This window comes from Corvus hawaiiensis, chromosome 24 (assembly GCF_020740725.1).
Source record: "Corvus hawaiiensis isolate bCorHaw1 chromosome 24, bCorHaw1.pri.cur, whole genome shotgun sequence".
Classification (NCBI taxonomy): Eukaryota; Metazoa; Chordata; class Aves; order Passeriformes; family Corvidae; genus Corvus; species Corvus hawaiiensis.
In genome coordinates, this window is record NC_063236.1 from 5,093,049 (window position 1) to 5,233,207 (window position 140,159).

General features: G+C 52.2%; 2 protein-coding genes across 2 annotated transcripts; both read left to right on the top strand.

Annotated features, from left to right (window-relative positions):
• Positions 1-9,086: 9,086 nt before the first annotated feature.
• Positions 9,087-50,106, top strand: IGFN1 (immunoglobulin like and fibronectin type III domain containing 1). The gene is made up of 30 exons (XM_048328225.1): positions 9,087-9,218; positions 14,926-15,063; positions 19,759-19,827; positions 20,280-20,402; positions 22,611-22,750; positions 23,300-23,399; positions 24,198-24,245; positions 24,779-24,824; positions 25,522-25,696; positions 26,250-26,363; positions 27,556-27,727; positions 28,333-28,605; positions 30,325-31,563; positions 31,624-31,710; positions 31,771-32,940; positions 33,139-33,642; positions 33,703-34,281; positions 34,342-36,297; positions 37,533-37,657; positions 38,105-38,246; positions 38,698-38,994; positions 39,615-39,914; positions 40,790-40,963; positions 41,356-41,484; positions 42,264-42,566; positions 44,641-44,729; positions 45,801-45,996; positions 47,192-47,491; positions 47,950-48,276; positions 49,022-50,106. The coding sequence occupies exons 3-30, from the start codon at positions 19,809-19,811 to the stop codon at positions 49,033-49,035; spliced, it is 9,141 nt and encodes a 3,046-aa protein (XP_048184182.1). The 5' UTR covers positions 9,087-9,218; positions 14,926-15,063; positions 19,759-19,808; the 3' UTR covers positions 49,036-50,106.
• Positions 50,107-68,073: 17,967 nt separating this feature from the next.
• On the top strand, positions 68,074-116,927 carry PKP1 (plakophilin 1). Its single transcript, XM_048328170.1, has 14 exons — positions 68,074-68,453; positions 76,193-76,293; positions 87,130-87,551; positions 95,708-95,852; positions 97,807-98,014; positions 98,695-98,872; positions 100,907-101,021; positions 102,648-102,803; positions 102,907-103,083; positions 105,426-105,579; positions 106,026-106,212; positions 111,172-111,256; positions 112,533-112,632; positions 113,632-116,927. Exons 1-13 carry the CDS (start codon positions 68,252-68,254, stop codon positions 112,602-112,604), a joined length of 2,202 nt encoding a protein of 733 aa, XP_048184127.1. The 5' UTR covers positions 68,074-68,251; the 3' UTR covers positions 112,605-112,632; positions 113,632-116,927.
• The last annotated feature ends 23,232 nt before the right edge of the window (positions 116,928-140,159 follow it).

Consider the following 140,159-nt stretch of genomic DNA (forward strand, 5'->3'; position numbering starts at 1 on the left):
AAGGGAGTACCTTGGGGAATCAAGGTCATAGTAGGAAAAAAACCCCTATTTTTTTCCCATCTGTGTTTGGTGTGGAGGTCCCTACACTTGGGTCTCTCATTTGTGAGTGTCTCCACTTAAGTCAGTCTCAGACTGATGCCTCAGGAAGCTATGTAGCATAGAAATGAAGGAAATCAGCAGATTTCAAGGACCAGATAGATAAAAGTCTGCCCCAGTGCAGGGATCAAACAGCTGAACTGTGGTCTTAAAATTGACTCCGTACTGTGACAAAAACTTGAGGATCAGAGTCAGGCCCCTGAGTGTAGCAATAGATCCAATTCCCTGGCAGGAATGGCATCTTCATAGCACCTGTACAAGGTCAAAAGAACCTGATCACTCACGGTTTCCTCCTCACTGAAGGCAGATGACACAACGTGGATCTTCTCTGAGTACACCCAAATGTACTCCTTTCATAAGCCAGGATTCCTCAGTTATTAATAATAGATGATATCAGACTGCAGCATGGCAGCAATTCCTCACAGAGCTGCAATGACAGACTTTCTGGTAAGCAAAATCATTAGAAGAGAAATGTTGCCAGGAATCCTAAATCCCTGACTCTGGCATGCTGAGGTTTGGAAGCTTCCATCTCCAAACTGCCTTATGGGAGATGATTTGTCAGGATGGTTTTCAGCTCAGGAGTTCTCCTTTCTGCAGTGCTTGCTCTTCTTCATGTCATGCCTTTGCTGACAGGCACTGTCACTCCACCTTCACCTTGAGCTCTCTTGTATTAATTTTTGTTGCCTCCTTTTAACCCTTTATCCATTTCCACACATTTAACAAAGCAAGTTTCTGCAGTTCTGCCCTGGTACATGTACACAGAAACTTCACTATCATCTCACGTTCACTGCTCAAAGTTAGCACAACCATTCCACCTGGAAAGGAGATGTTCTTGGGTGGGTGCCAGCTTGAAGATGAACACATCTCTGCGTGCCCATCATAAAGCTCTGCACCCTGGGTTAAATCCAGAGACGTGGCCGGCAGAGCAAGGGTGGTCACAGAGGGGACAGAGGGACAAACTCTTCTTTGTGCTTCCAAATTATGACAGGCAATGGCCACAAGTTCCATCTCAGGAGGTTCAGGTTGGGCACTAGGAAAGAGCCTCTCCAGGAAGCTGGTGCAGGTCTGGGACAGGTCGTCAGCGTGGGGGAATCTCCATCCTTGTGAGAGTTCGGGGTGTTTGCTGGGACTCAGTAGAAAAGCCTTGGCTGCTCCAATCTGGTGTTTGTTCCAGACAGTCCTGCCCTGAGTGGGAGGCTGGATTGGGGACCTCCAGAGCCCCCCTTCACTGCCACCTCTGTGGTTCAGTGACTGTCGGTGACCCAGCTGCATCTCTCTGTCACTGGCCAGGCCAGGTGTCTTTCAGGTTCACCAGGCCTGAACAGGCTGCCCAGGGCAGTGGTGGAGTCACCATCCCTGGAAGTGTTTAAGAAACATGTGGGCACTTGGAGGCAGGGTCTAGTGGTGAACATGGCAGTGCTGGGGGAATGTTGGACTCAATGACCTTTGAGGGCTTTTCCAACCTCAATGACTCCATAATTCTGTGACTGTGTGACTTTGCTTGACCCTGAGCCTTGTAGGAGTGCTCTGCCCTTGCATTTCTGGAAACAATGCTTAGGGCAATGTAAAGTGACAAATAATAAACCCTTTTCAAGAATTACGGCAGATAAATAAATCCTATAGGCCTCAGCTGCTCTGTGAAGACTCCTGGCTTTCCTGCCACCTTCTGACCAGCTCTGGGACCTGTGGATGGTTTGCCTGCTACACCACAGAGCTGAGGGTTAAAGAATATTTCCTGGGTGAAATGTTTAAGGAATTGCTAAAACCACTTGTGTTGAAAGGGGCCCCAGTTCATTGAGACTTATAAAGTTAAACTGGGGCCAATCTTCTCCTTTCCACCTCTGGTTGAGCTCAGCAATCAGCTGACATAGTTAAGCTGACAGTCATTAGATTTATATGTCCTTTGCTTCTGGCATTCTGTCCTGTCTGCTGGGGCAGTTTGGGGCTGGTGACCTTTGTGGCATGTGGCAAGGCCAGTGAGTCTTGGCTTCTGCCGCAGACGGCTGTGGCTTGTTGTTTAAGGAAGTTTATTTCTCAAGGCTGTGGTCAGCAGTGAGCGATGCACTTGTGCTATTTTTGCAGGCATACCTAGAGAGTCAGGAAGGAGGCCAGAACCCTTCCAGAGAAGACAAACTGCAGATCTCAATGCCCTTATCAATGAGGTGTATGTTCATAAAGGTACAAATTGTCCAGCAGGATAAATAAAGAGGGAGAACAGGGGCAAGAAAGGCGCCTGGAGTATCAGACAGCCACTTAGAAGATGATGGATAGATGGGAAAATACTACACCAGGAAGAGAAAGCTGGATTTTTAGTGTAAATGTGTGGGACAGAGAACTAAAATTGTTTTTTGGAAGACATGCACAAAGCCCAGAAATTTTGTTTTCATATACTTGCAGAAGGTGAGCAGCAGCAGTTAATGGTTTATTGGATTGCTCCCTACTTTTTAGAGCTCTTTAGAGCTTTCCTCTGGATTGCTGAGAATCTTGTTCTCTGTGCTGGATTGACCCTCCTGCATCAGCAGCTCCCTCTCTGCTCTGCTGCCAGTTTGAAGTGGGATCCTAGTCCCTCAATACTGCCATGAAAAGGTGGGAAGGATGTCCAGGAGAGCATCTCACCAGTGCACTCCTGCTCCCAGCAAGGATTGGGAAACTGTCAGCATGACCCAGCTGGCCTGAGGAGCCAGAGGGAGTCCAGACTGGTCGTGGAACTGAGGAGTACAGGTCAGCTGGTTTGGGTGATAAACATGTGAAGCTTCTCCCCTTCTCCTCTCCACTGAGGGCTGCCCAGACAGCTCAGCCCCTCTGGGGTCACTGTGGGGAAAGAAATTTTGCTGTGGTTACCCCTTCAAACTGGAACTCACTGGGTGCAAAGAGAGGAGTGAGTGGTGAGTGTAAAATGAGAGATGCCTGAAAAATAAGCTGAATGAAGCTGAAGAGCACATGAATGAGAGCATGACCCATCCACTGTCATGGTCACATAGAGCTCTGAACCACCTGGGATGTTCAGTCTGTCAGTTTGAGAGACAAGAGATTGACAAGGACATGCTGGATTTGGAAATGCCCAAACTATGAGCAATTTGCTTGCCCTTCAGTTTGCCCCAGAGCAGCAGCCCAGGTCTGTCTCAATGCAGGGTTAATCAGAGCCTTTGCGTGGGTCTGGTTTCCTCCTGCTCAGCTCCTGGCACTGGCATTGTCTGCCCCAGCCACCCTTCCCAGAACATGGATCTCCCTCATCCATCACAGTTCTGACACAGGATCCCTCTCTGACACCCACCCCTCCTTTCCTCCCTTCTCCCAGTCTGACCAGGATGGATGAGCACCCCTGACATTATCCTGCTCCTTCCAGTGATCCATCCATCCACCCATCCATCCCCCATCCATCCATCTCCCTGAAAAGTGACCTGCTCACTGTGTCCCTCCCCAGCCCAGAGCCTGCCTGTCCGTCTGGCCAGGAACAGCAGGACGTGCCTGGAGGTGGAAAACACAGAGCGTGCTGTGGGTCACCAAAGCAATCCAGGAAAACCAACTCCTGGAAACTGCCAGAGACAGTTTGTGAACTGGGCTGCAGACATGGGATCATCAGCCTGTTCCTATTCAGAGGCTCTGCTTTTCCCAGGCAGTTGCAAACTCAGCTGTGTTGAAGGGAATTATGTTGCAACGAGGTGACAAAAGTCAGTGGGAGACGTTAAAGGAGGGGAAGGTGATTTATTTGAACACAGAATGTTTTCATTCATTCAGGATCAAATACAGGTACCCCTTAGCACCAAGATGTATCCCAGTGGTTTTCCCAGCATGCAGGCACCAAGAATTGTGCATCCAGGTGATCCCAGTAATGTCAGGAAAGGCTCCAGGTACTCGGTACATCTTAGGTCTGGATGCTTCAAACTGAGGTGACTTGAAAAATGAAGTTTTGCATCTTCAGGAGCCTTGAAGTGGCTTCATCTTCTCCCACTGCCTGGGCCAGGCCGCGTGGCCATCTGACCATGGTCTTCCTGGACATCTCCAGTTCTGGGCTTGGCTCATCCCTGGGGCAGAGAAATAACTGGCAAAAGGAGACTCCCATGGTTGGGTTCCCAGCTGGTTCACCTTCACAGCACAGCCCTAGCAAGGAACCACTTTGGCAGAGACTTCTGAGATCTTCCTTGCTGCAGCTTTGATCCTAAACAGAAGGATTGCTGCCTGTGCCACTTTATGAAGTCAGCATTAGTGTGAAAGCAGGGCAGTAGCTGCACCTGCAGGGATGAACCTGGATGAGTACTTTTGTGCTGGAGAGCATTGATCAATCCACTGCATGTGCACAGGAATCAAATTAAATTCCTTGGGAGAAGTCTTGCAATGGTTTTGAAAGTTAAGACAGTGGGATCTCATAGATTCTTTTTAGAGACTGAGAGAGCATGGAAGGGAGAAACATCTCGGTTTGGATATCTCAGAACAACAGAAACTCCCAACAAAAATGGACTTTCCTCTTCGGTTCCAAAGTAGGGAATGGCACATTCCTTAAATGGTACAACTTTTCCTGTCACATGCTGGGGAGTGAGAGAAGAGGGAGGTAAATCCCTCTTTGCTTGACTGTCCATTGCTGGGTGCCCTGCTTGCCTGCTCCCTGCCTCTTCCCAGGGCTCTGCTCCTGCCCTTCCCTCCAGCCAGGAACAGGAGGGGCACATGGGCACACAGGTGTTCCTGAGGGCACAGACTGGCGGAGGGGATAGAGGGACCATCCAGGTCTGGAAACCAGCAGGAGAGCAGAACCACCGCAGGGGCAGGAGGGTTTACGGAAGGCAGAGTGGGAAGGGAGGGAGCTGAGTTTGCAGTGTGGTGCTAAAAGCCCCAGTTGTGCAAGAACTTGGGTGAGCTGATGTGTCACAGAAATGTTCTCTTGGAATCCAAGGATAGGGCTGTGAGGGCACTAATTAGGGCCTAACTGCCCTGAGCAACCTCACTTGGGAATCCCTTCCTACACCTCTGCCCATGGCCAAGGGGCTCTACTTAAACTCAGGCCTGAGCCTTCACCCCCTTCCTGTGCTTTGCTGCAGTTGCATCAGTTTTCAGGTTTTCCTGAATTGTTTGGCCTTCCCAGATTGACTTGGACCTGACTTCTTCCCTGGCCTTTGACGATCACAGGACTGTTGATGGGGACACTTGAAGGAGCCTGTCACCATCCCCTCTCTGCTCACCCACTTCAGGTGCTGGGTTGAGCTTATCAGATCAGTAAGGTCCCTGTCCTGCCTCTGCTGGGGCTGCCCCTTCCACCAGGGAACGGCTCCCCAACACCCAGCTCTTACAGGGACGCTGAGGTTCCTGGCCTGGAGCGAGCAGTAACTGCTCACACTGGGTCCCTGTCACACGGCAGAACAGGTCACACCTGGCTGCCATGGGCTGTGTGGGGACAAAATGCTCAGCTGCCTTCATGACGTGGTCAAAGCCCTCACAAGACCATCAGGGACCCTGCAAGTGCCGGCCAAGCCAGAGTGACAGGGTGATGCCAGACCTGCCCTGGGCCAGGGCCCAAGGCAGCACTTGTAGGCTGGGCACTGCTGGGCGTTGTCTGGGCTGGTTCGTGCTGGGGTGGGAGGTCAGGTTGCCCCAAGAGCAGTCAGGGCTCACAAGGGCAGGCTCCTCTCTGGCTCTGGGACTGGCTCAGGTGTGCTTAGGACATCTCCTTTCCACCTGAAGGAGCCTGGAAGAGGGAAATCAGAAACCCAGTTTGGTTGTCCCAGTTTGGCTATCCCGATTTGGCTATTCCAGTTTGGCTATTCCAGTTTGGCTATCCCTGCTGCTTAAGTATTGGTTCATCTTTAAGTGACTGAATTTTTGGAGCATTCCCATGTGCCCCTGCTGCTATTCAGAAGGTGTGATTATTGATCTGCTGGGAGTGGATGGCTAAGGGTGGGGGAAAGGGACAACAGTTGATAAAGAAGCTCTGGTGACAATGACCCTGTTTGCAGCTGAACCCTGTGGAAGGCTCCCAGTGCTTTTGGATGCTGCAGTAACTTCTCTGCCCCTCAGGTGCTCCCAGCCCTTTGGTCCAAGGCTGTAGGACAGCTGGGAGGGGAGTTCAGCTTTCCTCCCTGGGAGTGGGTAATGAAGGAGATGGATCCCCTGCACTTTCCCTGGTAAAGTTTCTGTATTTCAGTGTCTTTCACTTCGTGTCCAGGTGTGTGCTGAGCTCCTGGCCATGGACAGGTCACTCAGCTGATGGGCTGGTTCTCCACAGGATCAGCCTCTCCACAGCCAAGACTTCCAGTACTCCCAGCAGGAGTGTGGCCTTTAAAGGAGACAGTGAATTGTACAGGCTCAGGTGTCCGAAGGGACTGTGATGTGTCACATTGGGTGGCTGCTTGAGAGGTGGCAAATGTCATCAAAAATAGATCTTTGTCACCTCAGAGAGGTGCTCTGCCACCAGCTGCATCCTGGGTTGGTGTGGAGCTTGTGCTTGGATCTCAAACAGTGCTGTGGTGTCTCAGTGTAGGACACTCCTGTCAACACAGTATGCTGGGGCTCAGAAGGCTGGCTGGGATGTGACAATTGTGACAATGTGTACAGCTGCCTCTGGTGTCCATGGCCACTTCTTTGGGACTCCACACTGAGCATGAAGCTTGAGAAGAGCACAGAGGGGATTTGTGGTCAGTCTGTCACAGCAAAGGCTCAGAGTTCTCAGACTTCACGCACAAACGGGTCATTTCTGTGTTTTGTCCTCATTTGTTGGAGAAGTGAGGGGGTTTTGTGCCCTCAGTACAACTTCTAGAAGACAATTTAATGGCTGTGTTCAGATATAAAAGGGGAGAGGGCCAGGGCTGGCTGAGTCAACAGTGTTTGAGGATAATACCCCATGGGAGAGTAACAGAATTTGTCTATGTCATAAATAACACTGAATGGCTTATTTTGGCAAAGAATTTTCATTCCTGACAAATGCCATTTTGAGACAACCAATAACCACCTGCTAATTTGAGATGAAATTAGAATTGGAATCTGATGTGCTCAGGTCAGCTTGGACGCAGTGTTTGGTGGGTTTCCAGTGGAGTCTCTCATATGTCTGATAGGAAATAATCTTTATGAGGCTGTCAGAGGCAAGGGAATACCCAGGCTTACAAGTCCTTGCACTGGTTTATTGGGAAGGCCCATGTCAGAGGATTGCTAAGTAAAGCACATTACATAAGGCTGCCCTTTGAGGTGCTGAGGTCTGGTAACTGGGACATAATTTTCAAGTCTATCAGAATGATTTCAGCATCTCCTGAGTTGTCAGTACTTCTTTGCTTTTTGAGGCAGAAGATGTTTTTTCTCTTCTACCACATTAAATGGGACCTTCTGAGTTTTGCTGCCTGTAAAGGTGCATAAAGGTGTGCAAATGTGGTGCTTTGGGATGTGTCACCTGCACTTTCTGGCTTAAATCTGTTACAGTGCAAGCTCAGCAACTTGTGCCCCAGCTCCCTCCTCCACAGGAAGGATGTTTAGCTATGGAGGGGCAAGGTAGGAAACCCTGAGCAGATTTCAGTTGGCTTATGCAGTATCAAGGGACTGAGAATCTGAACTCAAAAATCTGGTTAATCTAAAGTAAAAATTAGGGAATGATATTCCCATTTGGAAAGTACATTAAAGTACAGGCAAACCTGCTGTCCTCCTGCTGGTTCATCTTCCTGCCTTTGCTGTTCCTTTGTACAGTGAAAGCTTTTGAAGGCGGGGTGCACCTGAGGTACAGTTTTATTCAGGGCACAACAGGCCCATTGCCTGGTGGGGGGTATTTCTTTCACTGGATAGGAGCAAAACCTTTGGAAATTATGTTTGCTTTAGGTTCTTGCCTCTCGTGGGCTGAGGTTGGCGTGGTTCCAGGCAGGTCTCATCCCGGGGCATGGGGTTTGCCCACCTTCCAGGCTGGAAGAGCCCCAGGTACAGCCTCTCCCACTGGCACCCTGGCTTCCTTGAAGAGGGCAAGACAGAGAAAGCTGAACTTTATCCTAATCTGCTTTTTAGAAGCACTGATGTGCTCATGTCTACCTGGAAGTATTTGCCTCTGAAATGACTGAATGGCATTCCCCCAACATGTGACCGTCCCTGAGATGGGCAACATGGGCAAGGAAATGCCTGAAATGTCTGCAACCTGCAGCCCTTTGGGTGACCCATGGGTGCCCCATGGGTGCCCGCTGCCCTCTGCAAGCTGAGGAAACTGTCTGTAACCTCTTCATCCCCTGTCTTTTACTTTGAACCTCTGTCTTGTTTTTCTCAAGACTTATCTCCATCACTCCAGGTGACTCTGGATAAATTCTCACAGCAGAGGAAGCCCTTACTAATACAAGTCTGCTGAGGTGTCTGATTTCCACCCTGACCTTTTTGTTCCTAATTCCCTCTTAAAGCTGTTTTATTCCAAAGGTGTACAAAGGATTGTAGGTAACAGCAGCTGCTCTTAGCTGTGTAACAGGAGTGCAGGCTCAGACTGCTCAGTGTATGCTGCAAATTCACATTAACACTGTGAGATAAATTCACATTAACACTGTGAGCTGCTGCTGTGAAGGGCTCTGTCCATCCCTTACAAATTGACTTTTTAAGGAGTTATTTTTAAAAATGAGTGTATGTGAAGAAGCCTCATCTTTAACCATGCTTGGCCACTTACTTTTATCTGAAGTTCAATTCATCTGTTCTATTAGAGACCCTACTTATTCCTGGAATGGGTTTCAAACCAGCTGAACTCCAGTTTCCTTCAAAACATCGAGAGCCCTTCAGTTGTGTCAAAGTTTGTAACAAGTTGCTGTGAAGAGGAAACACAATCCACAGACAAAGCACCGTGCCACTGACTTGTGAAACACTGAAGAATTATGTTCATCTCAAATTTGCTCAGCACCGTTACTGGAACGGACTGAAATAATAACGAATAGGAGGCAGGTGCCCGGGTGCCCATAAAAATCCCAATCCTCTGGATGTCTCGCGGGCTAACAGCCCTGTGACAGGCGGCCCCGCCCGCGGGCGGCACCGCGCCGGGACAGCGGCGGGAGGGAGGCGGCACCGAGGGAGAGCCTGAGGAGGCTCCAGCCCGGCCCAGTGTGACCAGCACTGACCCCCGGCCCAGCCCTGGCTGCAGCTGCGGCTGCCACAGCACTCGGCCAGAGAGGACACCCAGGGTGACACCGCAGGTGAGTGCTGGGCCCCTGCTCCGGACCTGCGGCCGTAATTGCTGTGTTTGATCCGTGCGATCGCCTTCACAAGGCAGGAGAGGTGGGGGGACAGACCCCGCGGAGGGACAGACACAGTGGGGGGACAGACCCTGCGGAGGGACAGATCCCACTGAGGGACTGATCCCACTGAGGGACAGACCCTGCGGAGGGACAGATCCCACTGAGGGACTGATCCCACTGAGGGACTGATCCCACTGAGGGACAGACCCTGCGGAGGGACAGATCCCACTGAGGGACTGATCCCACTGAGAGACAGACCCTGCGGAGGGACAGACCCCGCATAGGGACAGATCCCACTGAGGGACAGATCCCACTGAGGGACAGACCCCGCACAGGGACAGATCCCACTGAGGGACAGATCCCACTGAGGGACTGATCCCACTGAGGGACAGACCCCGTGGGGGGACAGACCCCACTGAGGGACAGACCCTGCGGAGGTACAGACCCTGCGGAGGGACAGACCCTGCACAGGGACAGATCCCACTGAGGGACAGATCCCACTGAGGGACAGACCCCGCACAGGGACAGACCCCGCACAGGGACAGACCCCACTGAAGGACAGACCCCGTGTGGGGGACAGATCCCACTGAGGGACAGACCCCACTGAGGGACAGACCCTGGGAACTTCATTCCTGCAGAAAGGGGAGCTCAGTGACCCTTCTGTGAAATCACAGGATTCATGGAACAAGTGAGGGTGAAAGGAGAGAGATGCCCTCTCTTTCTCTATTTTTCTCTATTTCCATGTTTTTCTGTATTTCTGGAGTTTTTTTTCTATATTTCCATTTTTTTTCTTTATTTCCATTTTCTGGAGGGGGGTCTAAGCAATCTGATGTTCCCCCCCTTGTTGGGGGGGTGGAACGAGCTGAGCTTTAAGGTCCCTTCCAAGCCAAACCATTCTATGATTTTATAATTCTATGATTTAGATTATTTCTCCACTGGATGGTGGCATAATCTTCTGGCTCAATATGACACTTACTTTATTCTGGTATTTTAGTGCTGGATAAAGAGAGAGTGTGACAGTGAACAAATTTCAGGAGGAATGGGGCAGCATTCCCAGAAATGGGAGTCTCCTGGCACCTCTGTAGGTGCCAGCCATTCACTGGTGCTGGCACAGGTCAGGCACTACCAGGACAGTGTTGAGATTAATTCCAGTGTCCCACACAGACAATGGGAAGGTGGCACATGCTGTGGCCTCTTGGGATTCTAGAGACAATTTCTTACCATTTATTTCAGTGTCAAACTTCCCAGCACATCAGGGAATGAAACATTAAAACAGCTGCTCAGGCTGGAGCTTTTTTCATCTGCCACCACTGGCAGGTTACAATAAATCCTAGAACTACATCAAGAACTCAGAACTGGGCTGTGCCTCTGGTTTGAGGCAGAGAGGGGAACTGAGATAAATCCTTCAGTCTCTGATTGCATATTATTGTTTAATTTGCTGCATGCAGTGAGCTTTATTAACCCTCTGCATGCCTGAGGGGTGGTGTCTGTGAAGTGCTCCCAACACACCCAGTTAATTTTAGCTGGAGAGGGACATTTAGCAAAGCCCGATGGCCATGTAGGGCCAAACAGAAGTGGTGCAGGCACCCCTTGCTCCCTGCATTCATTAAAGCCCAGAGGGACTTCTCTTCAGCGTCTCAAGGCGGGTGGAAAGTCCTGGTGGAAGGATATGTCTGGTAATAGGCAGATGTTTAATCACATCTTTGGTGAGTCTTTATTAAACGTCTGTTGCCCAGTATTTTATTTTTGTGGATGGAAAATGGTAAGTAAATCCCAGCCCTGGGATTGGAACATGCAAGGAAGGTAGTCATGGGAGCAGCTATTACTGGGAAAAGTGGGCGTGTTGGGTTTATAGGCAGCCAGGCTGCAACAGAATCCTAGACTGTGCTAGCAAACCCCTCCAGTCAGTCATGGATGCAAACACTAAACCAGTCCTGAACAAGGGAACAGAAGGAATTCTCTGTACTGTGGGAATGAGGGAGCTGATTTGCACTGTGAAAGCAGAGCACTGGTGCCTCCTGCACTCACTCCCCTGGTTCTGATCTCCTTATATTGTGTGAAAGTCAAGTGAGCTGCACTGGGTCTGATCCTGGCTCTGTGTGCACAGTGACAGCAGCCCTCAGCTTGCAGGTGACAGAGGGACACACTGGCACCTCAGGTGGGGAGGGAAAATAACCACAGGTTCGAGTCTGAAACAAGTCCCTTCAATTTCTTCTGGACTCTACAACGTGGATGAACTGGTGTTAAGGGACTGGAATGGGAATGGGCATCTCCCACTGAAGGAAGCAGCAAGTACTCGGTACTTGGAACATCACATTTACATAAATTCAATTGTTGTGGGTAGGGATGGGGCACGAACATGGTGTGACTGTTCCTCCTCCAGGTGCAGGGCATTCTCCTGGGAAAACCGAAATGCTCTTCTGTCACCCAGCTGGCCCCTGGCCTGATGTGAACAGACACTGTCCCTGTACTCACACATGACCAGCATGACCAGCACTGCCAGGCTCACCTGATTTGGTGTAGTGTGTTGGGTGGTTGGAGGGCTGCAGGTACCTGTAGTCTTCATGAATTTGGGCCTTTATTCCATATTCCATACCCATTTTCTTGTATAGTGTTTATGGAATTCTCATTACTGTTATGTCAAGATGGACTTGGAACACGACCACTGAACTCTGCACATCTTCACCCATTTCATATATGAATATTTCTGCCCCAAAGAAGCCTCCCTGCCACTGCCTTCACCCTCAGCGCAGTCAGGACTGGCCACCAGGCTGCAGGGAAATGGGGTGTCTTGGCTTGGTTTTTGACCTTGGTCATTTATTTATGGACTGAAAACCCAGACAGGGTTTTGAACGTACCAGGTCTTGGTTTCTTGAGTTCTTGCCCTTTCTGAGCCATGTGGGTGCCAAAGTCTGTAGGAAGAGCTGTGCCAATTGTCACTGGTCAGGGCAGGAAGACTTCACATCAGTATTCCAAGAAGGGAATTACAGGGAAAACAGAACATTGGAAGAGTCTTGTTACCAGTTAAAACAGACTTTTAAATTCAATCTGAAATAACTGTCCTTCAGCTGTTGCCTCTTGACATTTCTTCACTGCCCTTCCTTAGGCAAATGGACTTTCTTTCAGGGAAAAACGTCCCCTCTGCAGGGAAAGCAGTGCCCACTGAACGTCCCGGCCTTGCTGTGACATTCTGCAGGCTCCCAGTGGCACGTGGCAGCTCAGCCCTGGCACACAGGGGTTAACAGAGCCTTGGGTGGGCGGGTGGAAAACAAGCTGTGAAATGGAAGAAGGTCAGGCTCTTGGAGGAGGTTGCTCTGTTGCAGACGATTTTAAATTATCAGTCCCTCTGGAGGAGAGGCCCCAAGAAAACTGTAAAACCAGGGCTGGAAATGAGGCAAAGCACGATCAGGTGTGTGGGGGCAGTGAAACAGGAGCAGTTGTGGCTCTCCTGGGACTTGCTAGACCCCACTGTCTGTCTAATTAGGAATCCCTCAGTTACTGAGACCCAACAGCTAAATGTGATTGGAGACTGAATATCACTGGTGCTTTTCTGTGGGGAGCAAATGCCTGGAAAGGGAGAGCACATGGGAAGAGGAACGGCAGAAATCGCTGTGGCTCTGGATAGCTCAGGCCCTCTGAGATAACTCTGCTCTTGCTGCAGCTGAGGAGAGCTGAATTCAGGTTTCAGTAGAGGCAGGTAAATGCTTCCTGTGGGAGCATTCCCAGGGCTTACCCAAAGTGTTACTGTCTTTAGAGACTTGTCTGGCAATGGGGTTTATTAAAGGTGCAGCATCCAGTCAGCAAAGTCACAAACTGCTGTCCTGGACCAGCAGGACTGATGTCTGATGTCTGAGGGAGCATCTTTGGGATGATCATTGTCCAAAGCAGGTGAAAATGCTGTGGGAGTCCCACACCGCTAGAAAACAGTGGCTGCTACTGAGAGGATTTCCCAGCAGCAGTCCAGATTTCCCAGATCCTTGTTGTCTTATTTTCTTGGCTTGTCAACTTTCAAATGGTTTATATTTGACTTTGTAATTGCTTCTACTTTTTACTTTTATATCACTGCAAAGGTAACAGGGGATGTAGAACTGAAGGATCTTAGCCCAGGCATCAGTTTTAGCAATTCCATTTTCTTCTGTTGACATGGTTTTCTCATGAACTGGGAAAGTTTAAACACTGTCACCGGCAACAATGGTCAAAAAGAAAGAAGGAATGAAGAAAATTACTCCAGAATTTAATTTTCATATTTATCTTTTTATTTGTTGGTTGAAATGGTGATTCCCAGCTCTGCAAGGGAGAAGTTTTTGATGCTGGGTGAGAATCTTCTTTCTCAGACTAGTGGAAATGGTGCTCTTTGTGGTTCTTCGGTCTTGATGCAATCTAACAGGAGTCTAAGCTATGACACCAAGAGTTTTGTGTGTGTTCCCATTAGCCTCAGATTTTAAAATTATCATCTTCTCATAGGAAACCAGAGGAAAGCCTTGTTCTGGTTCTGCCAGCCCAGACAGCCTGTGAACCATGGCCATCACAGTAAAAACACTTCTCTTGCCACCTTCTGGAGCCAGCCCTTCCTCTCCAATTGAACATGAGGTTTAGTATGAATTTATTCACCCAATGCAAAGGACAGCAATGACTGGGGGCTCTCAGGCCAAAGTGAGTGAAAGCAGCCTTCAGGCCAACCAGGTTTTGTTGCCTGAAGGTCGAACTGCTGGGAGAAGGGAACCTGCAGTCCCAGACTGGTCATCTCTGGGAACATCAGGAGCTAAGCAAAGGTCCCTCTGCTTCAGGGGAGCTTTCTGAGCAGAGGAAGGAAGGTTTACAAGTTGCGAGGGCAGACCGGAAGCAAAAGATTTGGAGTCACAATGCACTGCACTTGTACTTCTGGGGTAAAGCTGTTCATGGAAATCCCAGATCCCAGAGTGCTTTGGGTTGGAGGAGAACTTCAAGATCATCTAATTCCAGCTCCCTGCCTTGGGCAGGGAACCTTCCACTAGTGGAATAAGTGGCCTTGTTGCTGCTCATGGGAAAGGGATCAGCCCATGGCTGTGTTGGAAGGAAAGGAGCAAACTGAGGTGTGTCTCTTGGCTGTAGCAGTGAAGCTCTTATAGAGCAACTGGATTTCTTTCAGGCCTCTTGGAATAGCACAGACTGAGGGACTCTTCTGCTGAGGCCCAAGCCCAGGCATGGCTGACCCATGCACAGATGCAATAATTCACTGGTTTTACTTCTCTGCTAACGAACTGTGAAATCTCCTGAGGACTCGTGGCCTCTGAGAACCCACCTGCTGGTGTGTCCTACACAACCTGGTGTACACCCTGTCCTTTCCTTGGATCTGCACAAGTGTTTGTCCTTCTTTGAGGTACAAGGTCTTGCATTGGGGATGCAGCGTGGCCTTGACTGATGGTCGCATCTGGCCAGGCTGGCCCCAGCCGTGGCCAGCCTTGCCAAAGGCTCCAGGGCACCTCCCCTGGGCTGGGGGAGTGTGGGGCTATAATGAGCCCCCAGGGCTGCTCCAGCTCAGTGTGGAGACACCTGGCAGCTCCTGAGCACAGCCTCACCTTCTGTGAGAGTGGAGAGGTGTGAGGGGGACAACGGTTTGCTGTTGCTTTTGCCATTTAGTGACATTTATGCCAGACTGATAAGGGGCTTATCTTCCTTCTCACAGGTCATTGATATCTGGGACCAGGGGACCTGCTGGACGGCTATGAAGAGCTCTGTGCTCTGAGTGAACAAAGCCACCGTGGGCCCGGAGACGCAGAAGTGACTTCCAGAGGATCATCTCAGAAGCTCAGCCTGTAGGGTGGTGAGTTTGGCCACGCCACCACTGATTTGTGTGGGGGTGATGCAGTGCTGGGATGGGAAGTGACACCTTTGCTGTCACACTGAATGTGGCTTTGTGTTGCAGTAGGTCAGGAAGTGGTTGAACACATTCTGGGAGTGGTGAGCTCCTGTAGTGTTTGGCTCCTGTAGGGTACACTGATTCCCTGCGTTTCCCTGGGAAGATGCCAGGCTGTTGAAGATCTGCTGTCATTGTCCCTTGGACCTGGCAGGGGACTCGTGGCACACATACACTGGGGTTCCTAAGGGTTTTTATCCTGGACTCATCCTTTCTTGGAACAGTGAGTAGAGATACGTTATCTTTCCTTCCTGGCAGTGAGACTCTGTTGTGTTTGCTGTGATACTTGCTGTAAATCTATTGCCTGTATCAAAGTCAGTTTCTGTTATGAGAAATCTGTGGGAGCGTTGTGGCCATGGAAAGGCACAGACTGACCAGTTCCCTGCTTCTCCAAAGGGACATGGATTCACTGTCCTGCTCACTGGTGGGGCTTAATGGCTTTTGCTGTCTTAAAAAATAGGGGTGGTGTCTCCTCTTGGCCTTTGGTATCAGTGCCACTTTCATACATAAATGGGTACAGGGTATCTGGTTTGTGTGTCTGTGGATCCTGAGCAAGCACTTAGGTCGTGTTCATAATCCCTGGGGCAGAGGAGAAGATCAGGTCAGGTATAGATTTACCAAAGGGATAAGTCACACAAAATCTGATCCTTGGGCATTCCTCCCCACTCTGCACAAGACCTCCATTCATCACTGGAGAGCTTGTGACGTTCCCCCTCTGTGACCTGCTCAGAAGTTTTCATGAAATTTCCCTTCTGCAGTTCACTGGCCTTCAGTTCTGTGGTTCTAACCAAAGCATTTGAAATTTTCCTTTAAAATTCATCTGAAATGGGAAGACTCAAGCTCAAAAGATTACTTCAAATTAACAAAAAAACCACAGAAAGCCAACGCAAAGCTGAAAGAGGAATTTTAGGTGAAATATACTCACTGAGTATCTGGATCTCTGGGGTAAAGCACAGCTAGAATTTGACTGAGCACACAACAATTTGGTATCTTGTTTAGAACATTTTCTGTGTCAGGACTGCCCTGATTTTCATGATTTGCAAAGAGAAATTCAAAGAGAATTACAAAGAGAAAAGCTGCATTAGGGCAGGGTCAGGCTGGAGATCAGCGAAAGGTTCTTCCCCCTCTGGGGGATGCTGGGCACTGCCCAGGCTCCCCAGGGAATGAATGGGCACAGCCCCGAGGCTGCCAGAGCTCCAGGAGCGTTTGGCCAAGGCTCTCCAGGATGCCCAGGGTGGGATTGTTGGGGTGTCTGTGCAGGGCTGGGGGCTGGACTGAATGACCTTGTGGGTCCCTCCCAGCTCAGCATATTCCATGATTAGATGCTCCTATGAAACAGAATGCTGCCTCTGTTGCGGATTATTTTATTATTACTGGTTTAGGTCTGTGCTAATGGCTTTGTCCCCACTGTGTCTGTGCTTGTGCAATGCCCATGGCACATCCCGAGCCTCTGCACCCATCCCCTCCCCATGAGCCACTCGCTGCCTGTCACTTCCCTGAAGGTTTGGCTAATTTTGCTCACCAGTCTGCCAGCAATTATGTCACATCTTGTCTGTGTATTGCACTGTCTGAAGCCCATAAATAAGTCCTTGTGATACCCCCAATACGTACAGATCCTCTGACTCCCAAATGTTTTGCTTATTCACTCAGCTGATTTATGGCCCCAGCAATGGTGTCTAGCCATGCTCACAGGGAATGGGCTCTTGCTGTGTCTCATCCAGACAGATTGATGGACACACAGGATGAAGGGCACCCTCCCACCCTGTCAGGCTTGCTGCTTTATTTTGGGACATTAAAAATGTTGTCAGTAGCCAAGGGCTTGCTCCAGCTCTGCGCTCAAAGCCATGGAGGCTTTGCCTCTGTCCCCAGTGGGGATGTCCCTGCAGCTGCAAAGCAGACAGACTTCTGCCTGGAATGAGGAATGGCCAGCTGGATACCTGAACAAGGCTAATGCATGACAGGGATGTGTTTTGCAGGAAAGTGAGAGTGTTGAGCTGCTTCCAGTGTCACCCAGTTGTGCTGGGGCTGTTGGTCAGCAGCATTTACCTGGGGAGGGGTGACTCCCTCTTGGAAGCATTTATTCCATTGAATAAATCCTCCTCATGAGGACACCAATGTTTCAAGCACCTGTGAGTGAAGATATGAATTACACTAAGACAATTTTTGGAAGACTTTTGCTGTCTCATTTTAAAAATTCTGTGATTTCTTTTTCTAGATTGAACTGGAGTCAGAACAAAACCATGGTCATTCATGTAACAAGGGAGTAGAAATTTTAAAAGTAAGCAGTGGTAGGGTTTGATGACTGTGCCAACCAGGGTGTTATTTTCTGGTCCTTATTTAATACACAAGACACTGGAAAATGCAACATGACTGGATTCATTACACTGAAGGAATGTTCCCTTCATATCCAGCACTGTTATTTTAACCCTGCAATCAATGTGTGGCATTAACATGCTTCCTTCTCATTCTCCAGAAGTCAGGAATTCACAGGAGTTTAAGGACTCACAGGAGCTTATTTTTAATCCGAGTGAATTTCTGAAATCTTTAAGACTCTGTAAACTCAGCAGTTTATACCTAGTGAACAGAGTGCATGTTGTGCACTGAGAGATGGGGCCTGTTACTGCCTGTACAAATATTGTCACTATTTGGGGGTTTTACCAAACTAGATTTGAATTTAGCCCTCTCTCAGCACTTTCTAGTTATGGTAACACATGTCCACTGTCACACGAGGCTGAGAATGAACCATTCTGACATGAAACATTTGGAGATGTAAGGAAAGGCTTTGGAGCTGAATTTGGACCGCATTCCTGTTTCAGGGTAGCTGCTCCTCACCACTGCCCAGCGTGGAGGAAAGGAATCAGGAGTAGCAAAGAATAAATGCAAGTGTAACATAAACAGAGCTTAGGGGAAAGCTGCTGCAAGCTGGTGTCAGGTGATCCTGTTTGGTGAGTGTTGTAAGCACCAGGCATTCCAGCTCCAGGAGTGGTGACATGTTTAGGAAGAGACAAGAGGCAATAGGGGATTATGTTTGTTGTTAATACGGTTCAGTACTTTGGAGGACAAATTAAATCCATAAGAGGGTGATCAAGAGCCTCTCAAAATCTCAACCATTCACTGTGCAATGCCCTGCCCGGGGCAGGACAGGGTGCCCTCGAGTCAGCTTCTTTTCAGTTCAGTTTTGTGTTTTTTTCTTCCCACAAGCTCTTCATTCCCTTCATTCCCAAGTTTTAAGACATCTCCCAAGGGTTTACAGAAGTGACTGTGTGATGCGCCAGACTAGCAGCACCCAGATGAAATGCAAACCCCTTGTTGTGGTGGGAGCAGCAGAGGTCACCCAGATCAGGCCAGGAGGGGACAGGAGAGAGGGCTTGGCTGCTGCTCACACCGCCCTGTTCCATTTCCCAGTGCTGTTGTCCCAGTGTTTCCACTGAGGCCAGGGAGGCTCACAGAGATGTCAATTATTGCAGAGATTGGTAGAGTGTGCAGAGCCCTGAAACAGGGTTTGTGGTAAGGACAAAGTGGAGCCAGTGGTTTGTTGTAGAGAGGTGTCTGTGGCTCTTTGCAGCTGCTGAGTTATGGCAAAACACATTTTTGTTCAGAAGCTGACCCAGAGGTACTGTGAGTGACACTCTCTTTGGCCTGGCTGTGGGATATCCAGCACAAATTGGTTTTGTTCACTGAGTTATCTCTTACCTTTAGCTGAAACCAATTCTCACCCAGACAATGCGGCTTGGAGTTGAATGTGTGACAAGGAGGTGCTGGGGTCATCCCCCGTGTTTTCATCAGGTGCTCAGCTGGATGAATGCCTGGTGTAGGTGTGCTCCCAAAGTCCCTGTGCCTTTCAAAACTGAGGGAAGTTGCATGTTCCTGTGTCCCTCTGTTGACGGAAGGAGTGCAGAGGGTAAACAGAGACCCAGCACTAATGCCACAGGCAATCCAATCTAATTGCTCTTTCAGAGCTGCAGTAACTCTATAGTTCCTGAGCATCTCTCATATGACAGGGAATCTGCCTTCCCAGCTTTCTGCGAGGCAGGGATGTGTTACATTACACACTGTCCAATTTAAAATACAGGGAAAGAGACTCCTTTGGCAAAGGTCCCCTGAGTGATCCATAACAATAACTCCTTAATGCCAAGCTCACACTTCACCATTCCCTTCTAAAGGCTTCTTGTCTGCTCTCAGGTCTGTTGCTAATTTAACCAAGCCAACTGAGATCAGGATGTACCTCTGCTCCATGCCCCAGTTTAGACATCCATCTCTGTGGTTTTCTTCTCAGCAACTGCTCTTGCCATCCATCAGAACCCACCACGTGAGTGCCATGTGGTGAATGTTTGCTTGAAACACGAGAGGAGGTCTTTAGAGGAAAGCCAGGTGACACAGAGGGATGCTGCTGGATGTGTACATTTTCCATTCAGCCCTGCTAATCATCCTCATACCCAGGTTGTGTTGGGCATGACAGGCTGATTGGCAGGTCTGTCTCTACTTGGCTGCAAGGCTGTGGCAAGTGAGGAAGGGCAAACTGCGGCACTAAAGGGCGCAGTGGTAAGGTCTGTCCTTTCCCTTGTGAACTGTAAATAATGAAATTATTTGTCTTTTTCAAAGGAGAACTTGTAATCTGTTTGTGCTGACCCCAGAAAACTGAGCAAAGCATCATGAGCAGCCATCAGACAGGTGAGAGAACAGACACAGCTCTGGGGAGCCTGTGTGATAACCCCAACTTGCTTCTCTAGCTTGGGGATACCAGGGACTGACACACCAGGTCATGAATTGGCAGTGGGGCCTTTCTCATGGCAGATTTTGTATTTGAAACAAGAATTGATGCAAAGCTTTCCCTGTCCAAACCATCGCTGGAGCTGTGAGCCGAGGTGGTCCTGGATTAGGACTTCGGTTGCAGAATTTCCCACTTGGACACAACTTTGGCAAAGCCACCACAAAATCCCACACCTTAATGCCCAAGCCTTGGGACACATTTACAGCCTGTGGCACTGGAATGGGTGGGACCTTTGTGGTCAAAGAGGAGCTGAGCAAGAGCAGTTACTGCTCTGCAGGAGGCAATGCAAACTGAGAGATTCTTTCTGAAGGACAAACATGTTAATTGAATCCATTTTTTCTTGCCTTTCTAGTAAAAATCTTCAAGAAATCTTCTATCCCAGGAGTTGTTATCACCCAGTTTGTGAATGATGTTCCAGAAGGATGCAGTACACCTGATTTTGAGAAGAAACCACTCACTCTGACACTGCAGGAAGGTGAGACTCTTGACAAACAGGCAAAGCCACAGACGTGGAGGTTTGACTCCATGTCCCACCTACATGAAAAAATTATCATGATTAAATCAAGAGAGTTTCTAAAGTGATTTGACATGACCAGAAAAAAAGTGTTGTGTGGCCAGAGTCTTTGTTACACTGATGAAAATTCCATCAGTACTCACAAAGGTCTCCTGAGTTGTCACTATGCGTGTGCGAGACCAAAATCTGGTTCTTATGTGTACAGCAAATCCTGTGAATTCTACAGGAAACTCTCAGAGTAAGGATTTTGCAGCAAAAGATTGAGCACATTGAAAAAGTTGTTGGTTTTTTGTTTTCCTGTTGAAATAACTTGTGCTCGGCACGAAAATCAGCTGCTTTTTAAAGTAGGATACACTGACTGCAGGTGCTGTTTAGGCTATAGCAGCCTTCCAGTGCCTAAAGGGGCTCCAGGAGAGATGGACAAGGGCCTGAAGTGCCAGGACAAGGGGAATGGCTTCCCACTGCCAGAGGGCAGGGTTAGATGGGATACTGGGGAGAAATTCTTCCCTGTGAGGGTGGTGAGGCCCTGGCACAGGGTGCCCAGAGCAGCTGTGGCTGCCCCATCCCTGGGAGTGTCCAAGGCCAGGCTGGACAGGGCTTGGAGCAGCCTGGGATAGTGGAAGGTGTCCCTGCCCAGGGCAGGGGGTGGAAGGAGATGGACTTTGAGGTCCCTCCTACCCAGGACATTCCATGGTTCTGTGATGATTCTATAAGGAACAACATAAGGATCTTGCACAGAGCACAGAGCAGGCAGCTGATGAGCCAAGAACTGGAATCAGTGAAGAGCCTCCCAGGGGTCTCTCTGCACCTGCAAAGAGTCCTTTTGTTTCTTTTTTTTTTGTTGGTGTGGAGTAGCCTGAGAACATCGTGTAGCTCCTCTTCCCTGCCGGGACTGAACCAGCAGCCTGAATTTTGGTGTTCCACACTCACCTGTGGATTTCCAGGAGCCACTGAAGTTTTATGAAGGGGCACAGTGGCCTCTAGTGGAACCTGTCCCTCTTCCTACTCCTCCACCTGCACGTTTCAGGCACTAATCAAGGCCCCCGGCTAAGTTTTCACCTATCTAAATTTTCACCTGTGTATATTTTCCAAATTACTTCACTTCCAGCAGGTTCTTTGCAGTTTCCATACAAATTGTTTGTGCATTCAGGTTGGTCACTGTAATTCTGTGTCTGTGCAGAGGCGCTGTGAGGGCCTTTAGTTCTATCATCACCCCACTGTGTTCAGTGCATGGCTGAGCTGATTCTCCTGAGACAGATGGCAAGCGTGGGAAAGTGCAGCCAAAGTGGCTAAAATGTAACACAGGGATAATCAACTGGAATGAGACTTTTTAATAAGAGATGGTACTGCTGGAAGGCCTTTTGATAAGGATCTGTTGGCAGGAACTTGTTCCATCAAATAAGTTTGGTGGTGGTGACTGCAGAAATGTGTGGGAAATATTGCCAGACTTTCCAGGGAGAATCTTTAACAGCGTTGGTCACCTGCACACCAAGAGTATTAAAAAAAATAGAGAGGGATCATTTCCAGCCTGAGCTGTGTCCATGGATAACTCACCCACCCACACGAGTCACTTCTCTGACTTGTTTCCCAGTGTACCCTGGGGTTTGGAGCCTTTTGGAGAAGAGGTTTGTACTGGGCACTGGGAAAGCTGTTGGAGATTTCTGTGGTGGGCTGCAGGGGACTTAGATTCCTGGGGAGCAGGGATGAAGGAGATGAACCCCCTTCTCTTCTCCCTCCCTTGTCTCTTCAAACAGCAGAGCCTGGTGGGTTTAGAGTGCAAGGTGGTGCCAGTTAAAGACTGGAGGAGCAGTGGGATTTGATGGAGAGTATGTGTGATGAGGAGGGGTTTGGACATTTCATGGGTCAAAAGCAAGTCTGGGTTGAACTTGCTGTCGGGCTGCTGATTTCACTGATGGTCAGAGATGTCAGCAGCCATGTCTGGCAGGTCAACACAACGTTTTACAGGCCCTTTATGATTGAATACAGACAAAACCTGAATTATTGATGTGCAAAAGAAGAAGGTATCGTTATTTTTGAAGAATGTTTCTGCATAAAATAACGGAAATTACTCACTCTGGGGGATCACTCTTGATAAAATAAGGGGCCAGGCCTGAGAGTCCTCATATTCAAGCCTGTCTGAAATAACTAAATTCTTGCCTCTTTTCAAAGGTAAAAATGCCATTTTCAGAGCTGTGGTCAAAGGTGTCCCAGCCCCTGAGGTGAAATGGTCGCGTACACGGAAAGGAATGGATGATCCTGCCAAATATGAAATGTCCTTCAACAGTGCTACAAATGAATTCATTCTGCAGGTAAAGACCAAATATTTCAGAAAGGACTTGTGGAACTGAGAGAAATGGATAGGAAAAACCTGCAGTGGAATGGGGAGAAGCAGAGGGGCAGCTCTAACCTCTGCTCTCTGTGAGCAGGGACAGGAGCCAGGGAAGGGCTGGAGCTGTGTCAGGGCAGGGTCAGGCTGGAGATCAGGAAAAGGTTCTTCCCCCAGAGGCTGCTGGGCACTGCCCAGGCTCCCCAGGGAATGAATGGGCACAGCCCCGAGGCTGCCAGAGCTCCAGGAGCGTTTGGACAGCGCTGCCAGGGACAGACTGGGATTGCTGGGGTGTCCTATCCAGGAACTGGACTGGATGATCCTGTGGGAACCTTCAAACTCAGGGTATTCCATGATTCTACACATCCCCAGCTCTGAGATAACACAAAGATAAGCAAACAAAGCTTTTTAGGACCCTTCTGGGAGCAGAAGGCGGCTCTGAGGTGCCACTGAGTAGCTGCTTTATGAGAAGCTGAAGGTGAACTGAACCCCAGCCCTTTCTGTGAGCACTTTCTGTGCTTTCCATTTGAAGATCAAGAGCCTGGTTCTGGATGACAGTGATTTGTATCGCTGCTATGCTGTCAATGCCTACGGAGAGGCCTCGTGCTCTGCTGGCCTCAGGATCATCCAAGGTAGGCCTGGCAGCTCTGGGCTCCTGTGGCCCCAGGTAGTGGTTTTGCTGTTTCTGGGTTGGGTGTCCAGGACTTTGGGTGTTCTTGGTGTGAAGGTCTGGTATTCCCCTCGCTGAGGACTTTTGGTGGCTCCCTGGCACTGTGAGCTTTAAGGCAAGAGGGAAGAAAGTGGAATTGTGCTCACTGCACTGGTCCATAATCAGACAGCCTGGATTTAGCGCTGAACTGCCTCAAACCTTTATTTATGTTGTTGAACAAATCAGTCCTTTGGGAGGGATCCATCCCTCTGCACCTGTCTCTGGACCTCATTACTTCTTGCCTTTATAGTCAGTGCAGAGAAATGGGCACTTTGTGGGTCAGATATAACTGATATTCTTGGACTCCACTTGAGCAGAAGATGGATTATATTGGAAGTGTCCATGTCACCTCTGTGCCTTTCAAGTAAGTTTAGAAGGCACCTATCTGCAGTTGCCATTTCCACCTTGGCTCCCCATCTCTAAAACAAGATGTTGATATTTTCTCCCATTGTTTAGACCATAGAATTGGTAGGGCAAAAGTGCTCTCCTCCTCTGTGTGGAGTCTCCAGCAAGCACTGAGTCAATGGCAATAGAAATATCACCTTTATAGATGGAGGCTACTGGGAGCAAATGTCAGATTGACAAGGAAATCCAAACTGGGATTCCCTCTTGCACTGGTAACAGATACAGTGGTTTCATGACTCATTGGTTCACTGCTGTTAGTCTCATCTTGTTCATCCTATGGCTTGTTTTCCTTCTGTTTTCTCTTATAAATGATCAGTTGGCTTTAAGAGGAAGGCAAAATATGTTCCTGTTCATGCTGCTGATGGTAAGTTAAAGATCTATATGTGTATTATATTATTGGGGGGCAGAGTTAATAATACTCTGTCTGCCACAGTATTATTACCCCAAACTTGTAAAGACTGGAGTAAGAGAAGGATTAATGAGCCTCTAATGTTCTGTCATCTCTGCTTGCTCTTTACCTTTCGTTAAAGTGATGATTTTAGACACAGCTTTGAGCTGTTTTAATTAATGATTGTGGAATCATTAGAAAAGGAAAAAGGGATTTGGGGATGTCAAACACAGCTGGATCAAACACGTTAACATGGCTGAAAACAGTGGGTCTCTAGAGGGAAGCCCCTTAGGGAGAGAACTTCACTGGCACTCAAAGGATGAGCATGGCAGTGAGAACTGACTAAGTTTCATGACAGTTTTTTGGTAAAGTGTGAAAAAATCACCAGAGGAAAAGAGCTCAGCAGAATAACCTCTTGTCTGTGGCTATTTGCATTATCTTCTTTGGGGGGATGTATTTCACAGTGCTGGGTATGTGACTGTTTGTTGTTTTCCCCACTCTGGTAACAGAGCTCAGGAAGACACTCCTGGAGTCCAAGAAGCTGCTGAGGAAGAGGTAAGGCTCTGGAGTGAGGGCCATGCTCCCATTTCTGGGTGTTTCTTGGTGGCAGGGGACAGCTCCCGAGACCTTCAGGGCAACACTTGTTGTGTCCAAAGTTGTGGTGAGACTCCCTATGGAGAGACAGGCCAGAACAGCTTGGCACTGCCTGTGGGACTGAGATAAACACAAGGTTCCAGCCTCATTTTCAGGGTATTTCCTCTGCACCCTCAGGTTCCCACTGGGCAGCTGTGTTTCTCTGACTCCCTGTGTTTAGCTCACGAGTAGCTTCCTGTCTAAAGGACACCTCTCCATGCCCTGCTCTGCTGCCTGCCCCGGGGCTGAGCCCTGGCTCCCAGCCCAGCTGCACTGCCAGGTGCACAGGGCACAACCCTCCCCATCCCAGGTGGGAAACTCTAAGGATTGCCTGCTGAGAATGATCTCTCTGCAGAATCCTGACCTAGGATTACCTGGCCTGGACCAAACTGTGCCAGAGCCTCTTCAGCAGTGTGGAAGCTGTTCCCTGGCACCATTTAATTTGTAGTATAGATGCAGAAAACCTGCTCTGGAAGAGTCACAGTCTTTCCTGCCTGCACCTACGGGGCCAAGTGAACTACAGGAAGGAGGGAGAGAGATGGAAGAGAATTAAGGATAGAAAAGCAGGACATCTTGTTGTTTGTCAAAATGTCTGAATGTTTCCACCCCTGCTTCTCAGGGTCGTAGCACCAAAACCAAAGCCCCTGGACAAAGAAGCTGTGTGGCAGCTGTTGCTGCATGCAGATAAGAGAGATTATGAGAAAATCTGTATGAAATATGGAATTGTTGACTTCCGTGGGATGCTGAGGAAGCTGCAGGAGATAAGGAAGGACACAGAGACTGAACAAGACAAGGTAAAATAAACTGAAACCACTAATTTTTAACAAACTACAGCTTCTGAAAACAGGCTAAAGCTTCCTAAATTGCTTTGGAGATGAAAATTTTGTTGTATGACAATGATTTATGACATTATTTTAAAGAAGTTCCACTTCTTTACTCATGCAGGTGAAAATGCTGATGAATTTTTTGAAGCTCAGTTCACATATTTTAGGAGATACTGACCAAAGGGGTATTCAGTTGTCTCTGATAAGAATTTGGACCCCAAATTAAAAATTGTATGTCCAAGAGTAAAGATTAGCCTTCACATAGAGGGGCACGTAGAGACCTGGATGGGCAGTGTGGGAGTGACCAGGAGGTAACACATAAAAAGTAATTTATATACAGGAGGAAACCATGGCAACTTACAGATACTGCAGCTTACTGCACCAGAACTGTGACTTACAGATACTTCTCCTACATAACGTTAGAGGTAGCTCTTTAAAGTAGATTTCACATTAATTCAACAGCTTAAGAACTTCTGTCATGGCAGCTTTATCATTTACTAGGTTCTTCAATATTTCTTTGCAGTTCATTCACAGTCTCAGAAACTTTGAACACATCAAAGTCAACAAGGAGGGAAATGCTACGTTCAGCCTGGAGATGGAGCTGAAAAGCAGAAACAGCAAGGTTTACCTGCTCAAGGTGAGAGGGATGTGTTGGGCAGCAGCAGCTCAGAGCACCCCTCAAGTGTTCTACAGAAAAGGCTTCATCTGCTAGGCAGTGGCTGAGAGCAAATAAATGCCTTAAAGTTGTCTGTCCTTTGCAGATCCCTGCTTGGTTAGGGAGCAGTGTGGGGTGATCCTTGGTGGTGAATATCCCTGGGGATTTATAGATCCAAGTACAGGGGATGCAGTCAGTTACTGATATCCTTGTGACTTCAGGAAATTCATAGAACAGTTTGAGTTGGAAGGGACCTTTTAAAGGTCAAGGGACCTTAAAACTCATCCTGTTCCACCCCCTGCCATGGGCAAGGACACCTTCCACTATTCCAGGCTGTTCCAAGCCCCATCCAGCCTGACCTTGGACACTTCCAGGGATCCAGGGGCAGCCACAGCTTCTCTGGGCACCTTGTGCCAGGGCCTCCCCACCCTCATGGGAAAAAGCTACTTTCTTATATCTAACCTGACCCTTCTTCAGTTTAAGACCATCATCCCAACAGTGTCTTTCAGGCTGCAGAAATCCTGCAGTTTCATAGAAATTTTATTCACTTTCTCAAGTGTGTTATTGGCCTATAACTCCCTCTATGAAAGAAGATCTCAGAGATGTAAAACATCCCCTCTAGATGGGATCTGCAAGTGCTCAGCGCTGAGCATGTTTTTCTGAAAGACACTTTTTAGTCAAATTGTGGTTAGAGGCTTCAACGCAGGGGAAATCAGAATTCCTTGAAGGGAAGGACAGACTAACTATGAATCTTCTGGATCAAATGTAGGACATGAATTCTATGAACCACAATTTGGAGAACGTAACCCAAGTGTGCTACAGAAAGTGGTGAAGTCTCCTGCTCATCCAGCTAGGAGGATGCTGAACTCTAAGCCAAGAAAGCTCTTTGTCTTTGTAGCTGCAATAACTGTGTATTAGCTAAGATTCAGACCCTTATGTGGGTAGCCAAGGGCTGCTGTTTTGCTGAGTTTCAGAGCCTGGTACCCTGCTCTGTGCAGGATTCACTGCCCAGACAGTGCCTGTGTGCTGCAAAGAGCCCTGGGCACTGTGAGGTTACTCATTTATATCAACAAGGGGATTGTAGCACCAACCTGTCCTGATTTGTTCAAAATGCCTGGCACTGGCTGAGCCTTTGTGAGGACACTGCTCCCCTCCCCTCCCCTCCCCTCCCCAGGACGGCGAGCGGCTCCGGTACGGGACAGGGGACGAGTACAGGAAGCACTGCCTGAGGAGAGTTGGGAGAAGGTACCGCTTCACTATCAATGATGTGCAGCCAGAGGATGCAGGGGTGTACCAGGTCAGGGTGGAGGACATCCCCATCTTCTCAACTGAACTGGATGCTCAAGGTAAGGAGTTCAGTTTGAGGGATGTGATGTGCAACTGTGACAAAATTTTGTCTAGGAAAATTGTGTCTAGGAGCAAGTGTGAAGCTCAGTTACTCCTGACCACCACAGAGGACTGGTTTTGTGTTGCCCAGTAAGGGTTCCTTGTCTGGCACAGGTGAAAAGGAGCAGGAGGGTGATTTTGTGCTTTAGGTGCTGCATTTGCAGTCCAGGGGAACAGGCCTGGGCTTGAGAACGGGTCTGGCTGTGGGTGACAGTGAGCACACTCCTTAACCTACCCCATATTACAGTTTGCTTCTGTAAGCTCAGAATAATAACAACAAACTCAATCTAAGTATCGTGCTGCAGGAACACATCAATGACTAAAAACTGCCAGCACATCAGTGCTATGGGGTACAATGTCTCAGAAGATAATACAGACAAAAATCTACTTTTCTGCTTTTCTGCAGAATTTGGCACAGAACCACATCTCAGTTTTTCCTTTTTCTCATTAACCCAATGCTCAGAGGCACCACAACTTCCTGTTCTTTCCTCCCTCAGCTGTAACAGTTTTACTTGGAGCCCAGAACCAGCCGTTTCCTTCCCACAGCTCTTGGTTTCCCCTGCAGCCATCCCGGTGCGGTTCCGGCAGCCGCTCTCCGACGTGCGCTGTGCCGAGGCTGGGGACGCTGAGTTCCAGTGTGTGCTGTGCACGCCCTGCCACGAGCCCCTGTGGCTGCACAAAAGCCACCTCCTCCAGGCCAGTGACAAGCACCAGATCTCTGTGACACCTGATGGCCTGACCCACAAGCTGATTGTCAGGAATGCGGTGCCCTCGGACAGTGGCCTGTACACACTCGACGCGGGACAGGGCTCCTCCAGTGCCTGGCTCCTCGTGGAGTGTGAGTGGTTGGCAGCGGGTTGTTCCCATGGTGTGTTGGCACAAAACATTCCTCTCACTGCCTGATGGTTCAGGGAGATGTTGCTCTGCTGGGAAATGAATTGCTGAGCCTCTAATTCCTAAATTATGGCTGAGAGAACTGGGGTGTTTAGCGTGGATAAGATGAGACTACAGGGAGACCTTGGAGACCTTTTCAGTGCCTAAAGGGGCTCCAGGAGAGCTGGAGAGGGACTTTGGACAAGGGCCTGGAGGGACAGGACCACTCCCAAGGGGTAATGGCTTTCCACTGCCAGAGGGGCAGGGTTAGATGGGATTTTGGGAAGAAATTCTTCCCTGAGAGGGTGGGCAGGCCCTGGCACAGGTTGCCCAGAGAAGCTGTGGCTGCCCCTGGATCCCTGGCAGTGTCCAAGGCCAGGCTGGACGGAGCTTGGAGCACCCTGAGATAGTGGAAGGCGTCCCTGCCCATGGCAGGGGGTGGAACTGGATGAGCTTTGAGGTCCCTTCCAATCCAAACCATTTTGTGATTCCATGATTCTAAATTCTCTTTGGGAAAATGAATGTCTGGTTAGACCCTCTTTCCTCTTCAAATGAGACCAACTTTACCCCTTTTAATTAGTCCTGACAAATCCTATTGGCTTGATTGCTCTACAGCTATAATGAAGTAGCACATTCTCCACCAGTTATCAAAAAACTCTCCTTATCTCCCCACATGTTTTTGAGGAAGCTGTCCCAGTGATCACAGTGCAGCAGGAAGGGGCTCAGGGAGCTTTTGATACTCTCAGTTTTACACTATCAATGCCATTCTTCTTGCTAGATAATATTTTTCATTCCCAATTAGAGGTTAAACATGCTGGAAGGAGCTCAGAGGAAGCTGGGAAGGTGGGAACACCCAGTGCAGGCACATTGACAGTCACCTGGCTCATATTTGTTTGCTTCTGAGAGGTGGTTCCTTTGGTTCCCATTGCCTTTGGTTTCTTTTGGGATCCTCACACAGCAGCAGGATGAGTGTCTCACAAAGGCTTCTCCAAACCAATGTAGGTTTCTGAAAAAAGAAACTGCCCGTGGATTTCAGTGAGCTGTGAGCTCTGATAAATTATATCCAACCTGGAAACCAAAGCAGTGAGTGACCTGCTCTCAGAACAGCCTGAATTGTGGATTAATCCAAAGCTATTCACAGATCTGGAAGCTTTAGTCCTCAGGTTGGCCATCCCTAAACCAGCCATTATCCAGATGTGCAAGCTGCCTCCAGAGCAGCAAAATCCCAGTTCCAGGGTGGGAACTGATGGCTCCTCTGGGCATGGAATATTCTGCTCCTTCTCCATAGCTGGAGGGAGTAGGCAGATGGAATTAATGAATCCCAGATACAATCTAAGCCCCTCTAAATCAGACCTATCATGCTGGAAGTGTCTTTTTCTGTTATTTTTGGTTGGTTTGTTTGTTATAATGAGCATGTTTCCACTAAAAACCAATGCATTTTAACTAAAAATAATTGTCTTTAGTTAATTTTGTTGTCTGAATGTGGCATTGAAAAATTCAGGATTTGAAATTATTTTAAATTTATTTAAATATATTGTGTGTGTCCTAAAATGAAATTCAAAAAGTGCTAACACATTTTCTTTGGTTGTTGATGCAGTGCAGTGACCTACTGATTTTCTGTTATTTTGTTCCCCTCTTTTTCTGTAAATTGTACATCTGCTCCCATCAAACAACGCAACTTCAGATGCCAAAGGAAAGAGGAGACAGGATGAAGGAGAAAAGATTGAAAGGGAGACATCTGAGTGGCTGAAAGAAACAATGGCAGACAATGAAAGGGCAAGGAAGCTTCGGCGCCAAGAACAAGCTGGTGATGAAGATCATCCTTCCTTTTCTACATCCCCTCGTGTGGAGAAAACTGGCTGGTACAGAACTGGCCAAGGCAGCAGCCAAGGCAGGGGCCAAGGACACTCCATTGATCCTGATGATGGAAGCCAAAGATTTTTGGGAAAAGAGGGGCTACGCAAAACCCACATAAATGGAGAGATGGGATCTGGGCAGTTTTCTGGAGCAGGTCTAGATGGAGACTCAGGGGCCAATGATGGCAGCACCTTTGGACTAAAAGGCTTAGGAGGCAGAAGTGGGTTAAGGGCTGTCCATGGTATGGACGCTGTCTCAGGCAGAGCAGGTCCTGGTGGTGCAGTAGGAGGGGCAGGCGAATGGAATTCTGTGGATGGCAGAGGTGAGGGTGTGCTGGGTGCTGTTAACATTGACATGGATGATGGAGAAGGTTTGGGCTCTCAGCATGACAAGGATGGGAATTTAGGTGATGCCAGTTACAGAGCTGGTTTTGGGGGTGCTGGGAGGTTGGGTGGTGGAAGTTCTGTGCCAGATGGGCTTGATCCTGATTCAACTGGAGTGGGAGCCAGTGTGGGTGATCTGTTCAGCAGGACTCATCCAGGAACTGGAGCTGGGGGAGATGCTGCAGGTGCTGGAATGGCAGGAAGAATGAGGTCCCACCATGGCAAGGATGGGCATCCCACTGTGGGTGATAAGAACGGAGCAGGTATAAACAGAGAGGGACAAACAGGGACTCCCTATGGCCTGACACCTCATGCCAGTGGTCAGTTAGGGCAGGCAGAAAGGTCTGGCTCTCTGTATGTGCCAGGAGGCCTTCCAGGTGGAGATAGGGCTATTGCTGGTGCAGGTGGAAATTTCACAGGAGAAATGGAGGCTTTATATGGTCCAGATGGTCAGGCACTGGGAGCAGGTGCTGGTGGTGCTGGTGGGGCTGGTGTAGGGGGATTTGGAGCTCCCTATGGGAAGGATGGTCTCCCAGCTGGGGCTGGTGGTACTGGAGCACGGGGACTTGGATCTCCATATGGAAAGGATGGTCTCCCAGTTGGAGCAGGCATTGGTGGGGCTGGTACAGGCGGATTTGGAGCTCCCTATGGAAAGGATGGTCTCCCAGTTGGAGCAGGTGCTGGTGGTGCAGGGGGATTTGGGGAGGCTTTGTATGGTCCAGATGGTCGGCCACTTGGAGCAGGTGTTGGTGGTACTGCTGGTGCAGGGGTATTTGGATCTCCCTATGGAAAGGATGGTCTCCCAGTTGGAGCAGGCATTGGTGGGGCTGGTGGTGCAGGGGGATTTGGGGAGGCTTTGTATGATCCAGATGGTCGGCCACTTGGAGCAGGTGTTGGTGGTACTGCTGGTGCTGGTGCAGGGGTATTTGGATCTCCCTATGGAAAGGATGGCCTCCCAGTTGGAGGAGGTGCTGGTGGGGCTGGTGGTGCAGGCGGACTTGGAGCTCCCTATGGAAAGGATGGTCTCCCAGTTGGAGTAGGCACTGGTGCAGCTGGTGGTGCAGGCGGACTTGGAGCTCCCTATGGAAAGGATGGTCTCCCAGTTGGAGTAGGCACTGGTGCAGCTGGTGGTGCAGGAGGACTTGGATCTCCCTATGGAAAGGATGGTCTCCCAGTTGGAGTAGGCACTGGTGGGGCTGGTGGTGCAGGAGGACTTGGAGCTCCCTATGGAAAGGATGGTGTCCCAGTTGGAGTAGGCACTGGTGGGGCTGGTGGTGCAGGAGGACTTGGAGCTCCCTATGGAAAGGATGGTCTCCCAGCTGGAGCAGGTGCTGGTGGGGCTGGTACAGGCGGATTTGGAGCTCCCTATGGAAAGGATGGTCTCCCAGCTGGAGCAGGTGCTGGTGGTGCAGGGGGATTTGGGGAGGCTTTGTATGGTCCAGATGGTCGGCCACTTGGAGCAGGTGTTGGTGGTACTGCTGGTGCTGGTGCAGGGGTATTTGGATCTCCCTATGGAAAGGATGGCCTCCCAGTTGGAGCAGGCATTGGTGGGGCTGGTGGTGCAGGAGGACTTGGAGCTCCCTATGGAAAGGATGGTCTCCCAGTTGGAGTAGGCACTGGTGCAGCTGGTGTAGGGGGACTTGGAGCTCCCTATGGAAAGGATGGTGTCCCAGTTGGAGCAGGCACTGGTGGGGCTGGTGGTGCAGGAGGACTTGGAGCTCCCTATGGAAAGGATGATGTCCCAGTTGGAGCAGGCATTGGTGGGGCTGGTGGTGCAGGGGGACTTGGAGCTCCCTATGGAAAGGATGGTGTCCCAGTTGGAGCAGGCACTGGTGGGGCTGGTGGTGCAGGGGCACTTGGAGCTCCCTATGGAAAGGATGGTCTCCAGTTTGGGGCTGGTGGGGCTGGTGAAGGGGGATTTGGAGAGCCTTTGTATGGTCCAGATGGTAAGCAGCTTGGAGCAGGTGTTGGTGCAGCTGGTGCTGCAAGTGCAAGGGGACTTGGAGCTCCCTATGGAAAGGATGGTCTCCCAGTTGGAGGAGGTGCTGGTGGGGCTGGTGGTGCAGGAGGACTTGGAGCTCCGTATGGAAAGGATGGCCTCCCCACTGGGCCTGTTGTTGGTGGGGCTACTACAGGAGCACTTGGGTATCCACGTGGAAAAGATGGTCTCGCTGCTGGATTAGGAGTTGGCGGAGCTGCAGGTGGTGGTTTTGGAGGGGCTGCATCTCCTTATGGAATGGATGGTTTCCCAGCTGGAGGGGCGGATGCAGGGGGACTTGGAGGTCCCTATGGAAAGGATGGCCTCCCAGTTGCAGCAGGTGCTGGTGGGGCTGGTGGTGCAGGGGGACCTGGAGCTCCATATGGAAAGGATGGTCTCCCAGCTGGAGCAGGTGCTGGTGGGGCTGGTACAGGCGGATTTGGAGCTCCCTATGGAAAGGATGGTCTCCCAGTTGGAGCAGGCATTGGTGGTGCAGGGGGATTTGGGGAGGCTTTGTATGGTCCAGATGGTCGGCCACTTGGAGCAGGTGTTGGTGGTACTGCTGGTGCTGGTGCAGGGGGACTTGGATCTCCCTATGGAAAGGATGGCCTCCCAGTTGGAGCAGGGGCTGGTGGGGCTGGTGGTGCAGGAGGACTTGGAGCTCCATATGGAAAGGATGGTCTCCCAGTTGGAGCAGGCATTGGTGGGGCTGGTGGTGCAGGAGGACTTGGATCTCCCTATGGAAAGGATGGTGTCCCAGTTGGAGCAGGCATTGGTGGGGCTGGTGGTGCAGGGGGATTTGGGGAGGCTTTGTATGATCCAGATGGTCGGCCACTTGGAGCAGGTGTTGGTGGTACTGCTGGTGCTGGTGCAGGGGGACTTGGATCTCCCTATGGAAAGGATGGCCTCCCAGTTGGAGCAGGGGCTGGTGGGGCTGGTGGTGCAGGAGGACTTGGAGCTCCATATGGAAAGGATGGTCTCCCAGTTGGAGCAGGCATTGGTGGGGCTGGTGGTGCAGGAGGACTTGGATCTCCCTATGGAAAGGATGGTCTCCCAGTTGGAACAGGTGCTGGTGGGGCTGGTACAGGCGGATTTGGAGCTCCCTATGGAAAGGATGGTCTCCCAGTTGGAGCAGGTGCTGGTGGTGCTGGTGGTGCAGGGGGACTTGGAGCTCCCTATGGAAAGGATGGCCTCCCAGTTGGAGCAGGTGCTGGTGGGGCTGGTGGTGCAGGCAGACTTGGAGCTCCCTATGGAAAGGATGGCCTCCCAGTTGGAGCAGGGGCTGGTGGTGCTGGTGGTGCAGGGGGACTTGGAGCTCCCTATGGAAAGGATGGCCTCCCAGTTGGAGCAGGCACTGGTGGGGCTGGTGGTGCAGGGGGACTTGGATCTCCCTATGGAAAGGATGGTCTCCCAGTTGGGGCTGGTGGTGCAGGAGGATTTGGAGAGCCTTTGTATGGTCCAGATGGTCGGCCATCTGGAGCAGGTGTTGGTGGTGCTGGTGCAGCTGGTGTAGGGGGACTTGGATCTCCCTATGGAAAGGATGGTCTCCCAGTTGGAGCAGGTGCTGGTGGTGCAGGGGGATTTGGGGAGGCTTTGTATGGTCCAGATGGTCGGCCACTTGGAGCAGGTGTTGGTGGTACTGCTGGTGCTGGTGCAGGGGTATTTGGATCTCCCTATGGAAAGGATGGCCTCCCAGTTGGAGCAGGGGCTGGTGGGGCTGGTGGTGTAGGGGGACTTGGAGCTCCCTATGGAAAGGATGGCCTCCCAGTTGGAGCAGGGGCTGGTGGGGCTGGTGGTGCAGGCGGACTTGGAGCTCCCTATGGAAAGGATGGCCTCCCAGTTGGAGCAGGGGCTGGTGGGGCTGGTGGTGTAGGGGGACTTGGATCTCCCTATGGAAAGGATGGTCTCCCAGTTGGAGCAGGCATTGGTGGGGCTGGTGCTGGTGCAGGAGGACTTGGAGCTCCCTATGGAAAGGATGGTCTCCCAGTTGGAGCAGGTTCTGGTGGGGCTGGTGGTGCGGGAGGACTTGGAGCTCCATATGGAAAGGATGGTCTCCCAGCTGGAGCAGGGGCTGGTGGGGCTGGTACAGGCGGATTTGGAGCTCCCTATGGAAAGGATGGTCTCCCAGTTGGAACAGGCACTGGTGGGGCTGGTGGTGCAGGGGGACTTGGAGCTCCCTATGGAAAGGATGGTCTCCCAGTTGGGGCTGGTGGTGCTGGTGGTGCAGGAGGATTTGGAGAGCCTTTGTATGGTCCAGATGGTCGGCCATCTGGAGCAGGTGTTGGTGGTGCTGGTGCAGCTGGTGTAGGGGGACTTGGATCTCCCTATGGAAAGGATGGTCTCCCAGCTGGGGCTGGTGGTGGTGGTGCAGGGGCAGTCAGGGGTCCCTATGGAAAGGATGGTCTCCCAGCTGGGGCTGGTGGTGGTGGTGCAGGGGCAGTCAGGGGTCCCTATGGAAAGGATGGTCTCCCAGCTGGGGCTGCTGGTGGTGGTGCAGGGGCAGTCAGGGGTCCCTATGGAAAGGATGGTCTCCCAGCTGGGGCTGCTGGTGGTGGTGCAGGGGCAGTCAGGGGTCCCTATGGAAAGGATGGTCTCCCAGCTGGGGCTGCTGGTGGTGGTGCAGGGGCAGTCAGGGGTCCCTATGGAAAGGATGGTCTCCCAGCTGGGGCTGCTGGTGGTGGTGCGGGGGGAGCTGGAGTTCTCTATGGAAAAGATGGTTTCCCAGCTGGGGCTGTGGCAGGAGCTGCTCATTTTCCTCCTGGAGGTGAGGAAGCGATGGGATCTGGCCGTGGCAGGGATGCCACGCTGAGCAGAGCTCTGGGATATGCAGGTGGAGGAGGAGGAGAGGGCTTTTCTGGGGAAGGCTCAGCACTGTGGGGTGCAGGGTCTCTCTATGGCAAGGACAGAGGGTCAGCTGTAGCCAGGGCCGGTGCAAGTGGCATTGGGAGGTTGGGAGGGGATGAACAGGATTCAGTCCGTGGTAAAGGAGGTGTGGGAGGTGCTGGTGGACCAGATGGTGGGTATGGGCTGGATGCACGTCTTGGCAGATCTTTGGGAGGTGAAACTGGAAAGGGCACTGCCAGTGATGTCAGAGGGCCAGGGAACAAAGGTTCAGCTGATGACAGAGGGTCCCTGTCAGGTCCAGAAGGAGCCAGGGGAGAGGGCAGAGATTTTGGACAGTTGGGCTCCCTTGATGGCACAAATTCTGCCTTTGGAGGGGCAGGGAGTAAATCCCATGACAGATCTGTTGACGGGAGTAGTTCAGGTGGGTTTGGTCAAGGTCCACTGAGTTATGGCCAGATGGCAGGTCCTTTTGGTGGACCTCCTTCAGCAAACCAGAGAAAGCAGGAACCTGACCTGGATCTTAAAGCAAATGATTCCCTGAACAGCACAGAAAGCACAGGCCAAAGGAAACGGAGTGCCCTGGATGATCTCAAAGGTACGTGGTTAACTGGTGACTCCTGGTATTTACATTTTGATACTCACATTCCTAATCCTGCAAAGAAATGGGATGTTATGGTTTAGATAAACACAGCTCTACGTAGAAACTTGGTTGTCCCATGATCTGTTCCTAATTCTCCCACTGATTGGCTGTTCAATCTTACACAATTTGCTCTGATCAAACTGCCTTAAAGGTCTAAATTATTTTCTTTGTCTAAATGATCTAAACCAGGTCTCATCTGTTCATTTGTGTTTCACATCTCGTGGAATAGACCAGTTCACAAATGTAGTTTCAAGGAATAACATGTTTCTTTGATATTGTTCCAATTCAAAACTGAAGTTTCACTTTATTTTTCAAACACCTACTGCAAATAACTGTCCAAGTTCTGGAACAATTCTGTGCCTGCTTATATGGGCTTATATAATGTAAAGAGCTCTTTTCTCTTGTAACATCAGGAATAATAAGGTGTTGCATAGAGTAAGAGGGGAGTAATGTGTTTGCAGCCATTTGAGTAAGACCTGTGGCTCCACCAGCAAGATGATGATGATGATGATGGTGATGATGTGTAAATTGTAGGAATGAGAAATTTCAGGTGTATAATCAGAGAGGAATATTCACTTAATGGGATTGCTCACAAGTTAGGAGTTATAATTTCTAACCCATAAATACAAATAAGGAAGTAAACCCATCGAAATTGGGGCTCGAGGGGAAGGAGTGGGGTATTTATTAGAGAGGAGATGAGGATGTTAATGGAGAAGAACTGGGGAAGGGAAAGAGGAATACAGGGGTGGAGAACAGTGTGCCTGGGGCTGTTTAGGGGGATGTGTTGGGCAGCCCCGTGTGTGGTCAGTGCACAGGAAGAGGAGGATGAAGCAGTGGATCCACACCCTGGAGCAACCTGGTTTTTCCCACTGGCTGTAGAGGGAGCCAAGACAATTAGCATAGACATAAAGCAGCAAATCTGCAGCTGGATAATGTGCTTTGTGATGAATCCACTGCCCATGAAGTGGATGTTGGGATGTAATTGATAGTGGGATGGCTGCACGTCCCTCACGGGTACCCTGTGGGCACTGAGTGTACCCAGCTGGCCCACAGTGAGGTGGCACAAAAGCCTCTCCTGGCCACAGGATGTGTTTTTTTAAAAGCTCTTTTCCCCACATGTGCATTTTCAGCTCTGGATGTCTCTCTGTAACACAGACTTAGCTTCTTTCCCTTCCTTTGTGCCTGTTCAGTGCCACGCTGTTACCTCAACAAGCAGCTGGCAACCATGCGAGTGCTGAAGGGGGACCCAGCTGAGCTGTCCTGCACTGTCAGCAGGGACAATGTGACAGGAACCTGGTTTAAGGATGGCCTAAAGGTGGGTTCCTTGAGCTTGCTGTTGGCTTTGAGTAGCAATGCTCTGCTCTCTGGCTCTACTTCCTAAGGGTGGGGTCAAGGTGTCCTTCCCCTGACAGTCACCTGCAGCCGAGTGGGGCCCGGGAAGGGTTCAGAGAATCCCAGAATTCCAGAGTGGTTTGGGTTGGAAGGGACCTTAAAGACCATCCAGTCCCACCCCCTGCCCTGGGACAACTTCCACTGGACCCAAGCCCCATCCAACCTGACCCCATCCAACCCGGCCTTGGACACTTCCAGGGATGGGGCAGCCACAGCTTCTCTGGGCAACAGAATACCAGAATATTGTCATTAAACGTGCAGATGTTCATAAGTATTTTCAACTGCATTTCAAATTGTAGTCTGTCCAGTTTCAGTTTAGATTGCATTTTATCCCTTTTGAAAGGATGTGTCTCTGTCCTTTACTTTGTAGTTAACAAGCATGGATGGAGTCATCTTTGAAAAGAAAGGTCTTGTCCACAAACTAATCATTAACAAAGCTGAAGATATTCATGCTGGGAAATACAGGTTTGAAGGTGGAGATGTAAAAACTGAAGCTTCAATTTTTGTTGAAGGTGAGTCTACTCAAACCACCAACGCTACATGAGATGGGCTTTAAAAGCAATATATTTACTCAGAGACGTGTCATTGGCTATTGAGATAACTTTATTATAAAGAATTACAAGATAAATGGGAAATGTTTTTTGTACAGGTTGGTTCATTTTGCATTTGCAAGTTTAACTAGAGAGCCTTCTGTTAGCAACTCAAAGATTTCTGGGTGCACAAAACACTTTATCAGAGCAGATTCTTCATTCTTGTGTTTAGTGTGTTGCCTAGGAGAAATTTTCTCTAGTGAAAGGACAGTGTGATACTACAAAACCTTGTGAGAATTATCCTGTAGCAAAGTACAACTAAAGGTGAAGGTCCGAGTGTTGTGAGTTCTGAGCATTGCTGGCAGTATCCCTCCAGGATGAGCCTTATCCTCCTTGAATTGTGGTTTTTAATGACCTTGTATCACCTGCTTAGATCCTCCCCAGGTGGACAAAGTCCTCCTCAAGAACTTGACCAGTGTCCCCATGGTGGCCAAGGCCGGGGAGGGGCTGAAGCTGCGGATCCCATTTGAGGGCCGGGGGCCCATCAGGGCCACATGGCTGAAGGACAGGATGGAGCTGGGGGATGACACCAGGATCCGTGTGGACAAGACAGACACCTGCACCACACTGTCCATCTCCAGCTGTGACAGGAGGGACTGTGGAGATTACAAAGTCAGGCTCAAGAACGACAGTGGCATCCTGGAGATCAACCTAGAGCTCGTGGTGATAGGTAAGATCCTGTAACATCCACTGTGGCTTTCACTGTAAAGCTTAGGCAGGGAATCCATTGACATTAGTGAGAACCTTATTTGGAGTGACTGGATATTCCGAGAGGAACAAGACTCTGTATATTGCCCCAAAATCAGGGAACAAGGGAAGATTGCTGAACATGCTTCTTGCCCTTTAGTACAAGGGAACACAAACCTAATTTGGTTTTTCATGGCCTCAGCAGCTGAGTTTTGAATCAGACACTGTAGGAGATGTGACTGTACACAACATGCAAATCTGAAATAGGATATCAAGGTCCAATTCAGCCATCCCATAAATGCCTGGGCTCCTTTGAGAGACCAGAAATGATGTTCTGCCTGTATTAGTAAGCTGAACTGGTGCAGTGTTTATGAGAACAGTTGACCCAGGGAGAGCAAGGGCCTGGCTTTCCATCTTCCCCATCAAAAGTTAGAAGAGTGCAAGTTTGGAAGAGGCAATTCATGTGCCCAGCCCTCATCCTACAACTGTCCCTGCATTTCATCAGGAACAGTCTCCCAGTTGGTGAGCAAGGGACAGTGTCTGCTCCAAACCCAGGAGCAGGTCTGGGTCTGGAGCCAGCTGTGTCTCTGTTCATCTTCTCAGACAAGCCACAGCCCCCAGCAGGACCCATCAAAATTGTAGAAAGCTCCGCCAGCAACATCACAATCCAGTGGAAGCCCCCAAAGGACGATGGGGGCAAACCAGTGCAAAGGTACCTCGTGGAGAGGCAGCAGATGGGCAGGAACAACTGGGAGACTTTGGGAGAAACCCCCAGGAGCTGCACCAGCTTCACCACAAGCAAAGTGGAGGAAGAGATGAGCTACTACTTCAGGGTGAGGGCCATGAATGCCGAGGGAGTGAGCGACGCGCTGGAGTCGGGGGAAGTGAAGGCTGCTGGTAAAGGTGAGGAGAACTTCTCATAATTCATAATTCAAATTGGGAAATTCATTATCAAAGCTGACAGCAAAGGAAACTCACTGCATTGTGGATGTTGCTACAGATCTCAACTTCAGTCTTCACACAAAGCTGTGGAGGTTGCCCAGCAAGAGCAGCAGTTTGCTGTAGGCTCTGGCTACTGAGTGAGATTTAATTATTCCTTCCTTCATTCTGAATTGGAAAGGAAGTTTCATGGGGGAAATGCAAAATGCATCAAGATCAAAGGAAATTTTTCCCACTGTGGCTGCAAAGGGAACATGTGAGGCCTTTTCTTAACTCCACAGGCAAAGGAGTGTCTCTGTATGTGCAGCAGTTCTCAGCATGACCACTCCATTCCCCTGATCTCCAGACAACTGAATATTGTCTTTGTCCTTCAAGGAGTTTAAATACTCTATCAGGTTTGCCATGAGCACAAATGCAGTACTAAAGAGACCAATGTTCAGTTCTAATTCTCTTCTTTCTCCATTTTCATTCCCATGATTCTGTATCTTGAACACTTTAGCAGAGGGCAAAGAAAATCCCTTTTGTTACCAGTTCCTGTTGCTGAAAGCAAGAATGATGCTGACTGTTCATATCATGTAGGAATGACACACCCCACTGACAGAGGAATTGTCAGTCCTGATGACAGCAGGTCTTTTGTGAAATCCAGACTCAGGAACAGAGTCCATGCTGGATCCAGTTCTTGTGGAGAACAGGATCCACAGCTTCAAGTCTCAGCCAGGTTTTCAAAGCACATCCATAGGAATACCTTGGGGAATCTGGAAGATGAAATTACACACACCACCATTTTATCTTGCAATAAAAACATACCTGCTAATAATGAAGACCTCATCTCTTTGTAGCTTCTCCTGGTGCCCCAGATCCCCCCAAGATCATCAGTGCCAGCAGAGACACCATCACCATATCCTGGAAAGCTCCTTGCAAAACTGGCACTTCCCAAATTATGGGATACATTGTTCAGAAACGCAAGAAGGGCACTGTGACCTGGCTGCCAGTTACCAGCATGCCTGTCAAAGGTGGGTATTCTGTCTCCTGGCACAGCCTGGTGGATTTGAAAAGGCAAAAACCTCAGCTGGGTTTAGGAGCTGCTTGGGATCTTACACCTTTCACATCAAGGTGGTGATGGGTCACAGGTTGGACTGGACGACCTTGGAGGTCTTTTCCAACTAAATGATTCTGGGATTCTGTGATTCAAGGGCTGTTTGATTTTGAAAGGAATACAATGAACACATCCCAGAAGTTTACATGGACTTATCTAGGGAATGGCAGGGGAATCAGTGACAGATTTATGGCTTCTGAGAATTTTTCAGTCCATAATTCTGCCTGGAGTAAGGCACAGCATTGTTGTGTCACCTTTCCTGATGGGGAACAGCTCCCCTGAGCCAATGCACTCCTCTCCTCTCTGCAGACAAGAAGCTGAAGGTGACCGGCCTCAAGGAGGGTGTGCAGTACGAGTTCCGGGTGGCAGCTGTCAATGCTGCTGGCACGGGACAGCCCAGTGACCCCTCCGAGCCCTCCTTTGCCCAGGACCCCACCAGTAAGTGCCCTGCCCTGTGCTCTGCTTCGGGGGTGTTCGTGGGGAGGAGATGTTCTTAAATCCTCTGTAAAAGAGTGCGGAGACAAGGATCAGTAACTGGGGAATGTTTCATGGCTGAGAATCAGCTGGAGGAAGAAATGCAAGGATTTCCTGTAGGGTGTCCTGTAGATGCTAAAAGAGCTGGCAGAGAGATTTTCCTATTTTTTACAGCTGCTTGTGAAAGTCTCCTTTCTCAGGCAAACTAGCTGGGAAGGTTTGTAAACTATCTCACAGGTGCACAAGGTGTTTGTGTTTTGTTTTCCACACTGGGAAAAATATTTTGGAAATGGGTGTTATGCCGTTCAGCCAATCGCTCTGGGAGGCAGATGGTCAAGCCCCCAATGGTGTTATGCCACTCTTGTGAACAAAGCTTTATAAGCTGATTTATATCATTAAATATAGCCACTTCTGGCCTTTGAACCCGATCCTGGACTGCGTTGTTCTTGGTACAACAGCGACAACGTCCAAGGCGAGATCTGGCAGACCCTGGTGTGGGGGAATGCACAGTGTGGAGAAACACTCGGGATGGGCTGCAGAGTGTTTTGGAGTGTTGTGGATTTACTGCAGGGCTGGTAGGAGCAAGGACCCGGATCCAGCTCTGAAGAACTGGGACAAGGTGGGGCAAGAGAGCAGGGTGGAAATCCAGTGCACTGCAAGAACATTGGGAAACCTCAGGCGGTGACTGAATAGAGGGAAGAGAAATCCTAGAAAAATAGTTTAAATAAAATTTCTCCCTCCAGAATCTCCAGGCCAAGTGCAGGACCTTAAAGTGAGCAGCAGTGACAGCACCAGTGTCACCTTGACATGGAACAAACCTGAAGTACAAGATGGGAATGATGTGAAAGGCTACGAGGTGGAGAAGAGGCCCTGTAACAGCCTCAGCTGGACCAAATGCTTCACCCTCCCTGCAGAGAGCACCTCGTGCAGGGTTCAGGGGCTGCGGGCCGGGGAGAAGCTGTTCCTGCGCGTGAGGGCCCTCAGCGACAGCGGCCCCGGAGAGGCCTCCGAGCTCGAGGCTTGTGCTGGAGCTGCTGCTCCTGTGGGTGAGTCGGGGGCTCTGGGGCTGTGTCCTGGGGAATGGGGCAGAGGGTGAGTCGGGGGCTGTGTCCCGGGGGATGGGGCACCTCAGGGGGCAGAGGGTGAGCCGGGGGCTCTGGGGCTGTGTCCCGGGGAATGGGGCACCTCAGGGGGCAGAGGGTGAGCCGGGGGCTGTGTCCCAGGGAATAGGGCACCTCAGGGGGCAGAGGGTGAGCCGGGGGCTCTGGGGCTGTGTCCTGGGGAATGGGGCAGAGGGTGAGTCGGGGGCTGTGTCCTGGGGGATGGGGCACCTCAGGGGGCAGAGGGTGAGCCGGGGGCTCTGGGGCTGTGTCCCAGGGAATGGGGCACCTCAGGGGGCAGAGGGTGAGCCGGGGGCTGTGTCCCAGGGAATAGGGCACCTCAGGGGGCAGAGGGTGAGCCGGGGGCTCTGGGGCTGTGTCCCAGGGAATGGGGCACCTCAGGGCGCAGAGGGTGAGCCGGGGGCTCTGGGACTGTGTCCCAGGGAATGGGGCACCTCAGGGCGCAGAGGGTGAGCCGGGGGCTCTGGGGCTGTGTCCCAGGGAATGGGGCACCTCAGGGGGCAGAGGGTGAGCCGGGGGCTGTGTCCCGGGGAATGGGGCACCTCAGGGGGCAGAGGGTGAGCCGGGGGCTGTGTCCCGGGGAATGGGGCACCTCAGGGGGCAGAGGGTGAGCCGGGGGGCTGTGTCCCGGGGAATGGGGCACCTCAGGGGGCAGAGGGTGAGCCGGGGGCTGTGTCCCGGGGAATGGGGCACCTCAGGGGGCAGAGGGTGAGCCGGGGGCTGTGTCCCGGGGAATGGGGCACCTCAGGGGGCAGAGGGTGAGCCGGGGGCTGTGTCCCGGGGAATGGGGCACCTCAGGGGGCAGGAGCAGCCAGGGCTGTAGGATACTGGGATGAGCTGCTCCCAGGCCCAGACTAACTCAGGGACAGCACTGCTCCTCCTCACCCCGGGGTTATCTGCTCACTTCAGCAGGACAGGCTCAGTATTAACTGATATTAGATATGCAATGCACAGTGCTCAGCTCATTTAGAGACTCATTTTGATAAAACAACCCTCAGAACTCCATTTTCTCCTCAGACTTACATTTTGCCCTCTGTGCAGAGCCATACCACAGTCACCAGACAGAACCTGCATGTACCTTACCCCTGCCTGTGCTCTTCCACAGGAAATACAGAGTTTTCAGTCAATTTCTAGACAATCTTCTGGAACAAAACATTTTACTTCATTCTCTTAAATCACAAATCTTTATGCTGTTTTTGATACTTTATTTTACTTTTTAATTGTTTAGTTTGAAAGTTTTCACCATTTTCACTTTTCCATCTTTATTTACAATCTGCAGCTCTGGTTTTTTCCTGCTCTTTAGGAACATTGCAGAATTACATAATAATTCTGTGAGGGGTTCATCTTCCTTAACTGGGGTCCTAAGTGAAAATGTGTGCTTTGGCCTATGCCTGGAGACCCCGTTTATCAATAGATAGATAAAATAAATCCATCTGGAAAGTGGGTTTTAAGTTCTATACTGGCAACACTAATACAATTTAGCACTACTGTATTCGGTATTCTTAGAGAAATACTAAATGCTATAGTATACTGATGAAAAGAGAAAAGAAAATATTTTAAATACTAAAAAATACTATTTTAGATAAACTCTGGCAGCTTTCCTGTGGATGTTCTGTGCTCTGTACTGCATGTATATTTTATAAGTGTCCATTGGAATTTCCTTTTTCCAGACACCATTTAAACACAAAAGATGATCCCTGTGATGGGATAAAGTGTGGCAAAGAGCCAATTTCTCTGTGACTGAGACATCACATGAATACAGAGATTGTTGTGAATGTATTTTTACATCATTTTCCCTTGTTCAGTCATAGTGATAAATAAATAGTAATGAAATTTGAAAGGTGTAAAGTCTGGGACTGAATCAGGGAGATTTTTCCCACAGTGAATTCCTCACCAGCCTCACCCAGCTGGGAGAGGCACCAGGGGGTGGAACACATGTGATTGTTATCAGTGACTGCACTAACATCCACCTTTTGGGAGTAATCCTTGTCTTTTCCAGTCTCTCCCAGATTACTGATAGATGACACAGTGAAAAGGTTCCTGGTTATAAAAGCAGGGAATCCCATCCGGGTGAAGATTCCCTTTGAGGTGGGTGTTCAAGGCTTTGGAGGAATTCCCTGCCTAGTTTTGTGATGCTCTCAATAGCAGACAGAAAAACCAAGCTACTATTTTTATGTCATGGAGTTTTGTCTACAAGTCACTGGGCATATAATTTGGCCTGCTTGTGCTGTGTAGACTTTGAGAGTGAGGAAAACACAAGCCAGAACTGAGCTGTCAGTTTTGGCATTGGTGTTTTATGACATGGTGGTCATTCGTTAACTTCTACAAACAAGGCTCAGTGCTGTCCACCTAGCCTTATCAATTATCATCATCCTGATAACATTGCTCTGTCAGACTTTCCAAATCAGTGATTTCCTGTGACTCTCAGAAGGCCTTGGGGCACCATTTCCAGCACACCTTCACTGTGCTTGTCTCACCAAGCAGCAGCACTTGAGCTCTGTGAGTTGAGAACTTGACAGGCATTGACAGAAATCGCAGTGCTTTGGTGTAAGCTTGGAACAACACAGGCTTTTCCCCATGGAAAGGGTGGTCAGGCTTTGGAAGGGGCTGCCCAGGGAGGTTTGGAGTCCCCATCCTTGGAGGTGTCCAAGGAAAGCCTGTACGTGGCACTCAGTGCTTTTAAAGTGGGGATTGGGCACAGGTTGGACTCAATGGCCTTGGAGGTCTTTTCCAGCCTTCATGATTCCATGATCCTGTGAAGTCTGGGATACCAGAGGAGGGTGATGAAGTGTGTTTATTTGCTGGCCTTTCTTCTAATCTCTGGGAGAAGACACCAAAGATGGCACAATGGAAATAAAGACTTAGAGGACGTTTTTTTAAAAGCAGAAAATATTAACTCCTGAAGTTATCTGTCCTTGATCTGGCATAGCTTGGTTGACACAGTTCTGAACACTTTACTGCAATAACATCCTTAATGGACAAAAAGGAAAAAGTTGTAAAGAAACTGTAGAGCAGATCAGGGCTCTCTGATCCATCATGGATCCATATTTCTAAACATTACCATGTCATGGAGGTGCATATTTGGGGTAAGATAATGAAACTAAAGATATAAGACACAGTCTGGAGATGAAACAAGTGGCTGTGACTTGTTGTTTCCAGGGGTCTCCAGAGCCAGTGGTGACCTGGTTAAAGGATGGACTCCCCCTTCCCAGCCGGGCTGCTGTGAACACCGAGGATGGAAGCACCCAGCTGCTGCTCAGGGCAGCTGAGCTCAGTGATAGTGGCACCTACACTGTGGAGCTTGGGAATGGGCTGGGGAAAAGGGAAACCTTCAGCTTCCAGGTTCAAATTACAGGTAACTCACTGCCATCCATACAAATGTATCAGCAACTCCCACTCAGTCCAGGCTGGGGCATGAACGGACTGAGAGCAGCCCTGGGAGAAGGACCTGGGGGTGCTGGTGGGTGAGCGCTGGACATGCCCTGGGCTGAGCCCCCAGCGTGGGCAGCAGGGCACGGGGGGATTCTGTCCCTCTGCCCCCTCAGCTGAGCCCCCACCTGCAGAGCTGCCTCCAGCCCTGGGTTCCAGCACGGGAAGGACCTGGAGCTGCTGCAGCGAGTCCAGGGGAGGCCACAGAGCTGCTCTGAGGGCGGGAGCCCCTCTGCTCTGGAGCCAGGCTGGGAGAGCTGGGGGTGTTCACCTGGAGAAGAGGAGGCTCCAGGGAGAACCTTAGAGCCCCTTCCAGGGCCTAAAGGGGCTCCAGAAGAGCTGGAGAGGGACTGGGGACAAGGGCTGGAGGGACAGGACCATTCCCGAGGGGGAATGGCTTCCCACTGCCAGAAGGGCAGGGTTAGATGGGATATTGGGAAGGAATTCCTTCCTCTGAGGGTGGGGAGGCCCTGGCACAGGTTGCCCAGGGAAGCTGTGGCTGCCCCTGGATCCCTGGAAGTGTCCAAGGCCAGGTTGGACGGGGCTTGGAGCACCCCGGGATAGTAGAAGGTGTCCCTGCCATGGCAGGAGGTGGGACTGGATGGGTTTTAACATCCCTTCCCACCTAAACCAGTCTGGGATTCCATTATTTACTGTGAAAAGGCAGAAGGCCACAAACCGAGTTTGGCAGGGTGAGCTCTGATGCAGTTTGGCCGTGCAGGCACAGGGAGAACCAGAGTACAATTTTCTATGTCTGGGCATGTTGTGATCTCACTTGTCTGCAGGACAGAGCAATTCTCTGACTAAAACTGTCCTTCAGAGTGACTGGGGGAGGTCAGCACAGGCTGTGGGACATGGAGCACAGCTGTCCCAGCTGTGACCCCAGGAGGGGAAGCAGCTCAGCTGTAGCACCCTGCTCTCCCCGCTCAGCAGTGCAGATGTTGTGCAGCAGCAGCTCAGTTCATAGCAAACACATCTGTGTGCCTGGAGAAGGAATGGAATTGTGTCCCTTGCAATGACCAGGATGGTCACTGAGCCCCAGACATGCAACAAACTCCAGGTTTTTAGGGTTCTGTGCCACTCTCCCTACAGCTGTGACATTGTGTGCCCTCCCCTGGCAGACATCCCTCAGCCCCCTGGAGCCATCCGGCTGGAGGAGAATGTGCCCAATACAGTGACAGTGACCTGGGACCCCTCAGCATCTGAGAAGTGGGAGAAGAACCTGTATTACACTGTCCTGAAACGGGAATCCCAGAAGGGTCTGTGGCATGTGCTGGGGGACCTGATCTACAACAACAAGTTCACCTTCACCACGGTGGTCCCAGGCAGGGATTATTACTTCAGGGTCGTGGCAAAAAACGACCTGGGAGCCAGTGATCCCTCAGAGACTGTGAAGCCCTGGAGGATCTGGAAAACAAAGGGTAAAACATTTTCAAATATTTCTGTGTTGTGTTTTGTTTCTTTCATTGCTTCTAACACGCCATCCCCAAATGGGTCTCTCCTCCTGGGAACATTCAGTTGCCCAGAACAGGAATGCACAGAGATGCCCTGAGGAATTCCAGCTGGGCAGGGAAGGTTTGTCCTTTCTGCAGGGACGTTGTGCAGACAGACCCTTCATTCCCAGCCATTAGGACATGCTATTTGCCCCAAAATGAATTCCCAGCAAAATCTAAAGCTTAAGTAATGTAGAAACCAAAGTTTCTGATGTCAAAGTTAAATGCTGGGTAATTCTGCAGAGCAGCAGAGGTTACAATCTGTAGGTGCATGGGATCTTGGGCAATTTGCAGAGTTCCAGACACTGCACAAGCAAACCCCTGCAAACCCTGCAGTGCTGGGAGCAGCATCCGAGTGTGTGCTTGGTGCTGTTTATTTTTCACAGCTGAATTTCGAGTGAAAGCACCGAAATACAGGGGAGTTAACCAGAACCAGCCCCCGAGGTTCCTGGTGCCGCTGAAGCCGCACGTGGTGGTGACGGGCAGCGAATGCCACATGAGCTGCGCCGTTGGAGGCCACCCCCCGCCCAAAATCACATGGTACAAGGACAGCAGAGACCTCTCCGGAGATCCCAACTACTTCTGCACGAACGACTTCGGAGTGTGCTCCCTGGTGGTGCTGGGGGTCACCAAGCAGGATGAGGGCGAGTATATGGTGGAAGCCAGCAATGAAGCGGGCCGTGCCTTCAGCAAAGCCTTCCTCGCCATCAAAGGTACCTCTGCAGTGCTGCTTCCCTGGCGGACCCCGGGGTGTCACTGCTGCCCAGTGCCTCAGAAATGCCTCAGCCAGTTCTACCTGCTGGCAAAGCAATGGCACGGCTCGGCTGCTTTACCAAATTCCTAATTATGGTACTCATGATCAAGTACCAAACAGAACCAGAAATAAAAAGGCAGATGGGAAAAAACCACTTGATTTCTACACGAGCCAAAGGTTTTGGCTGACCTTGAGCAAATTTTTTAGAAAGAACAATCCCATCTTCATTAGGTAGGATAATACCAAGCTTAGATTTCTCTCCAGTGCAGGAGGTGCAGAATAAAGACCCTAGCAAGTGTGCCAGGTGAGGGGAGCAGTGAGAGAACAGCTGGTGTTTGGTGGCCAAAGCCAACACAAAGGGAGGAAAGAGAGGGACGTGGTCAGAGGCATTGGGGTCCTGATGTGGATGGAAGGGCAGTGGGATTGGCTGGGGATAGACTCATGGGTATACTTACGGATAAATATTGCTGGTGACTGTACCCAGTGAAATATCCTTTACCTGGAGTCAAATATTTTTGTTTAAATGCAAAATACCTCGCTGGGATTACAGGAGTGGCAAAATGGGTCAGTTAAACCCCTGTAATCCTCTTGCAGACTTTTAGGCCCTGTAACATTTCAGCTTCCCTGCCCAGGGAGCCTTTCAGACTATTTCTCATCTCCCTCACTACAACCCTGAGCTGCTTCTCTCTTGCTCTCACTTTCAGACTCCTCCCTGTAGCGTGGCCCTGCTGAGAGCATCCCTGCACAGCTCCGAGGATGAGAAGGTTGTGGTGAGGACTGGTCCAAATGAGGGCTGTGCGTTCATTGTCACGTGTTCATTACAGTCAGAGGGGGTTATTTTTCAGATTCAGTAATTGCACTTTGAACATGATGCTGCGTTGTCATCAAAACTGGGGGAAAAAAGCTTTAAGAGCATTGTATTTTTTTTTTTAATGATCAGGCTTCCCATGAGACCTTTAAAACACAGCTTAGAAACTTCAGGAACGCAGAAGATGAGAGGAAAAATAATTGGCCAAAATGAAACTTTCCGTGGAGAACACAGGTGGGAGAGACCCTCCTGCCACACCACTCACCTGCAACAAGGACATTTCTGGACACCAGGGACCTCTGGTCCTTTCACACATGCTTTTTTAAGCCAAAACAATCACTTTGGATTCCATGTGATTCTCAGCAGGTTTCCCAAATCTGGCAGAAGCAGTTCTGGATCTGTTCTACTACCAGTAGCAGCTAAGTAGATTATCTTCCCTAATCTCTAAGTTAAAAAGAGCATCTGCTTGCTCATTTTATCTGGGCAGGAGATGAAATCTCAGACCAGCCTGGCATGGAGTAGGTGAAACTCCCAGTGCAAATGCACTGGTGGGAAGGACTGGAAGTCTACAACCAGTGTGTGAGCAGAGCAACTCCCAAAACCCTCAGCACAAAGGCTGTGCCAGTCCTGAACCACCCCCAGCATCACCTGCGCATCCCAACTGCCCGTGGTCATGGCACTGCTGGGAGGCTTTTGCCTCCTGCAGAAAGAGGTGAAAAATCCTTCCTGTCTGACCAGAAATGCGAGGTACCCTGAGGGACCTCCTGCCGTGGCCAGGGGTTCCCCTCACTGCACCTGGACAGCAAAATGTTCTGGTGGCTGTAGGAAGGTGTCACAGCCAAGGTACTTTGTGACAGGAGAGAGCAGAGCCAAACTCAGCTGTGGGGCTGGAATGTTCCTCTGATTACATTTTGTACAATGTTGTACGGATGTAGCAGCAGTAGTAGATTATGAAATTAAATCACAATTCAGTAAAATCTATCCCGAGTCCATGTTTATTCTGGAGAAGGAATCCCAGTCAGTTCCTGGGAGCCCTGTCTGCTGCAGTTTCACTTCTGATTGCTGCACGTGGTCATCCCTCATGCAATTGCTCCAGCAGCTCCTCCTCCTCCTGCTGGGCCGGAGGCAGGGGCATCTCCCCTGCAGACCAGATTCGCTTCTTGGCTGATAAACACAAGAGCCAAGATTGATGGAAATTGCAGTTGGAGCTGAGGGACCTCGGGAAGGCCCGGCACAGCAGGAGCAGGAGACTCCTGCAGGTCCTGCTGAGATGTCAGCACCAATTCCAGCAAGTCCTCTGCTGCTGCTTTACCCTGTGAGCTTCGATCGCAGCCAAGGGCGGATCCCCTCCCGGGAAGGGAAGGGCAATGCTGTGACTCCCCATTGCTGGGAGTGTCCCAGGCCGGGCTGGGCCGGGCTGGGAGCACCCTGGTGTATGGGCGGTGTCTCTGCCCATGGCAGGGGGTGCACCGAGATGGGATTTTGGGTCCTTCCCCCCCAGTGCGGGCCGTGCTGCGAGGGAGGCCCAAGCCTCCGCTCGGGACCGGGACCGGGACCGGGACCGGCCCCGCGCCCCCCGCGCGCAGCGCAATGGTCTCTCCCGGGCCCGGGGCGGGCTTTCCCCCCCAGCGCCCCCGGCACCGCCCGCAGATGGTTTCTCCCGCCCCCGAGCGCAGCAGGTCCCGCCCCCGGACGTCCATCACGCCAGTGCCGTCGGTGATTGGTCGATCTGCAGCGCCCTCCCCGAGCCAGCCAATGGCGGCGCCTCCCCGGCCGCAGCCAAGATGGCGGCGCCCGGGGCCGGGTGTGGGGGGTTCGTGGGCTCCTCTCCCGCGGAGCCGGGGAGCGGCGGGCCCCGAGCGCCGCGTTTGTGCCTCCGGATCGCCCCCGGCTCTGCCCGAGGCTGCTCACACCGGCCGGTCTCTGAGGGAGCGGCGGCACCGCCGGACGAGACGGCTCGGGGGAGCCCGAGCGCCGCGGGGGCGGGGTGAGAGGGCGGGAAAGTAACAGCAAAGAGACGGAGAAACGGACAGAGGTGGCGGTCCGGGCGTGGGGCGGCAGCGAGAGGAGCTCCGTGACCGCGGGGGGAGCGGCCCGGGAGTGCCCGAGCACGGCTAGGCCCGGCACGGGGCACCGGGGATCCCCGGGCGGGGGTACCGCCCTCGCCATTCCCCCGCCGCCCCCAGTGCCTCGGGGCTGGGGCCGCTCCTCGGGGCGCTCTCCTGGGGCTGACGCGGCCTCTCCCAGCTCCGGCAGCGGTCCGAGCTGCCCCAGAGCTCCGCTGCCTCGGGATCTCCTGGATTCCTGCCGGGGGAGAGCAGCGGGGGCCGTTCCGCGGGTGCTACACTGGGACAGGGCGGGCGACAGCATCCCCCGGGCCGGGGCAGCGGCGCAGCTCCTTGGCTTCGGTTCCAGCACCATGGTCCAGGACCCCGTTTGTGGATAAATCTTGGGGATGCTCCCGGTCCCAGGCATTGGGCCCAGCCTGGGGGACAGCGGAAATTCCCCCTTTGCTGGGGGAAAGGGATGAAGTTTTTGGCCGGTGCAGAGGGGAACAGAGGCAGGATTTTCCCCACCCGCGGGTGGGTTCATTCCTCACTCAGAGAGGTCACACGCCTTTCCCAGGGTTCCACTGTCCTCCAACACCCGCAGCATCATTTTCCAGCCTGGAGTTTGTAAACCAGAGTCAGGTGTGAGGAGAAGGCAGCGGGGTCACAGCAGGGCAGTTCACACATCCCAGGGTGATGGGGTGAGGGCCTGGGAGCATCCACGTGCATCCCAGTGGAACAGGGCTGTGCGTCCCGTGAGACAGGATCCGCTTGCAGCGCTGCCATGGCCGGGCAGGAACAGTCTGTGTGTCCCCTGCTTTGAGCAGAGCTGGGGCACGGCTGGGACCAGCTCCTCTTCCAGCAGCACATCCCGAGCAGTGGTGCCCGGCTTCATGGCAGGAGTGGGATGATGGGTTTGGGCTGAGCACAGGAACATCCTGCCCTGGCAGCTGCTGAGGGCCTTCATCTTGGCTGCAGAAGGTGGCACCTGTCCTGCCATCCTGCTTTCCCAGAGAAGGGATTGGGAGGCGTGGGCACAGCTCGGAGCCCATCCAGCATGGCCTGGGCACTGCTGAGGGTGGGACAGGGTGGACAGGACCCTTCTCCCACTGCCTGCTAGGTTCTGGTTTCTCTTCCTGAGTGCCAGCATCTCCTCAGCTGTTCTTTCTCCACCTGTTTTATTTGCTGTCAAAACAACCGAAAAACCTTCCCAGTGTTGGGTCCAATTCAGCAACTCTTAGTTCAGTTTAGCGTTTATTTTAATAATAACACATAAAATAAATAAAAATTCATTTCATTTGTAATTGGAATGTTTCTTTCATCCTTTCCCACCTGGTCTAGTGGAAGTTATCTCTTCATGGCAGGGGGGTGGAAGTGATTGGTCTTTAAGATCATTTCCAGTCCAAATCTTTTTAAGATTCAGTGACTGGGGCACTGCTCCTCCGTCCAGGAGCTATTTGTAATGGCCAGAGGATGTCCCAGAGGGACCCTGACGTGTGGCTCCCTGCCACCAAGGTCCCAGTGGTGCTGCTGGGGTGCGGCATTGCTGCAGCCTCTGCTGGCACTCGGGAGTCCCTCAGAGCCACTCCCCAAAATTCCCATCCCGTGAGAGCAGCAGTGCCCCATTAGTGGAGTTTGTGAACACCGAGGAGAGAAATGCTCCCGAGCTGGGAGGGGAGGATGAGCTGTGCTGGGAACTCCCACCCAGCACAGGGTGTGCTGTGATGTGCTGAGCTGTGCCTCTGCCGCCGCTGGGATATTTCCCCGTGTTCCTGGGCTGAGTTTGGTGTCACTGCTGAGGTCCGTGGCTGTGGCAGCCTGGGATGAACAAGGTGGGGAACAGGTTCCAGCAGCGTTACAGCAAAATCCCCCTCAGCCCCTGAGTAGTGAGGGTGGATCCTGCTGGGGCAGGAAGCAGCTCCTCACACAGGAGGCTGCTGGGGGTATTTGGCTGATTTGCACCAACCCTCCTCCCCCACCCTGTCCTCCTCCCTCCACCCCCCGAATTCTTTTGTTTGGACTCCATCTGATCTTTGGTGACTTGGAGAGCAAGGTCGTCTGCCCATGAATCAGCAGGGTTTCCAGGCTGGTATCTCACTCAGGAACTCACTGGACCTTCTTTCCTTGTCAATTTTCCCTTCTTAGGCCCTGCTTAGGAAAGGCTTTTCTCCACCCAGCACAGTGACCAAGGCTCTAAGAAGCAGAAGGCTCCTGCCTCCTCTTCCTCTGCAGGTTCCTGGTCCCTGAGTGCTGGCAATGTTCGTGTCCATGTGTTTGCTCTGCTCAGTTGTGTGTCCCAGTCCCTTCCCTCCAGGACAGAGCTGCTCAGGGCCGTGGGGCTCAGCTCCTGGTGGAGCCCCTCTGGAAGGAGCTGCTGCTGCATCCAGGAGGGGTTCGGATGGTCTGGTTCTGCCGGCAGCAGGAGTGGGGATGGGAGCTGTGCTCGACTCCTCGGGGAGCCTTTTGTCCCGGAGAGCTTTGGTGCATTCAGCAGTGTGGAGTCCTTCCCTGGCAGGGCCTGGCTGTGTTGGTGTCAGCCCCCGAGCAGCCCCTAAGGGTGAATTTGGGTCCCTTTCCCTTTGGGAAGGGTAACTCCTCTGCGGCTGCAGGAGTCCACAGCCCAAGCTCCTTGCAGGGCGAGATGGGTCTGGATTGAGCCTGGGCAGCGTTTGGAGCAGTGGCAGCCGAGTTTTGTGCCCATCTCCTGGATCAGGGGCTGCAGGAGGGGACCGGGGACCTCTGGCGCTCGCGGAGCTCGGCAGGGAGCTCAGCCTTTGGAGCAGCTCCTCCCTGGCTGCACAGCCCGTCCCATCCCTTCCTCTCCAGGGAGTGGTGCTGGAGGACCGCGGAGCTCCCTGGCTCTCCCTGAGAGGGATTTTCGTGCGGGAGGCTCCTCAATTCCAGCTCCTTCAGAGCCTGGAGACACTCGAGCCCCGTGAGCCTCGTTTAAGAGCTGCCATTGGCATCGCTCACCTGGAGCTCTTCTTTCCTGGCTGAGGAGATTCGGGCAGGAGCAGCTGCAAACTTGAGGGTGCCCTGGCAGCTGCAAACGTGCTGAGGGATCCCTTCCTGTGGCATTGGTGAAGACATTAAATACCCCTGGTGCCAGCAGGGACCCTGAGCAGCCCGGGGGCCGCTGCTCAGGCCGCACGAGAGGGACTAATCTGGCACTGGTTGTACAGCACGGTCTGTTCCTGAGGGAGGCGAGCCCAGCCCCCGTGTCCTGCAACACCCACGCTGGGAATGTCCAGCCAGAGAGGGACACTTTGTGCTGCACGAGGCTGCTTTGGGATGTGGCCCTCCTGGGGAGGAAGAATGGGAGCCCAGTGGGGCCCTGGGTTGCTGCATGGATTGCTGGGGGCAGGGTTTGGAGCACCCCCTCCGCAGGGTCAGCTCTGCTTGGTTTGTTCGTGGGAAGTGACAGGAACTGGGTCTCCTTCTCCAGCACACCTGGACAGGATGGGCAGGGGACAAGATGGGGACACGATGGAGCCTGTTTCTGCCCCTTGGCCCTGTCTGCACTGGCTGCCAGTCCCTCCTTGGAGCCCTCCATGTGCAGGGATGATGCTCCCAAGGGGAGAAGCTCTACTGTTACCAGATTCCAAGTCCTTGTCCTCTGTTCCCGTGGGTTTGGATGCCATGGGGGTGTTCCCTGTGCCCCCTGGCTGGGGGTCCTGGTGTGAACCCTCAGAGCTGGGATCTCTTTCCTGTACAGGACAGGGGTTCTGTGGAGGCTGGAGGGGGACACTGACAGCTCACATACCCTGGCTGAGTCACCCCAAAGGCCCCAGCTGGAAGTGCTGCCATTGGCACTGCAGGGAAGGAGACCTGGACAAGTGTGGGGTGTTCCCAAACCCTCTGCAGTGTCCCAGCAGTGGCTCAGCTGTGATGGGAGCCCAGCAGGGCCCAGCTCAGCTGAACCTCTCAAGATCTGGGCAGTGGGTACAGAGCTGCAGCTCCCAGGGCACTTCCCACCCAAGGCACTTTTCCTGCAAGGGAGCGTGTCCGGATGCAGGAGCTTCTCCAGCCCTGGATGTGTCAGCCACGAGCAGAGCTGGATGGAGGTGTCCACCAGATCACCATTTCCTGCCTATTCCTGATTCTGGGGCTGGTGATGTGCAAGGTAAACCAATGCCATGCAGCAGGATGGTGTCAGCCCAGCCCAGCCCTGCCCTGCCCTGCCCTGCTGAGGGCACATCTGGGGAATGCAGAGGGGGCTGGATCCCCATGCGTGGATCCTCACGGGACACGGCCTGGGGGCCACAGTGTGGGATTAAACCAAACCCTGCTGTGCCTGATGGAGCTCCCTGGTGTCCAGAGAGTTCTCTTTGAAGCCAGGATGCAGCAGGGCAGCACAAGTTCAGTGAAAGGTGATGCTGTGTGTGCTGCTCTGACAGCAGCCTTGGGATCCATGGAAAAGGTCCTGTGACACCACAAGGAGCTGTTTGATAAGGAAACCATCTCCACATCTGGGCAGCTCAGCTGCCATTTTTGCTGTATAAATGGACTTCTGAGGTTTCTCCTTGGTCTGTGCCCAACCCTGGCACTGGTGGAGGACTGGGGGTCTGCCCAGAGGGGGCAGAGGTATCCAAAAACTCAGAGAAAGGAACATGCTGAAATTGGAGCTGTCCAGCCTGGAGAAGGGAAGGCTCCAGGGAGAACCTCAGAGCCTCTTCCAGTGCCTAAAGGGGCTCCAGGAGATCTGGAGAGGGCCTTGGAACAAGGGATGGAGGGACAGGACACAGGGAATGGGTTCCCACTGCCAGAGGGCAGGGTTAGATGGGATTTTGGGCAGGAATTGTTCCCTGTGAGGGTGGGGAGGCCCTGGCACAGGGTGCCCAGAGAAGCTGGGGCTGCCCCATCCCTGGAAATGTCCAAGGCCAGGTTGGATGGGGCCTGGAGCACCCTGGGCTAATGAAAGATGCCAGAGGGTAGAATGGGATGAGCTTTGAGGTCCCTTCCCACCCAAACCAGTCTGGGGTTCTATGAAATGAAACCTGAACAAAACCACTGTGAGCAGCAAAGTGCCATTGCTTGCAGTGGCTCATGCTGGTTTCCCTCAGCCTTCCAGTGACTCGGGCTCCTCCTCGCCCTGGGCAGGCTCAGCCTCTGCAGCAGATGCAGATTTGCATCACAGACCCAGAGGCTCTGACCTGGGAATTCTGTTACCCTGCACATGACATTTCCTCTCATTTCCTCACCCCTGTGCAGGGAAGCCTCACTCTGACCTGGCCCAAAGCTCCAGTCTGGGCAATTCCATTCCCTCCAGGAAGGCCTTGGAGTAGCTGGAGGTTCCAGATGTGGTGGCTTGTGCAGCTTTTTGTTTTCTGTGCCCACAGCTCTGCCTTTCTCCCCTCTTTGTCTGCCACCTGCCCTCTGTGTGGTCCTTGTGATGGGATGGTGCCTCAGAGAATCTTGGAATCTCCTGACCTGGAAGGGACCCACAAGGATCATCCAGTCCAGCCCCTGGCCCTGCACAGACACCCCAACAATCCCACCCTGGGCATCCCTGGGAGCCTTGGCCAAATGCTCCTGGAGCTCTGCAGCCTCGGGGCTGTGCCCATTCATTCTCTGGGGAGCCTGGGCAGTGCCCAGCAGCCTCTGGGGGAAGAACCTTTCCCTGATCTCCAGCCTGACCCTCCCCTGGCACAGCTCCAGCCCTTCCCTGGCTCCTGTCCCTGCTCACAGAGACCAGAGATCGGAGCTGCAGCCCCTGCTGAGGTTTGACCACAGCTCTTTTTCTCCAGCTGAACAAACCAAGTGCCCTCAGTCACTCCTCACATGATTTCCCCTCCAGACCCTTCCCCATCTTCTCCTCCCCCTTTGCCTGGTGCTGCCCCTGCTGCTGTCACTGCTCAGGGAACCCCAGATTTCTCTGCTGTCGTTGTCCCCCAGAGCTCAGCCCCTTCGCTGGCTGCAGCAGCCACTTCCCCCCATCTGCTGCAGGGGCTGAGGGGGTTCTGCTCCCCCAGGCTGGTCCTGCCTCTCCCCTGCCCACGCCCTGCTCCTCTGCCCTGGCGTGGCCTCTGCCCCCGCCCGCTGCTCGGGGAGCAGATGAAAGCCGAGCGTGGTGCCTAATTTATAACCAGCTTGGAACTCAGCTTTGGCAGGGCAGAGCACGCCAGGAGATGTGGCAATGCCCAGGGATTGCCACTGCTTATCAAAGGATGCTTGAAAGGCTCAGCAATGCAAGGGGAGGGCTGAGTTGCTTCATTCCAGCAGAGGATAAACTCCTCTATTACAGGGACACGTGTTTGGGAGAAGGAGCTGAGAGCTGGATTTTAGAACTTGTCCAGCCAGGAACTCTGGAGTCCAGCTGCTGGAGCCTTGTCCAGAGGGAGCCAGGCTGAGGAGAGGGCACCTGGCTCAGCAGGGCTGCACCACCTCCCTGTGCCACCTTCTGGAAAAGTGCCCAGAGAGCAGCTCATTGCCTTTAGCACAATCCCAAATGAGAGTCAGTCCCACGCCGATGGCCCTGGGACCTGTGGGCAGCAGGAATTGTGGCCAGCACTGACCTGCTGCTGCCTGGGCAGTGCCTGGCAGTGCCTGACCTGACTGTTCCTCCCTGCCCTGAGAGCTGAGCCCAGAGCCCTGGACACGTGTGAGGAGCCAGCAGGGACCACAGACCACAGGGCACAGCTGGCCACATCCAAACTGGTCACAGGGCAGCGTCCAGAGCTTCCCTGTCACCCCCTGTCTCTGCTGTGAGGTGCCGCTCTCCTGGCTGCAGGCCCTCTGTGCTGCAGGGAATCTCTTGGTGCTTGAGGAAGTGCAGGATTTGAATGGTCCAGGGTGGGAGGGAAGCACAAAAGGTCTCTGGGTCCTTCCCCTGCCCCAGTGCAGGATACTGTGACCCCTCAAAAGGGGGGGGGGGGGGGGTCTGTCTTCTCCTTGAAGGCTCCAGTGCAGCAGTTCCATGGGGCACTTGCCTCAAATCATCAATGGCTCCTTTTTTCTCCTTCAGACCCCCTTTTTCAGGGATAGGAAGAGTCCAGGAATTGTCCTCCCCAGGAACCACCCCCAGCAGCCAGGACAGGTGGGAGTTCAGGTGCAGCCTCCTGCCCACAGGGCAACACGGGCTGTGAAACCCCGGGAGCCTGTGGGACACCGCTGTTCCCTGTGGGAATGGCCAGGCACTGAGGGAAGGCGCTGTGGGGTCAGGCACTGAGGGAAGGCGCTGTGGTGCCAGGCACTGAGGGAAGGCGCTGTGAGGTCAGGCACTGAGGGACGGTGCTGTGGGGCCAGGCACTGAGGGAAGGCGCTGTGGGGCCAGGCACTGAGGGACGGTGCTGTGGGGTCAGGCACTGAGGGAAGGCGCTGTGGGGTCAGGCACTGAGGGAAGGCGCTGTGGGGCCAGGCACTGAGGGAAGGCGCTGTGGGGTCAGGCACTGAGGGAAGGCGCTGTGGGGCCAGGCACTGAGGGACGGTGCTGTGGGGCCAGGCACTGAGGGACGGTGCTGTGGGGTCAGGCACTGAGGGAAGGCGCTGTGGGGTCAGGCACTGAGGGAAGGCGCTGTGGGGCCAGGCACTGAGGGAAGGCGCTGTGGGGTCAGGCACTGAGGGAAGGCGCTGTGGGGCCAGGCACTGAGGGAAGGCGCTGTGGGGCCAGGCACTGAGGGACGGTGCTGTGGGGTCAGGCACTGAGGGACGGTGCTGTGGGGCCAGGCACTGAGGGAAGGTGCTGTGGTGCTGCCCAGGCCGTTCCAGCAGCTGCCTTGGGCTTTTGGGCTTTCTGGGGGCCTTGGAGAAAACTGCCCCACGCTCGATCCTCTGCGGGTGCCTCGAGCGTGTGACGTCCCTGTCCTGGTGTCCCTGTGCTGCAGGGAGGGTTCAGGGAGCAGCTCCGGCCCAGCCCAGGCTCCTCCACCATCAGCTCCCTCTGCAGCTTTTTCTGAGCTGTTCCACCCAGCTCTCTCCAGGACAAAGCCTGGGGTTTGTGCTGTGAAAACCCACCTCACCTTCCCTCCAGTTATTTCTGACACAGGAAAAACCCCTCTGAGAACAATAATCATGTCACAGGCCACCAGGAGGGTCTGAGAGCAGGATGCACGGACACAACCTGCTCTGAGGAGGGATGTCCCAAAGCAGGGGGGCTGGGAGCCCATCCATGGATGGATGGTGGATGTCCCAAGGACCCCAGAGCAGTCTCTGTGCCTCTTGATGAGATGGCTCTTCCAATGTTGCTGAGCAGGGCAGACCCTCAGCACACCCATGGGTGGGTGGAGGTCCCTTTGGTCAGCGTTTCCTTGTCCCAGCCACTGGGACAGGACTTCTCATCCTGGCCAATGTTGAAAAAGTGTCCCAGTTGAAAATTTGTCCTCTTTGCCTTCCCACAGCTGGGGCAAATGCTTTGGATGCCGTGTGCTGTGCCAAGAACAAGAAGTTTCTCTTCCCCAGGAGGTTCCCTCCTCCCAAAGCTGCTGCTTTCCTCTCCTGTTCAGTTCCCCACAAGGGCAGGAAATTCCCAGGACATGAGGCCTCAAGTGGAATATGGAGTAGAAGTGTCTGGAAAACTTGTGTTAAACCCCTTTTCTGCCCAGAAGACTCTAAATTTTATTGTATTTTGTCGAATCAACTTAAATCATTCAGAATAGCTGCTACTCAGTCACTCCTGAAACCTCCCTGGTTCTCCAGAGCAAACATTGGACAAATGTCAGCCTGGTGTGGTTACAGGAGGAGCATGAGGCACTTTGATCTACAGAAGCAATGCAAGATTTCCTTTTCAGCCATCCCTAAGCAGCAGAGCAGTCCCTAAGGAGGTGATTTCAATGGAATTACCTGTGTATTCCACCCTCAGCAGCTGCAGTGTCTGTAAAGTACAGAGAAATTGCTCCTCAGTGCCACAGAGGGGGTGAAGCTCCTCTGCAGCCTTGGCAGCTTCCACTGCCCAGCAGGAGCCTCAAGTTTTCAGAAATGGCAAAAAAACCACAATAAGCCCCGAACCAGCTGTGTTTTGCTGTCAGATCCCTCAATGCCCCCCTCTCACAGGGAGGTTTGCAGTCCTCTGGATGTTGTGAGTTTGGAGTTTAAAATGGATCTACTTGGCCAATTTTGGTTGTACGATGTTCACTCCTGGTCTGTGCACAGAAACTCTCTCTAAGTGCATGGAGTTGTTGGTTAATTTGCTTAAACCTCCATTTTTCCCTTCTCAGGAGAGACCTTTGGTGCCAGGGGAAACCAAACCCAGGGCTGAGGGAGGAGGTGATGCCAGCCTGGAGATGCAGAGGTTCCCCAAAAGTTCCCCAGAGACTCCCCAGAGGTTTCCTTGTCCCTCTGGGGAAGGCCCAGAGCCTTTCAGGGTGCTCTGGAAAAGGACAAGTGACTCTGCAAGAGGGACAATTCCATCTGTCCATAAGGAAAAAGCCTTTCCCATGGGAGCTGTGCAGCCTTAGGATGGGATCTTCTCAGAACTCACCAGGGCAAGGACTGGAGTCACTTGAGCTGGCCTTGCACTGAGCCCTGCTTTGAACACAACCTGGGGCTCAGGACCTCCTGGAGCCCTTCCGACCAGGACCTTTCCTGATTTCCCTGACCTGAAGGGCACTGGCAGTTCCCACGTGTGGAGCTCCTTGCATCCTGCAGGAGACACAAGAGAGGGAGATGTCCCCTGGCAGTGACAATTCTTCCTTGGCTTTGGCTGCCTGGAAGCTGCTTTCCCTGCCCCAGGACAAGGCTGGGTGGGACATTCCTGCACAGATGACTTGGAACGGCTTCTCCATTCCAAGAGATGTGTGGCAGGAGGGCAGGGATGTGCTCCTGGAGCGTGAGCCTCCTCTTGTTCTCCTTGGCTTTGTGCCATGGTCAAACATCAGACCCTGCCTGAGGAGCAAATGCCTTTTCTGCTTCTGACTCCACTTTGGATTTGCCAGCGAGTGCCACCAGCTCCCTTTGCAGTGCTTGGGGCTGCTGGGATGTGGAGCAGGAGCTCAGCCAAGCACCTGGGAGGTGGAATCGATCCCTAAAGCGAGGCCAAGGGGAGGTCACACCTGCCCTGCCCCGAGCCCCTCCGGCCGCGGGTCGGAGCCCGGTCAGGCTGTCCCAGCCTGGGGTGTCCGTGCTCAGTCCCTGGGATGTGCAGCCACAGGGAGAGGGGCTGCCCTGGCAATGCTCAGCTTCCCACAGCACCCCCACCTCCCCTCACACCCAGAGACAGGACTGCAGGAGCTCAGCCTGGTGCTTCAGCACATTTCCAGTCCAGAGGGGATTTTGCAAGGACAGACCTGGCAAAAGGGACTTGGACAATCAGCACCAACTGTGCAGGAATGACGTGGATGCTTGAAGATCCCCTTGGATGTCAGGCAAGCTCCTTGCTCATCTCTAGCACTGTTCCCTGATGATGGTTCAGGTGCCAGGTCATAAATTCTCTTGGAAAATCTGTGTTTCCCTGTTCAGTCTGAAGGTGAACATGTGGATACTTGTCCACCTTGCAAAGCCAATCCAGGATGGACTGTTCCTGGAAAGCAGGAAGGAAACAGAGAACCTCTGCAGGCCATGCTGATTGGCCTCAAATGTGATCTCTAATCCCTGGTGTTGGGTTTCAGTGTTAAAATAAAAGATACCCTTCAGAAATCGTGTCAGGAACCACTATGGAGTGGTTCAGAGTAGTTTTTATTTAACAGGGTTTCAATGGTTATTTAGAAAACAGAATGAGCTTCCAGGTTTTCCTGTTCATCCTTTCCTGCTGGGATTGTTATCACCAAAGTCCTTCCCTGCAGCCCTCAGTGGGTGCCAAGGGAGTAAATACAACCAGGGAGAAGCAGCTCTGTCCCACACTTGGCATCCAGTGCTGTCTTCATCCCCCCCTCCTTGGGTTTGCTCCTGGCACCACAGGAGCCCTGGGCCTCTGGAGTGGAGTGGGGTGGAGAATGAGCCCCATGGGTCAGCCCTGCTCTGTGTGTCCCACCCACTGAGTGTCCCCAGAGTGGTGCTGCCACAGCCCTTGGCATCCAGAGCCTTCCCTGGTGGAAGTCTGGTGCTGCTCAGTTGGTCCTGGGAGTACCTTGGGAATCTATCTGTGCTCTCTTCTCAACCATCTTCTCTCCTGCTCCTTTTCCCAGGGCTCCTCATGGCAGCAGAGGCTCTCAGGGATTGCAGTGGGATGCCACAGGATGCACGCAGGGGGAGGAAGGTCCCCATCAGTGTAGCCTGGTGTATCCCACCCCAGGGAGGGACAGGTGCTGTGCAGGAATCGGAGCATTCCCAGGGCAGACAGCAAGGAGGATGGAGAGGCAAAATCCTGGAGCAGCTGCTTTTCCAGAGGAGGGGATGACCATGGATTCAGTGTGACTCGTCTCCCATGGCACGACCCGGTGGGCAGCAGTGCCGGGCAGTGCTGATGCCAGGACACGGTGGGCATGGGGTCAGCCCGACATTTTCATCTGGAAAGGACTCACCTGTGTCAGCAGTGGCAGAAAAATCCTCCTGGATTCAGGAGGGCAGGAGACCAGGCCTGGAGATGGCATCGCTGCAAAGCTGTGATCCCAATGCTCTGCTCCTCCCCGTGACAGGACAAACATGGCAGTGTCACTTGGCAGCCTGTTGTGGGGACACAACCCTGCTGAGGGGCTGGCACGTCCCCACGGGCAGCCACGAGACCCCAGCCCTGAGGGGGGCCAGCACAGGGCATGTGTCTGAGCCAGGTGCTCAGAGCAGCCTCCCAGCAGGGCCCACTGTCAAGGGAAGGCTCTTGCAGCAATCCCGGCCCCAAGCACAGGCTGCACCCCCGGCTGTGCCACGAGCACACCGAGTTCCTCCTTGCACCCATGCCCTCCCACATGTCCTCTCTGAGGATGTCACACCCTGCCACGGAGGTGTCACTGGCACCAAGGAAGTCCCTGGGACAGGCCAGCTCCAGGGATCCTGGGCTGGGCTCTCTGTGCAGTGTCCTGGGGCTCAATCTGGGTCTTTGTTCCCAGACTCAAATTCCACCTCAGGCTTTGCCCTTGGGCTGCTGGGCCAGGTCTGTAGCAAGGAGGGGCTTTGCCAGCAGGGTCCCCAGGCCAGTCTGGGTGTGCAGCATCTCCTCCCGGGGCAGCTCCTTCCCAGAGCTGGGACAGGAGACAGAGCAGGGGCAGCTGCCCCTGACCTGTGCACAGCCCAGGCAGAGAGGACTGGGAAGAGATGGGAGAGAGCAGCAGCTCCTTGGCCTGTTCTGGAGAGGCTCCTCAAGTGAGATGGGGACACAAGGAGATGAAAACTGGGTGGGTTGGCCTTGTCCTGGAGGGGAAGCAGAGATCCTTCCTGCTCCATCACCATCCCCACCTCCCAGGGCACCTCCCTGGGGCCTGCCCTTCCCTGGCAGCTGCATGGCCACTCCTGGTGCCTGTTTCCAGAGTGACCTGCTGACCATGTTCCTTTTTCCCTGCTGACCACATCCTTTTTTATTGCCTGCTGACCACATCTTTTTTTATTCCCTGCTGACCACATCCCTTTTTCCCTGCTGTCAGGCCTGCACAGCCCTTGGCACTTTCAGCAGTTCAGAGTTGTGATGTTGTTGCTCATCAGAGGTGGGACCTGTTTGTCAGGGGATGTCCAAGCATAGGGAGGGGCAGAGGGGACAATCTGTGTCCTCAGCTGTGACAGTGCTGAGTCTGGAGCTGCTGTCAGGCCCTTTCACCACTGAGCTCTAAGGATGCTCTCCAACCCAGAGCCACCCTGTCCTGCCTGGTGTCCCCCTGTCCCCTACACTTGCCACCAAAAGGGGCAGCAAAGGCAGGGAACCAGGAATGTGAGCCCATGGAGGTCCAGCTGACAAGGGCAAGGGCTTGGCCTGCCCTTCAGCCCCAAGGTGGTCAGGACTGGAAAACAGGAAACAAAGGAAAGGCTAGGAGAGCTGGGTTTGCTCAAATTGGAGAAGGGAAAGTTTGGAGAGATCTTACAGCTCTCTGCAGCCAAGTAACAGAGTTGACAGAGAAGATGGAGCAAGAGGCCATGGAGATACCCCAAGGGCTGAAGCCCCTCTGGTCTGGAGCCAGGCTGGGAGAGATGGGGATGTAGACCTGAAGAAGAGGAGGCTCCACCTCAGAGCTCCTTCCAGTGCCTAAAGGGGCCCCAAGAGAGCTGGAGAGGGACAGGGGACAAGGGCCTGGAGGGACAGGACCATTCCCAAGGGGGAATGGCTTCCCACTGCCAGAGGGCAGGGTTAGATGGGATTTTGGGAAGGAATTGTTCCTGGGCACAGGGTGCCCAGAGCAGCTGTGGCTGCCCCATCCCTGGGAGTGTCCAAGGCCAGGCTGGACTGGGCTTGGAGCAGCCTGGGATAGTGGAAGGGGGTGGAACAGGATGAGCTTTGAGGTCCCTTCCAAGACAATCAATCCATTCTGGGATTCTCTGATGATGGAGTCACACCTTCCAAGGTGCATGGGGAGAGGAGAGACAACTGGAACAAGCTGGGACATGGGAAATTCCTTTTCGATACCTGAAAAGCAATTCACCATGAGGACAGTCAAATACTGGGAGAGAGGCCTGAGAGGCTGTGGAATGTCCATCAAACCTCCCCAGGACAAGGTCTGGAGCAACTGGGCCCTAACTTGGTTCAGCCCTGTGCTGGGCAGAGGGGCAGCCCCTTCCTAACTCACTCATTCCATGTTTCTGTCAGGGAACACCCCAGTGATGTTCCTGGGTCTTTTATCTCCCCTGCACAGCCCAGGCTTTCAGCTGGCCAGATGTAGCTGCTCTGCCTGAGGCATCCTTCTGTTTTGGGAAGAAATCAAGGATTTCCTTACTTTCCAAGCTCCCATGCACACTGGGAGATCTCTGGGGCTGGAGAAGTGTCCCTGCTTTGCCAGGGGCCAGCCCATGACCTGCCTGGCACTGTTGCCTTCTTGTCCTCCCACAGCACCACCCCAAAAACCTCTCAGTGCCACATGTGTGCAAGGAGTGGAGGGGAGGTTTTGCTCAAGAACAACCTGGCCACAAGTCTCAGCAGGCTTCTGCCTGGCTTTCCTCACCATGGCAGCTCTCTGTTCCCTTCCAGCTGGATCCTGTTACTCTGTTGGATCTGAGCTCTCCATCTGCCCCCTTCCTGTGGTGCTTTCTGGTCCCAAAAAAGAGACACTTTCAAGGCAGGCAGAGTGAAACCAAGGTGTGCAAATCTGAAGGGCAGGTTTCCTCCTGGAGAAACCTTGCCAGGCTCTGTTAAGTCTCAGCTGTGCTGGGGCGAGGATGAATCACTGCTCAGAAAATGGCATTATCCTGGGAAATACAAGAAATTCCCAGCATCCGCACCTCTGCCCCTCCTGGCGACCACCTGCCCGGAGGAAGGATCAACCCTCAGTGCTGAAATAGGCCCCAAGAGCTGGACTTCCTGACAGCAGGGCTGGGGGCAGTCATTCCCCCCAGCAGAATTCGAGCGCTCCGCAGACACTTCAGCTCAGGAGCGCCCGACAAGTTTGAACAGGGAACCTGCGCCTCTCTGGGAGCAGCATTGGGCCAGCGAGCGCTTTGATTGCGATCAGGCAGCTGGCAGGAATCCCAGGAACTCGCACAAAAATGCTTTGAAGAGCCCAGATGCACAGGGCGTGTCCCGGAGTGGGTGCGGAGCGTGAGTCACAGCCTCGCCAGCGCTGCTGGCCGCGCTCGGGCAGCGCCGCGACCCCCGAGCCCCCAGAGCACCGCCCGCGTCCCGATGGCAGCGCTTCCATCGAGCCTCCCATCTCTGCCCATCGCACCCCGAGTGCGGCACGGGGGGTGCGTCCCTGTCAGCCTTGCCCGCTCTGCCCGTGAGCTCCAGACACAAAGGCAGACAGGGAATTCGCTCGGGGCGCTGCTGGATGAAAGCTCTGCTGCTGCTGCTGCTGCTGCGCCGGGGCTGCGCTGGGCTGGCTGGGCTGATGTTCCCCGTGCCCCGCTCAGAGACACCCCCAGCCCGACACCAGAACCGCAGTTTGCACAGGACTGCAATAAAAGCCTTTGTTTGGGCACCTTTTGCTCTTCCAGCTGCGGGTTTGGAATCTGTTGAAGAATCCTGGGAGATTCCCTCCCTTGGGCTAAACCGTGCGAACTCGCCCCAAGAAACCATTGTTTCCTGAAAGCCTCCCTAAGCTCCCTGTCCGCAGCTCCGCAGCCCAGCTCAGCATTTTGGGCGAGTTATGAAACAGGGAGATGCCAGAGCGCAGTGACGGGATGCGATAAACACGCGGCTCTCCCTCGCGGGGACAGGGACAGGGCTGTTCCTCGCCCCGGGCCAAGTGACATTACAGGTTTGTGAGAGCTGGCACTTTGTTGTGCAGGAGCCACCTGACGCTGACAGCCTGTCATTGATTTGCGAAAACACCGCTTGGCATCGATATCAAGCTTTCAGGAGAAACAAGTGGGGCAGAGGAAAACAACAGCTGGGCTTGGCTGCGCTGCTCCTGCCCGCACCGGGAGAGCACGGCCTGATCCCCACCTCGTGAAACGCTCAGGAGCAGCGGGAAAGGAGGGCACCCACTCGCTCCATCCACTCCATCCCACTGGGCAGCACCCACCCGGCCCTGGGCAGCACCCACCCTCCTCCAGGCTGGCCTTGCCTGGACATGGTCTAAAAGTCCTGCCTGGTTGGGTGATGGAGCAGAGTAAAGCCTCACCTTGGTGAGGTGTCAAGGTGGGGAGAGGGGACCAAAGGCAAATAAATACCCTCCAGTTGCTCTACTGTGTCTTACTGACAAAACCTGGCTTTCTACTCCTGGGTTTCATGGGAGGAGCATCCTGGAGCATGGAAAAGGACAGTGCCAAAGCTTATCTTTCCCAGGACCCTGCTCTGTGCTTTCTGATGCTGCTCTTGTTCCTATAAAACATGAAATGGGGACACAAATCACCAGGGAAACACAAAACCTGATGGACGGGAGTGAAATAAAGCACCAGGCCTGAAGGCAGCCAGACCCTGGACACTGCTGATGCCCACTGGAGAGAAACTCCACACGTCCTTTCTTCCACAGCTGATCCATCTGGCAGCACGAAGGGCTCTGCTCCTCTGGCTGAGTGTTGGCACAAACACCCAGCTCCTGGTCCTGGGACACTCAGGAAGCCTCTGCCCTGGGCATCTTCCCCTCGGCCACCCTCCTGATGGGGACTGTTCCTCTTCTCCTGTATCAGCCTCTTGTGGCTTGGCAGGAGCTTTGTCAGCACTTGCTGTGACCTGAAACTGGTCACACCAGCAGCGAGGTGCTCAGTTCTCTGCAGACGAGTTGCTGCAGTGTGGCTTGGCAGAGGGAGAGCTCTCTGCTCGCAGTCATAGCCTGGCGTGTCATTTCTTGCACAGCCATTTTATCTCCTACTCTTGCTAAATGTCCTCTTTTCCTCCCTGCTACCCTAAGCTGCATGCAAAGATTGCCCCGATTGTGCCCCAATTTCTTCATAGGCCCGTCCCTCAGACGAGTGGGACACCCTTTAGGGAAAGGTCCTTGACTCTCCAGGGCACTTCATCAGGATCCTCCCTGACCCCTAGAGCCGGTGTTCTGCAGGAATCCTGCATTCCTGGGCTCAGAGGGGTGGATTTGCAACCTGTGCAGGTAGAGCTGGGATCTGGAATGGGTGCTGTGGGCAGTGTTGCTCCTACAGGCAGGGCCACCTCTTGCCACTGTGACACGGGGTTGGTGCAGTTTGGACTGAGGGAAAGACTGGAACCCAAGAGGAGCCGTGTGGGAGATGCCCCAGCCCCCCGGCAGCCGGGGAGCATCGTTTCCTACCCAGACCCACTGAGCCTCACCCCGGACCCTGCGCAGGGACCACGTCCGTGCCCAGCCCTCGAGCCTCCACCTCGCCCACTCCCCACTGGCCCCTCCACGTGCCGCGGGCCCCGCGGGGCTGGGCAGGGGCTGGGGGAGGTCCGGGAGCTGCCCCGCAGCGGCGCGGGGGTGCCGGGGCTGGCGGGGAGCGCGTGGGTGTGTGCGGGCAGGGCTGTATATCCAGTCTGGCAGAGGGTGTGACTGCTCACACGCCGGGGAGCCGAGCTGCGAGCAGCAGCCCTGAGACACCCTGGGCCAGGGGACGTATGGCAAGGAGGGGTTTGGGGGACTAAGCCCAGCACAGACGGTGTTTGGCGGCCTCGTGTTGTCCGTGTGAGTGACGTGCAGCCCCTGTGCCCGCGCTCTCCAGCCATGCTCCACTCCCCGCTGAAAACCGCGCTGGCCTACGAGTGCTTCCAGGACCAGGCCAGCTCCACGCTGGCCCTGCCCTCGGACCACAAGCTGAAAACCAAGGGCACGGGGAAGCAGCGGGTCCAGGAGCAGGTGATGATGACGGTCAAGAGGCAGAAGCAAAAGTCGTCAGTGTCATCAAGCGTGGGCCACTCCAACCGAGGTAAAGTCCCACGGCGAGAGGGGCCCTCTGGGACAGGGTTGGTGCTCTGGGGTGCTGTGGTGGGGTTTGTGGGGAAGGGACAGACCGCTTTGCTTCTCTTCTGGGTCACCTCAGGCAGTGCCAAAATCTCCAGTGCCAAAATCTCTTGCACTGGATGGAAGGGTTTAGGACAGGACACAGAGCTGGATGCATCAACTCCTTCCTGGCTGGAGCTGATCGCTGGGAGTGCTGCTCTGCTCCACATCCCTGAGGCACTTGGACATTTCAGTGTGGTGCGATAACCAATTTTTCCCTGGCTCTAAAGCTGGAGTAGCTGTCTGGTTTTGCAGATCCTTCCTCTGCAAGTGCCCCCATGGCTGGAATTCCCCAGCACCCCCTCCTGTGCATGGGCAAAGCTGGCAGTGCTCCTCCTCCACCCTGCCATGGGCTGGAGCTGGGGCTTTGCTGCCTCCTGAGCGGTGGGCAGCTGCAGAGGAGGAGGCTGTGCCCGCACACAGGACACAGACCTCGGCTCGGGACTTGCCTCTGGAATCCCAGCGCATCTCCCATTTGCAGGCTGAGAAGTGTGGAGTCTCTGGGAGCCTGGTGGGAGTGGTAGGAAGGAGATGAGTTGGGAGAAGTGTCCCTGGTGTTGGTTGGTGGGGGTGTCTCACAGCCCCCTCCACTTTGCCACTGTTGGGGTGCAGGCGGCCGTTCCACCTCTGTGCACTGAGTCTGTGCCACGGAAAGGAGCAATCAGCTGAGCCCTGCAGCCTGGTGTCCCGCTGGAACCCCTTCCTCTTTGGATCAAGGCTTGGCAAATGGTTGTCTCTGCCATCCTTGTGTCTGGAGAAATCTGGGCTGGAGGTAAAGCCCAACTTTCCCCAGCTGGAATCTGCAAACCCGGAGGGTTGTGACAACCTCTGCGCAAAACCTCCTGGCTCTTGGAGGTTTCTCCAGCAGCCACAGACCTCTGGCCTGGCTGAGTCCGCCAGGGAGAGGAAATCCCGAGGCTGTGGGGGTCATGGGGGTGCTGGATCTGGGACTGAGCATTCAGAAGAGTCTGGAGTGAGCAGCGTGGAGAGGGGTGCTGGGTGAGCTGGGCCAGGCTCTGATACCTCCTCCAGGAGCTGTGCCTTGTCCAGCAGCTCTTCAAGCTGGATTGTGAAGCTGAATCCTGTGCTGGTGAGGTGCCATGGTCCAGGGACGTGTTTGGGGCTGGATTACCAAGAGGAGCTGGGTGGCTGTAGGCTGCTGGGGGAAGTGTGGAGGTGGTGCCTCCACGGGAGCCATCCCTGCTCTGGGAATTGCAGTTGCTGGAACAGAGAGAGTGGAGCAGCTCCACAGCAAGGGCAGGGGGGCTCTGCCAGGAACAAATCCCTGCTTCCTCTGGTTTTGTGGACACAGACTCCAACGGGTGAGGGGGGACTGGGGCAAGGAGAGCTTTCCTCTGCCACCAAAGTGGAAGATGGGGATCTCCTCCCACCTCTGGAGGGTTTGTTGCTTAAGGTGTCACAGTACCAGACCTGACAAAATAAAATACACAGCAGGATGAGCTGAGGGGCTCTGGACGGAGAGGGAAGCGGGCAGAGGGATCCATACGCAGGAAGGAAGGGAGGCAGAGGGGGATTATCCTGCTTGGAGAGGAGCCCAGGCGAAACCTGGGGAAAGGGAAAAGGGAAAAAAAAAAGGCACATTCCCAAACTGCCTGTTTCTGCTCAGCAAGCTAAACCCCTCCTCCAGACACTTTGGGGAATGTCTGGGAATGGGAATTGCGTGGAGATGTGCAGCTCTGGTTTCTGTGTCCCAGGGAAGCTGAGTCACATCCCACTCCCAGGAGTTGCCTCCAAGCACAGGGCCCAGGGCCCCCCTCCCCCAGTTCCCACTGGGGGGTGATTGGCCTGGGCTGATTCATCCCAGTGCATTCCTGGATGGAATCCCAGGAGGGTGAGAAGTTGCTGTTTGTTCCCAGGGTTGTCTCCTGCTTGGTGTTGGAGAGAGTCAGGCTCAGCTTTCAGGTGTTGGGTTTTACTGCTCTTGCCCAAAGATCAGCTGGGCAGCCCCGATGAGAAAAATTAGTTCTTCCTACAGAGAGGCTGTGTGGATTCTGCTTGTCCAAACCCTCCTCCAGCTTGAGCTCCCTGCATTCCCTGGGATTTCTCAGGATGCTCCTCAGAGGCAGCACAAGCTGGGGAATTCCCAAAGCCCCCTGACAAGTGCCTGAGTGCTTCGTTCCCTCTGCTCCCAGACAGTCCCACAGTGGGGCTGGGCAGGGGTTGGGCCGTGTCCAGGTTTATTGCTGTGTTTGGAGCTGTGGTTTGAGCTGGAGCTGGAGCAGGGCCCAGAGCTTCCCCCAGCTGCAGAAACCATGTCCTGGTGTGTGTAGGATGGGGAACATGGACACGGAGCCCTCATGCACACAGCAGGGTGGGGGTGTTGTATCCCATCACTGGAGTTCCTTTAGGGGCTTGGCACACACTCCCTCAGTGTCCCAGGGATTGATAGAGCCATAAATGACTGGTGATTTGGAGTCCAGCAGGTCAAGGTGTTGTGGCCACTTGGGAGATCTGGTGTCCCCCAGGGCAAGGTGGCCAATCTGGGCCCAAACTGGTGTGCACTGGGCTGGGACAGTGAGCAGAAACCTGCTACCAGCACAATACTCCTGCACCCAGTGCAGCCTTGGCTCAGCACAGCAGCTTCAGCTGCTGCCAAGGGTGACTGGAGTCTGGCATCTGTGGGGTCTGTGGGGTCTGTGGGGTCTGTCCTCCTTGGGGGTTGGGTCTGTGGGCTCTGCTGCTGGGCTTATCTGTCCTTCTCCCCACGGCAATACCAAACTAGATGCCTCCCCCTGAATTTGTGAGTAATGCAAATTTCCAGGGAAAATTAATTTCAGTGGCATGGCAGAGGAAAAGGCCAGGCCAGGCTGAACCAGCTCCTCATAGCCAACAGCTCTGCTCTGCAAAGTCCTCTGGCTAAAGGAAAGTTCTGCCAGTGATTTGTCACTGAGGAGACACATCCAAGGAGTGTCAGATCCGACTGTCGTATGGCTGAGCTGGGATTGAGAAGCTTCTGTGCTGGCTGTGGCTAAGAGGAGAGAAATTGCACCAAGCTCTGGTGGGATCCCACCTGGCTTTGGTGGGGATCAGGACTCTGATGTGAAAGGAAGAGGAGATTTGGGGGATGAAAAATCTTTTGAAGACTTCTGTAACTTCCCCCAGCATGAGATGATTCAGTGAAAGGTTCCACTCTTCCACAAACCTCAGATTATTGGGATACAAAAAAATCCCCAAGCCCATTAGCTCATAGGCTGGAAGGCAGAACTGGAGTTTTGTCATTCCTGCAGGAATCTCAGTGTCTGGGATTTCACTGATACTTCTCTCCTAGAAGGCACCCAGGCTTTGCTTTGCGCCTCCCACAGGCCTCTGCTCTCCCTGTGTTTTTCCTATGTTTAATCATCCTTATTGTTTAAAGCCGTGCATAGTTTATGATTTAACTTGCCAAGCCTGCACTGCAGGTGCCTGGTTCTTGTCTTGCCTTTCCCTGCCACAGATTAATATTTATTAACAGGCATCCTTTTCCACAATCTCCACGTTGGCTCTGTGTGTCTGGCTGGCTTTGGGAAAATGGCGCTTTGAAGCCAGCTCTCCTCCTGCCATCAGTGCCAGCTCCAAGAGAGGAGAGTTGCCTTTGAGGAAAGGAAATAACTCATCAAGAACAGCTACACTGGGTTCGGTGGCAGCCTCAGTTTGCTCTGCAATGATGGATAACAGGGATGGAGAAGGGGATGAGGGCAGTGGGAGCAGCGTAGGGGGCTCACAGAGATGCACTGCAAGGTCTGGCACGTCTTATCTGCTGTAATTGGATTTTACCCTCATGATTTGTCCCACTGAAGAGAAAAGAGATTTTAAAGTGTCTAAGTTTTAAAGGAGATGCCATGGGGGAATGATAATTTGGGGAGGGGGGAATCTGAGCAGCCTTCAGGGGTGTTCTCTGCCCACAGGGTCGCTGAGAGGCTGCACCTCCTCTGTGGGGTTCTACCACATTTTTCTGGCTCTTTCCCAGCTGTTGAAGGTCCTCTGTCATGAGAAAAAGCTGAGGGAGCTGGGGAGGCTCAGCCTGGAGCAAAGGAGGCTCAGGGGGGACCTTGTGGCTCTGCACAAGTCCCTGACAGGAGGGGGCAGCCGGGGGGGGTCGGGCTCTGCTGGCAGGGAACAGGGACAGGATGAGAGGGAACGGCCTCAGGCTGGGCCAGGGGAGGGGCAGGTTGGATATTGGGGAAAATTCCTTCATGGAAAGGGTGGTCAGGCCCTGGCACAGCCACCCAGGGCAGTGGTGGAGTCACCATCCCTGGGAGTGTTCAAAAGATGTGTGGATGTGGCACCTCGGGCATGGGTTAGTGGTGAACATGGCAGTGGTGGGGGAATGGTTGGACTCTTTGATCTCAGAGGGCTTTTCCAACCTCAGTGACTCTGTGATTCCATGGTTCTGTGTTATCTGCTCTGAGTGCAGTGGTTTGAATTGGCTCTGTGCTTGCCCAAGTGCACGTGGGCCCTTCGGGGACCTAAACAGCTGCTTGGGTGACAGCAACTGGGACATAGCCATGGGGACATAGCCAGAAAAAAGCACGAGGGCGGCGTCTCCCACTAAGAGCATTTCCACCCTGGCCCAAATGGTTTTTTGAGATTTTCTGGGTTTATCCCGAATTCCAAGGACCTGTGACCAGGTTGCGTGGTCTTTACTCTTGAGGTGTTTGAAAAGAAGGATCTCCTTTCTGTCCCTGAGGGCTGGGGTTACAGCTCCCAGCTGGCTGTCAAGATGAACCAGGCAGAGAAGTGTCCAAACCTGTACAAATAAAGATCAGGTTTTCTTCAGCCACCTCCACCAGAAAGTCCCCAGGTTCTTCCTGGCCTCAAGACTGAGCTCTCCAAGCAATAAATCCCAGTCGTGTGGTGGCAGGAGAAGCATCTTCTCCAACCAGCAGGGCGACTTCAAAATGCCTTGAACATTTGAGGTTCTGTGTAATTATGTGTTTATAAGCTCTTGTGTACAAGTTCTGGGAGGTGAAGGCAACCCTTCCACAGCTGGAGAACATAAACTTGAACCAACTGCCTAATCCCCTGAATTTGGCCACTTAGCGGTGAATTTATCGAAGAAAATTACAGATGTGCCTAAACTGGCGTATTTTGGGTGTCTCTTTGCTCTAAACCCAAAGTGTGGAGTGCATGGCAGGAACAGATCCTGAAAGGAAGAGTGTGGTCCCCGGGCAGGACTGGTGAGAGGGACCTGTGAGTCAGCCACAGAACCCCTTTTTACAGCTGCTCACCCAGGAAAATGCTCCAGGTGCTCCCACCTGCAGTTACAGGATGTTTACAGAGAACAAGAGGCTGATTCGAAGAAGGAATTCCCAGGAAATTACCATGGAATGGCTTTACCTTCGTGCTCAGATATATGGTTATCAGATAACTCTGTGTCCTGGGGAATCACCTGGCCCAAACTCGCCACTTCCAGCACTGCCTTGCTGCTGCTGAGGCCCAGCACTGATGTGGAGCTGAAGGGAGGCACCAGGGTGGAGAGGGAGCACAGGGTGAAGGACATGGCTGAATCTCCTGTTGCATTTCCATGGCCACTTCCTTGCCTTATCAGCAAGTTCTGTGCAACTTTACGTGCATGAGGCACTCGGGGCTGGGGAGATCAGGATGAGGAGCAGTGCCCCCCGAGTCTCCAGACTACGGAGAAGGAGCTCCTGTGGTTTCCTGCACAGGTGCAGGGCTGGGAGCTGGCCTGGCTGTTGCCTGTTCTCCATCCAGAGATGATCTCCAGGTGCAGTCCCACTCCTCTCCCGCTGACAATAGAAAGCAAATCTCATTATTTACACCACATCCACGGGAATCATCTTCCTGAGAAAATGCAAGAATTTTTAGCCACAAACCAAATCACCATAACAGGTTCTGGGTGCCTCAGGCAGGGCAATAAATTAGGTTTATTCCAAGGATCAGTGGCTGGAGGAGACCTGAGTGGCTCCGGGGCCTTTGTGGTCGAGCTTATCCAGTTTATCTCAGAGATGAGTCTTATCAAACAATCACAGAGATTAGGATATTTCTGACATTACCCACCAGTTTAGGTGCATAAGTTAGGACAGGTAAGTCCTGATTTTGTACTTTGTTAGACATTCAGAGCATCCCCTGCAAGTTAATTGGGGTGTAGGGTTTGCACTTCCTCATAACGGGACCTGGGATGCCACAATTATTGAGCACTTCTGAAAATGAAACTGGCATCACCCTCAACTCCTTTGGACCATCCAAAGGGGGTTAAGGGAATTCCACTGTGGAAAGAGAATGATTCACTCCATTTGTCTTGTAGTGATGAACGTGGCATTGAGTAAAGTACTTTTAGGAGGGATCCAAATGTTGCAGTGCCAGAGACTGCGGGGAGAGCTCTTGGAAGGGCTGGGATAGGTAAATCCAAACTGTGGTTAAAGCACTGAGAAATAGGAAAAATGGCTGATGGGTTCCTCCTGATCCAAGATACTTGCATCTTTAAAAAACATACCTGAGAGCCAGTCTCACTTATTCCTCCAGCATCCCCAAAATAATGATGGAGATCAATACATTTTCAGGAAAAGAAAGTATAGACACACGAAGTGATCTTTTAGAGACAAGATCGGAATTCAAAGAGTGCGATGAGGTTTTGTGGAGTTTGACTGGTTTAGATCCCCAGGTGTTAAATAGACTGGATTGTCCTTTGTCCGTGGTGGTTGTCAGTGACTGTTGATTGAGTTTAGCAAGCCTTGCTCAGGCTGCTCGTGCTGATGTGATTGGTGGGATTCAGTCATGGAGTGGACTGGTGAAAGGGCTGGGGTGGGTTCTGCCTTCAGAGAGGGAAATTCTATTTACTGCAAGTCTTCCATGGCCAGACATTCTGGGACATGCAGCACAAAATACCCTCAGGTTCTTTGGTACAACAGTGAGGAGGCCACCAAGTTAATCAGAGGAAAGGAACCCCTCACCTGTGAGGAAAGGCTGAGAGAACTGGGATTGCTCAGACTGGAGAAGAGAAGCTCAGGGTGACCTAATTGTGGCCTTCCAGTACCTGAAGGAACTGACAGGAAACATGGGGAGAGATTATTTACAAGGGCCTGGAGGGACAGGACACAGGGAATGGCTTCCCACTGCCAGAGAGCAGGGGTAAATGGGATATTGGGAAGGAATTCTTCCCTGTGAGGGTGGGGAGGCCCTGGCACAGGGTGCCCAGAGAAGCTGTGGCTGCCCCTGGATCCCTGGAAGTGTCCAAGGCCAGGTTGGACAGGGCTTGGAGCAACCTGGGCTAGTGGAAGGTGTGAACAGGATGAGCTTTAAGGTCCATTCCAACCCAAACCATTCTGGGCTTCTGTGATTCCATGACCTCAGACACTGGCCCCATCTCTGGCCCTTTCTGCTCCTCTGCTTTGGGTTTTATGGCACTTGGTCTTTTGTGCTGCAAACCTTTGGGTGGTTTGGGGGCTCTGTGGTCTGAGGGCTGGAGTTCCCAGCAGTGACAAGGGCTCCCTTGTGTTCCCTGTGTTCCCTGTGTTCCTGTTGAGATTTAGAACTCTGACACTTTTCCATAACTAAACTTACTGTTAAAAAAGAGCTCTGTGCTCTGAAAGGGGCCTGCTGAGAATGCTTTCTCCTGGGAATGCTTTCTTCTGCAAATGCTTTCTCCTGCAAATGCTTTCTCCTGGGAATGCTTTCTCATGCTGACCATGCCTTTTCCATTTGCAGGTTCCATGTATGATGGTTTAGCCGATGGTTACGGCTACGGGACATCCCGGGGCAGCTACTACACCAAAACCCAGACAGGGAACAGCAACTGGGGATACCCGGTAAGACACTCCTTTATCTGGGAATTGTGCATGGTCTGAGGTGACCTGGACAGGAAGAACCTCTCACAGTCACACAGGGAGGTCACAGTACTTCAGAAACTCGCCCAAGAGAGATCTTGGCTTTCTTAGCAAGGGATTCAGTGCAGTGGAGGAGGAGGATCGAGGGCCCCACAGCTGTTTCATGTGGGGATTTTAGAGTGGACAAGATTTAGTTTGGATTTGTGGGTTGATATCCAATGGCACAAGAGTTTGGAAGCTGCCCGAAGGATCAGGGTTGGGTTCAGACTATCAGAGCTCAGTTCAAGCCTGGAGCACATCAGTGCTCACCTGGAGGAGTTCCCATCTTTGTTCCTGTGCACCAAAACATGGCTGTGAGTGACACAAATGTGGCTGGGGAATGTGAATCAGGGGATTTGCATCAGAACTGTGCTGCTGTTCCCAATCTCAATGCTACTGCAGACCCTTCCCAGATATAATCCATGCTCACAAAAAAGAGGGTCCAGTTCTTCCACAGTGATTTCCAGAGAAATTATTGCACATTTCCAGAAAAAGCACAGGTGAGATGGTACTTGTCTTTGTGCAGTGTGAGTCTGGACATCCCACAGAGCTCCTGGTCCTTGGTGACAGACCCCTGGGACACAGGGAATCGCTCCAAACCACTCCACAGTCCACTGGGACAACTTGTGCTCATGTTGCCCCTCCACTTCAGACCTGTGTTCTGCTCTTCCCTGCTTTTCATCAGCTCTAAAGTAGAAAGGAGCAATTCACAGATCTGGGATTTGAATATGAGAAAAGCAAAGGGCTCCTTTCAACAACTCTGGGACTGCAAAGCAGCTCCGTGTCAGCCATCAAAGGCTTGAACCAGGAAAGGTTTTGGTGGCTCCAAGCACACAGACAGGGCTGCAGCTTTTCCTGATGGTGGCCAGATCCTCTGCCTGTTCAGAGCACCAGCATTCCTCAGCTTCAGAAGGATTTATCTGGGTCTTTCCTAATGGCTTTGTTGTAGCATGATGGCTTCAAGGCAGTGGTGTCACTTGCTGGGTTTGCATCACTGGGTGTTCAGTAGGAAAACTGGGAGCACTGGAGTGTCTTTGAGATGTTTATTTCCAGCCTGTCTGTTGGCCCATTTCAGTGTCCTTTGCTGTGCTGGTTAAACCCCAGCCAAGGGGGCTTCTGTCACCAGAAGGGAAAAGCGAGTCCAGAGGAGGCACCAAGTTGATCAGGGGGATGGAGAGTTCTGCTGTGAGGAAAGACTGGGAGAGTTGGGACTGTTCAGCCTGGAGAAGAGAAGCTTTGGGGTGACTGTACTGTGGCCTTGCAGTACCTGAAGGAGGTACAGGAAAGATGAAGAGAGATTATTTTCAAGGGGTGGAGTGACAGGAGAAGGGGGAATGGCTTCCCACTGCCAGAGGGCAGGGATAGATGGGATATTCTTCCCTGTGAGAGATGGAAGAAATTCTTCCATGTGAGGGTGGGGAGGCCCTGGCACAGGGTGCCCAGAGCAGCTGTGGCTGCCCCATCCCTGGCAGTGTCCAAGGCCAGGTTGGACGGGGCTTGGAGCAGTCTGGGACAGTGGAAGGTGTCCCTGCCCATGGCAGGGGTGGGACTGGATGGGCTTTGAGGTCCCTCCCAACCCAGACCATTCTGGGATTCTGTGATGGGTCAGAGCACAGCTCCATCCATCCAGGTGTCCTGTCTCCGTCCCTAAGACAGTGGTGGAGCCCTGCAGAGCGTCCAGCCACGGTAACAAGGCAGGGTTTTCGTGGCCACCAGAAAAGTACAACTGAGGCAGCTCCTGAAGCAGAGGCAGAGCATCTGAGCTTCACAAGTCAAACAATTGGGATGTTTTGTTTTGATGATATATTGCTGTTTGCCTACTGTGATTCCTGAATGGAGTTTGTTGTGCTTTGTCCAAGCAAAATTGCTCTGTTTCAGCCATTCCAAGGGTTTGTAGATGGGTTTTTTTGTTAAAGAGGGAGGAAGCCAAGGCCCAGCTCTGCTCATGCTGGCAAGGTGCTACTGCAGCTCCTGTTGCTGGTGTGAGAGTTATTGCTTCCTCTTGTTAATTCCTGATCTTGTTCCAAACCATTGTGGCAGCTGGACAAATGCTGGCTAGGTGGGAATGCCACTGGCTGCTGGGGGTTCCAGTCAGCAGCGTCGGTGTTCTGGGGAACAGCTGGAAGGTGGTGATGAAGGTGATGAAGGTCAAGACCTCCATTAGACACCAGAGTCCTGTGGACACAACAGTTCAGACCCTTCTGGCTCAGCGGGGATTTAGGCAGCTCTGTCTGTTCTCTGAGAGACTCCTCTGCACTTACTGAGAAGGGAAGGTCTTCCTCCAAATTTAAGTGTCATGCAAGCCTTTAATTCTAAATATTTTTTGTAAAGGTCTTCAGGATCATGGGTTACTTTAGCAAAAACGACTGGGACATGTGAAGGATTCACAGTAAAATTTGTCTTACCTAACTGAGTCTATCTGAGAATCAGCCATTTAGTCCTGACAAGTTGTTGACTCCTCCCCTGGCCAGCAAAGACAGAGGTAGGGGAGGTGATTCATCTCCTCTATCTGGGACATCTGTCAGGTCAGGATGAATCAGCCCCCCTGGATCCCTATCTCCTGCCACTGGAGCTGGATGGAGCAGGGAGATGAGTGCACAGGGAGATGACTGCACTCAGGGGCGAGCAGGCCCAGGTGCCACTGGCACTTCAGAACACATAACCTCAAGCCTAAATGTGCTTAACAAGCTCAACAGACAGTAGACACCCCAACCACACTGAGCAGCCTCCTCCGTTCTGCCTCTTCCAGACAGTGTTAAAGGTTCCACACATCCACCACCAGCCTCCAGCTTGGGATAACTTCAGCTTTTGTCTACAGACCTGTTTGAAGTCTGTGCAGATTCCAGGCTTCCTAAAAAATGTTTCCTGTTTGTAATTCCTGGGTTGTAAGACAAGAAACCAAAGATAAAGCAAATCTGCTTTTGAAGGCAAAGTTGCTGAACTTATTTCCAGCTGGAGCTTGTGCTGTGAATGTGTCTGGAAAGTGGCAAAGTCCTTTGAGGTGCACAGGCAAACTCAGATACTTCAGGGAAGTGACCCAGTGTAATATTGAGGGGCATGGCTGACTCCCAGTCCCCCTGGAGTTAAAAAGGTGCAGCAGGGAATCCATGTCCAGGGTGTTGCTCCACAGCACCTGCACCTGAGACACTGCTCTTGAAGCACCTTAATCTAAGGCACTGCCTCAGATGGTGACCCTAAAGGTGTCCTGTTCCACCCACAGCTCCTAAAAGCTGCTGTCCCTGACTTCCTCCTTTTGTCCTGTTCTGTGTCTTCCTGGAAATTTCAAACTTCTCATTTCTGTGTTTTCTTTCCAACTTTGTGAGACTAATGTTCAAATATTAGAGCAAGAGAAATGATAGATCTGAAGGAAGAGCTCTTTCTGGATCAGTCAGTTTGGAACAGGCTGCCTGCCCAGGGCAGTGGTGGAGTCCCCATCCCTGGAAGTGTTCAAAAACTTGTGGATGTGGCTCTTGAGGATATGGTTTTGGGTGAACGTGGCAGTGTTGGGTTAATGGTTGGACTCTTTGATCTTAGAGGGCTTTTCTAATTTAATGATTCCACGATTCTTTGTTTCTAACACTTTGGATTAAACCCTTTGATTCACCCATTACTACAGATTATTTTCTATGAATTCCCCTTGTGGGGTGCCTCGTTTGCACCCTCGCTGTCCCCAGTGAGCACCTTCTCACTGCCAGTGCAAGGAACACTGAGCCAGCGGGGCCACCCCAGAAACTTGGAGTCACTTGGAGGGCAGTGGGTTTGCTCTTGGCTGCAGCATTTCCTTGGCTCGTGTGTCACGGGCTGGCTCAGCCCTCCAGGATGTTCAGCCTTCGGGAATTCCTTTGCTCAGATACCACACTGGGATGCAGTAACAGGAGGATCTGTGACTGCAAAGCCCTCTGTGTTAGGGTGATACCTCAGCCCAGGTGCTGTGGAGCCTTAGAGACACTTGTCACCCTACTGCCACTGTGAGCTATGAGTGGCCAGCAGTTCCCAAAGCCCTCCAGCCTCAGGAACTGTGTCCTGGTATGAGCAACAGCTCAGGTCCCACAGGAGGGTCCGTGGTGACCACGATTTACACAGACAAACCTGAGGAAGGGTTAAGGAAGCTGGACTGGGCACCTAGAGCAGTGCGGTCATGGCAGAAGCCTCAGCATGAGCTGCACCCTTGTCTCTGACAGCTCAGTTCCATCCCCAAAATGGGGTCTCTCCAGCAGCGTCGCAAAGCCACAGCCACAGTCAGGTGGTCCATGGGCTGCAGGGACTGTGGTGCTCACCCCAACTGCGGGCACAGCTTTGGAGAGGCACAACCAAATCCCACACACAGAGGGCAGCACGTGGGGTGCCACCAGCAAAGACCTCCGAGGTTCAATTCCCACCCTGCTCTTGCCTGGGTCATGGGTTGGCAGGTCCAGCGCTGCCTGGGGGTTGGGGCATTCCCAGGTCCCACAGCATGACCAAGATGAGGCAGGACCAGGACAAGGTGCAGAACCCACCTGGCTCTCCGTGCTGCTGCTTCCACAAGAAGGAAATCCCCCACATGACATGGGTCTGTCCACAGCGTGTCCCCCCAGCACTGCCCCCAGCGAGAGCAAACAAACCCTGGATGTGCTGGGGAGGGAATCTCAGATGTGTCCTGTCTCCAGCAGATCCTCATCCCCACAGAGCTGAGCTGGGGCTTCCACAGAATCATGGGATCATTGAGGTTGGAAAAGGCCTCTGAGATCATCGAGTCCAGCCTTTGACTCATCACCACGGAGTGCCAGGTCCAGTCATTTCTTGCACACGTCCAGGGACAGTGACTCCACCACTGCCCTGGGCAGACCATTCCAATGTTTAACAACCTTTTGCGTGAAGAAATTCCTCCTGATGTCCAACCTGACCCTCCCCTGGCACAGCTTGAAGCCACTTCCTCTTGTCCTGTCCCTGTTCCTGGGAGCAGAGCCCGACCCCCACCTAGCCCCATCCTCCTGTCAGGGACTTGTGCAGAGCCACAAGGTCCCCCCTGAGCCTCCTTTTGTCCAGGCTGAGCTCCCCCAGCTCCCTCAGCTGCTCCTGCTGCTCCAGCCCCTTCCCCAGCTCCATTCCCTTCCCTGGACATGCTCCAGCCTCTCAATGTCTCTCTTCTGGAGAGGCCCAGGTATTACTTTAACAATGCCCCTGGGAGCAGCTGTGCTCCCAGACCAAGGAATATTTGGCTGGGCTGGTGGTGCTGGATTGAAGCAGTTACCTGCAGTAATTACATCCGTTATGGCACTAATGAGAAACACACACCAGTGATCCCTCTGCACCAGAGACTGTAGGAAAATTTTTAACCAAAAGTCCTCTGTGGGAGGCGGCGTCAGAGCTTTCTCTCCCAAGAGCGTTACCTGAACAAGAGGTGATCGCTGCTGTCCCTGCCTGTCTTTGCCTCTTTGGACAAAACCTCTCGTTGTCAATGGGAGCTTTGTTCATAAGGATTTCAGGTCAAAATTTGTCATTTGTTGTGACGACCTATCCAAGCTTAAAAGAACCCCAAAAGAGAGTGGTTTGGATAATCGTGCCAAAGAAAACAAAGGTTTATTAGAGTCACTGCACATCATTGCTTGGTCAGAGCCTGGTGTCCCTGGGAGGTTTGCACGAGGCTTTAGGCTTTGGAACAGCAAGTTGGACATTGCCTTCCTTGGCCAGAACAAACTGAACCAGCAAGACCTAAATCTCAGCAGAATGAAAAAAAACAGATGAAAAATCATAGGGAAAGGCAGCTCCTGGGAGAGGTGGGAAGGAGCATTTCAGAAATAGATAAACAACGTATTTGCTGGTTTTGCAATTTTTCTCTCTGCCATGGAGGGAGCAGCAGTTGGAGGGTTTCGCAAGGAGCTTGAGGTGTTCTCCCCACCCAGCACTCAGGGTGGGACCTGCTCAGGTTGCATCTCCTGTGCTTTGCCCTCCAGCCTGGGAGAAACCTGCTCCTGACGTGTTTATACGGAGCCCTCACTTCTCTGTCTGCTGCTCTAGAAACAAACAAATTGCAAGGGAAAAAAATCCAGCAGGTAATGAACTGATGGCGTCCTCAGATGCAGAATCAGAACCACCCAGTTCTCTGGGAGGGCTCTGACGTGGGAAGGCAGAGCTGGATCCAGGCACCATTCCCGGGCTGGTGCACCTTGCTCCGTGCTTCTGCTTCTCTGGAAAGCAGGGGCAGGACAGAGACTTTTCCTGCCAAGCAAAAGGGTTTATGGAAGAAAAAACCAGAAAAGGACTCATGGCTGATGGCTGGGAAAATGCCATTTTGACTTTCTCTCTAGAACCAGTTTTATTGCAGCTGAAATAAGAGGTTAAAGGTGTGTGTTTACCTGTCTTGTGTGTTGGATATTCCTCTTGTTGTTCCTAGAACATATTGCAGGCTGAGAACTGGAGATCCACAAATGCTCATTAATTTAAAGGGAGGTCTGTACTGCCAGGGAGGGAAACACTTCCTCCCTGGGCCTGACAGCAGCACCAGTGCCACCAGTGCTTATCTCTGACAGGAGCACCAGTGCCACCAGTGCCCATCTCCAGTGCCTTTCCTCCCTCCCTGCCTTCCCTGTCTGAGTATGAATGAACAGCTCCCGGAGCCTGGCCTCACACAGACTCATTGCACAGTGGGGAGGAGAAGTTCAGGCTAAAATCAGTATGTGAGGTGGCCTGGCTGCACCTGAGCATCTTCCTGCATCCTAAAGCCACAGGGGACTGCCAGGGCCTGATGGGATGGCTGGAATCAGAATCATAGGATTGCAGAAGGGTTTGGGTTGGAAGGGACCCTACAGATCTCATTCCACCCCCTGCCATGGGCAGGGACATCTTCCATTAGCCAAGGGTGTTCCTGACTGTGGACACTTCCAGGGATGGGGCAGCCACAGCTTCTCTGGGCACCCTGAGCCAGGGCCTCCCCCCCCTCCCAGGAAGGAACTTCTCCCCAATATCCCATCTATCCCTGCCCTCTGGCAGTGGGAAGCCAGTCCCCTTGTCCTGGCACTCTAGTTCCTGATGAAGGGTCCCTCTCTATCTTCTCTGTAGCCCCTTAAGGTCCTGGAAGGGGCTCTGAGGTCTCCACACAATCTTCTCCAGGATGAACATTCCCAGCTCTCCCAGCCTGCCTCCACTGGGGAGGTGCTCCAGCCCCCTTATCAGCTTGGTGGCTTCCTCTGGATTTGCTCCAACAGTTCCATGTCCTCCTTATGTTTGGAGCACCAGAACTGTGCAGAGTATTCCAGGTGGGGTGTCACAAGAGCAGAGGAGATGGGAGAATCCCCTCCCTCCCTGCAGCCCACGCTGGGGGATGAGCCCAGGACACGGATGGGTTTCTGGGCTGCCAGTGCACATTGCCAAGGAGCTGTGTGCTGGAAAGAAACACCTTCCAAGCTGCCCTGGCTTCTCAGCTCTTGTGGGGAGAAGCCTCAGTGACAGTCTGAGCCCTTCAAAATGCTTCCCAGATCCTGCAGTGCAGAGAGAATCACTGCCTTCTGTCTGCACCGCACTTTGAGGCACTTCCTGGTCTTTCCCAGCATTTGCCCACACTCCTAAAGGGCAGAGGTGTGGATGGCACACCATGCACACACCCACGGGCAGTGGGCAGAGGCAATTTGGGGCATTCAGAAATCTGGGCACTGATGAGGTCTGAAGGCCAGAGATTGATTCTTTCCTTTCACTGCTGCTCTTCTGCACAGGGAGAACTCCCTGCACATGGAGTGGCATCAGCAGAAGTTGGGAGATGTTGTCAGGTGGCACTTTAAACCATAGACTGTGTGACAGCATCACCTTCACCCTCAGAGATGGCATCTCTCCAGACAGAGGGTGCTTCCCTTCTTCCTTGCTGGGCATGCTATCTCATTGATGGCTGCAGGGAGTCCCATTCTCTTGGCCACATTTGCTCCAGTGCTAGAAGTGACGGTCCCTGACTTAGCTGGGTCAGCATCCAACACAGGGATTTAGGTTTTAGTGTGGGGAAGCTGCTCTGTGGCACAGACAGGGCGCTTTGCCAGGAACAGGAAGGGATCAGGTCAGCCCTGGCCATGCAGGGATTCATAGAGTCTTTGGCAAGGTCTGAGATCTGCCGGAGCTGGCAGGAGGATCCTCATCGATCTGGAGCCTTTGGATCAGGCTCCTGCTGCAAAAAGGAATTCTGAGATACCAATTAGGTCCGTGCCACTTGAAAGAGATTAAAATGGGCTCAGCCAAGCATCTGGTAGAATCAGCAATAAAAGTCGTGGACTGCCTTTGGTAATGAGCTTCACATCACACGGGAACGATTTTCCCATGAGTTTGCAAAAGGCTCCCCCGCCCTGCCGGGACCTGCTCAGACTTGCAGCCCAGGGCTCCTGTGTTGCAGAAGGGTGTCTTTGCAAACAGCTTCACCCATCTTGGGGCTGCCAAGGAGGAGGACAGTGCTACAGCCACTCTAAAACCCAGCAGGAAATCTAGAACCAATGATTCTGTTTCAGTAAACAGAGACACTCTCCCCCTCCCCTCGGTGAGAGCACTGCAGAGCAAACCCCAGCTTTAGATAAACAAGTTCCTCTTCCAGGCTTCCCTGAGTCAGTTTCAGCAGATGCCCAGGGGCTCCACAGCTCTGCCAAGCTTCTGACAGCCCTACAGAATAATCCCAGCTTAAACTGACTCATAAAGAAAACCAGCAGGGCTCACATCTAACAAGCTGCTTTCTGTCCTGCAGCCTCTGCCAGCAGCTCCACTGAGCACAAAGTCCACCCTGCACCTTCCCACTGCAGCCCTGTCCGTCCCTCACTGTCCCCAGGGTTTCTGATCCCAGGAAAATGAATTGAAGTGAGGATGATATCACCTCAGAAGGACATATACGGTAGATCATGACTTCATGGAAGGTCACTTTGCTGCTGCTGAGTGTGCACTGCATCCCAAGCAAACCTGGGATGGAGAGAGCCTGTGTATGTGGCCATCCTGGATTTTATCCTGGGCAGCACAAGGCTTGTCCCACTGCCAGAGAGCCCCTGAGACTCATCACATTCCACTCTGATGTGCCTCACCCTGGCTCTTCTTTTCACCTGCAACCTGTCCTTCCAAACCCCAGGAGCTCTGCAGGAGACTCCAAACCTGCCCCTGCCCCACTCAGGTTTGTTCTGTGTCCTCTGGAGAAGACACAGAGAGAATTTGCTCCCCTTTTGTCCCCTTGCAGCCATTCACCTGTCTAGGTGCACACCTGAAGGTCTGGAAACTACTCAAATAACAGTGATCTGGGCATCAGCAGAGCTGGGTTTAGTCCCACCCAGGTGCTGCCAGGCAGCCCCTTGGGAAGGGGTTCAGCTGTTACCTCTGCAGCTCTCCGGGACACAGCTGAGAGGATTCCCTGCATTCCTGAAGATCAGTTTGTTAATGGAAATATTTGGCTTAATTAATTAACATAATGACAATTCTGCAGAGTGTTGGAGGCAGGAATGATGCTGAGTGTGTTGGGGCTGGGATGGAGTTAGGGCAGAGCCGAGGGACTCGGGGTGAGCTGGCAGAGGATTCCCATTTCTCTGTCATGGAGTGTTTCTAGGTTAGGAAATACGGATTTTTTTTAGTGACATGAACTATTACACCAGGCACAGGCTTTTCACACTTCCAAGGAAATGATTAGGAGCCAGTGTTGACTTTTGTCTCCCAGCCAAAGGGACCCTTGGGTGGCCTTTGCAGAAAGCAGCACCCAAAGTGCCAGTGCTTAGAGTTAGATGAGAAAAACCCACTTTGATCCAACAGGAGACCATGGATGAGCTTTCTCAGGACAACCAAAGGGGGATGGGGCAAGCAGTTTTATTCCTTAGTTCTTTTTATCCCTGTTTGCTGTATGTCTTGGAGCTCTCTTTGCCAGACTGCTGAGGGGATGCAGAGCACAAACTCAGCACCATGGGCCAAACAGCACTAGAACAGTGTAATTTATTTTCCTTTCTGGAGTACACACCTGAGTGAGTTGTCTCTCATTTGGACATAACCCTGCAGGCCAGCACTGACATCCCAAAGGTTTAACATTGCAGAAGAAGATTGAATTCAATTCTGGCGTGGCAAACTTGATGCAAATCTGGAGGACTTTGGTAGAGTGGTTAAGGCATTTTGAACTGACAGCAGGGCAGCTAAAGCCATCTTTTTGTTTTGCTAATTGTAGATGGTTTATTTTACCATCTTTTATCTTTTCTTTTTTACTTCCTGTCTTAATCATCTCAGTTTTTACTGCACGTTCCCCATTGTTCCCAGAGCATCCCATTATCTGAGCAGATACTACACACCTTGTAACTCATAAGCAGATATTCATTGTCTCCACTTGTTTCTTGGCACAGTTTGATTCCAGAATCCCTTCTTACTCATTTTTCACTCCCTTTCTAAGAAACTAATAGATGGGAGGGGAAGAAAAGAGCATAAGGAAATTAAAAATAAATGCAGGCACTGCTGGAAGGTCAGAATGGGGCATCAAGCTCCATGATGGTGAGAGATGTGCAGTGAGCTCCTGTAGTTACAGGGTGGGTTAGACCACGTGTGTTGGGAATAAAGCACTTTCTCTATTGCCCAGCTCACGTTTGAGCTTTCAGTTCTACTTTAAAGCTCCTGGATCCCACATCCTGATCCCTCAGTATCCCTGATATCCAGGTGGGGTTTGGCTCCTTTGCATGGGCTGCAGGTTGGATAGCCTCCCATAAATTTTGGGCACGAAAATGCCTGAGAGGCCCAGGAAGGCCGTAACAGCCAGCCAGGGCAGGCCTGGCGGTGCCGAGCTGCAGCTCAGCCCTGACCCGCTGTGTTTGCTGTTTGCAGCTGTACAACGGGACGCTGAAGCGGGACGTGGAGAGCCGGCGCTACAGCTCCTACAGCCAGATGGAGGGCTGGGCCAGCCGGGCCCACGGCAAGGCCGTGTGCAGCCCCCGCGCCGGCAGCGACTACTGCTTCGTGCAGAACATCAAGAGCAGCCGCAGCGAGCCCGACCTCTACTGCGAGCCGCCCCGCGGCACCCTGCGCAAGGCCCAGGGCGGCGGCCGCGCCGAGCACAAGGCCACCCTCAACCGCCAGAGCATCTACAGCAGCTGCAGCACCCAGCAGGGAACCAGCAGGACCAGTAAAAAAATGCCAGCGCGGGCCCTGTCCTGCCCCTCGAGCAACAAGCCCGACGTGGTCTATGCCCAGCCCATGATGAGCTGCAAGCAGGACGGGGTCTATGGACAGGCCCAGTCCAGCTCCAAGTAAGTGCTCTGCCCCTGAGGGAGTGTGGACGGTGCTGGGGAGCTCTGGCCACCAGAGCCAGGCACCTGAGCTGCCTTAGAGCCGCTGCAGAGCCCTTACCGGTGCATCCTGCAGCAAAGTGGGTCAGATGAGTCACTCTTAAGGGCTTTATTTCGTTTCCTGGGCTGTGGAGGGGAACTGATAGGGCTGACTCGGTGCAGATATCTCTGCTGTAGCTCTGTGATGTTGGGCAACACAATCCCTCAGTGTCTGTGGTGGCATCAACCCACAGTGATATGAGGGTGGGGAGGTGAAGAGCAGAAGGCCTGGTGTGCAGTCAGGGTGTCTCTCCTGGCTGTCCTGCTGTTTCAGTCTGGCAGAAAACATACCCCAAAAAAAACCTGTCTTGGAAGGAATCAGTTCCTGAGGGTCTGACTCAGAGTGGAGCTGAGAGCCTGCTGAGCAGTGGTGTTTCCCTCTCTTCTCTCCACCCAGCCCCTTCTCTGTTTGCCCAAAAGGTCTGATTTGGGTTCCAGAAAAAAACAGACTCATAAATTGAAATAAATATCCTAATTGGAATAATCTGACTAATCAGGAAAGAGAAGCCAGTGGAAGGTGTTTAATTCCTTCCTGTCCAGAGCATCCAGTCCCATTTGGGGTAGGATTATATAAGGGTGGAGGATGGTCCATCATGTTTGAGCATCAGATCCCTTCTTGTAGATGTTGCCTACAAGCACAGGCCGTGTAAAACACAGCAGTGAGCTCAGAGCCTCCCAAGGACATACCTGTGAGTGCAGCAGAGCTCCCACTGACAATCACCTCGTTTGGGTGGTGTTACAGGGGTGGGGGCTGAAAGCTGCCTCCAGCTCTGAAGCACCAACCATGCTCTGCTGCAGTCTTGGGAGAGACTTGGTCTGCACAAATCACAGTCCTGGAAGCCTTGGAAGACCATGTTTTGCATGTTTTGAACTGCAGAACCTATTGCAGTGAAAGCTGAAGAAGGAGGGGCTGCAGCTTCCACAAGAGTCCCCAGGGCTGCTGCACTTCCCGTGCTGCATCACCATCACACAGGACTTGCTCTGCACTAGCCCAGAAGCTCTCACAACTCCCTGAGAGAGGGGGAATTTTGTCACACAAACCCTAAAAGCTCCCAAACTCATTCCTGGTGGTCTCTGTTCCCAAGGAAAAATTTCACACTGCAGGATAAGTGTGAGGCTGTTTACCAGGACTCATAGACTTTGTCAAACTCCCACCAAAGGCCTGAAACTGTTGAGCTGTTTCCCCAAGGAATGATGGAGATACTGAGAAAATCCCCTTCCCTGTCAGCAGTGTGAGCCAAACCATGCCCTTTTCCACATCTGAATGTCCCAGGTTACTCTGGCTAAGCCTCCCTCCTTTAGGATTGAGCAGGAGGGTGTGTCCCAGAGCGTGGATGCCAAGAAATGTCAGTGCCCCATTAGAATGTTACCATGAACCCTTGGCTGCCCATGAGCCCAGTTACTCCATGTTTGACACACGCCAAACTAGCCCTGGCCAGCCTCGAGCACTGGTGGCCTTGGCTTGCTGCTGTCAGCAGCTCTGTAAATCCTCTGGAACAGGAACCAGAGACATTACACAAACTGGAAGTGACTTAGGGAATTTCTGACTGAAGAGCAGAAAGGTGCAGTGGGAGGGATGGCAGAATGCCCTTCTCCTAGGGAGGACAAAGCTTTGGAGCTATTAGTCCTGGCCGGCTCTGGCCAAAGCCACAGTCAGGGGCTTGGTCGTGGCTTTGGAGAGGTCACTTGAAGAATGATGGCATTTTCTGAGAGGAGAACTGCTGTTGTGAGAGGGATCCTCTCCAGCTCTGGCTGCCCTTGGTTAGGGAGTGGCTCCATTTACACACTCCTGGCTTGGGGCACGGCTCATCTGGCAGAACTGGTTCTGCTGTGGAAATGTCGGGCTCCAAGTCGGGCTCCAAGCTGGGCTTTGAGTCGTGGGCTCAGTTGGGGCTGTGTCCCCTGAGTGAATCTGATGTGGCTGTGGCACAGCCCCTGCTCTGCCTGAAGCTCTGCAGAGCTGGACTGGTGCAGGGGGCACCTGGTGCAGGAGTTCTGCTCAGAGGGGAGAAGGTTGACAGTAGCTGTCCTTAAAGCTTTGGAGATGTACAAAGGAGTTGTCCTCTTTGGAAAAATGACTCTTTTGGATGACTCTAAGCCCTCAGAAGTGTCTTGCAGGGCACCATTGGCCTTGCTCTCAGTGTGCTTTTGTTGGGGAGGGGCTTCAGAGGTGTGTCAGGACCAAGTCTGGGCTCTCCTTGCTGTGTAGGGCTGTTGTGTCTGGAGGATTCTCCACCTGGAGATCTCAATCTTCACTTGGCTCCCCCGATGTTGGGTAAGGAGAGCTTTGCTTGTAGGTGCCCCATTATTAACCTCCACATGCAGGGACAGGGCTCAGCTGGGTCACAGCTGCTGCCAGTTCCCAGTTTGGGGCTCTGTTCTTCCATTCTGGTCATTCTCCAGGTGGAGTTTGTACCTTTGTGACATGGAGAATTATGTATTCAGTTTTTGTGCTGCAGATCTCCTGTTTAGGGATGTGCTGGATATCTTGTCTGCAGGTTTGCAAACAGCCTGCAAGAGCCAGGGGAGGGCTGGATGCTTTCCATGCTTTCTGAGGTGATCCATGGGGTGATTTCCATTGCTGTGAGAGGGATTGCAGTGGGACCTGTGATCCAGTGGGTCTGTCTGTCGTACAAAACTCTGAAATGCCCATGGACAGTGTCAGTACCAGCTCAGGAGCAGTGCTTCTCAGGCCTCCTCTGCTGTGGATCTGATCTCCCCAGATGGTGTGAGAGGAAAAATGGGTCACTGGGTGTTCTCAGATGGTGAAAGTGGTGTGCAGGTATCAAAATTCTGAGTGTGCAAGAACTGTCAAACTGTCTGTGCTGAGCAGTCCCTCTGCATTTGGTGACAAAAGTTATTTAATTTCTGCAGCTCTTCTTGATCATGTGATTGCTGCCGTTTATTGAACCGGCTTTGGCTGTGTGAGACAGGGAAGAGCTGCCCCTGATAACTGATATCCCTCACAGTCTCCCTCTTACAGCAGCAACTCTGACCAAAGCCCCTTTTCTGCCTGATGAGCAGTGTAACACTGAACTGTTGCTCAGGAAAAGCCATTCTGTGATTCCCTGATAAACTAAATCATGACGCAAGGGTTTGCTCACCCCATGCTGTTGGTTCTGGTGATGAAATCTGAGTTCTGCACTGTTTGCCAGATCAGGAGGTTGAACACTATTGAAAACTCCTCATGCAGTTTATTCTCCTCCCCAACCCTGTTGTCATGATCAGTGAGCAGAGAGCATGTCTCAGTGAGCGACCTTCTCATGTCCCTTCCAGTTCTTCCATGAAGAATTTCTTCACAGAAGGGGTTGTTAAACATTGGAGAGGGCTGTCCAGGGGGTGGTGGAGTCCCCATCCCTGGAGGTGCCCAAGGAGCACCTGGATGTGGCACTGAGTGCTCTGGGCTGGGTGACAAGGTGAGGATCCACAGGTGGACCCGATGGTCTCAGAGGTCTTTTCCAACCTCAGTGATTCTGGGATTCCAGACATACTTCTCTGAAACCACTCAGGGACTTGAGCCTTGGTAATCATTATGTCATATCTGGATTAACATTTCCAAGCTCAGCACCTTTGGCCTGGGCTCAGACGTTCAGGGTTGTCTCAGTGGCTCCTGCCCAAAGGCTGCTCTCGATAAGCAGCACTCATGTTTTGCCAAAATGCAGCTCTCTGGAGTCTGGTAGAGCTGGAGGAATCTTCTCGGTGTCCAGGACTCCCTCTCCTCCACAGAACCCTTCTCCTTCCTGATCTCTTGTGACATCCCTCAGAGCTGCAGCATTTCACCCTGGAAGCTGCAGCACCAGTGGTTTCAGCAGCTGGTGGAGACTACCATATTTTCCCACTTTTAGCCATTTCCTCTGCTGGGTGGCACTTGCAGCATGCTCCAGGTGAGAGGGTAGCACCCTGAGCAGGCAGCTTTTGGCTAAATTAATGTTGCAATGTTATTGGTGTTGTTATTGGTGTTATTTATGCCCACTCAGGATAAAAGTTTCTACATCCTGCTTGGTCATCAGGGAGCGATGATGAGAAGCAGTAACAAACAATGGGATGTTTAATTCTCCTGGGAAATTTGGAGTTTTGTGCCCCTCCAACTGGAACCTGAGGTACAAGAAAGCTGTGTCCACCAAGGACTGACATTGTATTAGTTCTGCTTAGAGCTGTCGTACTTTGTGCTTCAGGTGCCACACGGGACAGACAGGGCTGGACAAGGTGGTGGCCGTGGTGTCTGTGGCCCTGCAGTGGCCTGAGCTGGTCACACCACTTCAGGGGATGCCTCTCTCTTAGCTGAGGTGCCCAGTGGCCACCAGGGCTGAATTCGGAGACGGGTCCCTGAGTTCCCCCCTAACAAAGCCAACACCTCTTGCTGATCTCAGGGAACCCCAGATGGCTGAGCTGGAGGCATGACTGAGAGCCCAGACTCATCCCACCCCTGGAGAAGGATTGGGGCTGTTCTCCTTCGGGAGCATGGAATGGGGAGCTGGGTGTCTGCAGACGGTCCCTGGCTGAGGGTTTGCTGATCTGGATCAGGAGCCTTTAATGGCCACCTGCAAACCCACACTTACCTTTGGCCCCGTTGGGAGATATGGATGCTCTTCCCTTTGGAGTTCTCTGTGTGTGGAGAAAGAGACTGAAACCCCTCATTAGAGACCACGTGGAAGCGAGTGTCTCTCCAGGCACCTGGGAATCCGTACCATCTCGGAGTTGCTCTCAGAGAGGTCTTGGATGCCTCAGTTGGCAGCTGTGGAGGGGGCAGTAAAGACTGGGGCAACCCTTTGGGATTTCTCAGTGTCACATGTGGCACTGCCCTGGCCCTGAGCTGCAGCAGTCTCTGTGCTGTGGCTGAAGCTCAGGGACAACGTGTCCCCTACAACCGTTCCCTCCTGAGCTCAGCTTCCCTGGAAGTACTGCAAACAGAGAGAAGAGAGGAGTTATTGAAATAGTCAGGAAAGGTACCAAGGGTGTTTTCTGATCTATCTCTTGTCTTTTGGGATAATTAAACGTGATCAATCTCAAAACATTAATTCTTCAGGGCTAAGCCACGCAGTGAAAGCAGAGCCGAGTACGATGAAAGGCACCTTCATTTTGGTTTGTTTTTATTTGGGATGAAATGCTGGGATGTGCTGCACACTGTTTTGAGAGTCTTTACTCTGATTCTATTAATGAACAGTAGAATTTGTTAAGAGTTTTCTCACTCCCTCCTCTCTTGGAACTTGGAACTTGGAACAAGCAGGATGGAAACTTAGATGGGAATTAACACAAAACAATCTGCTCATGAAACGTGAGGGAATTTGCCTTTCTCTGATACTGATCATCTTCAGTATTTGTTTCCCTTCCACTGCAGAATCTGATCATCTTCGTCTCCATTGAATCATTTCTAGCTGAGGTCTCTTCCTACCCTGCTGCTTTCCTGTGGAGCAACAACCTCTGGAGCTCTTCCTACCAGGCACATTGCCCAGGCTGGAGATGGCTCAGTCCAAGAGTTTGTCTTGAAGCAGGTTGTTGTTCCCACTGTGTGGATCTGGTCGGGAATATCCCTGACTGAGGAACAATCTCCCCTTTGCTGGGCTTTGCCAGGGTGATTTTATTCTCAGGTAGGAGAAATCCCTGCTGCTTCCTGGGCAGTGTGACTGAGCCTGTGAACTTCTGCTGAGGAGACAGCAGGGAAAAGGGAACCTTCCCCATCTTCTCCCACAGAACTATACCTGCATCCCCAGTTTTTCCCAGCTGAAGGAGGGATTGGCCCTCTGTGGAGTGGTTGTGAAGAAAATTGCCTTCCTTGAGCTGCTGGACCAAGTGGACATCCTTCTGTCTCAGAAAAAGTGCATCTGATTTAATAATTATAAAGAAAAAGAAATCACTATGATCATACAGCCACTGACCTGGTATTTTTACTAATCTGCCTCTCTCCCCACACTGCCAGTCCAGGTCCCAATTCCCAAAGGAGAAGCCTCTCCCTGGTGTGGGAACCATCAGGTCTCAGCTCAGTTATGTCTCAGAAGCATGAAAAAGACCTGAGAGAAAATCACATCCTGGATCCAACCCAAGGATTTCTGGGGCTCCATAATTTCTAGTTTACTTTGTCTTTCCAGTTTCATGTCTTCTTGTTGCAAGTTTAATGGAAGTTCCTTGGTGCCAGGTTTTGATAGAGGTTCAAACTGATGAAAAGTCTTATGAGGAAGAGATGTTTTATTGCAGTGTAGAAATAAAAGTGGAATGAGGTTCACCCAGCCTTAGACATGGAATGCTTAAGGTCCAACCCCAGACTGTTGTCTCTCATTCCTGCATACCAAGAGAGGCAGAAGTGTCTCCAGAGGGCAGGGCTTCCTTTCCTAGGAAAAATGTCCAAGACACAAAAGGCAAGGTGGTTTTTGGAAGCACTGATTTCTCTCCACTGACTCCACAGGTGCTTGAATGAGTGATGCAGACTGGGTGTAACTTTATGCCGGTGAGGGCAGTGGAGACCAGAGTCCTTCATGCTGCCTTTTGTGTGAAATTCCCTGTGGAACTGTGCAAATTATTCAGTGCTCTGTGCTGTGTGGAGGGGAACCCTTGGGTTCATAAGGATGAATGTTTTATGTCACTGTAAGTGCTGCTGGTGGTGACCAAGTGTCCTTTCAAGACCTTTATTCTTTACATTTCTTTGGCACAGTCAAAGCAACTCTGTCCATCCCATGCCTGGAAGTGCTACTGTCCTGTGGTGATATTTAACACTTCAAATGTAGTGGGTTCATTTAAAGAACTTATTAAAAATCACTATGCTGTTGGCCTGTGGCATTGTCTGAAGATGAGCAGCCCCTCTACAGAGTCACTCCCTGGTGTGACATGTAGCAAAAACGTGTATAAATAAATGTGGTTCAATCAGGGACTGATTTCCTGATCTCCAGGTAAAACTCCTTGTCAGTCCCAGGGGATAACATCAGCCAGGCATAGCCATGACCTGGGAAAGCCCTCACACTTTTGGATTCCATCCACTGCTGATGAAGCCTTTCCCATTTGTATCCCGTCACTGCTGACAGTAAAACCAAACAGGAGCTTGCATTTGACTCTCAGTCCTGGACTTTGCAAATTAATGCAGCCACCACTGCCGTGAGCTGAGATCCCCATGCAGCCTCTGCAGGATTCAGCTGCAAGGGTGCTGAGAGGAGACAGGAACTTCCAATTACATTAATTTCTATAACTGGAAGCACAGACAAGCTTTGCAGTTCAGACCCCCTTCATCAGTCTGAAAGTTTGGATCCTTTTCTCATTTTATGTGGTTAAAACATCACAGATGGTACTGAATAAGAACAAGCCAAAAAGAGCAGGACCTTCACGTTTCTAAACAAGTGGAAGAACCTTCAGATGTTTGTATTTCTCCTGAGGAGTCCTGCCCCAAGCCAGAGGAATTCATATCCTTCCTCTGGAGTTGCAGGCACATTCTTTACCTCTAACAGGGATGATGACAGTGGTCAGCTTTTAGAAGAGCTTGGAGACAGCCAGTGTGAACACCCCCTGGGAGCAGGATGTCTCAGAGCTATTATTAGCATTTCATAAACTGCCTATTTGTCCATCCCATCACTCCAGACAGGCCTTTTCCTGTGGGATCTGCTGGAGCTTCCCGAGACCATCAACTGCTCTCACATTTCTGCTTCCAGCACCTCTCACATCAAAGGATCCCATGCTGTGAGAAAATCACCTGCCTGTGTTACCTTGTCCTCATGACCTGGCGGATGGTTTCACTTCTGTCCATTCACTCCTTTATTTGGGGAAAAGTGAACTGGGTCTCTGTTCATTAAACTTCCCCTTTGGACATGACCAGACATCCACCACCTCAACCCAGCTTTCATTTTCTGTCTCCTTTGCTTGTGAATAGACTGGATCTGGAATTTATTACCCTTAGTGCTCTTCACTGTGTCTTTTCCATCATTTACCATCTCTTTTTTTGAGGCAGAGAGATCCACTAGAGGTGCACTGTGTGTGCTCTATGTGGCAATGTGATAATAGTTTATGTTTTGTCATTGATTCCTCCGCAGTGACTCTCAGTCCTGACACAGCTGTTTTGGCTGAGCAGTCACCCAGTTCCATATTTCTCTTTGACACAGGATCTGTGGTGACGAGATTGACGCTGGCACCATGACCATCCAGAAGGCCATCCAGCTCCTGTGCTCCTCCGATGACAAGTACCAGGCCATGGGGGCTTACTACCTGCAGCACACCTGCTTCCAGGATGAGTCTGCCAAGCAGGAGGTGAGGAGACTCCTCCAGTGCTCTGCTGCCACACCTGATGGCACAAGAGAGGGGTGGGACTGGTTTTTCCTAAGTGCCAGGGATCCATACATTCCCTTGGTTTTCATGGGGGTGATTTATACCTCATTAGTCAGGCTCAAGTATTAATTAAGTAGATTTTTCAGCTATTAATGGCCACTTTCTCACAGCAGCAGTTGGTCAGGATTTAACACCTGAATAATTTCTGGCTAGCAGAGAGAGTGTTCCTGTTGTCACCACGAGCTGCCGTGGCACAGGGTGATGGGGTTTGGCAGTGTGGAAGCTGCCATCCAGTGTCCTCTCCTGGGGGGCAACTGCACCCAGTTCCACATCAATCTTTCACTATCTCAGAGCTGCAGAGTCAGAGCCAGACAAAGCTGCCTCAAGTCCCACTGTGAGCTTTGTGGGGCATTGCTCGGTGACTCTGCAGCCCTTTCCCAGCCTTTTTCACAGCCCTTTTCCAGACTATTTCAGCCACCTGAACCAATGGGTCAATTAATGATCGTGTACTAAGATGATTTTGCACATCTATAGTAGTGGCTGCCCCATCCTGGAAGTGTCCGAGGCCAGACTGGACAGGGCTTGGAGTAACCTGGGCTAGTGGAAGGTGTCCCTGCCCATGGCAGGGGCGGGGTACAGGATGAGTTTTAAGGTCTCTTCCAACCCAAACCATTCTGTGATCCTGTGATGCTTGATCACAGAGAAGCCCTTCTTACAGCACAGGTTATTCTTCTGATGCTCTTACTCCTCAACTCCTTTGCCAACATGCAGCAAAGGAGGCAGCCTGAAGGATCTGCTGCAGCAAGGATGTCACCAAAGTTTATCCCCACCCTGGATTTATTGAGATGTCAACCCTTTCGAGGTGGCTTTCCCTGTCCTGACACAACAGTGGAGCTGGAAGTGCTGGCCCGGTGTGGGGCTGTGTCCCTGTGCCCTGGCTGCGCCTGGATGAGTGCAGGTGCCCAGCCCACGTTCACGTGGCCAACTGTGGGGTGGCCACACCCTTTGTTACCGTTGCAAGCCCTCTCTGAGCACTGGGCTGTCCCATCCTTCCCAGAAGGATGTGCCAGAGCAGTTCTGTGACTCATCCCAGCACACGCTTGTTTTCCTTCCCTCCTGAAAGCTGCTCATTCATTGTCCATTGTCAGCAAACCTCAGCCGAGGGGGTGTTTGTGCCAAGATGGGCTCGGGGCGGGATCACGGCCGGTGCAGAGCACGTCCCGCAGCAGGAACACTCAGCATTTGGAGAGCTCAGCTGCAGGGATTTGCCTTCAAGGCTCCGTGTGCTGTGTGTGCTGTCCTGCAGGTCTGGGCTCCCTCCACTGCCTCTGGCTGACCTCGAGGGTGGTGACACTGGCCATGACCATCCCTCTGAGCTCAGCCTGTGATCTCAGGGTGCAGATAAATGACCACAGCATGTCACTAGGTGGATATAAATGGCCTCTGCACATAGGCAGGGCAACATTTCCACCTGGTGCAAACTGTGGAGGTGGGTGAAAGTTTGCAGGAGCACATTTCCATCAGCAAAGGACTCTGTCCATGGCCATTACTCACGGACAGCCACTCCTGCTGTTTAAGCTTTTGGCTCCAACCTCCAGGCCAGAAGGAGGTTCTGGTTCAGGCCTCAGGTCATTTGTGCTCGTGACCTATGGCCTGAGCCAGACTTGTCATCTCTGGCCATCGTTCCCTGGCAGCTCTGCTTCTCCAGCTCCCCCAGGATGGACTGTCTGACCCCTGGCACTGCTGGGGCAGTTCTGAGTGTCCCTGTCCCAGCAGTGCCCTGTGCCCTGTGCTGATGGTACATGTCTGTCCTGGTGCCGTGCTTGTGGCAGGTGTCTGTCCCGTGTCTGTCCCCTGTCTGTCCCCTGTCTGTCCTGTGTCTCTCCCGGTGCTCCATGCTCATGTCCTGTGTCTCTCCCCTGTCTCTCCTGGCCAGGTCTATCGGCTGGGGGGCATTGCCAAGCTCGTGGAGCTGCTCCGCAGCCAGAACCAGAACGTGCAGCGGGCAGCAGCCGGAGCCCTCCGGAACCTGGTGTTCAAGAACCCCACCAACAAGATCGAAACCCGGCGGCAGAACGGGATCAGGGAGTGCGTGAGCCTCCTCCGCAGGACGGGGAACACTGAGATTCAGAAACAGCTCACAGGTACCCGGAGCCTGCTCAGCCCCGGCAGGGCCCGGGCTCCCCTTGCCTGGGGTCCGTAGCCCTGGTGATTGCCTAGCACAGAGAGGGGGGTTTATGCTCCTCTTGCACCTAAATCAGAAGGCAGAGGGGTCCTGGCCCTTCCATGTTGCATAAGGGTTCCTCACTTCCTAAGTGCCCGCTGGGGAAGCCCCTGCCCCAGGTCCCCCCCCCAGTTATGGTCACCCTGCCATTCCCACACCTCCCTGCACCCTGGCCCCCGTGCTGTCCCCAGGGAGGGCCAGGGGAGCTGCCAACCCCAGTAGGGTGAGCTGGGTTCTCTCACTGGTGCCTCACCTTTGCCTGAGGAATCGATGGGAGGTTTTTGGTGCAGGTCACCCTCAGCTGTGTCCCGGGTTTTATGTGCAAGCCTTTCCAAGATCCCTGGAGAGATGCCAATAAACAAGGGCAATAAACAGCAATTTTGGGAGGAAGGAGGATGCTTAAATGCTCACCTCCACATGGACCCATCCTACCTGTCTCTCATAGGGGTGGACAGGGACTGGGGTTTCAGGCAGTCTCTGCACCCTCAGCTGAGAGGGGTGAAGGGAAGGAGGATTTTGGTGCTGGAATCACCCCGACCTAAACAAAGTCCCTCATGCACATGACCCTGTGCTTGAGCTTGTTTCCCACCTCCTTCCTAGGACTGCTCTGGAACCTCTCCTCCACTGATGAACTAAAAGAAGAGTTGATACAGGAGGCTCTGCCTGTGCTGACAGACTGTGTTATCATCCCTTTCTCGGGCTGGTCTGATGGCAGTTGCAACAGGACACGAGAAATTATCGACCCAGAAGTGTTCTTCAATGCCACAGGGTGTTTGAGGTGAGTCACCAGGGAGGGACTGACTGCAACTTGTGTCTGTGGGCAAAAGCTGAAGCCATCTAAATCCTCTTACAATGAGCTGAATTCATGCTCATTACAATTGTGTTAATGAAAAATTCTCCTTAAGAAAGTTTTCCTGACTAAGAGAAGGTGCAGAAAAAAATTACATGTAAAATACTTTTCTAGTAGCTTTTTATTTTTAATAATTTTATTCTTGCTAAGTCTCTTCTCAGATAATATGTAAGTTGTTTTGTGCACCACTGAAACCCATCAGTGTTAAGCTCAGACCAGGAAACTGGACAGATTTTGCCTTTAGAGTTTTGAGGCTTCCAGAGAAAACAAACTTCCAGAGAAAACTGGTTTAGGGTCTAGGTGACAAAAAGACAGACTTCTCTGTGTGGGGAAAACAAGCATTTTCCCACTTCTTTTGATAACTGTTTTAGCACAGAGCAGTCCCATTGTCCTGGACTTTTCCTGGCTCACTTCATCAGGAGACTCAGCTACAAAACAGGAGGTGCAGCTGAGCCCAGAGTAGTTTATTTTGTTCACGGGAAACCAGAGCCCTTTTGTAGAGGATCTTCGTCCTGACTTGCTGTTTCTGCTACCTTCCTCCTCCACTTGGATGTGAGCTCCTTGTCTCAATGGAAACAAGTGGGGCCAAAAACCTGCCCTGTATAATGAGGTACTTTCATCAAGGGAAGCTCTCCCTGAGGGAGGCAGCGCCGGCCGCGCCCTTCCCAGACGTGCAGCTCGCAGGAGCTGGGGCTGCTTATGAAACGAGAGGCTGATCATGGCAGGGCCTTTGGAGACCTGATACCATCGGCTTCAGTGGCTGGGAACCGTGTCTGGGAGATAGGGAGTGCTGCTCCCTCCTTCCCTGTCCTGGAAGGCAGGGATGTGTGGGGTACAGCGGGTATGAGTGCTCTGCTTTAAGGCCATCCCAACCTACCAACACCATAAAATATCCCATTAAAATGAGGGAAAGACAATGGCAACAGCTTGTAAAAACGCTGTGGAGTTTAACTGAAAGTAGGCTGTGCCTCCTGAGACTGATCCCAGCCTGTGGCAGCAGTGCCCAACACCCCCAAGAAGACTGCGAGCTGCAGGTCAGCGAGGGAGCAGGACTGGGGAGCAGGCAGAGTGAGCGAAGCTGGGAGATGGATCCGGAGCCCCGGCTCCAAGGGCTGAGCCAGGACTGCTCTGAGTCACTGCCCTGCCACATCAGAACACAGGGATGAGAACAGCCCTGGGTTTGCCCTGGGCCCGAGCCATTGCTGCTCAAGCATTTCTGGATTGCAGATGAATCCATGTTAATGAGGAGGCTGCAAATCACAGTGAACATCAGATCCAGTTCTGGAACGCCTGCAGTGAATATCTCACAACCACTGCCAACCTCTCTTTGTTTTTCGTTTGCAAGCTATAAGGCAATAAAATAGGGAAGAAAAAAAAATCAGAACAAAACAACAAAACCCATATCCTGTTACTGGAAAAACTCCCCTGTCCTGGCAGCCGCCGGTGTCCAGGAACCCATTTCAGCCTCACAGATGGGTCAGTCCCTCTGGTCAGAGCCACTGCTGCTCTCCAGCCTCTCCACCCCGTTTCCCACACAGGCGTTGCTGCTGACCATGGCTAGGTCTGTGCTTACAGCCCTGTGCACCTTCCTGATGATCACAACAACCCCAGATGGTCTTTGGCCAGTGTTCCCTTTGGAAACTCCTCTCAGGAGACAGAGTCTGTCTAGCGGCACATGCAGAGCCTCTGAGGCAACCTCCTGCTGGTGACTGTCCCTAGGAGGGTGTCTTCTATGCAGAGCTCCTTACATGACATGTTCCAGGTGAAACCAGTCCTAAAGAGCAACAAGAGAGCTGTGCACTGGTGCAGTCCCACCAAAGGCCTCCAGAATGGGAGCAGTTCTTCAGCCTTGCTGAACCTGCCAAAAAATCCCTGAATTCAGTGACAACCATAGCCAGAACAGAGCCCAACTCACCCTCTCTCCTCCTTGTCCCCTGTCATGCTCCTCGACGGCTTCCTCAGGAACCTGAGCTCTGCAGACATGGGGCGCCAGACCATGAGGAATTACCCCGGCCTGATCGACTCTGTCATGACTTATGCCCAGAACTGCGTGGCCTCCAGCCGCCCCGATGACAAGGTACCAGCTGCTGCCCTGGGCTGTCCAGCCCCACAGTTAACAACTGCAACCCTGGGAATGCCTCAAAATCCCTTTCCAACAAATACAAGAGGGGGCTGCACTGTCTGGCTGCTCTTGCCCTTCCAAGCCCCAGTGGGATCTGTTGGAAGGTTGCAAGTCCCTGGGGCTCTGGGCCTGAAGCAGAGCTGGGCTTTACAATTTCCCCGTAACAAACACAGAGGAACAGTAAAATACTTTGGCTCCTGAGTCCCCAGGATACTTCCCTTCCCTTCCCTTCCCTTCCCTTCCCTTCCCTTCCCTTCCCTTCCCTTCCCTTCCCTTCCCTTCCCTTCCCTTCCCTTCCCTTCCCTTCCCTTCCCTTCCCTTCCCTTCCCTTCCCTTCCCTTCCCTTCCCTTCCCTTCCCTTCCCTTCCCTTCCCTTCCCTTCCCTTCCCTTCCCTTCCCTTCCCTTCCCTTCCCTTCCCTTCCCTTCCCTTCCCTTCCCTTCCCTTCCCTTCCCTTCCCTTCCCTTCCCTTCCCTTCCCTTCCCTTCCCTTCCCTTCCCTTCCCTTCCCTTCCCTTCCCTTCCCTTCCCTTCCCTTCCCTTCCCTTCCCTTCCCTCCCCTCCCCTCCCCTCCCCTCCCCTTCCCTTCCTTCCCCTCCCCTTCCCTTCCCTTCCCTTCCCTTCCCTTCCCTTCCCTTCCCTTCCCTTCCCTTCCCTTCCCTTCCCTTCCCTTCCCTTCCCTTCCCTTCCCTTCCCTTCCCTTCCCTTCCCTTCCCTTCCCTTCCCTTCCCTTCCCTTCCCTTCCCTTCCCTTCCCTTCCCTTCCCTTCCCTTCTCTGGAACATTCCAGCATCCTAATCTCCATCTCTTGCTCTTTACCCCCCACATCTCCTCATCTGGCAGGACTCAAGTGTACAATCCCCAGCTTGGCACCATGTTCAGCAGGAAGCCAGGAGCTGGCATCTCTCTGCCAGTCCCCTGACTGTGACTGATGGCTGTGTGTGAACAGCACTGACAAAATAGTGTTTGTAGACACCTTTTGGGGAGTTCAACACCTTCAAAGCTACCAAAGTTATTTTGAATTCTCTCCGGATTGAGCAAACCCTCTTTTGGGAATGGCTTTTGCAGGAAGCCCCTTTCCAGCAGCACACACACAACACAGCTCTTTGGAAATGTAACCACAGGTTCTGGTGTTGGTTATGGGTATCCAGCCAAAATTCTCCCTTGCTTTTCCCATTGGGCACTCTGACATCCAGGGAAAGGAGGCTTAAGGCCTCTTCTTGGTGCAAAGTGTCACCTGATCTGTACCTGTGACTCAGAGTCACTGGAAGTTGACTCTGGCAAGAGGGGGATTTCAAGATTTGGAATTTCATCATTTGATGCAACCACTCTCTCTTTTCCTGTTTGCCAGCTTGTCTGTGGCAGTGAGACCTCCCAAAGTTCTCTGGGTCAGCAGCTCACTGAGACCCTTCCTTCACACCTATTCCAGCTCCTCCCCTCCCATCCCTCGCTCCCTGAACCAGGCTCAGGAGCATCTGTGGTGCTAAAAAAGCTGATTATGGCCCAGTCCATGTCCTCTCTGGTGCTGCTCCATAGTTTTCTGCCTAATGTGATGTTTGTGTTTTTCTTCTGGGGGTGATGCAGTCTGTGGAGAACTGCATCTGCATCCTGCACAACCTCTCCTACCGCCTGGATGCTGAAGTTCCCAACAGATACACCCAGCTCAACCACATGGCCCGGAGCGTTTACATGGACAAAACTCTCACGGGCTGCTTCAACAGCAGGAGTGGGAAAATGGAGGTAGGATGTGCCACAGAGGGATTGGGAATGTGGTGCTCTGCCCCACGCAGGGGCTGCAAGGGAAGAGCAGGATCTGAGCTCCCTGTTTCTCATGTCTTTGTAGAATGATGAGTACGGGGTCCCCCTTCCCGAGGAGGATTTCAAACCCAAAGGCCCCAGCTGGCTCTACCACTCAGATGCCATCCGCACCTACCTGTCCCTGATGGATCAGAGCAAGAAGGATGCCACCCTGGAAGCTTGTGCTGGAGCTCTGCAGAACCTCACTGCGAGCCGAGGACTGGTAAGAGCTTCCCTCCCCTCCACATGTGTGCACCCAAATGTGTCAGCACTTCCATGAATCAGAGAGTCAGTAAGGTTGGGAAGACCTCTAAGGTCGCTGATCATCATCACTTCTCAGCCATGAAAAAGGAAAATGTCCTTCTTAAACCTCAGGGCACCACAGCCAGTCTTTCCGCAGTGTTTGATCCAGTGGGGTGTTTATTAACTCCAAACTCAGGGTCTCCTGGGGGGCTATAATCAGCATCCCAAGGATCTGTTCCAGACCCATACACTTCCAAGCTCCAAGTTTGTTGGGTTTCCAAGTTCCCTCAGTCTGTTGGTCGCCCTTCCCCAGGGCAGCAGTGAGGGTGAGCCCAGATGTGCACCCGTAGCCAGATGTGATGAGAGGCGGGAGAAGGGCTGAGCCACTGCCTGTGCGTGTGCTCCAAGGGGAGGTGGCCCTAATGACAGGGTGGGTTGTGCTGTGGATTGTGGCTTGTCCACACCCCAGAGCTGCCTGTAAAATAGCTGTGACAGATGTCCTGACCCGTGGGCATGGCAGTGTGGTGGTGCCAGGGGCTGGGTGATGCTGTGGCACCGTGAGGGACACGTCACAACCACGGCCCCGTGGGCCCACGTTGCTGCCCTGGGCAGGTCCTCGCAGGCTGCCTCCACTGGGACAGCCCCTGACTTGTCTGTTTGTGCCCAGCTCCATCAATCCCAATTTAAATAAGATGGATGGGGAGATAAAGCGATAATGATTCCAGAGGTAGGAGAGGCGTGTCACGTGTGGGGAGTGTCCCACCCAGAGACACAGGTGACTCACACAGAGCCTTCCCTGCTGGGATGGCATTAACCTGCCAGCTCTGATCTCCTTTTGTCACAACGATTTCCATGCAAAATAATTGTGCACCTTGACTTTTGGCAATTTAACTAAGCAGTGCCACAAACCAGAAGGTGGAGAGAGGCTGTCACGTATGGGTAGAGCTGGTCAGAGAAATGGGGCTGGAGTTTTGTGCTCCAGGGAAAAGAAAATTTCAGCAATCAACATTGCACAAGAGAAAAACAACCAAACCCAGCTCTGACAGTGCTGGAACAACTTAATTCAGACTCCTGGAATGGAATGGCTGAAATTTGGATGTGCAGAAGTGGCTCCTCCCTTCAAGGGTCTCATTCCAGCTCAGAGCTGGAGCTGGAGTTGCTGGGTTTGCTGTCATTTGATGGAAGGGGAATCTGGGGAAGAACTTAAGGAGCTTGCTGTGATCCTTTAGCTCTAGAGGATGGCTCTGAATGTCCTTCAGCTTCACTTTACACACCCCAGTCCTGCTGGTGTCAACATGGAACAGGGCACATTCCAGCCCCTTCTCTCCATTCCCATGTCACTGTTGCTGGACATGTGTCTCCAGCAGCCTTTCTGCTGGGCAGTAGCTGAGAAGTTCAGTTCAAGCTCTGTCAATAAGGGCAGTTTATTCAGGGGATGTGCTTGAACTCTGTGCTTGAACATCTGCCCTGGCTGCATCATGGGACTTTCTACATTTACAGGCACGAGATCACATCCAAGATGAGTATTTTTAGTCCTCAGATTGTTTTTTAAAGGCATCCATTGTCTGTTCCTGCTCCCCAAAAGCCCACTGTGGCGTGGCAGGGAGCTGTGAAGGGCCAGGGCAGGGAGCTGCCAGGGGGTTGTGAAGGGCGAGGGCAACGTGGACATGAAAGCAAAACTCCTCCAGCTTTTGGAATGTCAGTTGAGTGATCAGCTGCTCCACTGGGGCTCCAAAGGACAGCAGAACCAGCTGCATCACAGCAGATGAGAGGCTGACTTTTCAAATGTCACAGAATCATGGAATCATTAAGCTTGGAAAAGCCCTCTAAGATCACTGAGTCCAACTGTTCACCCATGTTCACCACTAATCCATGTCCCCAAGTGCCCCATCCACGTATTTTTGGAACATTCCCAGGGATGGTGACTCCACCGCTGCCCTGGACAGCTGTGCCACTGCTCGGCAACTGCTTTGGTGAAGAATTTTCCCCAATATCCAATCTAAACCTTCCCTGGGGCAGCTTGAGGCCATTTCCCCATGTCCTGTCCCTTGTTCCCTGGGAGCAGAGCCTGACCCCCTGCTGGCTGCACCCTCCTGTCAGGGAGTTGAGGAGAGCCAGAAGGTGCTTCCTGAGCCTCCTTTGCTCCAGGCTCCCGTAAGTGTAGGGAAGAGAGGTAAAACTGACAAAGTGGGATTATGGCAGCAGGAGAAAGGATTGTACAGTGCTCATTTTATGGTATAGTCACATTCCTCCAGCCCTCACCATCATCCCAGCTGTTTCCCGCTGGCACTGGAGGTCATGGACATCTCTGCTCTCCCTCAGATGTCCAATGCCATGAGCCAGTTGATTGGGCTGAAGGAGAAGGGGTTGCCCCGCATCGCTCGGCTGCTCCAGTCCAACAGCTCCGAGGTCGTCCGGTCCGGGGCCTCTCTGCTGAGCAACATGTCCAGGCATCCTGTGCTCCACAAAACCATGGGTAAGTCCTTCCCCCATGCTGGATCCCAGCTTTCAGCTTTGTGGGGTCTGCCCAGCTCGCTTTGTAAGCCCCATAAGGAGACTTAGCCAAGCTCCAGAACTGGGCAGAGCAGTGTCATTTCCTCTGGCCCCAAGGACAGTCCCCAGTGCTGTGTGACACGGGCCATGCTTTACAGACAGTGACAAACCTGCAGGACCTCGAGGGTGGCAGTGTTTTGGGAACTGAGTTGGACTTGAGTGCACATGGCCAGCAGCACTGCCCTTCCAAAGGCCTGCAGTCCTCGTTTTGTCTTGGAAAAACCCACTGATGACATTGATGCCATTGCTGTCCAACACTTGGATGCCTCCCTGCAGAGATAACTCTGCTTGCTGTTAACACAAATAGCATCGTTCACTTGTGCCAGATTGTGTTTGATTGTTGATTGGAACATTCCTCCACCTCTTTAGCTCACCAGGTGCTCCCAGATGTGTCCCGTCTCCTGTCGTTCCAGTCTGGAAACACCAGCAGCTATGGGGAGATCATGACATCAGCTTGTTACACTCTGAGGAACCTCATCATGTCCAACCCTCACCTGGGAAAGTCTTACCTGTCCAGCAACTTGCTAAATAATGTAGTGAGCCTGTGCCGGAACGGGTGAGTGTGGGGCATGAGGCAGGGGCAGCGACAGACTGACCTCAGAGCCTTCCCAACACCCTTTGGAGCCAGAGTAGAGCATTATTCCTTCCTAATAAAGGAACTGGGCATGGTGGTGGGCAGAAATCCTCAGCACTGGTTTCTTGGAAACAGGCAGGAGCCATCCAGGGTGGGATTTGCAAAGGGGCCTCTGGAAATTTTCTGATTGAATTTTAGGAAATTCTAAAAAGAACTTAAGCAGCAATACCTTAAAGTCTTTTAAAAATAGTACTTATAGAGGTTATAAAAAAGAGGAGGAGTGACTTTTTACACAAGCAGATAGTGACAGGACAAGGGGGAATGGTTTCAAACAAAAAGAGGAGAGATTTGTACTGGATATGAGGAATAAATTCTTCCCTGTGAGGGTGGAGAGGCCCTGGCACAGGGTACCCAGAGAAGCTGTGGCTGTCCCATGCCTGGAAGTGTCCAAGGCCAGGTTGGATGGGACTTGGAGCAACCTGGGCTAGTAGAAGGTGTCCCTGCCCGTGGCAGGGGGTAGGACTGGATGAGCTTTAAGGTCCCTTCCAGCCCAAACCACTCTGGGATTCTGTGATCTATGAAAAATTCCAGCCCTCAGAACAGGGGATGTCAGTGACTTCCTGGCTCCTGGGCTTCCCTCAAACCTTGTCATGAAGGTCAGGTCTGAGGTTCAGCACTGCAGGTACACAAGGATTGTCCTTAACTTTTATGTGCAAATCTCTTACTCTTTTTGTTGAATCATCCTCCTCAAGACGCAGCTCTGAGGGAACATAGACAGGAATTATTTTAAGTACCTCCCTGGTCTACTCCTGTATTTTACACCAGCTGAGCAATCTCGTATTTTACCACTTTCTATTTTAGGACTTGGTTTGGGGTTTGGTGGTAGGAATTCTGTCCTGTTTGTTATCCATATTCCCTGCAGCACAAGCCTGTCAAGCCTTGCCAAGTTCTTCGTTCATTTCTGGCCAAACTGGTGTTATACTTCCATTATCTTTGACCATGTTCTCTCCTTCCTAGGCTTTCATCTCTCCTGCCATCTGTCTTTGTTTTAAAATGCCTTAGACAAGTAACCCATTGTTTTCTGTTGTGAAAAGCCATTTGCATGCCTTCATCATCCTTTGATAAAGTTCTTCCAATCCACCTCTTGTTCCATGGCAGAGACACTCTCAGTCATTACATGGGGCCTCCTTGTTTAGTTTGGGCCTGGGCCAAGGAGCATCACTCTATTTGCTGCTTTTATTTGCTTCCACTCTTCAACGAGCCCAATTACCATGAAACCCAGCCCTGTCCTAAGCCCTCGTTGTTTTGAACGGCATTTACTCCTGCTGAAGTCCCACTGTGGCTCCCTCAGAGCAGTGCTCAGTAATTTGCTGCTCCAGCACAGCCTTGCACAACCCGGGCTGGGAACACTTTAATTGCCTTGGCTGCTGGGGATGAGCTTTGTTGGAAGTGACTCACTGAGCTGTCAGGAGTTACCAAACTCTGGAGATGTCTCCAGTCCTGCCTGGATCACAAAGTCCTCCCGAGAAACTCCCCAGTTCCCACAAAGTCCAAAACTTGAGTTGTTCCTTTTCCTTCATTATTCATTTTTGTCCCAGAAGATTTTTATGCTGTTCAGTTCTTAGGAAAAAAGAAAAGAGAACAATTTCCACCCAGTGGAAAATTCCACCCAATCTTACTTGTTCAAGCTGTATTATTTCAGGCTGTTCCAGTAGAGCAGATGTTGGAGAGACTTTGGACTCTTGCTGGGTCACAAGGTGAAATTTTCCCACTGTCACGTGTTGCCTGTGAAGATAAACAAGAAAAATGAGGGTGGGATTTGTCCAGTCCTACATCAGAAGGAGCCTCCCCCCTCCCCAGTGCAAATCAATAAGTACCCCACCTCTCCTGGGGGCTGGCTGATGCCCCCAGGTCCCCACTGGGGTTCTGCATGTGGTGAGTCCCACATCATCAACCTCCTCCTCCTCCTCAGCACCGCAGGCAGCAGAGAGAGGGGGGACGGGGGCTCAGGGGTGACCCAGTCACCAGGGAGGACACAGGGACACCCTGCACCCTGTCAGGATTTTGCAGTTTTCTCTCTGAATCTGCCTCAGTTCCCTGTGGACGTTCCCTGGCCCCCAGGCTGGGGTTGGTGTCTGGGGCTCCCTCCCTGTGTCTCCTCTGCCCCCCACAGATCCTGCCCTGTGTTTCTGAGCTGGGCTCTCACTGCGTTACCAGGACCAAACCAGGAGCTCAACCTGCTCAAACAGCTGTAGAGTCATAGCTTAGAAAGAGACTCCAGGTTCCAGACCAGTGAGTTATGGATCTTACCCTTTCCCATGTCCTCCTCTCTTCCCAGGTTTCTTTCTCCTCATGTTTCTCAAAGCTGGATTCTGACTGAGAGGCAGAAAGGGTTCAGCAGTTTATCTGATGGATGTGGTTGTTTCTTCTTCTTCCTGGAGCATCCCAATTCAGTAATTGTGTCTCCTGCAGATGCTCCCATCTATGGTATGGGGTTCATGGTCATGTGGGGTTCCTTCACTCTTCATTATTTTTAATCCAAGTTGCCAAAATATTGAATATTTCCTTCAAATTTTGGTGGTGTTTCTGAAAATCAAGCCACTGGACCTGATTTATTTGGGTGTTTGGTTTCCTTTTCATTTTTCTTCTCCAACTGCCTGAAAAACGTTTCTCTGCTCATTTTCAAGCAACATTATTTCACTAATTAAATTTAAATTCTCCTCATTAATTCTACTGACTGCACGCAAAGCTTTGTCCAAAACCTCTCCCTGTATTTAGAGCATCACATTTGCAGTTCATCCCTTTACCGTGGATTTATTGCTGTTTCTCTTTGTTCCTTCACTTTTCACACCTTTGCTATTGCAGTTTTATTTTGCAGTTGAATTCCACCACAGCATTTCACCAAAATTAATCTTTCGAGAAACTCAGGTCTTCCTTTGATTATTCCCTGTGCCAGAGGGTTCTTCTCATCCACACATTTCCAATTTCCCATTTCTTCCGAAGACTGCACCTTGATATCAATCTTATAATTTTCTCACATCCTGAAGAAATCCTCGTTCTGGGAACTCCTTGGCATTCTCTGTGACACACATAAAGTTCTTTGTACTTTTGTCCTTTGAGGAAGGATTCTTTCTCCCCATTATTTGATATTTATGGACAAAATTCTTGTCTTTCTTGCCGCCATTCTGTTTCTCCCCATTCCCCACCATCTCCTTCTGATTGTGTCTTGTTTTTGTTGAGTCTGTAGCTTTTTGGATGACTCCTCCCACTGCCACCAAGGGGACATCTCCCTCATTGCCTTTCCACATTTTTTCATGAATAATTCTGTTTGTAAAAAACAGACTGTCCTTAAAATCAACTTTAATTTTCAGGCAATTTATTGTTAAGGAATTTTTTCCCCAAATCAGCTGTCCTTGATATTCTGCTCTGTGTTATCCACTGCTATATTCACACTATTTTGTTTGGGATATGCTGTTTGCCTACTGAAGTTGGCATCACAGCTCCACCAGTTCAAAATGAGCTTTTTATACCTAAATTCTAGCAGTCAATGCTGTATGAAACAGTCAGTGCCAGTCCTTCAAATGAAGAGTTTAGAAATTCTGCCTGAATTCATAAATGACTCAGGTACCAATGCTGGTAATTTTGGCTTGAAAATACAAAACTTTTGAGGTGTTCTCTGGAGACAGTCACAAAAAGTACATATTTAGCATCATTAGAAGTAAATTATTTCTAAAATAAGAGAAAATTACTCTAGTTTAGAAGGAGAGAAACAACTTGAAACTACAAATCCTTGAAAGAGAGAGTCCAGTTCATGTTCTGCCTGTCTGGTCACAGCTACCCTTGGGTTTGTAGGGCTTGAATGGCTTTTCAGCCACAGACAACATTTCAGCCAAAAAATGTTTTACAGCATTGTCATTCTGGTGACAGAGCGTGGGGTGGTTATAACTAGAGAAGAGATTGGGCAATAAAACCTGTTTTTTCTGTCCCAAAGCATTGCTCAGGAATTTCTGGCTCTCCTCCAGCCAGGAGCTGCACAACCCCTTTGAAGTTTATGACCAAGTTAAACTCGATCATTTCTTTGGTAACAGCTGCTGTGTATGTCAGAAAAATGCCCCAAAATTTACTGGATGTGGTTCCATCCCTGTCCTGCTACACTCAAAGTGCGGAGTTGATGTCCCAGGTTCCTCACGACCTATTGGTCCCATTTCTTGTAGGCTTTTGGGGACTATTTTTGAGGACATGAGGTTTTGTAGAGCTGTATCAGACAGGGAGGGTCATGAGCTTGGTCCTGTTCCTCTCCATCACCCTGGGTGGGACAGGCTGGGGCTGCTGCCCTGAACCCAGAGCAGGAGTCTCCCACAGCCAGGAGGAGGCCCAGGAGATCGGGAGCAGCGATGGGAGCCAGCAGGGAGGGGATATCTGGGTATGAAATGTTCCAAAATTATAAAAGGTCCTGCGATGACTCACGGTTTCGAGCTGTTACATGAGCAGGTATCTGTTCCCTTGTGCTGAGTAAGGGCTCTGGGCTGCTTGCAGATGTTGTTATTGCAAAGGCTCCCATCCCTTGTCCTCTCCAGGCAGCTCCGAGCCCGCTCCTCTGCCCCCTCCCAGGAGATCCACCCACGCTGTCCCTGCAGACTCCAGCGAAGGGTTGGCACCGTTTTCCTTCTCTTTCCCTCTCTCAAATTTCACACTCAGCTCAGTTTCATTTCATTCAGCTCATTTTCCCACTCAGATCCTCCCCTCTCCTTCATTTGCCCTGCTCTGGTTACAGTTGTTGTCCCACAATATTGCTGAGAGAGCAGGGAGGGTGTCACTGACAGTCCTGCTCGTGGCTGGCCAGGCTCCCAGCTGGAGCTGGGTTTGTCCAGGCGGTCAGCAGTATCCATGGGGTGCTGCTCTGCTCCTGCCATAATCCTCCTGTTGCTTTCATCTTCCCAGCTCCTGTCCAAAAGCGGCCGAAGCTGCTCGACTCCTCCTGACAGACCTTTGGTCCAACAGGGAGCTCCAGAGTGTGCTCAAGCAGGTGAGGACAACACTCCTGCTTCTGGGAGTCAGGAACAGCCCCGGGCTGCTCACTTGCTGAAGTGGGGAGCTGGTAAAGGCCCTGAGTAGGGAGGGCCCAGGAGGAGCCCGGGGCACTTGGGGACCCGCCTGGGATCTGAGCAGTGGCAGGGGGTCGCTGCTGGGACTCGCTGTGGGGATGGAGCAGATGGTGACGTGCCTGTGTCAGGCACCTTCCTCACTGGGGATGGTGCTGGAATGCTCCCCAGCACAGCCCTTGCTCGGGGCTGGGACACACTGGGCATCTCCCCCTCGTTTAGGGGATTCCCTTCATTGCAGTCCATCGGGTCCCAACAGGTGCCTGTCAAGGTCCCTCCTCTCTTTCTCCCCATTTTCTTCTGTGTCCACGGCCCTGCCCTGTGGTTACAGCCCCCCTGCAGTCAGGGTAAGCTTTCAAACCAAGAGGAGGAGTAGCTGGGATTTGTTTTGCTCCCTGCAACAGAAGCTGGGAAAGTGCAGAGCCAGACAGGCACTGAGCCAGCTCCAGCTCCCAACTCCAGCTCCCACTCCCAACTCCCAGCTCCTGCTCCCAGTGGCTTTCTTTGAACAAGCTGGGTTTTTCCAACTCAAGAGCAGCAGCACCTGCAGAGAGTAAAGGGCCAAATTAAAGAGAAGGAGGAATGCCTACAAAGGGGAGCACCTGGGGGCAGGAGCAGAGCATCCAAACTGTTCCCATATTAACAGTGAGGGACTCTCTGCACAGGAGCTGGGGCAGTTTTGTGCCAGGCTCTGCTCACAGCCTGTGCCAGCTCATTTTGGTGTGACTCAGTCACTCTGGCGTTCACACAGAGGCTTATTGCATAGCTAAACATCAGGGGAGGAGGGTGGCAGTCTGCAGGGGCACATCCAGCATGCAAAGACTTCTGCTCCTGTTTCAGGATGAGGAGCTAAATGAAACAATACTCAGCAAATGATTAAATAAAAGTTCCCTCCAAAAACCTGGAGTCCAGCTCTGGGTTGATGGAAAGCAATGCAAGGAAAGGCAACCTGGGCTAGTGGAAGGTGTCCCCTGGGGACACGGCAGGGGAGAGGGGAATGAGATGAGCTTTAAGGTCCCTTTATCCCAAACCATTCCGTGGTTCTATGATTCTATGAAGTTCATCAACAAGGGTGACAAAGGCACCCAGAGGGCTGACAGAGGAGGTTGGCTGAGAGTGAAGCACACTTTGCTCAGTAACTGCTCTCAGTGTAGAAACTGATATGCACTCACTGCACTTCCTGTGTTTCTGCTTTTTCAGCAAGGGTTTGATAAGAACATGATGGGATCTTTAGCTGGAACGACCTTCAGGACCCTCTCCTCCAGATTTTAGAGCCTCTCCGTGCACGTTCAGGCTGCAGGTGAGAACATGGCCCTCGTGGTGGATTTGGGGCACAGGAATCCTTTGAGATTGTTGCTACTTTTGATCACCCCAAAAGTGCGTTTGTGAGATTTTCATCCCAAATCTTCCCAGCCCAATCTGTGAGAGGTTGGGGGCTGTGCTGTCCCCAGGCCCAGGGCAGATGTTGCCCCCACTGCCCAGCTGTGCATTTTGGAGATGCTCAGCACAGATGGCACAGGACAGACTGCTGGGCTTGGCTGTGCCTCTCACTTCCTTTGCCAAGCAATCACTGATTCAGTGCATTTTTCCAAACCCTCAGAGGTGAGGCTCTTCCTGGGATTCTCCCTGGCAGTGCCCTCTTTCCTGAACTTTGAGCGGTGTTATCCAGCCAGTGCCAGTAATGTTGCAGTGAATCCCAGCACAGCCATGCCTTCAGCCATTAGCCTTAGCAATTGGTTGAGCCCTTAATCCAGCTGTCAGCCTCAGGTCAGAATTGAGAACCACATTCTGTCAACTGAAAATTCCAATAGAGAATCCAGGGAAGAGGAACCATGGGCAGAATTTCCAGGGCATCGTTATGGGTTTATATTCAGCGTGAAATGAGGATTGAAGCCATCAGGCACTTTTCACTCAAGATTCCCACTGAAGGGAAAAGCTTTAAACACTTTGCAAATACCAGAGGTCTCGTGGGTGGTGTCTGAGATTATGCAGAGGGAATGATTTGCTCCCTTCCCCAGCATGGGCCTTCTGATCAAACCAAGAGGAAACAGTGCCAAAGCCCCTTCCTCCCCTCTGCCCAGGAATGGATTTCACTTCCTGCTCTGTTGGGATGTTTTCACTGGGACTCCGAGGAGCATGGAAGTCCAGGGTGAAAAGCTGTGGGCACCCAAGAAACTGCAGCCAGGCTTGGAGAAAAGATTAAAAGCTGGGGTTTGCTGTAATGAAAAGATCTCTTGAATGCTTTAATTATCTGGGGGGTTGCTTTTTCTTTGTTTTATTTTTTTTTTTCCCATTTCAGAATTTGGAGTTGGTTCATGTCCAGGAAGAACAACCCTTCCATGATTCCTTAGGATGTTAAACATGTAGAGAGTTTCTGAGTTCAACTCAACTGTAAAGCAAACCAAACACGTGGATTTCATGTGGATGACACTGATATTTTTAAGCATTTTCTTCTTTTTAGGGGGGAGAAGGGACTTTGATATACTTTCTCGATGTCAATAATTATTTTTTTGCCAAGAGTGTGTCTGTGTAACTCTGGGTGTGATGTGGAGGTGTGTGCAGGCAGCACACACAGAGCACACGTGAGGAGCAGGATCTTCCTCCAGCTTAGTCCCCTGTTTTCCACCCAAAGTTGGGGTGATTGTGCAGTTTAACCCCTTGCAGGGTTTTATTCCAATTCCACCCTATCCATGCATCAAACACTGCCATGCTAAAAATTTGTCACAGCATATTTTTATGCACAAACACAAGAAAAAGTCAATTTTAGGTCAAGTTGCCCCTTTGCATCTGGCCATTATTAACAGATACACACAAGGATGCTCTTCTTTCCAAGGCTGGTTATTCCTAACAGTTATGAACAAGGGCTTCTTCTCTGCTTAGGATTTTTCTCTGATAATTGTTAGCATTTTCTTTCCTGTCACATGAACTCTTTATCTCAAGAAGCAAATTGACACCTGCAGATTCTCTCCCAGGCCTCGGTCACCCTTCCCTGAAGCTCTTTGTGAGGGTACAGTCGGGACACAGCTGCAGAGCTCGAACATTCCCAGGTTCTGATCCATTCTGAGCACCAGAACAATTCCAGTTCCTGACTGTACCTGGACAGAGGTGGCATTTGAGAAGCTGAGCAGGACAAGCCAAGTGCTTTTCCACTGGAATCACTGACTGCCACAGGAATGAAAGAAGGGGGGGATGTGGCCTCTTTAATCCTATTTTGTTTTTACTGATCAATGTAAAGAACTGGTATTAATGTGCAAAGGAATGTGAGCACTTGTGTGATGTCAGGTTTGGAAATGTTTTATTTCTCGGGATCTTGAATTGCATTAATCTGCCTGTGATGCTGAGGCTGTGATGAGGGCCTGCTGAGCTCATTTCAGGGCAGCTCAATTCTTACAACCTTCTTCTCTCCAGAAGAAAAATATCCTCCCCGTGGAGGGGACACAGCTCAGACTCATGGGGAGGGAGCAGCTGAGGCTGTGTTTGCTGCCTGTCCCATACACAGGATTGTTGTGCTGGTTATTATTCCTCAAAGGGGGCAGGGGCACAGGGCCGTTTTTCAAACATTGGGGGTTAAGGAGGTGCTTGGGAAGGATGGATTATGAGCCTGGAAATGGAAAAGCAGTCTCACTTCAAGTGTCAGGCTCCTAAATTGGTGGGACTCAGGATGTTCAGTTCACATCCGTGAGGTGATTTGTGCCCACTAAAGAACCGCCTGTGAAGTTTGGGTTTGCTCTGCTGCAGCTCCAGGTTGCCCTTGTTGGTCCCCATTTGGAGCACAGGGAGCTCTGCCCACAGAAGGAGATCATTTCCAGCTGTTTTTCCTCTTGGGCTACAAAGGGTGGCTTCATCCTTTGCACTTTAATGAGCAGCCACTCTTTGCCCACGTTCAGTCGGGAGCTCTCTGTGCTGAGCTGCAGCCAAATGAGAGAGGGGGAAAAAGCCCCTTTGAAGTGGAGAGGCAGAACCAGGAGAATCTAGTAGGACAGAAGTGTTTCAGGAGGGTTTAAACAGAGCAAAGAGCCCCAGCCCGTGGGCAGAGCCCTTCCACCCCCCAGCAGTTCCCTTGCTGGATGTGGATTCCCAGATGCAAAAAGTTCCAAGTGCTTTGGGCAGGACCCATCTGTGGATGTCCCCCAGGGCTGCAGCATCCACAGGGTTGGCTCCGTTTGGGTGTGAAGTGCTCGGTGCAATTTTGCATTCAGGTTTGTTTTGTAATGGCACGTCCAGCACAAGTCCTGGGAGCGAATGCTTTTCCCTGGAAAACTAATCGGGGAAACAACTACAAAATGGAATGACGGAATGTTTAGGAAATTCACTCTAATTGGCTGTGATTTAGGCTGTATTTTAAAACACTGCAGCTGCTTTCACCCCCAGTGCAGTTACTGAGTCACGGTACAAGGCACAAAGAGCCGTAGCTTTATGATCATCTGCTCACAATTAAATTTACAGGTACTGGAGATTTCATTAGTGAGTATTGGACTCCAGGAGACAGATCCATCATTCACATAAATTTTATTACAAAAACCATTGTTACAGTTGTTTTTATTACAGTTTTTTTTTTCAAAGCTAACAAAATGATAAAAATAAAATCTGTCTCCATGCTCAGAGCTCTTCCAAATGTGACTGGGCACAGCCCTGAGCAATCTCACCTGGCTGGGATGTTGTCCCTGCCCTGAGCTCAGAGGTTCCTCCCATGGAGCTGTTTTTAGGATGCTGTTTGTCACTGCTTGCAAACCTCAGGGCAGAGCTCACTCAGGAGACCTGTGGGCTGCAGGAACCACAACCATTCTGCCATCCCAGGGCTGTTCTGCAGCTGCATCTTCCCTGGGAAGTTCTCTGGCAGCCTCTATTTTCCTCTCAGTCTCTCTTTAAAATCTGGACACCAGACTCCACTCAAGTCAGTGAAGTGGCTTTGATGCCCAGCTGTGAGAAGCGAAGGGAAAATCAGACTTACTGGAATAAGTGGTGTTGCTCATAACCAGCAATTCTGGGAGCTCAGTGAGGTTCCCTCCAACATAAATTAATGCTGTTTTCACCTCCAGTATAATTTTTTTTGCATTCTGGGGAGGTATTTTTTTTAAGGCGTGATTTTAACTGTGCCATCCTCTCTGATGAGCTGGTTTCCTGTTCCTTGCTCCTTGAAGAGCCAGGGTAGGGCACACCCCCAGGACAGGGACAGGGCAGGTCTGTGGCACAGGGATGGAGAATTCCTGAGGGGGAAGAAGGAGCGTGGCCAGCAGCAGCAGGAACAGGAGCAATGGGACACCCAGCCGTGTAAATAAACACCACCCTCATTGTCCTGGGTGCAGCAGAGCTTTTTTGGTCTATTTTCTTACAAATGCTTTGTTTATTCTGTGTGTGTACAATCCCACCCCGGCATTTCAGAAGCCTCATGGATGAGTCGAAGGCAGTTTTATTCCTCTCTGAACACACACCACTGTGAGACCAACTCAGCCTTACCAGTCTGTAGCTCTACAGTGTATTCTGTAAGATATAGGTATGTGAGAAAAACGTCTCAGAGTTTTGTTTTGGCTGCACTGTATGTATTTGCTTCATTGGAAAAGCTGAAATCAATAAAAATTGCTGGAATTTCTTCAAGCTTCCTGGTTTGGATGATTTTATTTTGGTTGTTTTGCCAGTGGTAGGAAATAAGAAAGGTCTGAAAGTTCTGAAAGGTCTGAAAAAACCCTGTTACCCTGCAGCAGGAATCAGCTTGGACTGCTCTGCCTTATCCAACAGGAGTAAGGAAGCTGTAAATCCCATTTCCTCCAGCTGGGCACTGCCCAGGCTCCCCAGGGAATGAATGGGCACAGCCCCGAGGCTGCCAGAGCTCCAGGAGCTCCCAGGATGGCGCTCCCAGGACAGCGCTCCCAGGGATGCCCAGGGTGGGGTTGCTGGGGTGTCTGGGCAGGGCCAGGGCTTGGATCAGTGATCCCTGTGGGTCCCTTTCAGCCCAGGATCTTCTGTGACTCCATGATTTTGTCCTCGGTGGGTTTCTCTCCCAGCAGCTTTCCCAGCCATCACTTCAGTCCATGAAGAAGTTAATTACCATTGCTGTCATTTGTGTCACTGCTGAAGGGATCCAAAGGCTGTGGCAGGGAAAACTGACACTGAACCGTGCCATAAATCAAATCCCTCCTGATGGGAGAGAATTTTCTACAAGTCCTTGCAAGGAGTTTCAAAGATAAACTGAGACTTTTCCCGGAGTTTCAATGCTGCTGGATAGTTGTTTATTAAGTTTTATCAGAGGAACAGAGCCACCAGCGTGACCCAGGTACAGCATAGAGCACAGAAGGCAGGAGTGAAGGCTGTCATTATCAAGATTTACATGGCCTTTTAAAGATAATTTAACTAATGGTTACTAAAAACGTACATTATTTTCACTTTCCTACCAATTATTCAGTAACACGGGCAGGAACTGTGGAATTCTCTATCCAATCATTCCAAACTACTTTTACTGCAGAACGTGGAGTGGTAGAAGAAGAAGGTTTAGAGAACAACAATCCTCCATTTTGATATTTTTTACTCTTATCTATGTACTACAAAGAGAAGCCCAAAACCTCTAAATTTTTCATCCTGTGACAATCTTACATCGTAGTCTATCACCTAATTCACTGTATTTTCTAGTTCTTGTCTGATCGTTGGTAATTTTTTCCAAGGTTGGAGGCTAAAACAGTGTTGTTCAGGGGGGTAAGAACCCTTAAAAACAGGCAGAGAAATATTCTCGGCACTCTGGGTTCCTACAAAAACCCCTCCGTTTCTTCCGGACCTGCCCCACCTGAGCTGTGTTTGAAGCTCCCTGGTTCTGCTATTTCAGAGGTGTGGTGAGGGCGAGGGGATCCTCCCCAGCTTCTCTCTGGGCCAGGTTGGAGAAGTTCCTCACACGGAGCCAGCAGCTCATGACCCTCAGTGACCTCCTCTGGCCCCTGCCCCATGGAATGATTTCCTTCCTGGGCTGAGGAGCCCAGAACAGCACAGGGCAGAGGGCGTGTGAGCCTGGGCTTGTGCTGGGACATCACAGCCCTTCCTGATCTCTGCTCCATCCCTGTCCATACCTGATGTTCCCTTGGAGTCTTTTTTGAGCCGTCACTGGGATGGGCTGTCCATGAATGGTCCATGGAGTCACCTCTATGCCCATCTCACAAAAGGTAAGATTATTTCACGCCATGTGTATCACTTAACATTTCACTGTGCTGATGTTTGTCTGTCATTTATCTCCCTTTCCTTACTTGTCATACATGAACTCCCTAATTAGCTTGGTCTTTGCATGTTAAGTGTTTTAATTAGTTAATTTTGGGTTACACAACTTTAATTGAGTGTTAATGTTCACCCATCAGTCCAGGTACAAATACCAAGTTCTGCTATTAGTACTTTCACTTGTTCAAAGCAGTTTATCTGCACCAGTTCCAGTTAAAATCCCCTAGTTAAAAGTGTCCCAGTTAAAATTCCCCTCCCAACTTTAAAAAGAGTTGTTTTTCTCATGTTCTCTGTATACTTTTGCAAATGTTTTAAGATGTGTTGGATGTATTTCAATATTTATTTTAGGGGTTTCTACCTTGCTCAGAACCAGCTCCAAACCCCAGTTTCTAACAGCCAACAGCCAGTTTTGGACCTTTAGCCGTTGGTCTGTAAGTAAGCTCCACGGCAACCTGAATCTTAATGAGGACATGTTACCACTCTTACTCCAGCTGCTACTACCCCAACCCTGACAACGACGAGCTATTGGTAGACAGAGATAATCTGTCAAAGGAAAGCACCAATCACTTAGAACCAAAGGGGTGTGCCGTGGGCGGTCTGTGGGCGGACTGGGGCGGAGCAAAGGAACTATAAAATAGTGAGTCGGCCTCAGAGCAGGCGCAGACCACTGCAGATTTAGCTGCGGTGGGTGCTAGTGCTGGGCACTTAAGCTTTACTCCTATTTAGGAGCCTTCAATAATTTTTCTCTGACTTCTGGGTTAGCCAAAAGTCAGCCCAGCACTGCAAGTTTTCCACCGGAGGTCCAGTGCTGTAAAAGCCAAAAGATCTCCAATCCCTGCATTCCCGGGAATATCTCTAGAGCCACTAGGATCCCAAATTTTGATATTTTCCTGATTTTTATAATTTTTCAATTTTTCTGTTTTAATAAATTATTTTAATTTTTCTAAGAGTTGTCTCGTTCCTCACATTACTGGTCTCTAGTTCCCCAAAATTCCTCCATCCTCAGGAATGTCACTGATGTGTCAGGTACAGGAGCTTGTAGGAATCCTCCCCCTTTCTCACAGGCATTACAAAATGGAAAAGGCAAATACCTGCTCGTCTGCTCTGCTCCTTCCTGAGTGCTCCTTCTTCCGATACCCCCTGACCCCCCCGTCTCCTGGCAGGTTGTTCCCCTCTACTGGGAGATGCTCTGACTTCTTGGCTCATTCTTCTGGCTCCAGCTGGTTGTTCCTTCAACTGCTTTTGGCAGCTTTGGTGTAGTTTATGTTGAACTTGGAAGAGGTTGTGAAGCCTTTCCTATTTTTGTCTTCAAAAAAGAAATAAAAACAGCTGTTTGAAAACCACCCGCTGGTACCTTTTCTTCCTGCTGCTTACCCAGGCCAGCTGCCTTCTGCCCTTCCTCAGGGAATTCCTCACTGTTGGGGTGTGCTGGGATTGGGCTTCAGGATGATGAATGCAGCCCACATTGCCTGGAAACTTCAACTCTCCCTTTCCTTTTCCCTTTAAAAGCATCTCCGTCTCAGTTGCTGTTTTGGAGGATGAGCCTGTGGTGGTGGATATGAAGGCTTTTGTTGAGCCCAGGCTTTTCTGCTAGTCAGGACCAAATTGGAGGCTGCATCTGCGCCCTGTGGGGACTCCCAGCCTGCTCCATGGAATTGCTGTTGACAACATCAAAGGATTTGGTCTCTCCATTAGACCCTGCAGGAACAGGAGCCCAGGGGAGAGCTGAAGTGCAGGATGAACAAAGGGCTTTGGATTCCCAGTGCTGGGGAACACTGGGGTGTGCAAGCACTGCAGCAGCCTGGGATTAAGGAAGCAGCACCATTTGATCTCCTTCAGAAGACTCTTCAAAGCACACACCTGGCAAAGGGGAATGAGCTCAGCTCCGAGCTGTGTTTGGTATTTACTCGAGGCAAGGCTGAGGAATAATCCTGTACCACTGCCAGGATCTCATGAACAGAGGATCTGCAGCCCATCAGACAGGCTGGGCATGGTCTGTGAGCCCGTGCAAGGGACAAGGGACAGGGGCCACCCCCTGCACGTGGCTCAGAGCTGCTTTCCAGGAGCAGCCTCTGCTGCTCTGCTCAGGCTGCTGAAGGGTGGGTGAGCGCTAAAGGATTAAGCACAAAGGCAAAGCACCCAAGCTCAAATGTCTAAACCAGCTTTGGGTGGACCCAACAGCCCTTCAAAACCTAACTGCATTTCAGCTGTGATCACTCCTTCCTCAGACTGCTCCTGGGCCCTGGCACAGCAGGAGTGTTTGTGACTGGCTTTGAATGTGGTACATCAGTAATTGTTTTATAAAAGCTCTTTAGGGAGTATCACATCCAGCAGTCCTTGGGAGGATTAAATTTGACATCACAAACATCACCAGCTGGGGATGTCCAGTCTGCAGCTTCTTCAGGCATGAATGCCACCCGAAGTCACATCTAAGGAAGGTCATATCAGTGACAGGCTGGAAGAGTGAGTTGCCTTCTACCCAGTCAGGAGTGTCTACGAGGGATGCAGGTGAGTCCTCCTGTCCATTCCTGAGTAGCTCCCTGGACACTGGAGAAGGGCAGGATGTGGCAGTGTGGCTCAGCACACACCTCCAGCTGGGAAATGAATTCTTGCTCACCAGTGGAGCCAACAGACGACCACATGCTTGGGTCTCTGTCCGTGTGCCGGAGGTGAAATGAATCCCAAGAAACCACTGGGTCTTTTGGGGGTTGTATCCTGTGTGTAGACACATGACAAAAGCCATTTTTGGATAGGGAGCTCTGTGGACATGCACAAAGACCACGGGGAGGTTGCAAGAAAAAGACAACCGAGGTGTGATTCAGCCATGCTGTGGAACGTGTCCCTCCAGAGCCCGGCTCCAACACTCACAGATGCACTGATTCAGCTCAGGTGTAACGGGACTTGCAGCAGGATTCAAGGGAACAAAGTGGATGCTACAGGGTGCAGAGCACCCCCAGAAGCACTCGTCCCAAAGACAGCAAGCACTAAATCGTTGGACACCGTACAGGTCTTACAGCCCCTGTGATCTGCAATAATCCACAGGGCTCCACCTGCAAAACCTCATCCCACCAACCAGGCAGCCCCAGGCACGACCCCTTCCCATCCCACAGCACAACGTCTGAGTCCTCTTGCTCTGCCTGTGATACTTCAGGGCACACCCCACGCTTCATTTTGAGGTCCATGGGATTCAGGTCCATGGGATTCCGTCCCACATGTCCCAGGCACCGGAACTTCCCGACTTTCCCAGGCCACACCACTTCCCATCCAAGAGAATTCCATGGCCCAGATTCCACCCTGACCTGTGCAGGGCACCTGCAGGAAGCACCAAGCCCAGGCCAGAAACCTCAACAGCCCCAAGAACCCTACAGCACCAGCACCTCCTGCAGGGACACATGAGGCTCCTGCTGGGACAAGCTGGCTCAGCAAAGTCCCTCTGTCTCAGTTTCCTGGGTGCTGGCTGGGATCACCCCAAGCACAGGCTCTGCTGTGGCCCCATGGCCAGACACAGTGGCAGTGCCACAGCCCCACAGGGCACGCTGTGGAGCACACATGGCAGCCCATGGCAGGAGGCCCTGCCCCACAGGTGCCAGTGCACAGGAGTTTGGCACCCAGAGCCCCCCAGCACCCACCCCAGGGCAGCTCCTCTGGGAGTGGGGCTGGCTCGGGACAGGGCAGCAGCCCCGCAGGGACTCATGCAATGGGCAGGGCTTTGGGCTCCTCTCTACAGCCCCCAGGGGTACCTCTCCCGCAGTTACCCGGCCTTGCAGGCTGCATCTTGCACAGAAGTTGTTACAGATCCCAGAGTGTTCTTGGCCCCTTTTTCAGTGCTTCCTAAGCTTGTCTTTGTCTCAGGAGAGCTTTTTGAGGGACCCCCAGGAGGCAGCCCAAGCACAGGGCCGTGTCCCTCTCATCCAGCACCAGGAAGCCTCTCCTCTGCACTGCTGGGATGCAGAAAACGCTGCAGCTCTGCCTGAGCCTTCACAGCACCTTCCCATCAGGGTGGGGACAGCAGTGACACCCAGAGCAACATTTCCCAGATAAAGAAAACTGAGAGCAGTTTGTCAGGATGTGGCATCTGCTCCTGAGCCCCAGGAATGTTCCTCTGACTCCCATCACAACTCTCTGCAGCTTGGTCCTCTCATGCAGCAAAGGCTTTGATGAGAGGTTGTTGAAAGGAATGAGAGACTACAAACAAGCTCTGAGTCTGCTGGTTGATGAAATTAGTACTGAGACATAAAAGAAACAATGAGAAGGGTTCCACTGATTGATGAATGGAAAGAGATTTGTTCCTACAAACAATGTGTAGGTCTGCTGATAAATGAAATTGGATATTGAGAGATGAAAGAAACAATGGGAAAATCATAAAATTCAATAAGAACTAAAAATAAAGGGGGGTTATACCTTAGAAGGGAACCTTAGGTATCAGGCATTCTGGGAAGTCTGTACCTCTCAAGTACCTCAGCCAATGGGGAAAGAGAGAGGGAAATGTGGCCGGGAAATTCGGATTAAAAGGAGGCTGTGCCCTCCAAAAATCTGAGAGACCCCAGGGGGAATGCCCCATGGCCTCTCCCTTTATTCGAATAAAGTAACAGGACTCCTCTGTCTCCTCTTTGGACATAAACCTCTGGTGCTTGTGGATTAATTTTCCTGACATTGTGGTGTAATTACCTCCCTCTTACCCCCTCCTGGATGCGGTGGCAGGAATGAGATGTGATCCCTGGTGCAGAAATGAGATCCCTGGTGCTCCCAGCCTCCTCATCCCAGCTGATGGAGACCAAGAAAGTGTTTCAGCACAAAAAGAGCACTGCAGGAATCTTTGCAGGACACCAGGGAATGCCATTGGGAAGGTGGAACTGCTGACAGGCATTTTTAGGAAGCAGATCTGGTCTTGATCAACACTTTGATCAATATTTCAGGTCCTGGATGAGATCTCGGGTGTCCCAAAGGTGGGAGGTGGCTGGAGCTGAGCGCAGTTCCTGCAGCAGTCCCAGAGCTCAGCATTGTGTGGGTGCAGAGCCTGCAGGGGCCATGCCTTGGCTGCATTTCTGCAGATGAGGAGCAAAGCAGCCAAACCCCCCCAGGCTGGGCAGCAGGGAAGAACCCCCTCGTGTCCAAGGTGGGTCTGGCTTCCCCAGGGAATGCCATGGGAAGGGAACAGGTGGAAATTTTCAAAGGTCATAAATCTATTGGAGGTTTCTGGCACTGCAAAACCAAATACTTTCCTAGGGAAGGAGAGTTCCTCCTGCCTTTCCCTGGCGCTTCTTGTCGGTGATTGAGCACGGTCTTCACCGGGCGCATGCAAAGCCAAATTTTTTTGTACAAGGCACATATTTATATACGTTACAAACCAACAGTTCAGCAGCTACACAACTTCACTTTCTAAGGTTACATGTTTTACATGTCCAACCATCACCGATTACAATCTCCTCGCCCAATCTCCCGTTAACTATCCTGCTCCTTGTTTCGCCTCCTGCTCTTTTGCCTCTGCCAAACGTGGCCCACCCGTCTCTCGCAAAGCCCCACGCCAGACAGAGCCATTCTCCGTGGCCACACTCTGAACCCCCACACTTGCCTCCACAAAGAGCCTCACAAGGTAAGGATCTTACTGAGAGAGCTGAGCTCAGGCAGTCCCTGTCACTGCTTTTGGCTCCCCAGGCCAAGTTTCAGCATGGGAGGTGCCCCAGCCTGTGCTGTACCATGAAGGGCAGCAGAGATTGGCTTTGTGCATCTCAGTGCTTTCTTCCCAATGTTTTCTACTCTTTCTCCAGTTACCTTTCTCTCCCAGTACCGGTAACTCCTGCTTCAATCGGCGGGGATCTCTCCTGGCAGAACAGGAAAATCAGTCCCACTGATTTTCCCAGGGCTGAAAGAAATGCTCAAAAAACGTAAAGGGAAAAATTGCAGATTATCTGTGAGCCTTTGAGTTGCACCCTCAGCTTTTGTTTAGCACGTTTTACCCATGGTGAAAATCAATTCCTGCTTCCTTCCAGGGGAGGAGATGCAGCCAGGAGAGGAAAGACACTGGAAAGGATCACTGGAGCAGGGTCATTGGCAGGATTTCAGCGGGACCCTGGATTTCCCAGGCTGCAGCACATCTCCTAAATGGCTTCTGTCATTCTTGGCTGTGCAATGAGAAACTGGCTGTGCCTATCCCAAATATTTTCCTTTTGTTTTCCCAAGGGTAACCCAGAAGTCACACAGAAATGATTTCCCACAGGAGGCACCGAAGCAGGAGAAGAAGAGCCAGGACAGAGGGAGCAGGAGGAGATGTCTCAGGGAGTGTTTGTGGTATTTGCAGTGACGGCTCCTTGGTACACAAGCAAATCCCACACCCAGTACCCTCTGCCCCTCGAGCCTGCCCCAAGTTCCCGGGAGCAGCAGCAGCACCTCTGCAGGCTCAGCCAGCGTGGTTGGAAAGGAGCAGAGCCACCTTGAGCCCGGCCAGGGGTGAGTCACTGCCCCGCCCTGCGGGAAAGCGGCAGAGAGAGCCTGGAGAGGCTCCCAAAACAGGCAGAGCACGAGAGGGGGATTCAGAGGCACCATCCCCACCACCGGGAACTGCGATGGGATGGGATGGAGCCATGGGCTGAGGCGGGGAGGGAGGGATGGATGGATGGATGGATGGATGGATGGATGGATGGATGGATGGATGGATGGATGGATGGATGAAGGGATGGATGGAGGGTTGGAGGAATGGATGGAGGGATGGATGGATGGATGGAGGGTTGGAGGAATGGATGGAGGGATGGATGGAGGGATGGATGCATGGATACATGGATGGATGGATGGACGGATGGATGAAGGGATGGATGGATGAAGGGATGGATGGATGCATGGATGCATGGATGGGGGGAGGGATGGACGAGCTTTTCCTCCAGCGACTGAGGCAGGGACAGGCTGATGGTGGCTGTCAGGTCTTCAGGAAGGGGATGGGATGGGATGGGATGGGATGGGATGGGATGGGATGGGATGGGATGGGATGGGATGAGCAGATACCTTTACTCACCTTTACTTACCTTTACCTGGGACAGGTCAAGCAGAGCCCAGTGCTGACAGAGCCAAGAGCATGGGATGTGGGAATATCTTCCCAATGAGTGTCCCCTGCCACCACCCTCCTGCCATGGACCATCCCTGCAGGGGGAAGTGCCAGCACATTTCTGGGGCTGTGCAATCCCCAGAAACCCGGGCTGGGGCTTTGTCCCACACATCTTCTGGGGTTTGGCAGAGGGAAAGACCGTTTTCCCCTCCACCTGAGCTGGGGGACAGGAGCAGATGGTGGCAGGGGACACGTGCACTGTCCTGCAGCCCCGTGGCTATTCTAAGGACAGGGTGGTGACCGTGATTGGGGCAGCAGCAGAGCCACAGGCACTTCCATGAACTATCCAAAGGGGAATGCAGCCTGCCCAGGAGTTGTCCAAGGGCAGCTCCTCCGCATCTCCAGTGCAGAGCTGGGCTGCTCACCACAGGAGCACCAGTGGGGCACAGCCCAAGGCCAAGCCCTGAGGAGGAGCCACGCCAAAGTCGTCGTTGTGTCCAGCTTTCCTTTGGGAAGATGCTGCAGGGACAAGACCCATGTAAGAGCACTGTGGCTATTTCTGTCCATGTTTATGGATGCGCCACTGGGCTGTTCCTCCTTCCCAGGAGCACCAGGAACATGAGGTGCCCATGCCCAGGCTGTTGCCACCACCCTGTTGCCCTCCCCTGGGATCACAGTAGGCAGAGGAGTGGGTACAAGCAGAGACACTGATGCTGGCACCATGACAGCCTCTTTCCTTCAGCATTCAAGGCCCAGCAAGGAGTGGGTTCCTCTCCTTTCCAGGTGCCTGTTTGGGCCCCTGGGTGTTTGTTCTGCTGGGTTTGGAGAAGTCCCAGGCCATTAACATGGGGAACGTGCTGAGCTGAGCTGGCTCCACAGCTCCCTGCAGGAGAGGCAGTTCAGGCATCCTGAGTTACCTGTGCCTCCTCCTTCCTGGAAATCCTGGCAGAAAACTCCTCACGTAACCTCAGATGCTCTGTGATACCCCCAGACACCTGTTTGGAGCAACCTGGTCGCGTGGAAGGTGTCCCTGCCCATGGCAAGGGGTTGGAACTGATGATCCTTGAGGTCCTTTTGTGGGGAATTATAAGAGAGAATTGAGCTGTGAGCTGTAAAACCTGCCTGCAGAGGCTCATGGCAGCACAAAGGAGCACACGGCGGCACAGAGAGGCTTGTCTCCAGGGGCCCTGGCGGGAGGAGGTGTCACATGGCAGACCCCTACGAAGTGCGTTGCTGTTGTGGCAACACGAGACAGGTCACACCATATCGGGAAATACTGTGCCTTAGAAAAGTGTATAAAAATTCACTGCTTTGAATAAACGATTCCGATTCCCTGCCGGTCTGGGTCCGAGATTCAATCGCTGACAAATGGTGCTCCGTGTGAGGAATTTATTATACATCTATCTGTGCGTCCATCGGTGAGCCCCGTGGGACTTGAAGTGCTGCTGAAAGAAGCAGGAAAGCTGGCCAGTGATTAATCCCTGCAAATTGTAGGTGAGCCACAGGGGACGATGGGGGATGGTGTATCCTAGAAACAGAACGTCACAGAGACGTTGGAACGGATTTTAAAGAAATGCGGCAGGAAAGTTGAGTCTACAGATTTGGACAGACTCTTGTTCTGGGCAAAAAACTGGGGTTCAACTTTAGATAGTACCAATATTTTTGATCCTCAGTCATGGGACGCTTTAGAAGCAGTACTGACAAAGCTTTTGTGTCCGTGGAGGAGAGTGTGTAAGGCGCTCACAGCGCATGCGGCACCCAGAGACCGGACAAAGAAAGACACTTGTGCCACCGCGGCAGCTGTGCCAAGCCCTTCTGCTCTGCCAGCAAACCATAAGTCTGTCAGGGCTGTGGGAGAAGAACCAGAAGATGGCCCCTTGTCCCCTGACCCATTTGACCCTGGAGGAGAGCCGGACAGTGTCGTAGAAGAGCTCGCGCCACCCTGCGCCACGCGGCATCAGCTGGAGCCTGGTCACGGCGAGCGGCTGGAGTCAGGGGGGCCTTTCCTGGTAGTGTGTTCCTTCTCCATTTGCCCTCTGTGAGAGTGCAGTGGGGGCGGCAGATATGGCAGAGGGGAAGGCGAGCGTGCGGCGTTGGCGAGTGCATGGCAGCGAGCCACAGCGGTGAGCACATGGCAGAGCTGCGCCGCACAGGCGAGCACACGGCAGCGAGCACACGGCAGTGAGCACATGGCAGCGAGCGCATGGCAGGGCCGTGCCATGGATGCACCCAGCAGCCACCCCCACACCACAGATGGGTGGGATCAGCGGCGCTGGGAGCTGGTGGGGCCGCGGCTCCGCTCAGCGCATGGCGAAGGCTGCGAGTGGCTCTCAGCATGTGAGAGGTGAAGAGGCGAGCCAGCGGGGCCCGCACTGCTACAGCCAAGGCTCCTGCTCCTTGCAGACTCTCAGGAGCTGATACTGTGCTAGAAAAAAGGACTGAGTGGACCAATAGCCCCTTTCCCAGGAGTGGGGAGGTTGCAGCATTCAGCATTTGCACCAGCTTGTGCGAGAGCAGCTGCAAGCTGCTGCTTTTTTTTTACCACACCACCTTGTAATACCCTGCAGTTTTGATTGCTTTTTGTGATGGATAATAATTATAACTTGTAAGCTATTTTTTTTCAGCAAGAATTAGGCTTGTTACCTTTTGAAACCTTTTGAAGCCACTTAAAGAGTTAATGTTATTATAATTGCAATTTTCCAAAGCCTAGATTTATATATATTCTGTGAAACAGTGAAGTATTTAAGCAGATAATGATTATTACCTTGCTTATTTTTACTTAGTACACATCAGATGTATTATTTTACTGCTCATAGTAAGAAAACTGCATGTCATGTTACACATTTTCCTGAATTTAGTAAGTTGAAAGATGTTTATGTTACGTACTGTTAGAACAGAAAAGGGGGGTGCAGGGATGGGGTGTGCCCCCCGCAAAAGACTGCAAAGAGGTTTATATGTTCTTAATTTTTCAATCGCATTCAGAAGGATAGTAATAAAGTTTTTAAGCAATTTTATAAGTATTTTAGCGAAACCTTCTCAGTCACAGCTTGAGGCTCTGGCCAAGCCTTAGCTCTGGCTGACTGGAGATGATACTGTCAGACCCAAGTGTCTCTGCCCTAAAAGTATAATCAAGTCATTTTGACTTGTTGATTTGATCTTATAAAAGCTGGACCCTCTTTTGAGGTAAACTTGGAAGTCCTGCCTAGGAAAGACTCTCCAAGTCTTAACTATGAAACAGGACCTCCCAGCAGTTGCAGACTCTGAGGGATGGTAAAAGACAACTTTACGTTGTTTCTCAAAGTTCAATGTGTTTAATCATTGTCATAATTCTTATTTGTATAAAACAGAAAAGGGGGAATTATGGGGAATTATAAGAGAGAATTGAGCTGTGAGCTGTAAAACCTGCCTGCAGAGGCTCATGGCAGAACAAAGGAGCACACGGCGGCACAGAGAGGCTTGTCTCCAGGGGCCCTGGGGGAAGGAGGTGTCACATGGCAGACCCCTACGAAGTGCGTTGCTGATGTGACAACACGGGATAGGTCATGCCATACAGGGAAATGCTGTGCCTTAGTGTCTTGGGGTGACCTTATGATGTGTATCCCATATCGCTGCCTATGCCCAGAAATTAATTCCTGTGCCTTTCTATGCCTCTAAACTGAGCCTGAGAGGGGGAAGGAAAAAACTGAGCAAAACTTTCTCAAAGCAGTTTGCAGCTTGTTCAAGGACACAAAAAGATAGCAGGTTTTTTTTTCCCCAGCTGGGCAGGGGAGCGAGGAAGCACCCGGCTTGCGGCTTTCCAGTCAGCTTTTGGCCAGTTTTTCCAGTTTCTTGTTCTCCGGAGAGAGACTGAGAGTTGAACTTTTCCTTATCTGGAATTCCGGATTTTCTCCCTTTTCTACTGGACTGCTTGATTGCTGTAACATCAGAGCACATCGGGGGGACTTTCCACCGGGCACAGAGGGCCTGGCCCTGGGCCAAGCCCCAGCTCCGAGGAGACCAAAGGGAGGACTCGAACACTTTCCCAGGTTTTTCCTCTACAGCGAAAGATTTTACCATTTAACATTATTTTCCTTTCCCGTGTGTTTGTTAAATAAATAGTTTTATCTTCTTCACTTTCCTTCGAGGAAAATTTATTTTTTCCCGAACCTGGTGGGGGAGGGGTGGTTGTGCCTTCTCTCAGAGGATATATTTCTAAATTTGGCCAAACCAGAACACTTAGAAAAGTGTATAAAACCAACTCACTCCTTGAATAAAGGATTCCAATTCCCTGCCGGTCTGGGTCCGAGATTCAATCGCCGACATCCTTTCTGGCCCAAACCATTCTATGGTTCTTTGATTCTGTGTTTTTGAGCTTGGGGGTCTCCAAGCATTATTTATTCAGGACAAATGTGCCAGCAGTGCCAGCAGTGCTGGTGCAGGGCAGGTTAGCTGTGCCAGGTGTGGAAGCAGAGGATGCCCACAGCACCTGCCCTCCCATCTCTGTGGATGGAGTTGCAGCATTGGCAGCTTCCTTGCTTGGCTTTTTTAGGCTGCCACCAACACCTGTCCATAAACTGAGCTCAACAATCACATCTGAGAAGGTTTCCCCACCTTCCCGGCCTTTACTGCTCCTTCCCTGTTAGGAGGAATCTCCAAGGGTCAATTCACCCTCACTTGGACTGCTTAAAATTAGACACTGAAGTCTGAGATAGTTGCTCTGGGTTCCCCTCATAGCCAGTGGAGAGAAAGAAACTGCCCAGCATGTGGTCCAGCCCATGGCCAGGCAGAGGTGGATGGAGGGGCAAATGAACAGGTTTCTGTTCCCACTGCTGGCTGAGGAAGCGCAGATTAAGACAAGGAATGCTCAGGCACAGGAGAGTGGCCCAAACCTCACTGTTTATCTTCTGGGAGAGCACAGGCACAGAAGCCCCACTCTGAAACTGCCCTGCAAAGGAACAATCTTCTTTCTTTCCAGGAAGCCAGACCAGCTCTGGCCTGGCAGGATGGGATGGCAAACAACACACTCCTTGTGCCTCTGACAGGAGCTGAAACTGCTGCCAGCCCAACAAAGGAGGTGAAACCACAGCAGCTCTGCAGCACTCCTGCAGCTTCTGCTGTGCCTGAGGGGCTCCCACCACTGCAGTGCTGCCAGCTCCTGTCTTGCCATCCCCATTCCTCTGAGGTTCCCTCCTCCTGCAGTCATCACCCTTCCCAGGACATTTGCTTTCTTTTATTTGCAAGCAGAACTCTTCAGAGAAAAGCTTGGCACACTCAGCACCACCCTTGTGCTGCAGGGTAATGCATCTTTATGGCCAGGATTAAGAGACTTCTCTGTAAATCCTGAGTGCTCTGACTCATGTTCATTGTGCTCATCCTCCATGGAAACCCTTCTAACTGCATCTCCTCGGCAATTTGTGGCTGCTTTCCCTATCTGTGGTCAGACACAGCAGTGCAAACAGAGGCTGGGCAGCAAAGGAAGCTCCCCCGATTGTCCAGCCCCGCCTCTTGTGGGGCTCTGACCCAGCACCGAAATGAGAGCTGGAAATTGGGAACTGGTGCCAGCAGCCACAAAAGGCAATGAAAAGGAGACATCTTGTTCCCCAAACAAGGAATACCATTAATTCATCCTGGTATCAAGGGGTTAGAGGGATTAATCATTTCTGTCCAGCAACACCAGGAAACACAACCCGTAACAGACTCTGGGAAGGTGAGTGCTAGGTCTGGCTCAGTACAGGGAGACGGTATCAGTGAAACCTGCAGTGAGGAGAGAGCCCTGGCAGCAGCTGGGTATTTAATTCCCATTTATGTGCAGGCCCTTGCACGTGCCCAGGGCCGAGGCTCACACTCAGCAGGGCTTTTTCCCACAGACAGGGCTTGTGGTGCTCCTGGAGCACATCCAGGCCCAGCTGGAGCCTCAAGCTGGAGCTCTGCAGGGTGGCCAGGACAGCCCATGTGCCATCTCTCCCTAAGGCACAGATGGATATTTCTGCTCAGGGATGGTCTAGAATTCAACAGGAGGCTCATTTCGCTTGTGAGACCATTGCAATGGGGCCAGCAGAGGTGAAGCACCAATTCTGACACACAGTTCCTTGGAGCAGCCCAAATCCCTGCACACCCCGGCTTTCGAAGTGCCTCTGGTGAGATCCCAAGTTGTCAGGAGCAGCACCAGTGCCCAGCTGTGAAGATGGAGTTGTTGGAGCTGCTGCAGTGCCCAGGGCAGTGGCCTGGCCAGTTCTCCTTTGCAGACACACAAACCACACCGTCAGTGCTGATTCTGCTCTCTGAGCCAGGCACAAAGAGCTGCTTCGTGTGGACAGAGCTAATTCACAACTCCTCTGTCATACTCCCAGTCATTCTCAGCTGCTCATTCATGGCTTTCTGGGCGGCTTCATTTTACTCCTCTCTATAAAAATTTCAGGTTCTCAGATGCTGAATTTGACCCTGAACACACCCACACCAGGGTAGAAATTGTAAATAACCCACACTGTCTGCAATCTCCCCTTTTGTGTCCAAGTGGAAACAAGTAGAAAGAAGATTGAAATTAATGGCCCAAATTCCAAATTTCCAGATGTTCTGTCAGGGTAAGGCTAATCCTGGGGCTGTTGCTGATTACCTGGGCTGGGATGCTGAGCCCTCCAGTTCTGCCTGGCTGATGTTAAAGAGCTTTAGACTGAAGAGTCACTGAGCCTTGAACAAGAGAGAGAGAAATCAGAGAGCTGGGCGTGAGGACAATTCAGATTTTAGTGCTGTTCAGGATCTCAGGCTGAGCCTGAACTTCATTGCTCTGTCACAAAAAAAGGATTGCAGATAATGAGCTAATAACACTTCACTCTCCCGGCCTGCTTTGCATCTTCAAAGCCTCCACAAGAACAAATAATTAACTGTCCAGAGCACAAGCTCGTAACTAAGAGCTGAGAAACCAAGTGAGTCAATGTGCTTGCGACAGCTCTTTGCAGTTTTCAGTAAAAACTCATTTTGGAGGAAGGGCTTTACTGGCCCAACTGGTCGCCCCAATCCACATTCCGGGGGCAGACCCAGCCCAGGAGAAGCCCCACCAACTTCAAAAGAGCAACACCTCGACAGGAATGCCCCAAACCCAACCGTGTGGCTTCCTCCTTTTAATTTGCAGGCGCGGGGTGAAACTGCTGAGCTCACATCCCTGCGCTCAGCTTGGCTCCAGGGAGGGAGCCGGGCACATCCTGCTGCACACAGTGAGCCTCTGGCTGCACACAGCCTCTGCCCAAGACTGTTAACTCCAAATGAACTCCCTTCCAGTGTCTGTTAGTGCAGAATTAGCTTTCCTTACCAACTGTGGGTGCTACAAACTCAGCCTTGGAGCTGCACCTCCAGCTCAAGGAGCTGTGTTAATCCCAGGTCCTATACCTTGCTTTGGGCAAATTCTTAAATTCCACAAGAATGTGACTTCTCTTGCAAGCCCTTGGCTTTTGGGGAACATGGGTCACATTTACCTGTGCAAAATAGAGATGAGAACACTGGTTTTTTACATGGACAAATGAAGTCAGAGCCTCAGCCCTACGGAAGAATGTAGAGATTTCAGGCCAAGAATTTTGTCTTGGAGATTCCTGCTTAGCTGCGTGTACTTCTGCCAGGAAACATCCCTGCTCTGTCTCTGAGGCAGAACCTCGAAATGCCATTCCAAATTAAACCCAGTTTCCCCAGATTCCCAGCAACTTCCAGCCCACAGATTGTGGGGGATTGCTGGGGAGGAAACTACTGTGGGGCTTGCTCAAGGGCAGGGGCCTTTCCAAAGGGAGATGCCCAGTTCCACGACACCTTTCAGGGATGCCAGGCCCCATCTCACAACCCCCAGTCCCAGGAGTGCTGGATTTCTGTGTAGAACTCCTGGCTGGAGCATGGCATCCATCCCACCTGGCTGCAGGATGCTGAGGACGCTGCCATGACACTCTTGCCGTCCCTCTTTGCTCTCTGAGGCACTGGAAAGCCCCAGTCAGAGCTGCAGCTTCCCCTAGAGGAGTCAGATGCCTCAGAGGAACCTTTCTGCACCTGAATCCTCACACCCTGAGGCAGAACTTATGGGCCCAGTGCTCTTTTCCGTGGAGCACCGGGACAGATTTCCAAAATATCTGTCTCAGACATTGGGGTCTGGAGCCTGCGGGGGAGTTTTGTGCCTGTAGGAACCTGGTTCTTCAGGAACCCTCCAGGGATGGGTTTTATGCTGTACCCACCTGCCTGGAGCCACCCTGGTTCCTTGCCTGGTTCGTGGGCAGGAGCCTTGGGGACATTTGCATCAGTTTCCCTTCTTCCCAAAAGAGAAGTGCTTCCTTCCTTCCGAGCTGTTTGTGGGTTTGTGTCCCAAGGGCCTTCAGGCTGCAAGTGGGATTCAAGGAACGCCAACAATTTCCAGAACCCAGGTTGCTCTTCTCAATTATGCTGTTTGGAGGCTGCAGTTAATCACAGGGCTCAGGAACATCCAGGACTGATTGCCCCATCCTGCCAACACTCAGGAGCTGGTTCCCGTCCTACCCCAGTGTGCTCCTGCCAGCCACGACCCCGTGCTGGCTCTGCCCTGCCTGAATCACCCTCGGGAGATGTTTATCTCTACCCACTGCCAGGAGAGACCTGGAGCTGAAATCAGGCCATGAGTGGATCTGCTAAGAGAGCTGGGAGCTGGGATGAACCTGAACCTTCTGTGCCTGATCCGCTCTGTGTGGCTGGAGAAGTGACAGCTTGAGCCCTGCAGGGAACTGAGGGTATCCAGGGATCAGTTCCAGGGGGGAGATCTGGAGCTCAGGAATGCTCAGAGCTCCTCCACACTGAGCCTGCTCCACCTTGGTGCAGAAACGCCCCGTGGCAGCCTTGGGGATGTGCTCTGGGCAGTGGGGAGGGACATGGGGAGATCTCCGAGGGGCTCAGCCTGAGGGACCAGACCCATCCTCCTCCAGCACCCAGAAATGCTTCTGAGTCTTTGCCAGAAAGATTCTGGTTGTAATTATATCAAAGGCTTTGAAACAAAACAAAACCCCTGAGGTGGAAAACCTCTCAAAGCCAAATGTTCCTTTTCCAGGATATGCTGGTCCAAAAAACTGAGAATTTGAGAATGACAGGACTTAGTTGACTTTATTAAACAGTTAATTTTCATATTCAGTTGAAGTTGATGTTCTGTTGAATTCCGTGTCCTGTCAGTTTTCTCTGAGGTGTGGCAGGCACAGCTGGGGCAGGGACAAGCCCGTGTGGCACAGCCGCTGCCACACCACGTGAAAAGTGCCGATAATTGCTCCATTTTTACAGCTAATCAGCAACATCTGATTCACAGGAGAGATCAAAGCGTTTCCCTGGATCAAAGAGTTCCCTCTTTGTCATGATATCAGAGTCGGATCTATTGCTCTGCCAAGGCACAGCCGTGTTTGTTGACATGGGCAGATAAAAGGTGTGAGTGGCTCACAGCCCTTCCCAAACCTGCGGCAGCCAGGAGAGCACGGGATGGAGCCCTGTCATCCCTGTGGGTGCCACAGCCCAGCGGGGCCGTGAGCCTGAAGCGCTGGATTTACAGACTGGGGACACCTCAGTGTGGCCTTCTGATACCTACAGGGGGCTTGTAGAAAAGAGGAAGAACAGCTTCTTACCCGGACAGACAGTGACAGGACAAGGGGAACAGTTCCAAACTAAAAGAGGAGAGATCTAGATTGGATATTGGGAAGGAATTCTTCCCTCTGAGGGTGGTGAGGCCCTGGCACAGGGTGCCCAGAGAGGCTGTGGCTGCCCCTGGATCCCTGGCAGTGTCCAAGGCCAGGTTGGATGGGGCTTGGAGCAACCTGGGACAGTGGAAGGTGTCCCTGCCCATGGCAGGGGCTGGAACTGGATGGGCTTTAAGGTCCATTCCAACTGTAACCACTCTGGGATTCTGTGATAAAGCAGCCCCTCACAAAGACAGGACTGAGTGCTGCAGTTTTTAACCCCACCTCAGCTGAGTTAAAAACCAGAGCTCAAAGCCATGTTTGTATCAGACAAGGACATGAACTTGAATTTTCCACCTCACCAGCAAGTGCTGTGCCCTCTGAGCTGACAGATAAGAGATGCTTTCCCTTTCTCTGCTGCTCTTCCCTCCTCCTCTTTGTTTACAGTTTAAGGCTCAGGCTCGGAGGCAAACTGGGATAAAACCCCTCTGCTCTGTGCAGGTGCTGAGGCTGCAGCAGCCCCAGAGAGCAGGTAGGGGTGAGGGAGGTGTGGCGGCGCCTCGGGACAGGGGTCAGGCATTTCAATCACCGGCAGCAGAGCAGCTTCTTGCATATTCATTTCTCACAGCAGGACATCCAAAGCGAATCGCTGTGTAATGAGGATTTTCCCAGGCTCAGGTCATTTCAGGTGAGTTCACACCTGGGCATTTCCATCTCCTTCAGCTTCCGATAGATCCCAGCTCCTGCAGTGAGAGCCCAGGGTGCAGGACCTTGCTCTTGGCTACTGAAATCCCATCCTTCACTGAACGTGCTCATGGAGGGGTCTTTGGCCATCAACAGACCTGGGACCTGAGAGCTTCCAGCAGAGAGAGCCAAACTAAAACTAAGCGCTGCCCGCACATCCCTGCTGCTCAGCCTGCCTGCACCTCGCTGGATCCTGTGCAGTGCCCCTCCGGACCCCTCCCTGCTGCCAGCACAGCCCCGGGCCCTCAGCTTCAGCCCCGGTGTCTGCGAGTGGGGGACACCCAAACCAGCGTGCCCTGGCTCTGGGACAGCCCATCCACGAGCAGTGCCTCGGAAATGCCGTGGGGACAGCCCCCCTGTATCCTCTGTGCCCCTTGCACCCGCTGTGCCCCCTGTGTCCCCTGTACCCCTTGTGTCCCCTGTACCCCCTGTACCCAGTGCTGCTGTTCCACCTTCCTCTGGAGGGGTTCCACAAGGACTGGAACTGGGAGCTCTGTGTGTGTGGAGGTACCTGCGTGTGTCTGTGTGTGCACACGTGGGACACTGCACACGTGTGTGTGTGTCTGTGTGTGCAGGGCAGCCCAGAGCAGGAGGTGTCAGCAGAGAGCAGCAGGAATGTCCTGAAATCCGTGGCCTCAGAACCGCAAGGGTGGGCTCTGAGCCCTGTCCCTGAGGGGTTTGCCAGAGGTGACACCCTGGGGACAATGCTAAAGGCTCCTGTCTCACACTCACTGCTCCCGCCGAGCCTCGTGAGCAGCTCAGCCGGGGTGAGTCCTGCCTCCCTGGGGTGAGTCCCATCTCCACGGGGTGAGTCCTGCCTCCCTGGGGTGAGTCCCATCTCCATGGGGTGAGTCCTGCCTCCCTGGGGTGAGTCCCAGCTCCACGGGATGAGTCCTGCCTCCCTGGGGTGAGTCCCAGCTCCATCTGCCTTTGGCAGGGGCGTGGGCTGGGAGCTGGGGCTGAGCAGGACCAATTCCCTGCAGTGCTCCAGAAGTGCCCATGCCATCCCTTGCCTGTGACTGCCAGAGCCACCACTGCAGGGATCACTTTGGGGCTCAGGTCGGGCCCACAGGGCAGCATCACCTGCACCAGTCAGGGACCTCAGGGACCCAGTGCTGGGCAAAGGGCAGGTCCCAGCTCCAGGCAGGACTCAACCCCCTGGTTCTCCTGCCAGGGGCTGCTGCCCTGCGTGGAGGAGCAGAGTTTACACCCGGGCCCCACACTGAAACCAGGGCGTGAGAGCACACGCAGAGGCAGTGATTCACACATCACCAGGAAGCTCATTTTCCTTCCACCAAGTGCCAATAAAATGCTGCTTCCAGACAGCAGCCAAAGCCTCTTCCTTGCATCCCAGAGCATCGCTGCCTGCTGTGTCAGCGGGGCTGGTCTTACGGACACGGGGCATTGCGTCGGTGCCAAACCCAAACCATGCTTGGGGTGCATTAAAGTCTTCATTGGTGACTTAACACATCTGTGGAATCAGCAGAAACCATGGGTGACTTTAACCAATTAAAGGCCATTAATTGAGACCTGCGAATTAGCTGCTACGGGCAGTGATTTACAGGGCTAACGCTCAATGAAACTGGAAGTTTTATAAGGCATTTAAAAACAATCATGAGAAACTTGCAGACGTCAGATGTTTGCAGGAACAAACGGAACTGGGCTGCAGGGGCTGTGTGAGAAGGCCATGGCACAGAAACACCAGGACTTGGGGCTCTGAGGGTGAGGGCTCCATGCCTAGAAGGTGTTGCAAAGTTCAGCTTTTACATCCTTTTTGTCTTTTAATCTGCAGGTGGTTGTTGAACCTGACCTGCAAGAAATCCAAGGCTGTGCTTCTCCATTTTCTGCAGTTTTTGTTGTCATTTGGCCTTGACTCGAGCTGGAGGCTGGGCACCCACTGCTTTATGTGGGGACAGTGGCACTGTGGATCAGGGCAACACAGGCACCCTGTATATGAATTCATGGGTGCTGGAAGCTATGAATCCCACAGGACATCTAAAGGATGGGCAATTCCAGCTGCCCACAGCAAAGGCATCCAGGGCCACCTGCCCTGTGCTGCCCTGCACACACTGGATGGCACCAAACGCAGATCTGGGCAGTAGGGACTGTGCTAGCCCTGATCCACCACGGGCACAGCAGTCAGGGCTTGTTATCCTGCAGTGCTCTACTGTTCCCTAGCCCTACAGGACCCAGGTTCCCCATTCTGCACCAGGAATGGGGCTGATGGGCTCCCCAGGGAGATAGGCAGGAGAGGCAGAGCAGCCCACCCACCTGGGATGCCCCAACCTCTCCCTGCTTGAGCAGGGAGGTGGGACTGGATCACAGAATCATGGACTCTCCTGAGTTAGAAGGGATGCACACGATCATCCAGTCCAACCCCTGACCCTGCACAGACACCCCAACAATCCCACCCTGGGCATCCCTGGCAGCAGTGTCCAAATGCTCCTGGAGCTCTGGCAGCCTCGGGGCTGTGCCCATTCATTCCCTGGGGAGCCTGGGCAGTGCCCCAGCACCCTCTGGGGGAAGAACCTTTTCCCTGAGATCCAGCCTGACCCTCCCCTGGCACAGCTCCATCCTAGCAAACCTCCCTTGGCCCCTCCCAACCTTCACCATTCCATGATCTGCCATCTCTGAGCTGGAAGTGAGGGGATCCCTCACTCTGTGCCCCAGCTGATGGCCCCAGTGAGAGGCCCCACATCTGGTGAGACCCAGGGGCCCTGGCAGCATTCCAGCTTCAAGAGTTTCTGCTCCATTGTCCCACAGGGTCTGTGGGCCACTGCAGCCCCATCCTGGCCCATAATGCTGTAAATGGTGGCACTTGCATGACCCTGGTTCCTTGGGACATGCATTGGCCAGACAGCCCCAGGACAGCAATCCCAACATCTCCCGTGCTGCCCAGAGCGCCCCTGGGTAGCGGGAGCTGGCCAAAGGCACGAGCAGGCAGTTGCTGTGTGTGGATGCAGTGGCAGCACCAGGCTCTGCAATATTTCACCGTGGCTTTGCTCTTGATCTTGAGGCAGAGAAGAGCACAAGGCTGCCTCACTCCCAGCGCTGCTGTAGCACAAGTATGGCCTGAAACATCGCCCCAGGATTTCTCATCACCTTTTCAATACCAAATACATCCTCCCTCACATCCATTCCACCCCATGGGGACAGTGGGACGCTGGGGAGCACCCTGGTGTGGGAATGCATCAACAGACCACGAGCTGCAGGTTTGTGAGCCCTGGCACAAGTCTGCTGCAGGCTGGGCTCCTCAGCAGTGCTGGGACTCCTGTGGTGGACACTGCGGAGGAGGATTTGTACCCTGGGCTGGCAGCAGCCTCTGGAGCTTTGAGCTCCTGCCAGGACATGGGCACCACCCTGGGGAGGGCACAGCCCTCCTGTGCCACACAAGCCTTGCATGCAGCCACCAGCACGCAGCATACCGCAGCTCCTGCCAGTGTCTGCACTGAGGAGCCCAGAGCTCCCGGCAGCCTGCACTGCTCAGACCCTGTGGGACACAGCCTGACCCCGGTGCTCGGGCTGAGACTCCAGAACTCCTTGAGCATGCACTGTTCCTGTGAGCTGTGCTCCAGAGAGGCGCTGCACAAGGGGCTGCTCCTCAAAGGACCACAGGATGGAGCTGGAGCCGGACTCAACGATCCTTGTGGGTCCCCTCCAATGCAGGGAATTCCATGAATCCCTATGTCCGTGTCCCATGGCAGAGATGCCACTCCTCTGCAGCCTGTCAGGGAAAGTTTCACCTCACAGCTCCTGGGACTGTGCCCTGCTAGGGAAGGGCAGAGCTCCCTACTCCTTACACCAGAGGCAGTGCCTTGATCTGGCAGCCAGAGGTGCTGCTGCCCATGGGGACAGTGAGACCACACAGCAGAGCTGGAGGACACCAGAGCACTGCAGACATGGAATCACTGAACCACGGAATGGGTTGGGTTTGCAAGGGATCTTAGAACTCATCCCGTTCCACCCCCTGCCTCGGCAGGGACACCTTCCACAGACCAGGTTGCTCAGATCTCCACAATAAAGCACTTCAAGGCTGTGAACACCCTGCACGACCCTCCCCAAGCTGCTCCTGGGGTCCCTCACTCTGGGCTCAGCAGTGGGGACATTCCCTGCTCCGTTGGGCTATCCCAGACTCACCCATCTGCACCTCGTGCTCCATTGGCAGGCGGGGACAGCTGCACACCACAGAATCTTGGAATGTCCTGAGCTGGAAGGGGC

What these genes read in the sequence shown, in the direction of transcription:
- IGFN1 (XM_048328225.1), top strand. An exon ending in TGCCTGGCTCCTCGTGGAGT is followed by an intron (nt 28,606 to 30,324) that starts GTGAGTGGTTGG and finishes ACGCAACTTCAG; the next exon opens with ATGCCAAAGGAAAGAGGAGA. An exon ending in AGTGAAGGCTGCTGGTAAAG is followed by an intron (nt 39,915 to 40,789) that starts GTGAGGAGAACT and finishes ATCTCTTTGTAG; the next exon opens with CTTCTCCTGGTGCCCCAGAT.
- PKP1 (XM_048328170.1), top strand. Translation starts at nt 68,252, where the DNA reads ATGCTCCACTCCCCGCTGAAAACCGCGCTGGCCTACGAGTGCTTCCAG. An exon ending in CGTGGGCCACTCCAACCGAG is followed by an intron (nt 68,454 to 76,192) that starts GTAAAGTCCCAC and finishes TTCCATTTGCAG; the next exon opens with GTTCCATGTATGATGGTTTA. An exon ending in GCAGGAGTGGGAAAATGGAG is followed by an intron (nt 102,804 to 102,906) that starts GTAGGATGTGCC and finishes ATGTCTTTGTAG; the next exon opens with AATGATGAGTACGGGGTCCC.